Below are 143716 nucleotides of genomic sequence, written 5' to 3' on the forward strand. Positions count from 1 at the left end.
TAAGTCACATAGATAGTGAGTTTCTGAGGCTGGATTTGAATTCAGGTCCTCCTGACTCCGCTGCACCACGTAGCTGCCCCTCAAGTCACCAATTATTTCAGAGGCAGCCCCAGTCACTGAAGACTAATAAAAGGCATTCCCTGGAGTCCGAATAGCAAATGCCTATCCCCTCCTCACCTCCACCTCTCAGAATCTCCTTCAGAGGAAAGTTCACCGAGCTGACTGGGGGCAGACTGAGCAGGGGGTGGCCTGAGCAAGCCTCTCTAGAAGCATCATCTAACTGCAAAATCTACACGGTAAACATAGGAGGTGTGGTAATGCTCATGCTATAGAGGAAGAAATGGACCGAGAGGGGTCAAGTGGCTTGCCCAAGGTCACACAGGTAGGAAATGAGGAAAGCAAGGCTTCCACTCTGATGCCGATCTGGTAATAATACTAACAACAGCTCGCGTTTATATAGCACTTTAAAGTTTGCAAAGTGTTTTACATGTGTTAGCTCATTTAATAATCCTGTGAGGCAGGTGCTTTTATTATGCCCATTTCACATTTGAGGAAACTGAATCTTGGAGAGGTTAAATGATCCCGCAGCCCATATGTATCAGAAGTGGGTCTTGAACCTGAATCTTTCTTTCTTTGAGGCTGGCTCTCCATCTTATGCCATGCTGTCTCACTGCCCGGCACATAGGCAGCAATAAAGAACGACTGTTGTCAAGGCTTTACAGCTGCCAATCTTTTGACTCTTAAGTCCAATGCACTTTCCACCAGGCTAGGTTTCATGCTCAGATCTCTGCTGTAGCCAAAGCAGCTTCCTGAATATCCCATGTTTCTTCCCACTTCTTTGTCTTCACTTGTATTACCCTCCCCCCCCATCTGGAATATTGTCCCCCTCTACACACCCAAACCACATTTATCCTTCAACTTCAAGCTTGGAACAATTCCGTTTGCACCAATTAAATAAGTGTTTACTTTTTATTAGCGTGCTTGACCTGAGAATTTTGAATCCATCCTCAGACACTTACTAGCTGTGTGACCCAGGGCAGAAACTTAATCTATGTCTGTTCCCTCGTCTGTAAAATGAGGGAAGTAATAGCACCGGCTTCCTAAGACTATTGTGAGACTCAAATGAAATGATATTTGTAAAATACTTTGCAAACCTTAAAACACTATGTAAGTGCTAGCTCTTATTAATTATTATCATTATAAAAAGCACCTATTGTGTGCAAGGTACTGTGCTAAGGCACTAAAGAGCCATACACAATTAGCTGACCAAGCTTAACAAAATTCTTTGACAGACGTAAACCTGGAGTTAGCTTTGCTCAATGATCCTCTCATCCTTAACAAGTAAGTCATAAAACACAGAAATTGATGGTAATGCATATTTCTGAAGCACTTTTAAGACTTACAAAGCACTTTCTTCATAGCAACCCAAGAGGTAGAGAGAATATCATACAGATAATAAAACAGAGGCTCTGGGATTTTTAAGTAACTTGCTCAGATTACACAGTCATTAAGTGTCCGATGAGGGATTCGAACCCCAGGTCTACCAACCCTAGGATGCCCATCATTGATGATGTCCTGTACAAAACTCCAAATAGAAGAGGGATTGCTTAAATGTGGTCAGGATCTTTCCTTTTTGAAATGTAATCGAAATTTTGAAAAGATGTACTGCATTTCCCATTTACCCTGCCTTGCCCTCTACTATCTCTTACAACCACAAAATCCAGTTAAATAAAATAAAATGACTCATTAGACATGTATGTCAGAGATGTGGCTTCCTGCCACAGATAGTGAGGTCTTCCAAATACTTCTGTTTATAGATGGCATTGTGCTAACTGTATCATGCCCCCTTGCTTCCTTGGGCAAATACCAGGAAATATGGCAGGCTGCTTCTGATTCAGCTAATCTTTGATAGACAAATGTGAGCATTCTGCTCTCATCATCATCTTTAATACTATCTGTTGCTCCAGGTCTGTGCAGACACCATGGAACTCACAGGGGAAAAGAAGCCCCACTCCAAGCTTCACAAAGCTAAGGACTCCACAGTCACCCTTTCATTTTCACCTGTTTTTGCCTTTCTTTGCTTCCTCAGCACTTAAGAGTACCCAGGCCTTAGTAGGTGCTTAATAAATGCTTGTTGATTTCACTTGATTTTACCCGTCAGGCCATATCTGGTACAGCCCAAGAAATCTTTGTTCTTTGCTAGAAAGTGACTGCAGATTTCAGGATCATGTTGCATGTGAAACTGCCCTCCTCTAATTATAGTGGTAGGCAAGGTTCAAGAATAACATTGTCCTCAAACTCTCTTCTTAGGGTACATATATTAGCACATGTAGCTTCTATATGTTTCTCTATATGTTCTATGCCAACTGCTGCCATACCTTGGGCTGGAAAAATCCATTGTTAGAGACTTCCCACTTGAACCAAGAGGATAAGAAAACCACCGGCAAGTTTTGCCCCAAGGCAACCATTAAGGGTTCTTGGACAGGAGAATTTATACATCCACGGATGGATGTGGCCCGAGGCCAGGTCTGCTCTGGCTTCTGAACTGGAAAAAAGTGAAAAGGGGATTCTGCTGGCTTTCTTATAGAGCAGCACGGAAGTATGGTTCCTGCAACAAGATCAGAGCCAACTGAATCATCCTGGAGCCAGTCCCGGTCGTCGAAACCCAACACTAAGAGGAGCCCAACGGCAGCTCCAAAGTAGCCGATTAGTCTTGGGGCAGCCTCAGTCTCTGAAACATAATTGGGGGTTATCTTTTTGTCTTAATGAGTTACCTCAAAGCCTTCTTAGAGAGCTGACCTTGGATACAAAAATTCCTGGGTTCAGGTCCTGCCCCTGACACATACAGCTGTGTGAACCTGGTCAAGTTAACTTAATTTCTCCGTGCTTTAGGTAACGCTCTAAGAAAGTTGGAGAGACCTGCATTGGTAGAGAAAGTTCCTTATCGGGAACTCCCTATGCCACTAAAATCACAGGTCCGTTCTCCATCTCTAACAAGGTGTTAACGCACATGTTTACGTTTATACTCTACAGAAGAAGTGAGTTCTAAAGACATAGGCTCATCTAGCCGATTGGGGTACTTTATTATCCAGTTCCTCCTTATAACGTGAACTGTGGTCTAGGGAGCTTATATTCTAACTCTGCTATCTTCTGGTACAGTCGTGTCAACAGGGGCAAACAGAAACAGGGCTAGTAATTCATACATAGGGATCCCTACAGACCATGTATTGACTTAATTTTTAAATGGTCTATTATCTATGTTTTATTGTATTTTGATTTATTTGTTAAATATTTCTAAATTACATTTTAATCTGGTTCGGAAGGCACTCAGGATTGTTGTGGGTTGCATGTTCCACACCTCTGTTCTAGTATATTTTATTCTGTTATACACAAGGATATCAGTCATGTCCTTTTCTAAGAAATAAATTTCATTGATGTCCTTTTGTTTTTTTACATCACCAAAATTTTCTCGGTGTGTGTGTGTGTGTGTGTGTGTGTGTGTGTGTGTGTGTGTGTGTACAGACATAGAAAACAAATATTTTTAAAGAAAACAGGAGAAAAACAGTAACACTGAACATACAGCAAAAAAGTCTGAAAATATGTGAAGTATAACAACCTTGTGGCCCTCCCAACTCTGCAAAGAAGTGGGTTGGGGTGTCTTTTTCAGAGGGGGGATGGCAGGGAAATTGGGGTTAAGTGACTTGCCCAAGGTCATACAGCTAGTAAGTGTATCAAGTGTCTGAGGTCAGATTTACTGACTACAGGGTTGGTGCTATGCTTACTGCGCCACCTCACTGCCCCCTCTCACAGCTCTTCTTTCAAGCCATATTTGTTCTCTGTAATTTTGCAACATTCACTTTTGATTTTTTTTTTTTTGCTGGTTGTTCTTTCTCTTGGCATGGTTGTCTTCATATTGTATGCTATTTTCTTGGCTCTATTTACTTCACTCTGCAACAATTTATGTAGATCTTTCCATGCTGTCTGTTTTCATCATAGTCATCATTTCCTTTAGCACTGTAATATAGTTACACATTCATGTGCCATGATTTGTTTAACCATTCCGCAATCAATGGACATCTATTTTGTTCCAAATTCTTTGCTTTCACAAAAAGCGTTGCTATAAATATTTTTACATGTATAAGGACTTTCTTCTTATCAGTGACCTCCTTGGTGTATAAGTCTAACAGAAGACAAAATTATTTTGAGTAATTTATGGCTCCTGATCACTGCCAACATCAAAAATATAAAATCCAATTTGGCATTCAAAACCCTTCATAACCTAGACCCTTCCTGCCTTTCCAGTCTTCTTACACCTTACTGCTCAGCATGTACTCTGATCCAGAGACACCAGATTACTGGATGATCCACAAACAAGACACTCCTCTCAGATCTGGACATTTTCTCTCGCTATCCCCCAGGCCTGAAATACTCTCCCTCAACTCCCTGATTCCCCTGGCTTAAGTGCCAACAAAAATTCCATCTTTTCTGAGAAGTTTTTTCCCAACCTCCCTTGATTCTACTGCTTTTCCTCTGTTAATTATTTCCTATTTATCCTGTAGCTAGCTTGTTAGTACATAATTGTTTGAATATTGTCTTCCCCATTAGATTGTGAGCTCCTTGAGATCAGGGACATTTTCCTCTTTTTGTATCCCTAACACTTAGCACAGTGCCTGGCACATAGCAGGTGCTCAATAAACGTTTGTTAATCTGCTTGAGGAGGCTCTGCAGTATTATAGGGTGGATGCCACCTGCACAATATCGTTCATTACAAGAACATCTGGATGACCTCAACACGTACAGAGCTCATACATCTTCAACCTGAACTCTGTACTGGTTCTTTTCCATAACAGTGTGAATGACTTTGATATGCATATATGTCATACTGTGCCTCTCCTACCAGTCAGGATCAGAGGGTCAACAAACATGGTTATTTGTTTTTATATTTTCTAAGGAATCTTGATTTTTATGCATAGTAGTATGGCTAGGAGACATTTGTTAGATATGACACCATATCAGAGGTGGACTTCAAAGGACTGGTTGGAGAGGGTATTCTAGGCATATAGAAGAGTGTGAGCTGAAGTCCTAAAGCACAGGGTGTATTTGTCAGACCCATTTGGCTGGAGCACAGAGAGGGCTGAGGGCAGGATACAGTTAGAAAGACAAAGCACGTGTGGCTCTCGGTTATGGAGAAAAGATAAAAGAGCTTGTTTATTCTGGAGGCAATAGGGAAACAGCAGATTTTTGAGCAGAGGAATGAATGAATGACAAGACCACATAATGGAAGATTATTCTGGCAATACAATGAAAGATGGCTTGGAAAGGCCAGTAGGAGGAAGTAGGAAGACCTTTCAGAATACATTGCAACAAGGAGTGTGTGTGTGTGTGTGTGTGTGTGTGTGTGTGTGAGATTGTGTGTGATGGGGTCCTTTTCAAGAGCACTAGTAAGAATAGACAGGAACAAACTGAAATAGAAGTGATAGGATTGACAATCAACTGGATATGAGATAAAAGATCAGAAAGAATCAAAGATAATCCTTAGGTTTACCACACAGGAGGTTGTTGAAGGATGGTGCCAGAATTAGTGAAGTTAGAAAGGTTTAGGAGTGGAGTATAAGAACTTTAGTTGTCTGGGACACAGAGATTGACACTGAATAAACAAACATTTATTGCATGTTTATTTAGCACAGCCAGAGACTGTACTAAGCACTGGGGATACAAAGAAAGTCTCTGACCTTCTCATGGTGGTTATTTGTCCTTTGCTCTCAAAGAGGACCATGCCATCAGGGAGGTGATGCCACGACATGCAAGTAAATTGGGTTTAAGTGAGGGAGGGCTATCCAAAGCCACCAGTCTCATTTTCTCCTCCAGAGCCATTGGTTCAGTGGTCAGATATCAGTCAGGATGACTGGAGATGGCCCTCGGGAGGTAGAGTGTTCCACACACAGAGGACGGTGAAAATGCCCAGAGGCCAGAAATGGAATGTGTTAAGGAGGCCACAGTCTCCACAATATAGAGGACATAGAGTGGAACGTGTAAGACAACAGGAAAGGTGGGAAGACGCCAGGCTGTGAGGGACTTTGTAAGCCAAACAGATTTTATATTTGATCCTGGAAGTAACAGGGAACCATTGGAGTTTATCGAATGGGTCAGACCTACAGTTTGGGAAGGTCACTATGGCTAGAGGTGTACTGGAATGAGGAGACATTTGAGGGAGACCAATAAGAAGCCTAGTGCAATAATCTAGGTATGAAGTGATGTTAGCCTGAACCTGGGTGGAGAACAGGAGATGAACGGGAGAGATTTTGTGAAAGAATAACAGCTAGCATTTATGTAGCATTTTAAGATGCTTTACATATGCTAACTCACAACCGTGAGTTAGGTATTAGCACTATCCCCATTTTGCTGATGAGGAAACTGAGGCAGACAGTGATTGACTTGTCCAAGGTCACACACCTAATAGGTGTCTGCAGAATCTGGGCAGAATAGGGAGACACAGATGGCAGTGAGCTAGGTTTGATTCCTGGCTTCCCAATGGAGTTGTGTAGGTCTGGCCCATAATTATGGAGCGTGCCCAGTGTCAAAGCATAGGCACCTAATAAACATCTGCTGAATGAGTGGCCGTCAGAATTTACGAGACTGTAAGATCTTTGAAGGTGGTAGTTACTCTGTCTGATTTCACCTTTCTAATCACAATAACTCACAGTTCTATACGGCTTTAAAGTTTACAAAGGACTTAGATCATGGTGGGGCAGGAAGTACCAAGACTGATCCTCATGCAGCAGATGGGCAAGGTTACTCCAGTTATTCCAGTCCATACACAAAGAGCAGGCTTGGCGAACGGGTCTTCTGATAACAAATCACAACTGTAACTAACACTGAGCGAGGTTCAGTCGCGAGGGTCGGGGACCCACAAAGGAGGTTGGGTATCCTGGAAGTGGACAGGCGAGAGAGGGGAAGGGGGGAGGGCAGGGCAAGGAGCTGGAGGGGGAAGCCCCGTCCTCTTGGAACCTAGGAGCCGGTACAGGGACTAGCCTCCCGGGGCCGGGAGAAGGAAGTGGTCCTTTGCCACACCGGCCACAGCGAGCGAAGCACTAACGGCCCTACCCTAGTTCTGGTTCTGCTCCCAGGCCTAGGCCCTTCTGCTACTCCAGCGATCCATGACCCTCCAGGACCTGACCCACCCCCTGCTTTCCGTGCGCAAACTGTCGGCCTTTTGCTTTATTTCTAATTACATTTGTCCAATTAACAAATATGGATTTTCTCTCCCTCTCGTCTCTTCCCCACCCACGGAAAAACCAAAAAACGACATCCAAGGAGAAGGAGTTTCCTCGTCCCGCGCCGAGTCCTCCCGGCCGGAACCTCCCGCCTCTCGGTCGGGGTCGGGCCGCGGGCTTGGTCCCGTCTCTGCCTGATTCCAGTTCCGAAGTCCTTCCCGGTGGCTTTTCTGTGCTCGCTGTCCCGTTCTCCCGGTTCTGGACTCCGCCATGGATCGGTCCACCAAGTCTCCTCTCGCGTCTCGGACACCGTCCTTTTCACGTCCCTTTTGTTGAATGAAGGCGTGAAGGCACGGGGTCGGGCTTTACGACCACGGTCGGGCTCGGTCTCGGGGAAGCCTTCTCCCGGTTACACTGAAAGATCGGAGGCGGGGGAGGGGCGAAGGCAGGGCCTCGGGAGGCCCAGGAATCATGGAAGGGGAGGGGGAGGGGCGGGGCGCGCCAGAGCTCAGGGACCGGGAGGGAAGCTCTGCTCTGGGGACATGCCTTCCCCATACCTGCACTTCCATGGGCCCTGTAAGCCTGCATCTATCCCCGCCCCAAAAACCAGGCCCCAGCCTATATCCAGGATTCCGGAGCCCAGAATGGGCAAGGACGCCTCCTGGGTTTCCTCCCTAAAGAGGGCAAAGGGAAAAGAGACGGACTCGGCGAGACCAGGCCCCACCTGCACTGCGCCTGCGCGAACCCAGGCGTCTCCTCTTCTCTCATTCGCGCTGCTCTTCCCCCCCACCCCCCCACCCAGGTCCGAAGGAGACCACACCCACAGCCCTATTCCCAGCTTGGATTGGCAGCTCCGGAACCCAGAGCCGCCTTTGGTCAGCATCAACAGGCCCAATCTGTCAAGACCCTGGAGCCAATAATCTCCCAGGGTTCCGAGGTCCCGCCTCCTTTCTCTCTCTATCTGCAAGGGTCCCCATCGGCGATTGGCCTCAAAAACGTCTCTTGGCCTCCTAGTGAGTGGCAACAGTAGCCACCAGTAGAAAGTGAGAGTGCCGGAAAGCTCCTACCCACCAGGACCTTAATTGGCTCGGCAAATGTTAGAGTAAACCAGAGCAGCAGGTGCCCAACAACCAATCGGTGAGGGCGGAAGAGGGTATGAGGAAGGAGTGATGGAACGGGGTGACGTGGCAGTGACGGAGACATAAACTAAAACGAGTGGCGGAAGCCATGGCCAATCAATTACGCAGCCGGTTGGGCCCGCTCCCTCTTCCTATGTGAGTGTGGACGACTTCCAACCCCCAGGACCAATGAACCAGGGCCTGGGTGTGATCGGCTTCCCTGCCAGCCAATCTGCGGAATCTCTGGCGGAAGTGTCCCACCCAGGTGTACTTTGGGGTGGGGCTAGCCGACTAGTCTGGGAGAAGCGCCAATGGTGACGGGCCACTGGCCGAGTGGCGGCTGCAGGCGCCAATGGAAGACCTCCGGCGCGGGGGCTGGTCCCGCCTCCCGGCCGCTGGACAGGCGGGGCGTGGACGTTGCACGGCGGCCGCTGCTGCTGCGCTTCTGTGTGTGTGAGTGTGTGTGTGTGTGTGTGTCTGTGTGAGAGTCCGGGTGCTGCCGCTGCCGCTGCCGCTACTGCTGCGGGGCCGCCGGGGCCGGTGTCTGGGGGCGATGGCGGCGACTGAGCTGCGGGGAGTGGTGGGGCCCGGCCCGGCGATGGGTGCCGCGCCGGGCGGCGGAGGCTCGGGGCCGGCCGCAGCTGGAGGAGGAGGAGGACGCGGCGACTCTGGGCCCGGGCCCGGAATAGCTCCGGGCCCCGCAGCAGCCGCATCAGGAGGAGGCCCCGGGCCAGGGCCGGGCCCGGCTGCCACAGCCGGGGGAGGGTCGGCGGCCGGCCCCGCCCCGGCTCCGCCCACGGGGGGCTCGGGCGGCGGGGCAGGGGGCTCGGGCTCAGGCTCGGCCCGGGAGGGCTGGCTCTTCAAATGGACCAATTACATCAAGGGCTACCAGCGGCGCTGGTTCGTACTGAGCAACGGGCTCCTCAGCTACTACAGGTTAGTCCAGCGCCTGAGCACGGCGTTCAGGGCCCCCGCCGCCTGCCCGAGCCTCGGGCTCAACCCCTCCCCCCGCCCCCGCTTTACCAGGAGGGGAGGGGGAGGGAAACTGAGGCTCTGGCCCAACCAAGGTCACGCAGGCAGTAAATAGGTGGCCGAGGTGAGATCCCCATCCCTGGCGTCCGCCCCCAGCCCATATAACCGCCGTATTGACTTTGACACGGACACACACACACACTCACTCACTCCCGAGTCACCCGGGACTAATCACCCCAGGCAGAGGCACTGGTGCTTATCAGCAGAACACACGGGAGCGCCCAGTGTTGGACTCAACTCCGCCAACGTTGCTGCTGCCCTGTAGAAACCCAAACAAACTCTTCCGCTTGGGGCTTTACCCTATACAGCACTCATTCCCGGCCAGAGACAGAAAGAGACAACCAAGCAGCAGCACCAGTCAGCACGGACACCGGCTGATCTGCCAAACATACAAGCGTGCCCTAAATTCAGGTCAACTCAGCAAATGTTAATTGCCCAAACTTTCTGCTTGGACTTGGGTTCTCTTTCCAACACAGCCACATGCAATAAGTCAGCCACACAAGACTAATCACAGGCACCAGGTTATCTACAAAACACGAAGTCTGCCCTGGAGTCAGGTCCCCTTCGATAGATGTTCTTGCCTGTATCGCTAGTGTGCTGATCCAATGTGGTTGTTCCCCCCCCCAGTACACGAGTAGATACATGTGGGTTATAAAAAAAATCACAAGAATGCTCAACACAAATAAGCATCTTTACCACACACCACACACACATACATACACACACACACACACACACACGGAGACCCATCTTGCCCAGAAGACACACAGGTTTACCCTATATTCAGTTCAGCAGTTGTTATCCTATGAAGCGCAATTTGACTTCATTTAGACCAGTCCACTTGACACTACGCACTGCCTGCATAGCTCCAGACACACTAATAAATACACATGACCTTCCGGGAATAATCAACACAGAGTTCTCTCTTTAAAACCAGACTAGCTTTATCAACTCAATAAATGTTACCCTGTGGAAACTCAAACATTCTCCACAACTTTAGAAAACAACAGAATATCAGCGCTAGAAAGGGCTGTAGAAAATCTTCCCTTCCTACTTACTCCAGAGCTCAGACTTTAGTTTTTCCACCCTTTTCAGTTCAGTTGTGTGAGCCTTTAATGTGTCCTCCACCTCATCTTAAACACAAAGACCTTTCCTATCAGAAATGAGGTTCTTACTGCCCTCAGTACTTCCCCCTGCCTTGTCTTCCTGAGATTTGCCTGAATTTTGCCTCCCCTCCTTTGGGGTTTATGGTTGGCCTAAGAAGATGGGTCCTGTTCACCTCTACTCCTTTCTTCAGTGATCAGTTACAGAATCTTTGGGTCCAAGGGAACCTCAGATGCCATGTAGTTTTAACCAGTACTTGAAGCAGGAGTCTTCTCCACAATATTCTAGGTAGTCTAATAAGCTCTCTTAATGCTTGATAGAGTCCTGTCACCCCTCACCATTATCTGCTTAAATGGTTTGTAGAGCTTTTTGTTATGGTAAGTTCTGTTGTGTAGTTCTTTGGTTAAGTGGGAGTACTCCAGTAGTAATGATGGCTCTGTTACAGAGTACTCTTCCACAGTCCTAAAAATTCAAACCTAACACTGCAGTCCTGCACAACAAATTAAGGTCATCAACAATACACAATACACATCCAGGTGTATGTATAGCTAGGTGACAATGGATAGAGCACTGGCCCTAAAGTCAAGAGGACGTGAGTTCAAATCTGGATACTAACTGTGTGACCCTGAGCAAGTCACAACCCTGATTGCCCTAAAAACAAACAAACAAAAAAACCCAATACACATCTACCACATAAATATATAATCTGGTTAGTTAGTCCCTAACATAACTCTCTCCTTCCTCCACCCTACCCCATGTCCCCCCTTTCTGATGTTAATTATATTCAGTGCACCCCGTGAAAACGAGGGGTCCAGATAATCTAACTAGCTCTGCCCAAAGCCAAGTTTGGTACTAGTTTAATTGGATAGGAGTATTCAGTAGAAGACAATGGGTTATTGGACTGTAATAACTACATTCACAGATCTTGGGTATTGAGTGTAATTTAGTGTAGGATTGGCTCATAGAAGATGCTTAACAAAATGTTTGGTGAATTGAATTAGGGCCTTTTCCAAAACACTATCCCCTTCAGGGTTCAGGAAACTCATAGCTCATACTAGAGTGTTGGAAGTGTAGCACTAGCTAGTCGACTCTGCTTTTCTGCTCCTTCCTGCTAGTTTCTGGGCTAGCTGTCAGATTTTTCTGCATCCTGCCATATTTCATATATCAGCTTGATTGGAGAGCAGAATTTAGGCTTACTTGAATTTTGCCTCAGCTCATCTGGTTCCTTCCTTTCCAAAAAATGGCATATAAACAAGGAAGCTTTGACTTTTGTGGTGGTTTTTTCCTGACCCAGATTCCTTCCAAATCCATTTAGTCTGTTAGGGTCTAGGACATCCCTGTAACCTTATTGTCATAGTCCTGGAGAACTCTGTCAATTTTCCAAGCAGTCTCTTGACTTCAGATAAAATGTAACACAAGACATACTGAGATACAAATGTAGATCAGTGGTTCTCAAAGTATGGTCTGGGGACCATTGAGGATCCCTGAGACTCTTTTCAAAGGATCCATGAGGTCAAAACTACTAATATACAGGGCAGCTAGGTGGCGCAGTGAGTAGAACAGCAGCCCTGGAGTCAGGAGGACCTGAATTCAAATTTGGCCTCAGACACTTGACACACTTACTAGCTGTGTGACCTTGGGCAAGTCACTTAACCCCAATTGCCCTGCCTTCCCCTCTCCAAAAAAACCAAAACAAAACATATTCATTTCTAATACTGTAAACTTTGATAGATATCCACTTAAAAGAATAAGGTGTCCTGAGACCAAAAAGTTTGAGAACTGATGCTATAGATTTACCTTGTCCCCTGGAGAATTCTGCTCACCTGCCAGCCAGCCAACAGGCTCTTAAGTTAGCATGAAGACCTACACTATTGCTTGCTAGCCAGGCTTGTGATTTTCATGCCCTCAATGAGACTCCTTGCTTTATATACCTACGAATTGTGCAGTGTGGTGGAGGTCCAAGGCCAGTGGGCTTGGAATCAGAAGACCTGGGTTCAAGTCCCAACCCTGCCCACCCTCAGCTGTGGGTCATTCGACAAGTCACTTAACCTTTCAGGTTTTGGTTTCCTCTTCTGCAAAATGGAGATGAAAAACCTTGTATTTCTAGGTCATAGTAAGGAAAGTGCTTTGTGAACCCTAAAGCTTGGTGTGCAAGCGGCTTTTTAATTACATCTGCCCCTTCTAAAGCAATCCCTAGTCATACTTTTGCTACACCCATGCTTCCTGAAGTGTTGTCCTTCCTTGTTCTTGCAAGTCTGGTTCTCAGCCCTTGTTTCTTGTGCCCCTGCATCACCAGCTACCATAATGTGTCTTTATATATAGCATTCTAGGTCTTGGAAATGAAACATCTGCCCAGCCTTCTAGACCCTCAGGTATAAATCCTCTGCCCAGGGTTCCATTATCTCAACTATAATTTTTTAAGGGAAAAGTTTTCAGGCTAGGAAATACCATTCAATACCATATTCCCTTAAGAACTCCCCAATCTCACAAGCATCGTGTCTCTCCTTATTCACTAAACATTGAGAAGCAGGCACCTGAACCCAACAGAACTGAATTGAAGCAGGCCTCACTTGTGGGCTCTTGAAAACCATAGTCCTTTATGGTGGTCAGGAAAACTTTCTAAATACTAAGTGGTTAGGTTAGGGTTATCACACTGGGTACAAGAGATTCCCATGAAGTAGCTCTTGGAAATTGCCAACAAGAAGGAATGTGATGAAGGGGCCAGGTGGTGCCCTTGGAAGGGTAAGCCTGTGTGTCAGCTGTGTGCCTGGAATTTGGCCTGTATTATTCATAGAGTAACTGAAGCCTGAGGGGGGTGCAAATAGCCTGCAGCATGGGTTCATGTTACTCCTGTATCAGGTAGAGGGAAGGGAAATGCATGGTCTGTTGAGAAGCCTCACTTTCTTTCATAGTTGGAGGGGGGAGGGGGAGACATTGAGTGGTCAGAAAAAACTGGATTCTCCTGAGCAGAGTAAGCAAACTTTTTTTAGCACCTCATAACCTTTTTGGAGAAGGGGTGCAATGTGTGCCCTTTTTGGCATGTAGGAATTCAGGACATTCCAGGTGTGGTTGGTCTCTTAGCTAAGAAGAACACCAGGGATTTGCAAGGGACTTTAATCTCTTTGTGTTCCTGGGTTGGATAGAACTCAGTCTCAGGGACCAGGATGCTTTTTATTGGTGGGGCCTGATCAATGAATGTCTGTAAAGTGGGGAAGTTGGCATTGGGAAGTCTCCAGAGCCTTGCACATTTCTGCTTCCCTTGCAAACATATAGATTTAACTGAGGCTTATTATTTAGTGAAAAATCTCTTGCTGGTTGTTGTGTTGCTGAGCAGTGCATTAGAGCTCCAGAAGTTAGTGCTATTAATAGACCTGCCAGTCAGGGAGCTCAGGGGAACTTTTACACCAACAATCAGAAACAGGTCTGCTGAATCTCACCTAGCTAGGAAGGACTAGTGTGCTTTTGGGCTTCTCATCACAAGAGCTAGTGGGCCTTAGGAAGCAACCTATACCAGGAAGACAATGGCTGGTTATTCTTTTCTTGTCCCCACCAAAAAATAAAGTTTACTTTAGGCTGAGAAGCAACTCTGCACTGTGTCTGTTGAGCTTCATTTCAAAAAGGTCTGAGAGGCTCCTCACACCCTTCTAATACAATTGTTTAATTGAGCCTGCTATTAGAACCCAGATCGAGAGTTTTCATCTTGTCTCATCTTTACCTCATTGAAACTGTTGCAGAAATGGGCTAGGGGACTGGATACTTAAGTCTAACATGTTTTAAGTAGCAAATATGTTGCCTAAAACACCTTGTAAAGCAGCTACGCCTTGAACTTAGCCCTGCTGGAGAGTGTGAGAAGCCATTATAACTTCATCAATAAAAAGTAATTCTACTGATAGCAAGAGGTATAGCAGAGCAGGGTGTTCTCCAACTTGGAACTAGCATTTGTAGGCTTGGAGGACAACCCCACATAGCATGCCTTGCACTTTAGAATCCGACAAAAAACCACTAACTAGAATTGGCAGGTTTGTAAGTCTGCTGTCTTTTCAAATGTCTTACGGTATTGAAAGGAAATAGAATGTTATGAGGGATAGATTTTCAGCCCCACATTCTACCTGCTTGTCTTTTGTTTCCTTGGTGTAGATCAAAGGCAGAAATGCGTCACACTTGCCGAGGAACCATCAACTTGGCCACAGCCAATATCACTGTAGAGGATTCCTGCAACTTCATCATTTCTAATGGTGGGGCTCAGACCTACCACTTGAAGGCCAGTTCAGAAGTAGAACGTCAACGCTGGGTGACAGCCCTGGAACTGGCCAAGGCGAAGGCTGTGAAGATGCTGGCAGAGTCAGGTAAGTGGGGGCAGAAAGGAAAGAGATGCACATAGTGAACTTCCCTGCTAGTGTTTAACAGGAAACAGTCTTCTTTGGCCCCATCGTTCTCTGCTGATTGGACCTTAAAGTTGAACTGCTGTTCCCTTGTGTCTCTTAGGTACAGTTCCCTAAATTTGCCATCACCCCCTAGTAATATTCTTGTAGATGTATTCTATCAAGAACTTTTCTCTTTTTAATGTATACTGCCTACCTGATGCTTTAATATGACTTTACAGGTTCAAGAAACACCTTTGACTAATGGCATAATCTTTGGGCTAGTATAAACCCACAATCTGGATCCAGTAGCATTTTAAAACACTTCTCACTTCAGTGTTATAGGATTTGATTTCTGAATTCATTAATTATTCATTGTATCCTAAGTCACATATCCTAGACTTGATGGTATCTTCTGATTTGACTGTTCATTTGAGTCTAAATCATTGTACGTAATAAAAGTCTCAGCAGTTTCCTTAAAACAATAGTTGCAGACTTCCATGCCTGAAAGCCCCATTGCTACCTTGGTTACCATAAAGTGAATTACATTTGTATGCTCTTGATTTTCTATCCTCACAGTCCTCCAGGGAAATTGGCAAAGTACCCCACTTGGACATTAGTGATTTTCGTCAAGCTGAATTGAATGGTTACTTGTAGACTGAGTTAGGGTGGTCATTTATAGGACTATTTTGTCCTCACTGCCATGCTGTTTTTAGGGTTCACATAGCAAAGACAGCACATTGTTGTAAATTCATGTTTGAGATTCCATTTGAACTTGGGCCTTTCTCCCTCATCAGGAAGGGATTTCATCACTTTTTAATGCTATCTTAAGGGAGTTGTTACACTCCTAGTGCTAATAATCAATGGGGCCAGTGACTTTTAGAAGTAAACTTCGTTATCTAGTCGTATGTGCTAGAGAATTGGTCAGCATAGTACGGCCTTTTACAGTTTTGCAGGTCTCAGGTGAACATCCTTTGAAATCTCTGACCCCTGAGCCCATCTTGGCTAGTGGTAATTTAGTTTCAGTTCTGGATTTTATGATGTGGACTCTTGTCCACAAGGAATTAGACTGAGATTCTCAACTCATTTCATACAGGGCCCACCGAACAGCCAACAGATGGTAGTGGATTTTCAGTAACAGTCAGCTTGGGCTGGATTGGAACCGGCAAACTAGAGGTAAAAGGCTCTAATAACCCACTCCTGAGCCCAGGAGCCATTAAGCTCTCCCTTCCTCAACCCTAGCCTGTAATCAGGCACTCATCTAGTCTCACTAGGGCCTCCAAGTTGGTAAGAGCTCCGAACACGATAAGCACCAGTTTTAGGTGTGTCCAGAGTTGGTGTACTCTTGCCTGGTTCCCTGGAAAATATGCCCTGTCTCAGAATCACATTTATTTTGTTTCTCCCACAGATGAATCAGGAGATGAAGAGTCAGTCTCTCAAACGGATAAGACCGAACTGCAGAATACCCTCCGGACCCTCTCCAGCAAAGTGGAGGATTTGAGCACGTGCAATGACCTGATCGCCAAGCATGGCACAGCTCTCCAGCGCTCCCTCAGTGAGCTAGAGTCCCTCAAATTGCCCGCTGAGAGTAACGAAAAGATCAAGCAGGTCAATGAACGGGCCACACTCTTCAGGATCACATCCAATGCTATGATTAATGTAAGTGCAAACCTCCTACCATGTGGCCTTTTCCTGACTAGAATATAAACTCCTGCATATATGCTGAAATTGGAGCCTCAGTAGCATAGAACATCAGGCTTCGCTTCACTGCTCCTGGAACTAGAATTACTAGGCTTGTGGCTTAAAGGGGAAGAGGGTGCCCAGCTGAAATGACCCTTTGTGTCCTGCTCAGGTAGACTGAAGGGCTCTTGGGGGCCCTAAAATGAAGCCTGGTTCCTGCCTTGCTTGTGTATGTTAGCCCAGAGTAGAGTAAACTGGGCTGGTAGGTAAAGTGTGAGATGAAACCTTAGGAAGCTTGAGGACGCTGTTCAGGCTCGCCACTTGCTTTCAGAGGTAATTCAAGGTTACAAAAGAAAAAAATTCTTTCCACTTTGGGGACCCTTCCATAAGGTGGGGAGAGGGCAATATTGGAGTTTCCTGCCGCGGGTGGATCTTGTTGGGAGGATCAGGAATGTTGGGAGAATGCTTCCTCTGCTTTGGTAGGTGACAGATGCTAGGGAAGCACAGAACAGTTCTGTTACCCTTTTAGGACTTCCAGACACTGCATGGGAAGTATACAGAATGAGCATGGAGATAAAAACAGAGCGCCCAGCCTGAGGAGAGATCTTGTTCAGTTCTCACCCAAGTGTTAGAAGGATTATGGAGAGGAGGAAGATTCTTGATAAAAATATTTGGGTGGTTTTTTCCTCTTAAATGAGGATGTGGAGCGATACAATGAGAAACTATTAGATTTGCCACTAGAGGACCTAGGTTTGAATCCTCACTCTGCTCCTCACTACCTTTGTGACTTTGGCCAACTTAGTTCCCTTCTCCATAGCTTGGTTTCTTCATCTGTAAAAGGAGAGAGTTGGATGAAAAGACTTCAAGGTTCCCTTCCACTTCTAAATCGTTTTTATTCATTTATGTCATTGGGGCTCTCTGTCTAGTTTCAGGAATATTCTTAAGAAACATGCTTAAATCTAGTTTAATTCAACTTAGCTTCTAAGTACCTGAATTTTTCTTATTAGCAGGACAACTGCAAGTTATTCCCTTTATTACTAAATAGGCAGTGCTGGTAACTTATATTTTCATATTATTTTTTCTAAAATATTCAACAGATACTGTAGATAACCTTATAGCTAGAATGCCTCCCCACCTGCTTCTGACCTGGTGAATTTTTGCATTAAAAGACCAATTCAGACGCCACCTCCTCCAGGAAACTTTCCTTGATATCTGTAGTCAGGGCTGACCTTCTCCTCTTTCTTCTCCCATAACATTTTGATTATACTTTTGTACCGTATAAATATAGCAGGAGTTGGCACAAGGGCTTTCCAGACATGAGCTCATCTGATCCTCACGACAGCCCTATGAGGTAGATGAGAAGACTGAGGCTCAGAGAAGCTCAGTGATTTAGCCCGTGGTCACTAAGTGTCAGAGGCAGCATTTGGCATTGGAGTCTTTTCCCCACTCCAAACCCACAACTCCTTTCTCTGTGCTGTCTATCTGCTGCTACTGTAGATTATGGGACTGTAAGTGCCATGAGGCAGTCCCTAGCACTCTTCTGTGTATGTAGGAGTTTAATAACTGTTCAACTTGAGTTGAGAATTCTCTCAACCTTAGAAGGTAGCAAGAGAACAATTTGTTTGAGCCATCTGCTCAAGAGAAAGGAATGTAGAAAGATGGGTGACCTCCATGATTCCTGCATGCCTCCGCCATTGAACTGGCCCCTCTGACTCTCAGGCCCATTGTCTTTCCCCAAAACAGCCTGTGTTTTGAAAGATACCCTCTAACTGCATTAGTTCTCTTGTGACCGAGTCTCTCCATATAAAAAAGGAAGGTGATGAAATCAGTAGGGAATAAGCTCACTTGGAGCTTTTCCTGAAAGAAATGATGATAAAGCAGTGCCAGTGACGTGGCAGTGTGGGGTAGCACCCCTAGTGCTAGGCTTGGTGTCAGACAAGAGGGAGGCTGGCTTCCTGCCTCTCACATTTATGGGTTGTGTGACCATGGGCAAGTCCCCAGAAGCTCTGAGCTTCTGTTTCCTTGTCTATAAAATGGGGCTAGTAATGCCTGTCATTGTTAGTGGCAGAGGCAGTATTGCAGGTCAGGTCTTCTCTTGGCTCCAGGGCCAGCATTCGCTCTTGGGGCGCTCTGTCATTGTTTTGTGTGTTAGTGCCGTCGGAGTGGGGACTTAGCCATATTGAATTGTCCATCTCCCCCAGTTTGTAACACAGTTTATACGTACAGTAGGAGCTTAATTCATGGCCTAATCAAGTGAATGATGTACATAAAGTGCTTTATGCGCCCTAAATGTTGTTTAAATGGTAGATATTATAAAAGGAGAGAAAATCTCTACACCTAGACATTATCCACAATCTAAATGGAAGCACTCTTATTTTAAAATTTGCTCAACATTCTCCTTTAATTTTTATCTTTTCTCTCAAGAACATTCCCATTTGTATATTGGACTCTGCAGGGATTATTATTCTTTTTTTAAGCTCTGGTGGCTAGGTGCTTGTTCGTCCCATTCAGTAGCAATACGGCAAGCCGTTGTGCAAGGTCCTGGGACCACAGAGATGAGCAGCTGTCCAGCCCTGCTCTGAAGGAGACCCTGTGTTCTGTTGTAGGGAAGGGGGCCAAGGCATGGACACAGACCAGTATCATACAAGGTGGGGATTGATTCGGTCAGTGGAGAGATCCAGAAAAAGGCTGGAGGGAAATTTTGAGGAAGGAGAAAATCCTTTGAGTTGAGGGTGCAGGGAGTTGTCATAGAAGGCTTCCTGAAGGTGGCAGCATCCAAGCTGGGCCATTGGCAGTTTGCTTTGCTTGTTATTCTCTCTCCCTGGTCTGCCTGCCTCCTTTCTGGTTTTAGTACTCTGTAGAATGCATTGTGCTTATTGTCTATATGCCCTTAATTTCCTGCTTAATGAGAAATTAGAGTCTGTGTATTAAGATTTCCATGCTTGTAGCAATGAAACTGGGAAAATATATTGAACTGAGAAGCATTATCATAAGGAGGAATAGGTTTGCTGCATCTTTATAGCTGTTTTCTAGATTTTTAAATCTTTCTGTTTTGTTTCTTTGTAAAATAAGGGACCTGGGCTAACCGATTTCTGAAGCCCATTTCAGCCTTCATTCTGTTCTTCCAAATTGGTCTCAAGAGAGGATCTTTTTGTGATCCTGAAGTTTGAAGCATTAAACTTGTCTTTTTCTCAGTTTACTTTAAGGCTTGATTTCTGTGCACCCCTCCACTCCCCAATTAAGTGAGAAGGCTAGAGAATAAAGAATTTTACACTTTGAACTCTACCTAGATCACCCTCATATCTAGAACTAATGAGACATCTCCATAAAGCAAGCCCCCAAACCTGCTCTGGGCTTATTTGCCCAGTTTCATCGAGTTTGGTCAGATGTTCTTCCCTGCTTGATGCAGGGTTCTTCAGCCTTAGCCCTTCATCTCCCTCTGGGAAGAGCTGATTACTCTTGTCATCTTTTCGTTTCTCCATTTGTCACATGATCCAGTCTGCAGGGGTAGATGTCATCATTTGTGATGTCAGAAGTCCCATGGCCAGGCTTGCTACTCACTTGGCATTTCTTTGCTCCTTGTGAGCATAAGAGCATTAACAAATAGAATCTCCTGCAGAAATGTTCTTTTCTCCTGGATTTGACCTCGATTATAATGGGAAGGTGGCCGTCATTGATCCTAGGGAATAGTTATTCACCATGACCGGCCAGGGTAAAGTTTCTCAGCATGGGAGTCATTTACTCAGTGGGGCTCTTAGGAGATCAGATGAATGACCTTCGTCCATTCTGTTGCCATCCAGGCCTGCCGGGATTTCCTGATGTTGGCCCAGACGCATAGCAAGAAGTGGCAGAAGTCTCTGCAGTATGAAAGAGACCAGCGTATCCGCCTGGAGGAGACCTTGGAGCAGCTGGCCAAGCAGCATAACCACCTGGAGAGGGCATTCCGAGGTGCCACGGTGCTGCCAGCAAGTGCCCCTGGCAGTGCTGGTTCTGTGAAAGGTAAGCAGTAGGCCTCTGGGGGCCTCTAGGACGGGCCTGTTGCATCCCTTGGAGGCTGTCTGCTGCTACCAGGACACAGAGCATCTAACCCCTCGGCTCCAGGGCCGCTGCCCCGTTCCCTTTGTTTTCCTACTCCACATAAAATGGGCGCAATATCCAGCAGGCTGGCCTCTGCCTTTGCCTTCTTTTCTTTGTCCCTGCTTGCTGCCTTTGCCTTCTTTTCTTTGTCCCTGCTTGCTGTGTATAGTTGGCATTTAAGAATGCTCAGGATATTGGGAAAATGAAGATAAAGAGTGTCAGCTCAGCCTTCCCCTTGCAGATCAGATCTGTTCTGGCAAAGGAGATATGAGTGATGAAGATGATGACAATGAATTCTTTGATGCTCCTGAGATCATCACCATGCCTGAGAGCTTGGGCCACAAGTAAGTTCATCTTGGCTCTGCGCCCCGTGGGATCCAGAGTGTCTGACCCCTCAGAGGTCGGAGGCTTCAGTGGTAGTAAAGTTCATCTTGAGGTTTGCTCCCTGGAGCTGGGCCGGGTCCTTTGGTAAGTGGTGGGCTGCGTGCCAGCTTTGTGCATCACTGCAGCCCATTCTCTGCCCAGTGTTATCATTTTTATTATTTATTTCTTAAGACATGTCTTTGAAGTCCAACAGCCATTTTGCTTTCGAAAGATAATGCCTAGAATGAATGGCAACTTGACAGTTCTAATCCTGGTCTAATTCTCATGCTTTTTTCATTCATTCAGACGGACTGGCAGCAATATCAGTGGAGCTAGCAGTGACATCAGCCTGGATGAACAGGTAGCTCTTCACTGTGAGAAGGGCTAGTGGCAGATACTGGGAAGGGACAGGGTTATTGGTGGGGCTCTTCGAGGGGAGCTTCAGGTGGCAGTTCACTTGAAAAGAGCTAGGAGGAACACAGAATTCTCCCCCTGCCCTTTTTTTTTTCCAGACTAGGGAAGAGGGTTGCTTTTTTTTGGTTGGTTCTTGGGGGTAATTGCCTGGATCTTATCTTGCCCCCAGTATAAACATCAGCTGGAAGAGACGAAGAAGGAAAAAAGAACACGAATTCCCTATAAGCCGAACTACAGCCTCAACTTGTGGAGTATAATGAAGAACTGTATTGGAAAGGAACTCTCCAAGATCCCGATGCCGGTGAGGCTCTGGTTGTATGGGTCGACTGGAATCAGAGCAATTGGACCCAGTTCAGTCAGGGTCTGGTCAGAGAAGCAGATGGCACAGTGCAGAGACTTCGGGCCTTGGGGTCAGGAGAGACCTCCCTTCCAGTCCCAGCTGTAGCACGCATTAGCTCTGGGACTTGGGCTGAGTCACTGATTTCTCCAAGCCTCAGTTTCCACCTCTGTAAAGTGGGAATAGGAATATTTGTGCTACCTGCCTGCCCAGGCTGTTGTAAGAAAGTACTTTGCGAAGCTAACGGGGCTATAGAAGTGTGAGTAGCTGTGACTGTCAGCTGAACACAGCTCTAGGTGGATCCTGTCTGTTAGCATGAAGGCTAGACTTATGGGCAGCCCTGGTGTGGCTCCCTTTGCACGGGCAGCAGCATGGAGTCAGAGCTTGAAGGGATGCTGGACATCACCTCCCTCATCAGGAAGAGGAGAGTGAGCCTCTGGGAGTCGGAGGAGAGCGAGGGTGAGAGCCCAGGGCTTTGGACTCCACATTCAGTGGCTACTGGTGGTTTGGTTGTAATTCAGTTCGATTCAACTCAATAAGTACTTTGTGCCAAGTACTATGTGAAGTGCAGAGGACACAGAGGTGAAACACACGGTCCTCTCCCTCACGGTTTACGTTCTATCTTGAGGGAGGAAGAAGGGGAAAGTATAGCAATATCTCTACAAATAAGCGTGGTACATTGTAGAGCATATTAATGGGGCAGATTTTGACATCGCCTAAAATAAGGACAAGCCTTCCTTGAAAATACAGGACTCTCTTTGATTTTGAAATAATTTCCCCTTTGGAAGAGTTGTTTTTGCTCCCAGAGCCCCTGGTGCTATAGCCATGAAAGCAGAGGAGAAAACTTGGAAGTTTAGAGACTAGCCTGTGCAGCAGGGGATGGGAAGAAGCTGTGATGGCAGAACTGACCAGCTTAGTGGCCACCCACATAGAAATATTGTGCCCTACCCACATTGCCTGAAATTCTGCACATTGCTAATGCTTGTGGAATTCAATGAATTAAGAGTTTGGGGTTCATCATTAACTTTTAAAAGTTCAAATATTCTAAAAGGGTTATTGGGCCATCGATGTATCATACCTTAACATTAATTTATTTACACCTTTGTGGTTGAGATCATCTCCAGCGAGGGAATCAGAGTTGGGGAGGGAACAGAGGAACATGTTGGGGGCATGGAGCAGGTGGGAGCTTTGACTCCCCGAAGGAGAGTAGGGCACAGTCCAAGGGCCGGAGGCTAGGAAAGAGGGCCACCTGTGGAGGAGGCAGGTGTAGGAAAAAGTGGGAGGGTGCCTGAGAGAAATCCCACTTTGAAGTTTTGCCCAGGGCTGGCCTTGGCCAGAAACCTTCTTCTTCCTTGTCCTTTGTGTACCATGTCATCCCTTGTTTCTAGCACTCAGGGCTTAGGCTGGTGCTATATACCTTAGTCACATGAGCTTTAGTGGGCCATCCTGGAAACCTAAACACCATTTCTAATATTGTTTTTGTGGAGAAATGCAGACATCTAAATAGCCAGCTCATTCTGCACAACTTCAAAGATCCTTTTGTAAGTTGGGAACTTCTGTACCTAACATGAAGTCTCCTTTACACTTAGATGCTTTGAAAAACCCACCTTCCCAGGCTCTGCAGGTATATTCATGTAAAAGTATATTCTTCACTCACCTGCTGTGAGTTCTAGCTCCTTCCCCAGGAGAGAGGAGGCATTGATTTTCAAGGCTGGAATGAAGCTCCAGCCAAAAGTCTTGTGCTTCTCTATTGATTTGCTCTGTCACTTTGACCAAAGCTCTCTCTATCTCCTAGTTTATGAAAGAAAGACTGCCCAGTAGATGTATTGACTATTTTGATGCCTTGGTAATAGGCTCTTCTGGATGTGTTAAACACATTTGGCATTTTTCTTCTTTTCCTGTTAGGTGAACTTTAATGAGCCCCTGTCCATGCTGCAGCGCCTCACTGAAGATTTAGAGTATCATGAACTGTTAGACCGAGCTGCAAAATGTGAGAACTCCTTAGAACAGTTGTGTTATGTGGCGGCTTTCACCGTGTCCTCCTACTCCACTACTGTCTTCCGTACTAGCAAGCCATTCAACCCACTCCTGGGGGAGACCTTTGAGCTGGACCGACTTGAGGAGAATGGTTATCGATCCCTCTGTGAACAGGTAAGGGGCCTTCTAGAGAAGGTGCAGGATGTTGGGGCCCTTATGGTAGCCTCTTTACATGGAGGACAAAGCCTTTATGGTTAGTGGAATGACTTGCCTTCTTGTGTCCCAGACTTTCAGAAATACCTGTTGTAGCCTAGTCTTCTGTTCTTTCCTTTAAGGTGTGACCATGGACATTTGTTCTCCTGGGGCTTATAAGCATCAAGAATAGTTTAGAGTGTTGCCTTTTGGTAACCTGATATAGTGCCCCTGGACAGGCAGACCCTCCTAGCGGGGGCAGCAGTGCCCCCTGAGGGAGACAGGGAGCAGCATGTGCTGGTCAGTTCAAATGACCACCACTGCCTTGTCTGCCATCTGAACAGTCCAGACCAAGAAACTAAGAGTCATTACCCCCAGACCACTGGACTTGCTTCCAATCCAGTCTCCCACTTCTCCCTCTAGCAGACAACATTGAGGGTAGGAATCACTGTTGAGAAGAGACCACTTTCTTCATCAACTCAGACAACTACTGCCAGAAAACTACCACCTAACAGCAGATAGGCACAGGAACCCTGAGAGTGGCAGCACTCTCCTCCCCCCTCCCCCCGCCCCCGACAGTCCTGTGTCCAGCCCAGCCCTCGAAGGAGGCAGTTCCTTTGGAGAGGGGATCAACCACCCCTGCCAACTGCCAGCTAGCTGCTACTACAGGGCAGGTAGGTCAACGTAGCTGAGGCAACAGAACACACTGAGAGAGAGAATAGGCCGTGGTATGTGTCCTTGACCAACATCTCCCCTTGGACCCTGATGGAGACAGCTCAGGACCCTGTGCCCCAGAGCTTTGGCAGTGGCAGTGCTACCAGCCCAGTGCCTTCAGCTATCAGCCTAGAAGCTGATCTTGCTGGTTCTGCAGTCACAGCTGCTGATGACCCAGAAAAGGAAATTCTTGTCACCAGAATCTTTGGCGCTGTCAAATGGTTTAACAGCAGAAACTGATGGGATTTTATCAGTGGAACTGACCTTAAGGAAGAGCTCTTGCCATCCGCTTTGCTGCTGCATGCTAAGGACCATCGGACCTTTCCATCCGACTGGCAACTGAAACTTTCCCTGTGTGCTGTTTCTCCCACTAGAACTAGAGCTCCTTGGGAGCAAGGGCCATCTTCTTTTTCTGTCTGTATCCCCAGCTTTAGCACATTAAAAGAACTTAATAAGTGCTTCACTCATTCAAAGAACCTTGGACCAGAAATTAGGAGACCCCAGGTTCTCACCTTGATGGCTACCAACTAGCTGTGTAAACTTGGACAAAGTACTCGCCCTCTCTATGCTTCAGTGTCATCTTCATCTGTAAAATGATGAGTTGGATTAGATGTTCTCCAAGATCCTAGCAGCACCAAAATTCTAAATCATAAAGGGAAGTTTTTCCTACTCATTTCTTCCTCCATATTTTTCTGTCTTTTCTTCAAGGTGAGCCACCATCCTCCTGCTGCTGCACACCATGCTGAATCCAAAAATGGCTGGACATTACGACAGGAAATCAAAATCACCAGCAAGTTCCGTGGCAAATATCTCTCCATCATGCCCCTTGGTAAGGCATACCACCTCTGGGGGCAATCTCAAATGCATGGAAAATGCTTTATAGATTGTAAAGTAATCTAAAAATACTTCTAGCATGACTCTAGAATGCTTATTGCAAGTTAGACCAAAAACTAGAACTCTAAGCCTCAAGTCATTTTGTTGTTAGGGGAGAGAGCCAGTTCTTCATTCTGCCCCAAACCACTTCTTAGGTAAAGAAAGCAACTTTTATGATTAGCACACTTTTACATTATGGTGATTTTTATTTTCCAAAATTCCTATCTTTTGTTTCTTCTGTTGGTAATGTGTTAAGGCTCTTCAGTTTTGCTCACCATCTTCCAAACTACAGAGTAGTTTCTTAGAAATGCTTGGTGATAGCCAGCCTTTTACTCTTTGCTCCGAACATAAGAGTAAAGAGTAGCAAAAACATTTGTCTTTAATGTGATAACCCCTTCTTAACCCCTTCTTTAGGCTGATAGCCCCCTGTTACTGACCTCATTGCTCAATTTGGGGATAGCACTGCCTGGATTCAGCTCCAAATAAGCTTGAGCAGAACTCGTAGCAGTTGGTCCTTAAGAGTCTGTTTTCTGAGATGAGGCGGGTTTGCTCATTGTTTGCAGTAAGTTGGTTTAGTTCATTTCTGTTGGTCCCTTTAGTGTTTCTTCTCTTTGTAGTATGCTTCAGGAGAGTTGAAAAAAGGCTTTTAAAAGCTATTCTACATCAGGGCTGTCCAACCTTAGGTTCTTATTGAAACAGTAGACAGTATATTTGGATTTGCCATTTACGTGAGAGCTGTGCGGTAGCTCAGCTTCATTTACTACAACATTTATGTCAATTTCTATTCTTGTATGTGGGCCGCATGGGCCAGCGGGCCACATTTTGGACAGCTCTGTTCTACGTGATTAGGGTTTTTTTACATACCACTATTTCCTGAATGTTTAGAGTACTGTTCTACGCATGAGAGTTCCACAGAAAGACTTTTGGAAGCATATGCTACATCTGCTCATTCAGTTTTACGAAATTAATAGACTAGGATGGAGTGATTCCTGGAAGAGTTAGATTAGAGCCCAAGGCTCCTGATGACACATCTCTCTCTCACCCCTTCCCCTTCTGTGCTGGGGACTATGAAAAGAAGGTGTAGGCCCTGGCCCATTTGAAAGCAACTACCTCACCCCGCTTCTTCTTCTGGGAGAGTTGCTGGCTGGTCCTGGAATTCTTTCACTTGGAGGATGGTAGCAGGGTCAGCTGTGCTGTCTCCAAACTTCCACAATGATTTTTTCCCCAGTGTCCTTTTCCATACACTTGATAGTAGATTTCCAAGGTTACCATTCCATTAAAATCAACCAAAAATTGTATTAAGTGCTTGCTGTATGCAGACACTTGTGCTCAGTACCAAGAATGGAAATAAAAGAAAACCAATTGCTCCTGCCCTCAAGGAGTTTACATTGTACTTCGGGATATTATATATAACTAGATGAAAAACAGAAGGTGAGAGGGAGTAGGGGAAGAGTACTAACATGGTTGCCTGGAAAAGGCCTCTCAGACCTGAGACTAGCTAAAGTTAGGATTCTCTGAGGCCCAGTGGTTCAGGAAAGAAGGCATCCCAAATGTGGGGGACTGAGTAGCTTGGGCACTGGCACAGAACTTGAGGGGTACGTTTGGAGGACCAAAAGCAAGCATATTTGGTAGAACATAGAGTGCATGGAAGGTAAGGCTATGAATTAAACTTGGCAAGATAAGCAGGTGCTAGATTGTGAAGGAATTTACAGGCCAGGGCGAGAAGTTTGCATTTTGCCTGATGGGCAGTAGGAAGCCAGTGAAGATTTTTGAGCAGGGGAGTCTAGATCTGTGCTTTAGGAAGATTGTTTTGGCAACTGTATGTAGGACAAAGGGAGAAAACGGAAGCAGGGCGACTCATTAGGAGATTTTTGCAATAGTCCATGCAAGGGGTGGTAAGTGTCTGAGTTGGAATGATGGCAGTGAAATTAGAGATAATGAGATGGATACAAAAGGTGTTATTGATGTTGAATTTATAATGCCTGGCAAATAACTGGATGTCAGGGGTAAAGGAGAGGGAAGGCACCAAAATGATTCTGAGGTTGTGTTCCTGGGTCACTAGGAAGCTTGTGGTGCCCTTAGGAGAAAGAGGGACGTCTGGAGGAGGGGCAGGTTTAGAAAGGCCAATAAGGAGGTCTAGTTTTGGACATGTTAAACATGGAATCTCTGAGTGGAAATGCCCGGCAGGGCATTTGGTATGGGTCTCTAGGTCAGGAGTGAGTTGAAGGCTGGATGTATTGATTTGGGAATCATTTGAATAGAAATGATCATTGATCTCATGGAAACTGATGAAGACAACTCTTTACATGTAGCTCGGGTAGAATGAAGATATTTGGGAGTTGAGATGAATGAACCTGGAAACCAAGATGTATATGTTTTGTTTTGTTTTTAGTTTTTAACTAAGTTTTATTTTATTTTCAAATGAGTATCTGGATTCACACAAGGATTCTCTTTCCCACCTCTGTTAGATTGTGAGTTCCTTGAGAGTAGGTACTGTCTTTTGCCTTTCTTTGTGTCCCCAAAATTTAGCATAATGCCTGGCATATAGTAGGTACTTAATAAATACTTACTGACTGAATGGTATTTCAGGAGGACAGTTGTTGCAATAAAGTTTTCACTTCCCTAAATTGGAGTCAGAACCTGTGTTCAGATCCCAGCTCTATCACTTTATAATTTAATATCCATGTGACCTTGGGCAAGGCACTTAGCATCTCTAGGCCTCATTTTCCTCATGTTCAAAGTAAAGGGGTCGGTATGCCAAAGTAAGGTTAACATGGATAAATGATTTAGAAATAAAGGGTGAAATAAAATAAGTATATTGGGGAGCATTGAAAATTTTACCTCTTAGATCTATGGGTAAGGAAGAATTTGGGACCAAACAAGGGATAGCGAGGATCATGGCAAGTAAAATGAATAATTTTGATTACATGAAATTTAAAAGTTATTGCACAAACAAAACCAATGCAGTCAAAATTAGGAGGAAAATAGGAAATGGGTGAGGGGGGAGGATTTATAACAAGTGTCTCTGATAAAGCTGTCATTTCCCAAATATATAGAGAACAGTGAAATTAATAAAAATAAGAGCTGTTCCCCAATCGATAAATGGTCAAAGGATGTGAACAGGCAGTTCTCTGATGAAGAAATCAAAGCTATCTGTAGTCACATGAAAAAATTGTATAAATCACTATTGATTAGAGAAATGCAAATTAAAACAACTTTGAGGTATCCTTACACCTATCAGATTGGCTAACATGACAGAAAAAGAAAATGACAAATGCTGGAAGGGATGTGGAAAAATAGGGACAGTAATGCACAATCATGGAGTTGTAAACTCATGCAGCCATTCTGCTGGACAATTTGGAACTATGCCCAAAGACCATCAAAGTGTGTATACCCTTTGATGCAGCAATACCACTACTAGGTCTGTACCCCAAAGGGATCTAAAAAAAAAAAAGGAAAAGGACCTATTTGTAAAAAAATCTACAGAAGCTCTTTTAGTGGTTGCAAACAATTAGAAATTGAGAGGATTGCCCATCACTTGGGGAATGGCTGAGCAAGTAGCATATGATTGTGATGGAATACTGTTGCTCTATAAGAAATGACAAGGAGGCTTGGTTCATTCCATTGGTTATAATTCTTCTCCACAGCATGACTAATGTGAAAATATGTTTAATATGAATGTATATATATGTAGAGCTTATATCAGATTGCATGCTGTCTTGGGGAGGGGGGAAGGGAGAGGGGAGGAAATTTAAAACTCAAAAGCTTGTGGAACTGAATGTTGTAAACTAAAAATTAATCAATTTTTAAAAAAAAATGACTAGAAGGGATGGTTTTGGAAAAACTGGGGAAAACTTATACGACCTGATGCAAAGTAAAGTGAGCAGAACCAGGAGAATATTCTACATTGTAACAAATACTGTAATGATGGGAAAGACTTAGCTACTCTGATCAAGACAGTCATTCGAGACAATTCCAAAGGACCCATGATGAGAAATGGTTATCTGCCTCCAGAGTGAGAACTGGTGAACTATCAGTGCAGATTGAAACATTTTTTCACTTTGTTTTTCTTGCTTTTTTTTGAAACATGACTGATATGGAAATGTTTGCATGATCTCACATGTAGAATTGATACCGTATCCCTTGCCTTCTTGCCATCCCTTTCCGGGTGGTGCCAGGCTAGGCAGGTGGGAGAGAAATTTGGAAAAAAAAGGAATGTTAAATAAAATGAGGGGAGTTGAAGTAGAGGACACCAAAGGTCCCTTTCCACTTTTAAATCTATCATACTGTGAATTTAGTTTTGAGACTTTGTACTTTAGAACTGGGGCTGCTAATTGGCGCAGTGGATAGAATGCCAGGCCTAGAGTCAGGAAGACTCATCTTCTTGAGGTCAAATCTGGTGTCAGATACTTATTAGCTGTGTGGTCTTTGGGCAAGCCACTTAACCCTGTTTGCCTTAGTTCCTCATCTGTAAAATGAGCTGGAGAAAGAAATAGCAAACCTGTTCAGTATCTTTGCCAAGAAAACCCCAAATAGGGTCAGGAAGAGTCAGACACAACAGAAAAGGATGCCACTACCACCCTAGAACCACGCCTGTAATTTAGCTATGCTGCCACCAGATTGCAGTAGTGCGCCATAGACAGCAGGTCTAAGTCCAAAGTCCTCACTGTGTTCATGGCAAGAGATTATTACTTTTCTGGCTCTCTTCTCTGCCCAGCTTCCACCTTTTCATAACATCCCCAGATAAATTTCATAGGAAGTCAGAAAACTTTGGGTTTAGATCTGTGCCTTCCTTTAACTGGTTGTGTGACCTTTTCCCTCTGGGGTTCTCTGTGTTATTTGGGAAAGGTGAAAGTTGGATCAGAGTATCTCAGAGGTCCCTTTTGGCTAGAAAAGCTACAGCTTATGGAATCCAGAAGAGGAGGAGCAGGAGGAGGTGGTGATAAAGGGATGACATGGTTTGTTCGTGGTCATGTGTCCCTAACTGGCAGGGCTGGAATTAGCAGTCTCCTGTTTGTCTAGCCATCTTGTGTTTTTTCCACTGCTGTACACTGACTTCTTGATCTGCTAGATTCCATCGGGCCCCTTTCAGTACCTTTGACATTCAGAAATTTTGTCCAAAGATTTTTCAGCAGATTATATTTCATTCAGTTCACCAGTACCCATTACGCATTTCTCGTTGAGCTCCCATTTGCATGGTTGCTGGACAAAATTCATCATAGCAGCAAGGTGCCTGCCCACAAGACAGTAACACTCTCTTAAAGAACAAATTAGAAAAGCACAAAATAACTTGTCAATGGCAGGAAAATGATCAGATTACCTTTCTGTGACAATATTGTGCCAGTTGTCTAATATTTGGAGAGTAATCTGTGTCTCCTTCTCCCTCCAGGTAGCATCCATTGTATCTTCCATGCCACTGGTCATCACTACACTTGGAAAAAAGTTACCACAACAGTGCACAACATAATCGTGGGCAAATTGTGGATAGATCAGGTAAGCTAAGGTGCCCACACGGTCTCTAATGTTTAGAGGCCTGCTTAGGTGCAGCTTTGCAGAGAAATATGAAAGGTAAATGGAATTGGCCCACAAAATTTCTATTAGTTAATCTCTTATAGGTGGCAAAGTAAATAAAAAGCATAGTTTACCACTGATAGAAGTAATGAATGGAGCACACCTCAGAATTGGGAGGGAGAAACCGTGGGTTTGAATTTTGATTCTATCACTAGCTCTGTAACCTTAGACAAATCAATGAGTTGACCCTTCTAAGTCTCTTGTTCACTTCTGTAAAACAAGACTAGCGTGATTGTTAAAGTCCTTTCAGGTGTAACCCTAGTATGTGCTGATGACTACATTAGAACTCCATTATAAAATTTATTCATTAAGCAAATATTTATTGAAAGTATACAGTGTGCTAGACACAGTCCAGGAGTGCAAAGATGTATGAGACATGGGTCCCGTTCTCGGTGAGTGTACAGTCTGCTCGAGAAAAGCTATAGAGATATGAAATTTCAATGAAAATATAAGCTATCAGTATAGGATATGCCATGAGGCAATATATGATTCAGTGCTGTGTGTAAAGTCCATAAGAGAGAGACCTTCACTGTGGGTTGGAATGGTTAGAGAAGGCTTCTTGGAGGAAAGAGCAATTTCCTCAAGCTTGGCTTGAGATGAGTAGGATTTGGGAGGGTTGATAAGGTTGGAGTGAGCACAGGCTGTGAAGGTGGGAAATGAGTAGGGTGTCTACTGGGATTAATAGAGAGAGAGACTAGCTGGACGGGGGTGAAGGGGAAGAGAGGAATATGTGCGACAAGGGAGGCTATGAAGTGTCATCGTTGTGAAAACTAGCTTAGAAACCTCAGTTATCACTTTAATCTGGAAATCTTTGCCACAGGCCTACATTATGTCACCTGTAAGCTATGGATAGCCACTATAGGATGTGTGTTTGTCATGTATCCGTGCTATATAAAGGGCTTTATCTTACCTCCAAAGTGACTTAGGTGGGAAACAGTAGCTGATTAGTTCTGGAATGTGCAGGTTGAAGAATGAATGGTAATGAAATTTGAGATTTGACATGTGTCCCAAGTACCTGAATCTCAATAAAATCACAGCCTTAATTCTCTTCCCCTTCACAGTCTGGCGAGATCGACATTGTGAATCACAAGACAGGAGACAAGTGCAATCTCAAGTTTGTTCCTTACAGCTACTTTTCCCGAGATGTGGCCAGGAAGGTAAGAGGAGTGAGAATCAGGATTATTCCATGAGCTGTGTGTGGGTAACCTTTTCACCTGTGTCTCCAATCCTTTGGCTTCCTGTCTCTTCTGGAAACTTCCCCTCCCAGTTCTTTCTTTCCAACCAGGTGTTCTTTCTCTGCTGAAATTGTTCTTTTCAAAGTCACCAGTGGCCTCTTAATCTGACAAATCCAATGGCTTCTTCTCAGTTCTTATTGATATTATGGTCCTTGATTCTCTTGATCTGCCTTTGGCCCTCAGACTGGAGGCCAGAGGACAGAACAAAGAACTCCAAAGCCTCCATTTAAAGAGGACTCCCAGGCTAGCCATCACTCCATTACCCTGGGTGTTCTCCTGGGTGCCTTCTTCCCTCCTTCCCTTTTTAGCTTCCTTTTGTGTATTGTCTTCTCTCTTTAGATTGTAAGCTTTTTATGAGCAGGGACTTTTTTTTTTTCAATGTTTGTATCCCCAGTACTTAGCACAATACCTGGCACATAGTAGGCACTTAATAAGTACTTATTGACTGACTCTTCTATTTCTGGATTCTGTCTCTTAGAAAGCTTATCCATTCCTCTGGTCTCTGTCTTGTACAGATAGTGACCTCCATATGTATATATCTATCTCTGGCTGGACCTAACATCATCTTCGGCTCTGATTTCCTCTCTTGACCTACTGTCCCCCATTTTTTCTTTTTAAGTTAAATTTTATTTTCGTTTATCAAGCATTTTTTTTTCCTCATTCTTACTTTCCCCAGTCCCACACAAGGGGAAAAAAAGAAAAACAAAACCTTTGTGACAGGCAAAACAAATTCTGAAGTCGGCCATGTCCGAAAACTTGCATCTCATTCTATGTAAAAGTCCATCATCAGTATTACTAGGAATTGGGTAGCATTCTTAATCACTGGACCTCTGGCATCATGATTGTATTGATTGGAATTCTTAAGTTTTTCATAATTGTTTATATTTTCAATGGTGTTGTAGTATAAATTGTCCTGGTTCTGCTCGTTTCACTCTATATCAGTTCATACAAGTCTTTCCAGGTCTCTCTGAAGTCATCTCCTCATGTACCGTAATTCATTCAGCCATTCCCAGTTGATTGGTACCCTTTTAATTTTCACTTCTTGCCAACACAAAAAGAGCTGCTCTAAATATTTTTGTACATATGGGACTTTTTCCTTTCTTTGATCTTTTTAGGGTAGTAGTATTGCTGGGTAAAACGGTATGCACAGTTTAATTGCTTTTTGGGAATATTTCCAAATTGCTTTCCAGAATGGCTGGATCAGTTCACAGCTCCATTAATGTACCAATTTAGTGTACCAATTTTCCCCTCTCTCCAGCATTTGCTGTTTTCCTGTTTTGTCAATTTTGTCATTCTGATGGGAGTTGTTTAAGTTTGCATTTCTCTCATTGTTAGTGATTTAGAGCATTTTTATATGACTATTATTAGATTGGATTTCTTCCCCCAAAACTGCCTGTTCATATCCTTTCACCGCTTATCATTTGGGGAATGGCTTTTATTCTTATCCTAGCACTTAGCGCAATGTCTGGCCCATAGTAGATGCTTAATAAATGCTTACTGACTGACTAATTGACTAAATTAAAATCAATTCCTTATATATGAGACCTTTATCAGAGAATCTTGTTGCAAAGATTTTTCTCAATTAACTTCTTCCTTCTCAGTTGCATTGGATTCATTAGTGCAAAAGCTTTAAAATTTCATACGATCAGAATTGTTTGTTTTATCTCTCTGATCTCTCTGTCCTTTTCTGGTCATGAACTCTTTCTATATCCGTAGATCTGACAGGTAATTTCTTCTTTCTTCCTCTGATTTAATGTCTCCCTGTTTCTAAATATCTGCTGAACAACTTCACCAGGATGTCCCACAGGAACCTCAAGCCCAGCATGACTAAAATAAGTCACAATTTTCTTTTTAGAACTTAGTATCTCTCCTCACTTACCTATTTCTTTAGATGGCGTCTCCTTCCCAGTCATGGAGGGTCAGAACCTTGGTTGTCTCTGAGTCTTTTCTCTGCTTTATTCCTCACATCTAGTCACTTAGGTTCTGTCATTTCACTTCTGAAATACCCCTTTCAGACATCTCCTCTTTCTGCCCTTCCTGATGCCCCCTAATATTTGAAATGACTTGGTTTCCAGTTCACCCTTTGCACAACTGCCAAATTAATCTTCCTAAAGTATAGGCCCAATGTTAGTACTCTCTGTTGAAAACATTTCTATTGCTTCCCACTGACTATGGAAGAAAATGCAGACTCCTTAACCTTCTAGTTTCATTCCCACACAGTCTGACTTTCAGCATGAACCTCCAGATTTATTTTGTGGTGCTCCCCTTTACTCTGGCAAAGCAGGACTTTCTGCTTCCCTATCTTATTTAAATGTAAGCTTGAGGGAACTGATTTTTTTGTTCGTTTATTTTGTCTTTATCTTTAGCACTTAACTCAGGGTTGTGCACTTAATAAATGCTTGTTGGGTTGGCTTGTCCTGACTTCTCTCTTGGTGCTTTTTTGCATACCTTCCTTTGGAGCTGAATTGAAACAGAATTCTCCCCTTTTCCAAAGTCTGCTTTGCAATATATACCTAATGAAATGTTTGTTCTTCTTTTTCCATGAGACCTTCTCTAACTCCCTTGTGCATGATCTGCCCTTCCCGCCCACCCCACTGAAGTGATTCCCCCTTTCTCAGTCTGCCATGCTGCTCAGACCTATCCTATGGATATATTACAATAATATACCGTCTTGTATTATAGTTATTCCTGTATATGTCCAGTCCAAACAATGTAAGTTTTGTGAGATCTGGGGTGAAGTCTTTGTGAGGTCTGGGTTATATTTATCTTTATATCCTTGGCAATTAGCAGATGGTAGATGACAAGCAAGTGATTCCTAACCTGGAGTACAGGAACTTAAAAACATTTTTTTGATAACTTTTTCCCAGTATAATTGGTTTCCTTTGTAATCCTATATATTTTATTTTATGCACTTAACAACTTGACTCTGAGAGCAGGTCCATAGGTATTCCCAAAAGGTCCAAAACACAGAAAAGGGGAAAATTCTCTGGTCTAGAATTTAAAGAGAAATGGTGGGGGGAGGGGAAGGGGAGAATTTGAATGAAGGAGCAATAACTTTTCCAGACTTTCATACTATAAAGCAGTGATCATCAAAACTATTTGGCACTGGTAGAAAAGTAAAAAAGTGGATGAATCTGTAGAACACTAGATGAGGAAGAATCAGATACAATTGAACTCAATAACAGGGTTCGATAAACCTGAAAACAAACCACTTGATGAAGAACTCCTTATTGAACAAGAGCTGAGAAAACTGGAAAGCAGTTTGGTAGTAATTGGGCCATATTATACTGAATAAGCTCAAAATGAATGTGACCTGAGCCTAAAAGTCATAGCATAAAAATAAATAAGAGATGCAGATCAGTTATCTTTTTCAGTTATGGTTAAGGGTTGAATTTGGTGATTGCAAAAGTTAAAGATAATTTCTATTCCCTGAAATTGAAAAGCTTTTGCACAAACAAAATCAGTGCAGCTAAACTAAGAGAAACAGTCACATGGGGGAAAAAGTCTTTGCAGCATATGGTAGATGCTTAATTTGATGTTTGTTGAATTAAATACCATTATAGTGAAAGATTTTTGTATGATAAAAAAAATTGACAAACCCCATTTAACTTAATTATTACTGAGGTTGTTGTGACCCAGTGATTTCGAGTCATATTCTGTATTATGGAATAACTTTGGTGGGTCTGTGCAATTTATTATAATGGTCCTGTGGCTGTATTCTTTCATGTGAATTTAGAAAAAAAATCTGTAATTGAAAGCAAGAGTGACTTCTCTGTGCCCCTGCTTTGCATCCTTGTAGGTTACAGGGGAAGTCACAGACCCATCAGGAAAAGTACACTTTGCCCTTTTGGGAACCTGGGATGAGAAAATGGATTATTTCAAAGTTCTTCCCAGCAATGGGGATAATGGAGGTGACAGTCGGCAAAGAAGCCACGAATTAGAGGAAAGCAGGGTCATGCTCTGGAAGAGGAACCCATTGCCGTGAGTATGCTCCCTAAGTGCTAACCTGGCTGATGAGGCACTGAGCTGAAGGGAATAGGCACAACTTTCTGGCCTACTTTCCCTCTTCAGTGTCAAGGAAAAGGGGCTGAGCAGGTCAAATGGGAGATTTCAAAAATGGTTTTCATTTTATTTGAATTTGTCTAGTGCCTTTCCTAAAAGAAAACAAAATCTCCTCATGATCTCTTGGCCACCTCTATTACTCATATAGGGTTGATGCTTTCTAAAATCAGTTCAGAGGTCATCCTGGTGGGGGGTGGGGTGCAGAGAGGAATGGCACTGTGTAATAGTATGGGGCCAGAATTTTCAGAGCCATCTCTAGGAGGAAGTCACCTAACACCTAGTTCATGACTGCCTCCCAGGCAGAGAAGACTAGAGAGCAGGAGTTGCCATGCTAGTCTAGGGTGAGGTTATGAACACAGCTGGTCGAATTTTTAAGACAGTGGCTCTAAACAGTAAGACTGGAGACAGTTCAGGACAAATATGCCACAGATGTTAAGTATTGTAAACATTGAGTATTATTCTGGGTTGGAATTATGGAGAAGTGGAGAAAGTCACCTCATGATAGAACTTGGCCTCTCCCTCCTGGAAGTTTGGATGCCTCAGCAGAGCTTCCCACAAAAGCCCTGAAGAGTCAGATCTGATTCAGAGAGACTAAGCCAGAAGACACTTGTATTCTCACCTTTGGAAGTTCATGACTCAGTCCTGGAATCTGCCATTTTGCTTGTCCTTTCTGCAGTGCCCTTACCTCTCTCTAAAGGAATCTTGCCTCTGATGTCTCCTTGTCATTCTCTTTCTCACCCTAGGAAGAATGCAGAGAATATGTACTACTTCTCTGAACTTGCCCTAACTCTCAATGCATGGGAGAGTGGCACAGCACCCACAGACAGCCGCCTGAGGCCTGACCAGAGGCTGATGGAAAATGGACGCTGGGATGAGGCCAATGCGGAGAAGCAGCGCCTAGAGGAGAAGCAGCGTCTTTCCAGGAAGAAGAGGGAAGCCGAGGCCGTGAAAGCCACTGAGGATGGTGAGAGGAGCGGCCGCTGCATCTTTGCAGCAAACGTGGTGCCGACTTGGTTCCCGACTAACTCCGTCTTGTTTTCTCTCTTTGTAGGTACTCCGTATGACCCTTACAAGGCATTGTGGTTTGAGAGGAAAAAGGACCCTGTTACCAAGGAGTTAACCCATATATATAGAGGAGGATACTGGGAAAGTAAAGAAAAACAGGACTGGAGCTCATGCCCAGACATTTTCTGAAATTACCGGAACAAGAGGGAGGAGGATCGGAGGGGAAGAGGATGAAGGTTGGGAGAGAAAGCCAGCCATTCTGACTTCCTTACCTAGTGCTTTCCTCAAGGTTGTCTTTCTTAACCAATCATTTGTTCCAAAGCAATCGCCAGGAGCGGAAGCCCTGGGGGTGGTGATTGATTGGCTCCAATGCCTTATCTGATTGAACCCAACCTTGACTTACTAGATACCTGTGTTTGTAAGGGCGAGGCTGGGGAGCTGGGAGTTACATTATTTCATACCTGCAGGTCTCTGTCTTTGACTCTTCCTCCTCCCTTTTACCCCATTTAAAATTATGCCACCTCTAGTCCCATCCTAGCAACAGCGTCTCACTCAGCCAACAGACATGTGAGGTGAGTATGCGGGTTAGAGGTGTCTTGGTGCTGCCAAGAGCAAGCTCTGATAGAAGTTCCTTTTTAAAAAAATGCAAGTGAGAATCTTTGCAGGCGGCATCTATAATGACTGCACTTGGGGCTCAGGCGCCCCTTTTTAATAAGAGTTCTCCAAGGCAGGGTAAGTTTAGAGGGCCAGGGGGCATTCCATGCATACCCAAGAGCTGACTGCAGGAGGGGAGTACTTAGTGGAAGAGTTTACTTGTAAGTAGAATGGGGGCAGCCACAGAAGCTCCTTTATTGGGGGGAGTTTGTCCCCATCCATGTAGAGCTCCCTTTGACCACTCTCCATCTTTTGGGCGACATAGCAGCTGGCTGCCACTGCAGCCATCAGTAGGAGTGGGCTAATCCTCAAGGATGGTAGTACTTGTAACTTTGGGGGCTGCTTGGACTTGTGCAGCTGAGAAGATAAGAAGGGCCAGAGCAAGACTTCCAGCCATTCTGCTCCCTGCATCACTCCTCACCCCTACCCCAATTGCCTTCTGTGCTTCAGCTTTCTCTCCTGGCAGTAGGTTGCCATGGGGTCTGTGTTCCAGTGTGGAGCAGGACTTTCCCTGTTTTCTGACATATTTTGGAATGGGAGAAACAGGGAGTAGATGATCTCTGGAATAAGTCTTTCCACCATCTGTCTCAAGCCCCATGGACTGGAGCCACCTCTTGAATAATTTGTTAAATATCTGTATATTATATATATGTAGAGAAAAATCTAATTTTTCTGTTTTGATTTTCCTCCCTTCCATTAAGAACCTTTTTTTTTTTAAATCCACCCCACTCTGGGACTCTTTGCATTGAGCATATATTGATGTAGATTTCATGTTCTATTTTCCCACCTCAGCTGAGGCAGGAAGATTTTAAAGCTGGTCAGGATCATGTGTGGGCTATTAGGGAACAGGGGAAGGCTCTCATGGCTCATTTCATGAGGTACCCATAATCTCTGAACACTGGTAAATACCCTTATGGCCCTGCTCTCAAAATGAAATCCTTCACCCATCCCTCTCCTGCTTGGAAGTTCTGCAGCTGTGAGGCCCCAGGAGTGACTTCTAGTTGGCCTTGGCCTCTGCCCTGGGAAGAAGACAGAGGCAAGGTCCCCAAAGCACTCCATGGGGGTGTAAGATATCTGCTGCTGTTTTGTCTTGCCTTCCTTCCCAGCAGTTTTATTTTGTGTCCTTTGTCTCCCCTGGAAAACCTTCTGCAGCCTTTCTCTTCCCTCCCACACCCAACACCACCCACCCCTGGTTGAGGATCACATTGAGGTGCCTTCCTTGTATGCTTTTGTTGGTGTTTTTGATTCTCTTCCTTAACAAATGAGCCTCAGCCAGTGGGGGTATTGGCTGGGGAGGGTTGGGAAGAATGATGTGTGGTATAGGTTATTCCAGAGGAATCCACTAGTCCATTGAAATGGAATTCATGCTGGCTCAAGGATTTCCCTTGCTTCCTTCCCAGCTTTGATGGGCATAACAGAAGGGTGGTTGGGGGACTTCCTCCAACATGCCCCACTCCCAGAGCAGGGAAATGTTAATATACAGGAGATGGATCAAGTAAGTGGTTTGAGCAGAAGGCTACAGAGTGGGCAGTCCTCAGCTACACCAGCCCCATGGCCCACCTTCTCTTCCCCTGCTGCCTGCATTCTATTTCCAGGTTTGGTACCGAATCAGAACCTGATTCCTGCCAGTTGGAGAGGCTTCAAGTCCTGCAGGTGGAATAAAGGCAGATTTAAAACAAAAAACTATAATTATATTTTTGGGTTTTTTTGCATTATTGCTTTTTTCCAAGAAAACAACTAAATTAAATAATTTTTAAAAAGTCCTATTGTCTGTCTGATTCTCTTCCATCCATATATAAGCAGGAAAGATGAGGGGAGACCTGGACCTCATTCATTTAATTCTTGGAAATATGGGATCCATACAGTGACCATAGGAGAAATGCAGAGAATTTTTTTTTAAATGGTAGAGTATGAAAAGGAGAAAAAAGCAGCAACTTGAGATTTTTGGTTTTTGTAGTAAAAGTATTGTTGGGGCCCATTTCTTTTACTCCCACTTGGCAATTCAGGGGAGAAAGCTAAATTGCCTGTGAAGTATATAGAAAGCACCAAGTCAGAGAACTTAAATGTGTTAAATAACTCTGACTAGAGGCTGCAAAACAGGCCCACCTGAGCCTAACGCCTCCTTTGGCTCGCCCTTGCCTGGCTAATAACTGGCACTCTCTTTATGGTCATCATTATCATCTGAGGCCAGGAGATTTAGGCAAAACAAATTCAAGAGTTTGGGAACCAATGCTTTTCTTAAGTTGTCTTAAGCTCTCTTGAGAAGGGGATTCTCCAGTTTTCGTTTCGTATAGTCATGGAATTCTCTTTGGTCTAAATTGAAGTCATGACAAGGGGAAAAAAAATTACTTTTTAGATAAAGTGAGCCACACACTACCTTTGATTTTGTTGTTTTTCCAGGAATCAATGTAAAGGTAGGCTGATACTGTAGAAAAAGCATGGGACTTTAAGTTAGAACTGGTTTGAGTCCCTGCTAGTCTTAACACCAAGTAGCTGTGTGACCCTGGGGAAGTAACTTAACCTCTGTGAATCTTAATTTCCCCATCTGCTAAATGAGGAAGGTAACACACGCATTCCCTGCCTCATGAGGTTGTTGCAAAGAATATGCTTTATAAGTCTTAAGACACATTGAAACTAAAAGTATATGGGGTAGATGATTTTTGAGAGCCTTTCCAGCTCAGATTTTGTCGAGTTATTCCAAATTGTCAATTTAAGTTTCTAAAAATACCAAGTTGCACAGAGCATGTGGCAGGGCAGAGAGCAGGTTGGGATGATTGTCTTTAGGAAAGCTTCAGAATTTAACCTTCGGATATTTGAAAAAAATGGGACAGAGCTTCATTTGCCATCAGACTTTTGTCCTCATTACTCACTTGAAACAATTCATCACTTACCCCATTGCTTAATCTCTTAGCCTTTCTGTCTTTATCCTTGACTTCTCAGTGGCATTTAATAGGACCATTCAATCCTCCCTTGTTTTCATGAGCTACGTTCGTGTAGTTGTCTACCTTTGAGACTTGTCCTCAAAGTGGATCTCTATACTGTTGCCCCTTAAATGTGGGTGTTCCCAGAATTCTTACCTAGCCCTTAATCATTGAATAGGCGTTGCCTCAGACAAACAGACCTGGGAAAGACCTTAATTTTAAAAGGCCAGTGTCATCCACTGCACCCAGAATCATCGCCAGTCATCTTAACTCTTGTCTTGCCACTGGGCTCCAATGACTGGAGGAGAGAGTAAGGTTGATTACTTGGCACAGCTCTACCTCAAACCCAATTCACCAGCAAGTCACGACATTACCCTCATGATGTCATTGTTCCTCTTTGAGAATGAAGGATGAACAACAAAAAACAACCAATTGTGTTCCCACAAGGTCTTACCCTGGGCTCTCTATATTTCTCCCCTTGGTGATCTCTTCCTGTCATGGTTTCAGTTACTGCCTCCAAGCAAATGGCTTCCAAATTGTTACAGCAAACAGGCAATTCTTATTCTCTGCAGTTTTTGTGTCTGTTCTTCCATAAATCTTCCACATAGGATCCTTCCAATGAGTGGAGGCCTTCAGGTCTTTTTGGATTTCTTGGGTACCAAGGGAGAATTCAGATCTTCCACCTGTTAATACCCTGATTTTAGCACATGACTGGTTCACATCCTTTTTAGGTCATGTGCCCTTGATGGTCTCCTTCATACCCCTTCTGGCACACAGGTTATCTTTGGAGGCAAGCTTTTCTGCCTCCAGTGCTCTTGAAGTCAATGGCAACTTCTGTGGTATCTCAGGATTTGTGACCACATAGCATTATTAGGAGAGTCCTTGCATTGGACAGATAGGTCTTGTCACACAAAGTAGATGCCTGTTGATTGGAGAGCAGCTAATCACAGTGTGGTAAAGAAATATAAGGGCTTATTATTCTGCTATAAGAAACTGCTCCATGAATACAGAAGAGCATGGGAAGACATGAATTGATGCAAAGAGTAGTAAGCAGACCAGGGCAATTACATAATGACCACAACAATGTAAAAGGAAATGCCAACAGCAACAAAATAATTGAAATAATATTGCAAAACTTTAATGGCCAAGCTTGACCCCAAAGACGAGTTATATTAGAAGGCCACTCTCATTTCTTTTCAATGGGAGACTCGGGAACGTTAGACATAATGTCAGACTTTTTCAATGTACTACTTAGTTTTGTTGAATCCTGCCCCCCTGATATAAAGGATGACTCTAGGGTGGGGCAGATTGAAAAATAATGGTGAAGCAAAAAACAAAAGACTCCCCCCCACACACACTCTCTCTCTCTTCATATATATATATACATATATATGTATGTATGTATATATGGGATATAGAAATATATGTATACACACACACACATACATACATATTTAATGGATAAGTAGGTCTTTGTACCAGGGAGCAGCTTGTCATCAAAAGTATTGTGTTATTTTCCAAATGCAATCTCTCCAAATTCTTTCTGTTCCAATCTGGGTCCAGCTCATAGTCCATCTTTAGGACCTTTGCCATATGAATCATATACATAAGTAAATGCACTGACATGTATGCATAAATGCATAATTCAATGGGCTGGTCATCCAACATGGATATGGGCATTTTCATACATTTAGGCTCTTTTTGCATAGGTTGTTAGGCTGAATCTCTGAAATAATCACTGATCTCATTGAGGGACTTGGGCTTGATGTAGTTGATACAGTAACATCTGGAAGAGCTATTTTCCTTCAGAGAAGAATAGGCTCACAGAATTTCCCGTTGGGCTCTGGGCGGTCATCTAGTAGTTCAACAGAAAAAAAAAAAAAGAATCCTCAGAATAGTATAGCCAATAAATTGTCAGCCAGCTTTTGCTTGAAGACTTCTGAAGGGAAGCCCCCTACCTCCTGAAAGGGCCCTTTCCATTGTTGGATTATAAGGAAATTTGTCTCTCTGTAACTTAGACCTGTTGTTACTAGTTCTGCCCTTGAGCCAAACACAGGTCTAAATCCCCTTCTATCTTGCAAGCATATGGTTCCCAAATTGTTACGTCTTACACATGATTTCTTCTAAGACAGTGTGTCTCCCTGTTTTATGCCTTCTTTGGCGGTTAAGCTAATCAGATCATTGTGCATCGTTTCTGAGGTTACATTTATCAAATTCACATAACTTCTATTCCCCCTAAATCTGCCTTTTCTCCTAGCTTTGCCAGTCTCCTGGTTTCATAACCTCATAATCATTTTTAACTCTTTGCCCCCTCCTATCTCACACACCCACTCAGTGCCCATATCGTTTCATAGAGAATTCTCAAATATCTCTTGCATCTTGTCCCTCTTCTCCACCCCAATTTAAATCCTTTTATTGTAAAAGCCTCCTAACTGGTCTTTCCGGATCCACTCTACTCCCTCTCTACATTGCTGTTCTAGTCATAAAGGATAACAATAATGTTATTTCTCTACTAAAAACCTTGAAGTGGCCTTCCATTGCCAGTGAATAAAATGCAAACCCTTAATCCCAAGATCCAAAGGTCTTTCCAACTGATCTGTTCAGCTCTTATGCTGTCGCTCTTCTCATTGTCCCTTTCTTGCCAAACTAGATTACTCACTGCCCCCCCTTCTTTCTCCCTGCCCCCTCATCCTACTTGATACCTTCCTCATGCTTTTGTGTACAATGTCCCCACCCCATACCTGCGGTAGAGGCACCTACCCCTTCTCTTTCTAAATCTGTTGAAGTTCCATTAAGGCCTAATTCGGGTATCTTTTCTAGGAAGCATTCCTGGACCTCCTGCAAGATACCACTCTTCCTTCATTTCTCATAGCACTTTGCCTTGACCTGTCGTGCTGACATAGACTATAACAGGGAAGGCACCATCTTTCCAGTTTTCCAACCCTGATAGATGAATGATTTGGTTATTTCTCCCCTTCCTGCCTTCCATCAGCTTCCTTCTGGGAGCCTGAGATTGAGGCTGTCCTCAAGGAATGACCCCAGTATCCCTTCTTCCTAGTCCTTGGAATTAGAATTAGGGATGAAATAACATATTTTTTAAAGATTTGGTGTCCATTCACACATTTCAGAGGGAGAGTAGGAAATACGTCCGTGACATATGCTGTGTTTCCCCACATATAAGACAAACCTTAATTTTGGGGCCCAAAATTTGAAAAAAAAATGTATTACATCAAGTTATTGAAGTCAAGTTTTATTCATCTGCTTAGAGCTTTCAGGCATCTTTTAGGCAAGTCTGGTGCACGTACACATGCTCAGTCCATTCCGTTTCGTGACCCTAAAGCACCAATTGTGTCCTCCTTTGAAATCAGTAGCTTCTTTTTCATCAGCAATCTTGCCTCATGCTGAACCATCTTTTCTGGATACAGGAATTACAATTGCTCTTCACTCTTCAATCCATATCTTCAATTCCCTCTCTAAATCAGGCCATTTTGCTGACTTGCCTCTCATGGCCTTCTTCTGCCATGGTATTTTCAGTAGGGTTTCTTCTTCCTGTAGCCAGTCTCAGATTGTTTTCTCAGTTAGAGGAGGACCAAAGTTATGTTCAGCAGCATGATTTCCATTCACTTTTGCAAACTGGATCACTTTTAACTTGAATTCAGCATTGTACAAAAATCTTTTCTGAGCCATTTCTGGGCAGAACGTGGCAAAATGTAACCTAATATACAGTAACAAATGCGAAACAATGAGTGCAAAGACAAGCCCCAAAAAGCAGGAAATGCAAGTTAAAAAAATCTACAACAATGAACGCAAAAACAAGCACGAAAAAGTGGGAAATGCAAGTAAAAAAAATCTACAACCACTGTATAAGACACACCCAGTTTTTAGACCCCAAATTTTTTGATTTTTTGGGAAAGGGTTGTCTTATACATGGGGAAACATGGTAAAAGCCAGGTATGTACATATTCCTTTATTTACAGGCAGAGGGAGACATCGCAGACCTTCTGGGGCTTTGTAGACACAGCCCTGGGCACAATTGGTACTGGGCAGCAGGAACACAACTTTTCTTGCAGGAGGCACAGCTGCAGGCTCTGCATTTGCTGAGACCTGCACAGTGCAAGCTCCACAGTCTTGCAGTCACAGTCTGGGTCAGTGGCTGGCAAGTTGAATATTGGGCATACAGTTCTCACGAGAGAAAGATGGGCTGGAGAAAGGTATTGGTGAGATAACATTCATAAAAGCTCTTAAGCACAATGCCTGTCAGCATATAGCAGTCAGTTATTTATTAAGTACCTATTATGTTCCAGGCACTAGATAAGTAGGCAAACCTGAGTTCTCTTATTAGGGAAGGGAATAAGCATCAAGTTCCTACGAATATCTCATTTGATGCTCACATTAACCCTGAGACTTAGGTGCTATTATTATCATTCGCATTTTACAGATGGGGAAACTGAGGTTAAATGACCTGTCCACAGCCACATAGCCATAGTAGGAGGCCAGATTTGAACTTGGGCCTATCCTGACTCAAGGCCCAGCACTCTATATACTGTGTGACCTGGTTGCCAACATAATAGATGCTGTATAAATACTTATTCCTTTTCCTTCCCTTATTCCTCAACACTTAGACGGGGCTGTGTCCCATAGATGGGCTGCAAAGTCAGGGAAATCAGTCTCCATAGCTGGTCCCTGTCCCAAAGATGGACATGCCAAGCTACTGACTGAGTCATAAGTTCAAGGGTTAGCAGAGGATCCCCAGAGGAACTTTTTCTTTATAGTCGATATAAATGTGACATGTGATACATATAAAGATTCCTCTGTAGATATGAGATCAAAGAATATGAACGGGCAGTTCTTAGAAGAAGTACAAATGATCATTTAGCCCTTGAAATTCTTTGAACTTTAATAACTGGAAAAGTCACAAGTTTAAAAACTCATAGATACCATTTTATAGCTATTAATAATTCATCTTTATGTAGGACTCAAAGATTTGCAAACCATTTTCTTTTTTTAATTTTAATTTTTTTTTATTTTTAGTTTACAACACTTGGTTCTACATAATTTTGAGTACCAGATTTTCTTCCCTCCCTCCTCGCCTCCCTCCCAAAGATGGCATGGAATCCCATATATCTTCCATGTATAACTTCTCATTGAATTAATTTACACACTAGTCAAGTTGTGGAGAAGAATTATGACCAATGGAATGAATCATGAGAAAGAAGAAACAAAACTAAAAAAAAAATAACAACCCAAAAACAAAAACAAAAAACAAAAGGGGAAAAAAAGGCAAGCATAAAGTGTACCTGAATCTGCATTCATACTTCATAGTTCCTTCTCTGGATGTAGATAGTTTTCTCCATTGTGAGTCCTTTGGAGTTGTCTTTGCACCTTGTGTTGCTGAGAAGAGCCAAAGTCTGTCAGGGATTCCTCACAGAATCCATATATCTTTGGTTGTGTATAATGTTCTCCTCGCTGTGCTCCTATGTCATGTAGGTTTTTCCGTATCATCCACATTTCTTATAGCACAATAGTATTCCATTACCTTCATATATCACAGCTTGTTCAGCCATTCCCCAATTGATGGGCATCCCTTTGATTTCCAATTCTTACCTACCACAAAAAGAGCCACTATAAATATTTTTGTAGATATGGGTCCTTTTCCCACTTGTGTGATCTCTTTGGGATACAACCCTAGAAGTGGTATTGCTGGGTCAAAGCGTATGAACATTTTTATAGCCCTTTGGTCGTAGCTCCAAATTGCTCTCCAGAATGGCTGGATCAGTTCACAACTCCATCAGCAATGTAACAATGTTCCAATTTTCCCACATCCTCTCCCGCATTTATCATTTTCCTGTTTTGTCATTTTAGCCAATCTGACAGGAGAGATGTGGTACCTAAGAGTTGTTTTGATTTGCATTTCTCTAATCAATAGCGATTTAGAGCATTTTTTCATATGCCTATAGATATCTTTAATTTCTTCCTCTGAAAACTGCCTGTTCATATCCTTTGCCCATTTCTCAATTGGGGAATGACTTGTATTCCTATATATTTGGAATAACTTGTATTCCTATATATTTGGCTCAGTTCCCTGTATATTTTAGAAATGAGGCCTTTATCAGAGATACTAGTTGTAAAGATTTTCTCCCAATTTTCTGCTTCCCTCCTAATCTTTGTTGCATTGGCTTTTTTTGTACAAAAACATTTCAATTTAACATAATCAATATTATCCATTTTGTATTTTGTAATGCTCTCTATCTCTTGTTGGGTCATGAATTCTTTTCTTTTCCATAAATCTGAGAGGTAAACTATTCCTTGCTCTCCCAAATTGCTTATAGTATCAGGCTTTATTTCTAAATCATGAACCCATTTTGACTTTATTTTGGTATATGGTGTAAGATATTGGTCTATGCCCAGTTTCTGACCTACCATTTTCCAATTTTCCTAGCAGTTTTTGTGAAATAGTGAATTCTTAGCCCAGAAGCTGGCCTCTTTGGGTTTATCAAAGAGTAGATTGCTATAGTTGTTGACTTCTCCATCTTGTGTACCTATCCTATTCCTGTAAACCATTTTCACAGAATTCCATTGAATTCTGTGAATCATTCCATGAAAGGGATTCCCTATAAATGATGAGGTTCTCCAGATGCTTCTGTCTGCAGATGCCAATGGGCTGATTGTCTTAAGCCCCAAGAGTCTCCTAAATGAGGTTCAGAATCACTCAAAAGGGTTTGAACTAATCATTTACACTTGAAAAACCAAGTGGATAGAAAATATTGGTTTTCCTGCCTATGATGACCAGCCTACTAGCATGGAGATCTTGAACAGATACTGTCCATAGACAATGAACTTAGCTAAGAGTCAGAAGGAGGAAAGCAGGCAGGATGGTCTCTAGCAAATTTTGTTCTGCTTTTTAAAAAGCCCAATCTTCTTCCCAAAACAAAGACCCAGCCAAATAAGATCACGGGACTGAAATGACATAACAACAAAATACCTACTATGTGCTAGGCACAGTGCTGAGTATTGGGGATACAAATATGAATAAAAAAGACAGTATCTGCCCTCAAGGAGATTCCAATCTAATGGAGGTAGATGACATACCAAGAGAAACTGAAAGGATAAGTGGGAGAAGGTGGAGTCCTAAGGAGGAGGAAATTAAGAGAAAGCTTGCCTGAATACCCTCCTTAAACAGACGTATGCCTCTCCCCCCAATCAGAGGGGCAGAAGATTGAAGAATTTAGGTATGTGATTACCAAGGCTGATGCAGTTTGGCAGGATGATGAGGTTACTGGGGGGTATGATGGGTATGTTCAAAGGAAAGGATAACTTTAACATCTCAGTCACTCTCTGATACATTTGCTCATCCCACCCTACCTCACCAGCCCACCTGTAACAAAGAAAAACTCACAAGCAGAACAAACCAACAACAACCAAAAAACATGTCTAAAGGCATATGCAACATCTTGCATCTGCCATCAGTCTAAGGAAAAGTTGTTCAGTCACATCCAACTCTTCCTGACCTGGGGCTCTTCTTGGGGTTTTCTTGGCATAGATAATGAGGTGGTTTGCCATTTCCTTCTCCAGGTCATTTTACAACTGAGGAAACTGAGGCAAACAGGTAAGTGACTTACCCTGGGTCTCACAGTCTGAGGCTGGGTATGGACTCAAGTCTTCCTGACTCCAAATCCAGCGCTCCGTGCACTATGGCGCCACCTAGCTGCCCTCGAGGAAAAGAGGGAGTTGCATATCTTTATCTCTTTTCCTGGCAAAGATTGAGCACAATAATTACATTAAGTTTTTACTAGGCACCTACTTTTGGTCAGGCATTGTACTAATCTAGGAGGAAAAAGACACAGATGTAACAGCTCGTGTTCCTGAGGACTTTATAGTCTATTCTGGAGACAACACGTCAGACACGTAAAGAAGTACAGGTACAGAATATATAGGAAACAAAAGACAATGAGGGAGGAACAAGCAAGAATCAGGAAAGGTTTCCATTTGTCCGCTTTCCTTCGATTCACTGTGTCTTAGGGTGCAAGAATATTTCTTCACAGCATCCATAACCCAGTCGATGCGCACTCACAATATGTCTGGTTACTTTCTGTAACAGAAGGCTTGGAGGCTTTAGACCTAATTCTTTTCCGTGATCTTTAGTTCCTTTTTCATTTTGTTTTTGAGGAGAAAGAAAGTGAAATGACCCATGCAAAGTCGCACAATTTCCAGAAGAAAAAGGGACCCAACAATGGCTTCGATTCAGGTCTTTGGATTGAACTTCCACGGGCTTTCTGATATATCACAACTTTTCTAAAAATCTCACAATAGTCAGAGTAAACTACACAGACTCCTGTGCAGCAACGTTTTCGAGAGCCCGGATAGCTCAGTCGGTAGAGCATCAGACTTTTAATCTGAGGGTCCAGGGTTCAAGTCCCTGTTCGGGCGCAGTGTCACTTTTAGTTAGGATACATTGGGTGCTTAATAAATAGCTTGAGTTGAATTAACGGGAGACAACAAGCTCAGAAATCCCAGAACCCTGATACGTACACGTTGGTATTTGTACCTTTCCTGCTAAAACGAGATGAGGTTTGATTCCCTGGTGGCGTTCGCTTTTAGAGTAGCATCTATTTCACTTTTATGTTTGTAATGCTCGAGGATATACATAGCAGTCACTTTATAAATCGTCGTTGATAATCCTGTGTAAAAATGATAACGAATCGCCCGAACAGGGACTTGAACCCTGGACCCTCAGATTAAAAGTCTGATGCTCTACCGACTGAGCTATCCGGGCCCCTTAACTTTGTACTTTTTTGTTCAAAAGGTGAAAAGGGCAAAAGGACGTGACATTTTTGTGAATGTGTTTGGCGCTGAACTTGGGAAGAAGTGAGTGGAAGTTGCCGTAAGCGAGAAGAACTTTATTAAACTGAATAAACTGAAGTTGCCCAGGTCCCAGGGTGTCTTTAGTTAAAGATTCGCTGATTGAATCTTCTCCCATTTAAGAAAGATGGCTCAGGGTCCGCTTTGGATCCCTTTCCAATGGTGATCTTTTGTGAAAACTCCCTTTGCCCAATGTCCTATCTATGCCATTCAACTCAATAGGCATTTTAAAGTACTTCCTGTCTGCCAGGCACTGGCGACAGCAAGACAAAAAGGCAACATCTCCCTCCGCCCCCCTCCTCCTTGCTCTAAGGGAGTTTTACAGGATCATTTAATCAGATGTAGCAGAATCTGAAACCCAAACCCCAGAAACAGCACTCAATTTCAGTTTTCAGTTACTTTCAGTTGCTACTTAAAACAAAACAAAAAAATGCGACTCTGGTGGGACTCGAACCCACAACCTTTGAATGCCTCTCCCAGGCTGCTAGAAGTCCAATGCGCTATCCATTGCGCCACAGAGCCACGTGAAAGCCTAAACTTTTTAAAGTACTGGATAAACGAGAAGTGTTAATTAAGTAAAGCACCATTTTCACGGTTCTGAAGTCCACTAAGCTGTTCACTACACCATCCTGCTGGCAGGACTCCAAAGCTATGATGGGATCATCTGTCCAGATAGGAGATTTCTTAAATTCATACTTGATTCCTGCTCAAGTAGTTTCAATGGCTCCCTATGATCTCTAGGATCAAATATAAACTCTTCTTTTTTTCATAATCAGGCTTCAAGCTATCCACATTAGGCTAACTACCCATTCTTCTCCCTCAGGCACTCTGTGTTCGAGCCCTGCGGGTTTCCTGCTCTCCATCTCCTGCCTCTGGGACTTTGCATAAGCTGTTACCTAGTCCTGAAACGCACCCCTTTTCCTCCCTACCGCCACCCCCCAACTTCTTAGTCCTTAGCTCCCTCCGAGGCTCAGGGTCACGCACCACGTCCTACACGAAGCCTCTCCAGAGCTTCCCAATTATTAGTGCTCCGGGAAACCAGCGACTGTTTTCCTCTCTGTCTTCCTCTCTGTCTTTGTAGTCTCAGCTCCTCTGACAGTTCGTAGCATACAGTGGGTGCTTAATAAATACCTAACGAATAGAATTAACTCGAATCGACAACCTCAGAAATCCCGGGAGCCTGATGCTCACCCGCAGGTACTTGTGTCTTTCCTGACAAAAATGAAATGAAATTGACCTATCGTACTCTCACGCATTTAGATTGGGATCGGTTTCACTTTTATATTTGCAATCCTCGCAGAGAGCAGGGACAGGGAACATATCCCAAGCAGACGCTTCGCAAATCGTCGTTGCTAAAAGTGCAGGAAAGACGCCCGCACAGGGACTTGAACCCTGGACCCTCAGATTAAAAGTCTGATGCTCTACCGACTGAGCTATCCGGGCTCCTTAATGTTGCACTTTTTGTTCAAAAGGTGAAAAGGGCAAAAGGACTTGACCTACTATGACTATGTAACTAGATATACAGAATGGCAGAGATTGGCCCCAGGTGATGGGTTGGGGATGAGATCTGGGAGAATGGGTCATAAAGAACCAGCCTGAAGTGCTAAACCCATGTTCTACCAGGTAAGGCTGTGTGCGGATGCAGCAGGGCAGGAGATCATCGGATATGATGTTTCGGGCTCACTTTTTCCTAGAGGCTGCAGGATGGAGACAGACGCCTCCTTGGGACCCTTTCTAACACCTTTCCTGCCCCCGCCCCACACATCACTGTGATATCGGACAGCTCAGCTAAGAGTCCCAGAAGCTGCAGATCCAGTTAAGCTCTGGCCAGTCACTTGGCCACTAGGGGCTGCAAGAGCTTCTCTCTAGCCAGAGCGAAGAGGAAAGGCTCTTTGTAGAGCCGAAATAGCTCAGTTGGGAGAGCGTTAGACTGAAGATCTAAAGGTCCCTGGTTCGATCCCGGGTTTCGGCAGAAATTTTAAGTCGTTCAGACCCTCTTCAGGTTTTATCCTGATTTCCCGGCTTTGCGCGAATACTGGAGGCCCGGGAGGCGATAGAATGGGATTTGGAGGTCACTGTGGCGACTGAGATTCAAAAGGTGGTGGAGCCCCCCCTCAACTACTAGCGTCCGTTGGCTTCCTGTATATGCGCCTATTCGGCTAGTATGAGACGTCAAGAAATTAGCGCTACCTGACCACCAAATCCGATAGAACCGTTCACCTTCTCCAAGCCTCAGGGTGTGGGGGGTAATCTGCTTTCCTTATCTCCGTTCTTACATCCGCTTTCTTTCATTTCCTCCCTCCTGCCACCTCAATACGTCCGTCTATCCGTCCCTCTCTTTTTTCCTTCGCTTTCCTTTATTTTCCTTCCTTCCTTCCTTCCTTCCTTCCTTCCTTCCTTCCTTCCTTCCTTCCTTCCTTCCTTCCTTCCTTCCTTCCTTCTCTCCTTCCTTCTTTTTCTTTCCTTCCTTCCTTCTTCCTCCTCTCTCCTTCCTTCCTTCTTCCTCCTCTCTCCTCATGTACACTTAGTAGCAACCCTAGCTGCACCCCTCCTCCCACCCCACCCATAAAACGGAGGCAAATTCAACAGAAAAAGTCTCTCACAGCGGGGGTGCAGTCACTTGGGAGAGCTTTGGCTCGACTCTCTGAGAGCATAGCTACCCAGACTCCCCCAACCTTGGCGTGGGTGGAATCAAAATAGCAGTTAGGGAGAAGAGGCTTGCTATAGATGGGACCTTCAAGGTTAGTCCACCCTTAGTGGAGAGAGCAGGGGCATTCATACTGCGTTCTGAAGGAGAGGAGTGGGGGTGGGGGTGGGAATGTTGCTCTTGGTAGTTGGAATCCTGAAGCAAATGCTCAGTGATCCAGTCTTAGTTATGGCTCTGGGGCTCTCAGAACAGTCCCACCAGACCTGGAAAGGCTGCACATGTGCTCAGTAAACTTGGCTTCCCTACCCTATCTACTTTAGCGAACATTTTAGAAAGTTAGCCCCCTCAAGAGGTTGGAAATTAAGGAGCCAGGCTGGGGGTGAGGAGTGTCTCCAACCAAGTTGCCTCTGCATAAAGCAGGTACCAGAGGCACTACATGCTTGAGTAAACTGAGACAAAATTATGGCTGATATGGGAACAAGGCCAGAGATTTGAGGTCCAGGCTTGTGTCTAGACTGACTTCCTTTAGGCCTGGGCGAGTGGGTCCTGTCCCAAGGCATGTACTCCCAGGCTAGAAGAGCAATGTTCTATTTGCTTGGAATCCAGTGGGCCTGTCAGCCTGGATGAAGAATTTGAAAGAGTTTTTTTTTCTTTTCCCAAACCCCAGGCTAAAAAAATCTCTCTTTTTCATCCCTGCCATACTATCACTGACTCAACCCCTGTAGTGACCTCCTAACTAGTGCTACTGTCTGTCTCTTCCTTTTTAGAGCCAGCCCACATACACAGGCTGCCAGATTCAGCTTCAAAAACATCAGTGACTCCTTATGGCCTAATGAATAAAGTCCACACTTCTTGGCTTGACATTCAGGGCCTTCTACTGCCTGACAAACTTTATTTTCCACTAGTCCCTTTTCCCTTCACTGAACAGTTTGTCCCAGACCAGAACCCGCTGCTATGGAACTTGGAAAGAAAACCTTTTCTCTTTCAACACACGTAGTCCTTTAGTAACTGGCACCAATCCTAAAGGGCTAACTGCTCTTCTTTCTGACTCCCCTATTTTTGTCACCATCATTCATTGTCTCCCTAGTTCACAGCCTCCAGGCTACCTGTGATACTGTTTCCCCTCTACATCCAAACAGTTACAAAATCCTGTTCATTCAATCTCTACAATACCTTTTGAATCCTGGTGAATGAATGAATCAAAAAATGTTGATTAAGCAATCCTAACTGCTCTTGCAGCCTCAGGTCTCTTCCCACCACAATTCAACCACCACTCAGCTGCCAAGGTGATTTTTCTAAAGCTAGGTCTGATCCTGTCTTAACCCTACCACCTTCATGAGTTCCAATTGCTCCCTACTGACTCCAGGATAAATACCCAGACATTTAATGTTCTTCATAGCTTGGCCTCTCATCCCCTTTCCTGTCTTCTTCCACCTTCCATCCTTCTACACACCCTAGGATCCAGCTACAATGACCTACTTTTAGTTCTGTAAGCACAACGCTCCATCTCCCCTCTGTGTCTTTACCTTGGTTGAAACTCATGGTTGAAACCTGTGCCTAGAATGCTCTGCCCCAAACTTATGCCTCTTAGTTTCCTGAGTTTCTTTCAGGACTGAGTTTAAAGCCCACTTTCTACAAGAGACTGTTTCTGGTCCCCCACAGCTGGTGATGTCTTCCGGGATTACCTCCCACTATCCTCTCTCTGTAGTTTGTGTATAAGTAGTTATTTATACTTTCCTTTTCCATTAGAATGTGAACTCCAGTAGGAAAAAGACTCCTTTTTTTCCCTTTCTTAGAATCCCAGCACTTAACAAAGTGCAGGGCACATTAGTAGACACTTAATACAAGCCTTTTAACTGACTCACTGATTTACTTTGCACCAAGCACTGGGCTTAGTGATGTGAGTAAAAATCTAAGACTTTCTGCCCTCAAGGAGTTTACATGCTAATAGTTCGACACAACACATGTTGGGGAGTAGTGACCTGGGAGCATATTTGGGTTTGTAAATTTATGTAGTTAGTGAGTGCAGCCATAGGGGATTTGATTGAGATAATCTTTCTTAGACGGGATTTGATTATGGTTCTATAACTCGAAGTACGGGGAAGCAGCCTGTCTACTTTGGTGTGGAGAGGTCAATAAAATGAATCGAAGCCATGCCTGGCTGGATGCTAAGCCTAGGTATGTCTGAGGCTACCACCAACCTTTGACATTTCCATTGAACAAGCTTTTATGAAATCCTTACTAGGAACCAGGCATGGTCCTAGGCACTGGAGATAAAAAGGTAAGAAGTCTTTGCCTTCAGGAATTTCTAATGTCCATTGTCACCACCCCAGACTGACACCCTAAGAACCATCTGCTTAGGCCATAGCTCCCTACACAGTTTGTTCCTCTCCCTCCCCCAATCAACAACCACCACCTACACCTCAGTCCCTACTTAGCTCTATCACCAGAAGAATCTATCAGGAGGCTGCTTAGTATGACCTACAATGATTTGATAAAGTGGCAGGATAGATTTCCCCCACAGCAAATGGAAGCCTAAAAAGGAGGTGAGATTTAGTTCTTTATTGTCATTGCGAATATTGTTGTTTTGGTTCTGAGCTCTTAATTGTTTCATATAGGTCTTCCGATGCTTCTCTAAATTCCTCATAGTCATCGTTTCTTAAAATGCAATCATATTCTATAACATTTATCTCACTTTGTTCAGTCATTTCCACATCTGTGAGCACCCACTTCCCCCCAGTTTTTTATTATGAAAAAGAGGACTACTATGAATATTTTGTTATACATGAGATCTTTCTTTTTCTTTTTGACCTTCTGAGGAGTACATAAGCTCCTTGAAGGCAGCAACTATGGATTGATTACACACCTAGTAAAGATCAGTGGGTCAAAGGGTATGAACTGTTTTCTCTCACTCATTAAATTTGCTTTGAAGAACAATCAAATCACTGTATAGCTCCATCTTCAGAATACGGGTGTACTTCTCTTCTCACGATGATTTTTTCCATCTTCTATCATCTTTGACACTTTCTCAGGGATGAGATGATGACCTCAGAGTGTTCTCTAGATTTCAAGTAAAATTAAAAGGATTTAAAGACTTTGGGTCAAGTTCCAATGAAGTCACATTTTAGAGGGATTAGAATGTTTGCCTCTGCTCCTTCGAAATAGAATCATCCCTAGGAATCCTTCCTAGATTCCCCCTTTGAGACAGGACAACCACCCTCAGGCCTCACGTGTCACTGTGTCCAGCACTTCCCTAATACTTTTAGCTTGGAATATTGGGCAGTACCTTCCTCTTTGTTTTTGTTTCTTCTCCTTATCCCTCTAGTAGACTGCCAGCTGCACGAGGGCAGGTAAAGAAAATAAGCTCCTTGAGGGTGTCTCACTTTTGCTTCTGTATCCCACAGTTCCTGGAACAAAACAGGCATATAATAAATGCTAGTTGTTCTTTCCCAGCATTTAGCAGACTCCCCTGCACACAACAAATCCCAGCCACTCAGGCCCCCTCGGAGACCATGGCCGAATTGCCCGCTCCCCATCCTGCTTGGACTTTTCTTTGGCTAGATTGCATTTATGGGTCTAGGGGAGGATTCATCTGAAAAGTAGTGAAAAACAGCAGGCTTTCTCTAGGCTCTGGCCTCCATCTTCTGTTAGGGAGGGGTAGCTATAAGACATTGAAGAAAAGGCATGACTGGGAGGCTCTCACTAAAATGAATAAAGCTGAGATGGCTTTCCATCTGTAGAATACAGATTTTTGCCAAATACTGAATTCTATCACAAAGCATTTCAATTTGTAGTTATGTTTATAAAGAAACTTTCTTTCAATTTCTTAATTAGCTTGCTATTTCTTTGTTGGTATATATATGTGTGTGTGTGTATGTATGTACACACACATACACCTAATACATATACATATATTATACATATATACATTACAGACATATAGATATACATTATTTACACACACACACACACATAACCCAGAACAATGTTTATACATGTGTAGCAAAAACAAACAACAACAAAAAACAGGCTCGATCGCCCTCCCCTCCCCTTAAACTCATTTGGACAAGTGTATTTGGCTTACCTGCAGCCAAATTGGCATAGACAAACAGAAAGCAGCATTTAAAGGAATAGGTTCCCAAATGCAGGCTGCAAAGCCATCCCAATCTGGGGGATGGTGTGCGGCGGTGTGGGGAGAGATTGACGTCCCTAAATTTCCCCTTCCTTCTCTACTCTTGAAGACTTGGTAGGTCAAGTGGGGACAAGTCTCCATGACTAACCTAACCTCTCAGCAAAAGGGCAGAAAGAGCAAAGTTCTTCCCATCGGCCCCAGAGGGTCTTACTGCTCCGAGCCCGTGGCTCCCTACTCCTCCAGGATTCCCCTTCCCCCGTCTCTGTGATCCCGAACGTGGTACACGAGACTTAACGAGTGTTGAAACAGTTGTTCGAGGATCCCAGCTCTGCAAAGAGCCCTTCGGCCGCTTGCAGGAAGAGGTAAGGGTGGTGGGGCGGGATGGAGAGAGACTTCTTCAGCCCCCAAATACGCAGACCCGGCAAAGTTTTGGAACATGAAAGGGAGGCTAGCTGAAGAAAGAACCCACAATATGAACCATGGGAAAGCAAGTTAAGATCTTCATTTATCCAAGTTCTCTGTTGAATCGAGAGCCCGGATAGCTCAGTCGGTAGAGCATCAGACTTTTAATCTGAGGGTCCAGGGTTCAAGTCCCTGTTCGGGCGAATAGCTCAGCTTTTATGGAGGAATGAGATGGAAGGAACATTAGGAATTGCTTGTTGAATCGATTCAAATGAGGGAATATTTCCAGAGCTTGTTCCTAATCGATTCAAATGAGGGAATGTTTCCAGAGCTTCGCAACCTTTAAAGCACAATATTAGTTGTTATTGCTATCGTTCCCATCTCTCTACAGGCGACGAAAATGAGGCACAGAGAGAGGGGGAGTGATTTTTCCAAAGTCATCCACAGAGGGTAGGAATCAGAACTCGAACCCAACTCTTGACCGATGATCCTGGCGCTTGGTATCCGCTTGAAGCAGAACGAGTAGCCGAGGACAGAATAGGCAGGCAGGCCACACGCATTAAGTAAGCGCTTAGTATGTGCCAAGCCCTGTGCAGCGCGCTGGAACACAGCCCAGAGTAGGAGATAGAAGTGAAAACAACCCAAGAACATTTATTCTACGGCAGGAGTCCCGGGCTTCACGGAGGGATTTAAGGGGGTCCGTGAATTTAGATGGAAAAATGCTTATTTTCTTTAAATTCTAACTAAAATGTAGCATTTCTCTCAATGATTTAAAACACGATTCTGAGAAGGGCTCCATAGGGTTCTGCTGCCCAAGGGATCCCTGGCACAAAGAAAGACTTAGAACCTCTCTTCCAGAGGGCGAGGATGCAACACACACACAAATAATTATATCCGCTTGCACTTAGTTACGCGAAAATAATGCAGAGTGATTTCAAGGACTGCAGGGCACTACCAACCCGGGGCAATCAGGAAAGGAGGGGCGTCCAAGGACTGGGAGGTTGGTGGGTCTATCTGAGGGAGTTAAGTTTCAGTCTGAGTTATTCACCACAATACAAATGGTCAATCGAAATGCACAGAGGGTTGTATTCAGCTGAACTTTCTTGAAGCATTGTTTAAATCAAGCAAAGAACTGCAACCTCCAACCTAAAGAACAGGTAGATTGAATCAGATCTTAAAGACCACTGGGCAAACGGGGCTTTGGCACGGGAAGCAAACTCAGGGGAAGGGGAAGTGGCTTCCTAGGTAACTACTATTCTCGCTCGTCGTTCCTTGCTTTTTAGGGTCCTTTGTAGCCTGATGCAGGCCGATACTACAGAAGGGTACCCCGGCTTAGGATTCTATCCCAGGATCCCTTTGCCCCAAGCTCCCCTGGGGTGATCTGGCAATTGCCATCTGTGTAGGACCTCATTCCCTCCATCCCCTCCCCCCCCCAAACCCCTCATTCTCACACACACACTATTTTAGTTCCAGGAGAAAGTCAACATTTTCTTAGCTCTTACTGTATGCCAACCAGTGTGTTAAGTGCCTGAGATACAAACAAAGGCAGAAACAGTTCCTGCCCACAAGAAGCTTACATTTTAAGTCGGGAGATAACCTTCCAATAACTATGTGCCTATCAGATATGTACTTGATAAATTAGAGATAATCTCAGAGAGTAGGAACTAGCTTTGTGAGAGTTGAGAGAGGAGGTGGGGGATGATGGGGAAAGGCCTCTTGCAAAAGGTAGAATGAGAAGGAAGCCAAGTGTATTCCAGACGTGAGATAAGCAGTGAACTGGTCTGGAGTGGGAAGATGAAGAAGGCTGGCATCATGGGACTGTAGACTCTGTGGAAGAGAATAAGGTAGGAAAGCTAGGAAGGGGCCAGGTTATGAAGGGCTTTAAAAGCCAAACAGGATTTTATATTTGATACTGGAGGTAACTGGGAACCACTGAAATTTATCAAGTGGGATGGTCTTCTTTAGGAAGCTCACTTTGACCACTGAGCAGAGGATGTACTGGAGTAAGGTGGGAATTGAGAAAGGGAGGCCACGGCAGTGTTAGAGTAGAAAAAGGGTATCTACATCTGAGAGGTTGCAAAGGTAGAATCAGCAGGACTTGGCAACAGATCGGCTATGGGGATTGTAAGAGTGAGAAGTCAAGGATGACAGCTAGAGGGAGAGCCTGGTTGATTGGGAGCATGGTGGCCATCTTAACAGTAATAGAGAAGTTTTAAAGAGTTTTGGTTCTCTGGGAGAGTGTGGAGAGGAATGGGGGTGGGGATGGAAATCCGGGCAATATAAAAACAAAAGAGGGCAATAAAATTAATTAAAAAAACAAGATGGTAATGAACTGTGGGAGTCCGTGAGGGTGGGGCTAGAATTTGAACTCCTTTGGTGTTGGAAAAAGGGGGTCGAATCTTTGGCTAATACTATAAGCGTGGACATAGATTTCAAGCAGTAGAAAATGAATGTCGAAAAATTACAAAGAAGAAACTTGGTCCCAAAGAAGAGCTATGAGAAGACACTTGCCCCCGGATCCTTTGTAGGGATAGAGCATGGGAAGAAGTTCAGGGATGTGACATGGCATATAGTGCCATGTATGTACATACATTTATGAGATATGGGTGTGTATACACATATATACATATATCAGTTTTGATGAAATATTTTCCTTTTCCCCCTCCTTTTCTTTTTTTCTTTAAAAAAATTCTCTCTGGGAGGGGGATGGTGACAGAGGAGAAAATCTAGGCAAGGTAAAGTATATAATTGATTCTAGTTCTAGTTTAAAAAAAATATTAGAAGGCATTCGATGTAGGGGAGAAGATATTCTGAACCCAGAAAATGATATTGGAATCAAAGGCAGGCAAGAAGTGTGTGTGTGTGTGTGTGTGTGTGTGTGTGTGTGTGTGTGTGTGTGTATTGTGGAGGTGGAGGTTTCTAATGACAGTGAGTGGTTTGGTTTGTCTGGAGTGTATTAGTAAGTGGAAAAAAGTGATAGGAAATTAGGTTGGAAAAATAGAATGATATTGTACTGTGGGGCTTACTTGAATGTTGGGCAAAAGAGTTTTAAATGACACAAATCCTTTGGATGTGAAAAAAGGGATGATTTTGAGACCAATATCTCTGGCACTGACTTTTATCTTTTATGGGTGTTAACCTGTAATGATTTTTTGCTTCTCGAGCCATCACTTTTTCATAGGATTGTAGCTTCATTTAAAACAACAAGTTAAACCAATAAGTGAACTAATTTTTTCAACCTTTCATCCATCCATCCAACCATCCATCCATCCATCCATCCATCATTTAGGATTCCTTGTGCCTCAGTGCATCCTTGGACATGTCACTACTGTACACCTGTACACCCCAGGGTTTGGTCTGTGGTCTCTTTGGAATCTCATTTTAATGTAATGATTTAATGTATCATTTTTTGACTTCTGATTATAAAAAAGAGCAACATCCAGAAAACACGTAAAAAGTCAGCTCAGACTTGGCAGCTAACAAAATTTAGAACGGCACGCATAGTCGCCGAAATAGCTCAGTTGGGAGAGCGTTAGACTGAAGATCTAAAGGTCCCTGGTTCAATCCCGGGTTTCGGCATTAGGTTTTTTTTCTTTTCCTCCTCTTCATTGAGGGAAATGCTCAGTCGAAGAGGTCGGTGTCAATAAAGATACAATTTCATCCCCCTCCGCCCGCATCCACTTTCACCGACAGCTACCGGACCCCTTTCTGGTTCAGCGTGCAGCACTGAAAGGTTCAGAGAAGAGTCCGGTGCATATCGAGGACTCCGAGACCGGACGTGGACCCAGGGCTTCCGCACTCGGGGTTGGCCCTTTGTTCCTCAGGCCCAGTTGCTGCTCACTCAGGCCACACTCAATAAAACGAGCAATAAAGTAAACAGAACTTCGGGCCATGAATCTTCATACCCTTTTAAGGACCCGAGGCGAAATTATACCAAGCAACTCGGGTTCCATAGTGTAGTGGTTATCACGTCTGCTTTACACGCAGAAGGTCCTGGGTTCGAGCCCCAGTGGAACCAGGGGAATATTTTTCATTGCGTTTGTCCCGGGAAGATCAATCAGCTTTTTGAGGATCCGGGTGGCCTCCGGGCTTTGGATCCCGGACGTGGGGTGGTGCGTGGGCCGAGCTGGGCCCACCAGCGCCCCTCAGGTGGTGCTCCTCTGCTTTAAAAATGTGCCTCGCTCGCCAAAAATCAAGCAGGGATTTGGACTCCAGGCCCTCAGGTTAATAGTCCGACGCTCTACACAGTTTACACTCTTACTTTCTCGTTCTATCCCTACTGTAATGGACCATTTTCAGTGTGGCTCTATGTGTGTCTGTGCGCGTGCCTTAAAGGAGAATTAACTTTCGGGGGAGGGCTCCTCCTCCCATATTCCTGCTTCCCTGAGAGAACGACACCGAGCTCCCGGTTACTGGAGGTGTGTAAGCAGGGGCGAGACGATATCATTAGAGATGTTTGTAGACGTGTCATCTAGCCACGTGGAAGAGTGGACTAGATGACCTCGGAGGCTCCCTCCAAGTCTGGGGTTTGAGAATTCTGAACACGAAATAGACCACAGGGTTGGGACAGCTCCGCATATCCCGGTCTGGGCCTTATTGTGGCTTCTAATAAAGATCAGTTCAGTCATGTGCCAGGAATTGCATCAGTTGAGATAATGCAAATCATAGCAAGGAGGTCTTGCGCAAAGGAGTGATCAATGAAAAGGTTGCGGAGAATAGTTGTAAACATTGCTATTTATCCCAATGATCACTTTTGTTACTATTAAATGAACAAAGCATTTTCTTGGTGCAGAAAAAAAGATGACCGGCTTAGCAGCCTCTCAACGTTCCCTTCCGGTATTTCTCAACTCAGGACTAGGTGCAGTGAGTCTGTATTACGACTGGAAGTGGACTTTCCAGCGGATTTGAGTTTCCAGTTTATATTTTGGCACGCCGCCCGCCCCACCCCCCCTTTGGGTGGTGACTAGAGAATGAATTTAGGGTTAGAGGTAAAAACAAATCCATTTTACCAGAAGTGGGGTTCGAACCCACGCGGACACTTGTCCATTGGATCTTAAGTCCAACGCCTTAACCACTCGGCCATTCTGGTTAGTGATACCGGTTATTTCCCCCCTCCTGAGATGAGGTCTCATCTCCTTGAGTCTCTCAGTTGCTCTCCTGGTGAGTAACTTGGTTGGCCCACGCGGAAGAAGGCAAGAAAACCCAACCTTAAAGAGGAGAGAGGCAAAGAGACTGTGGGTCACTCTATGACCCAAAATATTCTTCGTCTCGCCCTTCAGTTCCAGAAGGGACACAAGTGACGCATGAGCCTAGGTCATCTTTGGGACCGGGAGCCTTTATACGCATTTACTAGTCGCTTGCTTGAAAGTGCCAGGAATTCCCCACGAAGCTCTGGGCATCCAGAAATGCAAGCATTCCTGCCTTCAAAGAGTTTGCATCCTATCCGGGGGCCCGCAAGCATATGAATGAGTATAAAAGAGAGCTATACAATGTCAATACGTAATGATGGGGAAGGAGGGGAAGGGAGTGGGCTTAAAAACTCTTCCCAGACTGTCCCTCCTTCCCCCGAACCTTTTCAGTCCTCTTACACCTCCTCTGCCTCCTGTACGCAGATGCAGGTACACTGATCTCCTTGCTGTTGCTGGAACAAGCCCCTTCATCTCTCAACTCTGGTCATTCCCCCTGGCTGGCCCGCGTGCTCTCTCTCCTCGTAGCCTCTTTCTAGCTTTCCTGGATTCCTTCCAAACCTCATCAGAAGTCCGCAGGAAACCTCTTCTCATCCCCTTTAATAAGCTGGTGCCTGGTCTTGTTGGTACGTCCTTGTTTACTTGCAGTCTACGCCAAAAGAATGTAAACGCCTCGAGGGGAAGGGGCTGGTTGTTTTTTGACTTTCTTTGTATCTCCAGTGCTTAGCATCGAGCGTGGCACGTAGTGAGTCCTTGAACAAGTGCTTATGGACTTGACAGTGATGGTTGGTTGGTCGTTGTCCTTCGTTCTCGAAGAGAATCAAAATGACAGCACTATGTTAAATAGAGATGGAACGTCTCTATTTGGATGGAACGTGGAAGGAACACCAATTGACAGCATCTGTTAAGCACCTTCCGAGAGCGAGGAACTGAGGCGACAATGAACAGACCGCGCCCTCAAGGAGTTCACAACCATTCTACAAAACACCCACTTAACTTGTCTCCGATCTTTTTGGTACTAGGAGCTTCGGAAGCGGAGGCCGCCAAGTCACACTGCCCCAAGCTCCCGGGGAAGTTCTGGAGGTATGGAACCTGGAGGACTTCTTTGGACTTGCATTTTCTTGGGTGTGATAGGAAATGAGCTTCCAGGAGGCCAGTACTCCTTGGTTTTCATTTCTAAAAACACGACTCTGGTGGGACTCGAACCCACAACCTTTGAATTCCTTCAGCTCTACTAGAAGTCCAATGCGCTATCCATTGCGCCACAGAGCCACTCGTCTGAGCAAGAATTGTCCTAATCGTCACATCGATACGCAAAAGGCAGTGTGCCTCCTGGGGAAGGGCCTAAATTACAGAGTATAAAAAGGTTTCCCGGACTTCACACTTGGACGAGGCTTTGGAGAGCATCTCTTCACCCCCTAGTTACACGTGGAAAGCACAGCTGCAGCTCCTTGCACCCCGACACGTGCGCGCATACTTGTAGGGCGTGGCGCCTCACAAACAGGGTTGGCCGCCCAGCTCCGGACAGAAGAAGCGGTATTTGAGGAGTGCGATTTACCGAAAGATGAGCGTCAGTGGGACTTTGTGTTGTGCTTAGAAAAACATTTCCCTCCCAATTTGGAGAAAGGACACAAGAGGAAAGACAGAAAGAAAAAGACAAAGTAAAAGGCAGAAATCTCTTTCCCCTTAGAGTTTCTTAAAAAGGAGTCATTTCGTGGGTTCCATAGTGTAGCGGTTATCACGTCTGCTTTACACGCAGAAGGTCCTGGGTTCGAGCCCCAGTGGAACCAAGCAAGGAGCGGTCTTTGCTTTTAGCTGGTGATCTTAGAAAAATTCTCATCTCCCGGAAAGAAACAAAGTCTGAATCCTTTCATGGTCTGTTTCTTTCAGACAAATACGGGAGAAGACGCTTTCGAGCTCTACACCCCTTAAACGATCCTGTTCTCCAAACGGGAAAAGTAGGGACAAGTGAAACGTGATCGCTAAGGCCTATCCCGTCTTCACGTCCCGTGATGGCTCAAGATTAACTCAGCGTCTTCAGTTTCTTCACCTGCAAAATGGGGCTGGGGTTGGGAGGAAAGGGGCAGGCTTAATGGATGCTTCCTAAGGAGCTTCTCTTACTGTTCTAGGCCGTATTATCTTTGGACAGAAAACTCTCCCTCAAGCAAGGCCATTGCTGGAGGTGGCCCCCTGGGGGTGCTGGTTAGGCAGTCAGAACTCCCTTCATTCCTAAGGTCCGAGGATGCTGTCTGGGCATCAGAGCCTCCCAGAGATATCACTTAGTCATCAACTTTGCCTTGAGTCAAGTATTCAGAGGACCCAGATAGAGGGTCGGGCAGGTGTGGGGGAGGCGGGGGAGGCAGGGGTGACCCGGTGGCACACACATCATAAATCTAAAGTTAATATAGACCAAGTAAGTTACATAAGGGGCTTTGGGAAGAAAGACACAAACAGTTCAGGGAAAGGCTTTCTTGAATTTGGCGGTTGGTCTGTCTTAAAGGAAAAGAAGGACTCTAGGCAACAGGGAGGACAACATTCCCCCTCCCCCAGCTGTGCTCTGTCGTCTTGGAAAAGACACTCCCCTCTCTTGGAATCTCTCAAATGGGACTAGTGATGCAGGCGTTATCTACATAGCAGTGCTCTTGGAGGGGAGGAGGGGGCACTTCTGTAGACTTTGGAATGCTACATAACTACAGCTCCTATTATCCCCAGCCACAGCCACCAGAGGTGCCACCACTACTGATGCTGCCACCACCAGTGAGACTTCAGCAAGACACCGTCAAGAGACCCTGCCATTTGCCTGAAGATCCTGGCTAGCTCCCAATCTCATTCCTTCAGTCTTTCCTTTTTTCTTACGTTCACAACGACTTCACTTCCTAAGAGGAGTGAGTCCAAACAGTGAGGAGAGGGCACAAACTAGTGCAATAAGTCTGGGTTTGTTGACTATTTTGGGTCAGTCTGATCAAGGAATCTTCTATCCACCCATTTGTTCCAGAACCATCAGACCCAGGAAAAGATGCCATTCCATGACCCTTAGCAGAAACAGCATGCTTCTCCTATCCACAAGTCCAGGAGCATGGGGCTATGCTAGAACTTAGTTAACCACACATCTTCCTCTAGCATTTTGAGGTTTACAAAACTCTTCTGTGAGATAGATTGTGCAAGGATTAACATTCTCATTTTACAGAAGAGGAAACTGAGGTAAAAAAAACATAAGGAAATTGTTAACAGGGTCACATTGCTAGTGATATTTGAGGTGACACTTGCAGGGGTGGGGAACCTACAAAGGAATCCCCTTTGGTTATTTGTTCTGTGAAGTTTGGATTCAGTCAAAGGGCCACACTTGAGGACCTAGAGGGCCACATGCTTTTAGTGTTCAGATAACACTAGACAATGCTGTGAAAGGTTATTCACCTTTCTTGTAGATCCAGACAGGACTGAGCCTGTCAGTTATCAAAGCCAGATCTGGGAACCAGGGCCTCATTTTCCCTCTACTTGGTTCTGGAATTGTAGTTGAGATGCACCATAGGTCTTTGGCCCATAAATAACCTTCAGGGCATCATAAAAGTGCTTTGTATTATTACTATCGCATAAAACTGAATTTCATCTGTCTTCTTACTGAGCCGAGAATCCTGCGTCTCCCTAAGCTTTGCTTCTACTTTACTCTTGATGGAATTAAATGCTACCTTCTTAGAGATGGATGAACTATCCTGCTGGCAAACCCTGATGTTTTCAGCCATGCTGTCAAATGCTTTCAATGAGGATGAACACAGCATCAAGGTCAGCTACCACATTATTGGTAAATTCTTCAACTTGAAAAGGCTGCCAGCCAAGATCAAAGTAGAGGAAGTATGGGTGCATGATTTTCTGTTTGCAGATGATTATGCACTCAATGCAGCCTCTGAAGCTGAGATGCAACAAAGTATGGATCACTTCTCTGCTGCTTGCGCTAATTTTGGCCTAACGATTAACACTAAGAAAACACAGATTTTCCATCAGCCACCACCACACCATCAGTGGAACCATCAGTTACAGCAAATGGAGAAGTTTTGAATGCTGTGGACAAGTTCACTTACCTTGGTAGTGTACTTTCCAGGGATGTATACATTGATAATGAGGTTGGCACATACATTGCCAGAGCTAGCTCAGTGTTTGGGAGGCTCCGAAGGAAGGTGCAGGAGAGGAGAGGTATTAAAATGATTCTGGAATTGTTGCCTAAGGGAGAGGTTATGCTGCATGGAGACCAACAAAAGCCTGAGGTTGTCCGGGGCCCATTTAGAAGAGTCCAGTATTGGGGCCAGTCCAGTATCAGCCAAGTTGGTGAGGACCCAGCAAAGACATTGTGTGACCTACTCAGTCACTGTTGTCCTTTGAGTCAGCATCCAATCTTTTCCTCTTCTGGATGCTGGGTGTGTTTGTGGAAGAGAGTGCCCCTTGTGTTGGAGGAAATGTTTGTAGCTATCATTTTTATTAGGCCTTTGAGTAGCTTGACTTTGCTGAAGAACTGAAGAAGGCTCATGTCATGTTAGAAGCATTGCATTTTCTAGAAAGGAAAAATACAGGAAACAATAGGCACAGAAGCCTGACACATGTTCTAGCTCAGGGCTCTGTATCTCTTCCAACTCTGACAGCTCTCTGTGGGGACAAAAGACATCCATGGGTGACATGTGAAGGCCTAAGAGATAGGAGAGAAAATAAAAGGGCTACTGGGAAGAGAAGGGGAGGGAAGAAAGGAAGAAAGAAAGAAAGCCAACCTAGAACGTTGTGGTGGAAAGAGCCCTGGGCTTAACATCAGACTGCAGGAAGTTCAGTACTGGCTTTCCTCCATACTGGCTGGGTGACACTCAACGATTGACTTCATCTTTCTAGTCTTTAATGCCCACATCTGTAAAATGAAGGGCACTGGACTAAATGCCATCTAAGGTGCCTTCCAACTCTTAACAGTTTATTAATGAAATAAAAATAGAGAGAGTGAAGAGAAATATTTGGGGAGTGGAGGGGACCTTGTTGTGGCTCCTGAAGCATATCATTTAGGCTGCCACACCATCCTTCTTACTCCCCATCTCCTTGCAGTCTGGTCCATCTACTCTATTGAAAATTTCTTATAAACTACTCCCTAGTCTAATAGCTTCCCCCCCCCTACCCATGGTCATTCTCCTTGAATTCTGCATCATTTGACACCCCTTTCCTTTTGAATTCACTTTCTGTCTCTTATGCTTAAGCATGGAGGGCTGGTTTCCCATTATTATATAGGCTGAGAGGGATTTCTTGATTATACCATCAAGTAGAGAATTATACCCAGCCAAAATGCTAATGCTGGGTAATGGAAGAAGCATCAAAGCTGAAGAATCGTAGCATATTAGTGATGGAAGAGACCTTCAAAAACAGAATGGAGAACATCAGAGTTTACAAGGGAATCTTGGAATGTAGAATATTAGCCTAGACAGGCCCTTAGAACAGAGAATGGTAGAACTGGAAGGGGCCAGCTAGTGCTCATGCAGCTGGAGCCTTAAAGGTGGAGTCAGGCAGAGGACCTGGGTTTGAATCCTAATTTGGCCAAGTTGACTTTAACCTCTCTGGGCTTCAGTCTCCTTATTTATAAAAGGAGGGGGTTGGAAGATTTCTAAGATTCTCTTCCATCTCTAAATCTGTGATCCCATGGTCCTAGGTGAGTATAGACAAATCTTAGATTGTGGAATGTTAGAATTGGAAGAGGACATGGACCACAGAGTTCTAGATCTTGAAGGAAGTTTAGAACATAGAATGTTAGAACCAGAAAAGATCTTAGCAAAGAAAACTGTAGAATGTAACACCTGAAAGGAACCTAAGAATATAGGAGATAGGATCATAGGAGCTGTAACTTGGAACCGGATGAGACACCTTATCTAACCCTTTTCCTTTAAAATGAGGCACTGAGGCCAATTGAGGTAGAGTGACTTGTTCAGGGTCACACAGCTAATAAGTGTCTGAGAGAGTATTTGAACCCTGGTCTTCCTGACTCCAAGTACAGTGCTCTATCCTCTGCGATATCATTGAACATTAAGAACAGTGGGATGTGCTGGCAAATATTTAGCATCTAATTCTCCGAAGAAAAAAAACCATGCACTTTAAAATTTAATCTGACGTGTCCCTTTTAAAATAAAGTGTGGTACATATGGGCTAATGATGGCTTAAAAGAGAAGAACTAGGGGAGATTTTAGAGACCTTCATTCTGTTTTGGCCTATTCAATTTGCAGATGACACAAGGCAAGGAGGGACAGCTTAGATATGATAGCAGCAGCAGCAGCAGCAGCAGCTACCATTTAGATGGTGCTTCCTAAGGGCTGGGAGGCACTATGTGAAGTGCTTTCTAATTATTACCTCATCGGATCCATACAACAACCTTGAGAGGTAGGTGCTATTATTATCATCTTCATTTTGTAGATGAAGAAACAGGAAAATAAGGGTTGAGTGACTTGCTCAGAGTCACAGAGCTAGCAAGTATCTGAGGTTGGATTTGAACTCAGGTCTTCCTGACTCCAGGCCCAGATATTGGCTGACAGTCGTGATCCAAAAAGAGACTGACCATTCAGAACATAAGATGACATTGGGTAAAAAGTTGTTATGTGTAAGGCAGAGGAGAGAGCTAGATATCAGTTCATCTAAAAAACATTGGCGGGGGGAGGTAAATTTTGATTTCAATATGAATCAACAATATGACATGATAGTCATAAAAGAGCCAAGAGCTCTTAGGTTAATTCAGAGAGACAGTGTCCAAGACCAGGGCCAACCTGTCCTGGTCAGACTCTCTTTTAGTCCCAGGCACCATATTTTAGGAAGTACATAAATAAACTAGATTGCCCAGTGGTGGACAATGAGGATGGCAAAGAGGCTGGATCAGGGGACCACTGAGATTCCCTTTCACTCTGAGATTTCTTGATTTTGATAAATTGATATGAACATGGCATTCGAACTTGGTGTTAGGAGAGGTTTTGAGTCCAATTTCTTGTGTTGACTATCTGTATAGTCTTGGACAACTGGAAATTTGGAAGCAGAAAATTTGGATTAAATGTAAAGAAAAATTTCCCAGTGATCAGGGAAAGGGTTCTTAAGAGAGCTGTGCAGAGCCTAAGGGTCTGTGAATAGATATCCAGGGATCCGTGGACTTGGAACTTTTAATGTCTTGATAATTGTATTTCAATATAATTGGTTTCCTTTGTAATCCTGTTTTTTTTAAATTTTTTTTTATAAATTTATTTATTTATTTTTAGTTTACCACACACAGTTCTACATAATTTTGAGTTCCAGATTTTCTCCCCTCCCTCCCCCCTCCCTCCCCAAGACGGCATGGAATCTCATATAACTATCATGTATAACTTCGCAGTGAATTAATTTATAAACTAGTCAAGTTGTGGAGAAGAATTATGACCAATGGAATGAATCATGTGAAAGAAGAAACAGAACCAAAAAAAAAAAAACAACCCAAAAACAAAAACAAAAGAGAAGCAAAAAAGGCGAGCATGTAGTGCGCCTCAATCTGTATTCAAACTTCACAGTTCTTTCTCTGGATGAAGATAGCATTCTCCATCGTGACTCCCCTGGAGTTGTCCTTGCACCTTAGGTTGCTGAGAAGAGCGAAGTATGTCAGGGTTGGTCCTCACGGAATCCATATATCTGTGGCTGTGCACAACATTGTTTTTTAAAAATTTAATTCCTTTATAAATGTTACTCTGAGCGGAGGTCTAAAGGTTTCACCAGCCTGCCAAAGAGGTCCCTGACACAAAAAAGTTAAGAATTCTGAATGAGAGATGTCCTATAGAGGACTGGTCTGCTTGGGGAGCTAGTGGTTCTCCCTCATAGAAGTCTTCAAGCAAAGGCTGGGTGTATAGGTATACTGCTGAGGGGATTCTGGCTTAAGTACTGGTTGGATTAGATGACCTTTAGGGACCTATCCAACTCTGAAATTCTATTATGCCATGCTTATGACATTGTTTAGCTTCTCTGAGAGTAAGTTTTCTCATTTTTAAAAGAGGATGATAATAATAGCTGGGTAATAATAATATATATATATATAAATATATAATATATAATAATCATAACATAGGATTATTGTCAAATGAGACAACATGTTAAGTGCTTGGTAAACCTTATAGTGCTATAGCATAATGGTGGATTGATCCAGAGAGCCCTCCATCTAAGTGATCAACTCAATGAGATTATAGAGTGTGGTCTTTGGTTGAAAGAGACACCTTCTAGGGAAGTCAACAATTCCTCCCCCACCTTTGTTGAGATGACCCAAGGAACTCCTCTGATTGGCCCTTTCTCTGATTGGCAGCCTTCAAGGTGATTGTCAAATAAATCAGGGGCTCTTCTGCTTAACTCCCAATTACGTAAATGTAAGCAATTATTGTTAATGTAGAAAGTTAGAGCCTGAAGGGACTTGAGAACACAGAATGTTAAAGGTGGAAGGGAGCTGAGAGAACCTTTCATCCAATCCTTACAGTCATAACATGAGGAAGGTTACATCATTTGCCATAGGTCACACAGGGAGTCAGTGGTAAGTTCAGATCTTCTGCCTCCCAGGCCATTGTCTTTTCCACTGTTTATATTTAGTATTTAATATAGATATTCTCTGAATGGAGGAGGGTCTACTGTGTCTGTGCATCTTGGCAGACAAAGACACATAGGTGGGAGGTGGAATGTTATGTATGGGGGAACAACAGCACACTGGCCAGTTTTCCTAGAATAGGCGTTGAGTCATTTCAGTTGTGTCTCACTCTCTGTGACCCCATTTGGAGTTTTCTTGGCAAAGATACTGGACTGGTTCACCATTTTTTTCATGCTTTTTCATGCTTGGAATAATCCAAACTGGTTACTTAGAGTGACTCCCACCAACTGTTTTTCAGGATGCAGACATCTGCAACAATGTACCTCTCAGGCTATCTTGCCCCCTGCAAATAATAGGCATAAAGTTCAAGTCAACCTTGCCCAGTTCTCTGTTAGCATAGAGCCAAGTCCTTTGCAGAAGGTACAAGTCTTCTCTGTAATCTTTTCATGGCTGACTTCATCTCTTGGTTTCTCAGGGTGTAAATCATGGGGTTCAAGAGAGGGGAGATGACAGTGAAGGTGACAGAGATGACCCGGTCAGAGGGAAGGGCAGTGAAGGGCCTAGCATACACATAGATGCAGGGCACGAAATGCAGGGTGACCACAGTGATGTGGGAGGAGCAAGTGGAGATGGCTTTCTTCTTGCCCTCTCCTGTGTGAGACCTCAACATCACCATGATTACTATGTAGGACACAATGAGTAGAAAGAACCAAAGTGTGGTGAGGAGACCATTGTTGGAGATCATAAGGAGCTCCAGAACAAAGGTATCAGTGCTGGCAAGTTTGAGGACTTGGGGGATGTCACAGTAGAAACTATCAATGATATTGGGCCCAGAGAAAGGGAGTGGGAGCAACAGAGAGATCTGTACAATGGAATGTATGAAGCCCCCCACCCAAGAGGCTGCCAAGAGCCCAAGGCACCTCCCTTTCTTCATGACACTCACATAATGAAGGGGCTTTGAGATGGCCAAATAACGGTCAAAAGCCATTACAGAAAGAGAAAAAACATCAACTCCACCAAGCAGGTGGAAGAAAAACATCTGTGTAATACAGCCATTGAAAGAAATTGTCTTTCTCTTAGCTAAAAGATCTAGCAAAACTTTTGGAGCAGTGATGGAGGAGAAGCAAATATCTACAATAGATAGATTTCGAAGCAGGAAGTACATAGGTATGTGAAGGCGAGGTTCACAGGTCACAGTGAGCATAATAAGAAGATTTCCCAGCAGAGTCGTTACATATACCAGGAATAATAAAAGAAATAAGATGATGCTCAGCCTTGGAGACTGGGTAAGCCCCACAAAAACAAATTCCTTCACCCTGGTGTGATTTCCTATCTCCATTATCTCATATTTCCTCTTCGCTGGCCACCTTAGGGAAAAAAGAATTAAATGATAAAGAATACACACATTTACTCAGATATCCCCCCTCCTTCAATTACTCCCACCATCTGCTGCTTTCATTCCTATTGTGTGCTGCTGAATGAAGCTTGAGAAAATTACAATTATAAGTGACTTGACCCACTATAAATTTATATGACATAATCTGAATTGGATTCTCACGGAGGCAAAACAATCCTTTAAAAACCTCTGTAAATGCTTCACTATCTTACCAACCACATGCACTTTTCCAAACCTTTTCAAATTTAAACCTCCCATAATTTTCCTCACCCCACCCTCTTTGCTGACAACCTTGCCTCATATTTCTCTTTTTCAAATGATTCCATTCACCAAGAACTCTTTCTTTTCCCCTTTCCCTCATCTCACATCACTCAGATGTCTCCTTAATCCCTATCTCATATAATGAAATGGTGCTTCCCTTGACAAGGCAAACCCTTCAATGTGCTCAAGTAAGTCCTTCAACCATGACTTATCCAGCAAATTGTCCTCCCTATCATCCCCACTCTCACTTATCTTCATTCTCTCCATCTACTGGAGACCAGTAGTAATTGGCTACTTCCCTACTGCCTAAAAACATAATGAGAAGGTTTCCCAGTAGAGTTGTTACATACATGTCTTCCTCAATCCCTGAAAATCCTCACTTGCTTCAACCACTCCTGCTACATGTGATCCTATATCTCTCCTCCCTTTTTTGGCTAAACTCCTTGAGAAGGCAATCTACAACAGGGTCCTCATGTTTGCTTCTTAACTCTCTCATTCCACTGCAGCTGCTCTTTTCAAAGTCGCTGGTGATTTCTTAATTGCCAAACCTGCTGGCTTTTTATCAGTCCTCACTCTTCTTTACTTCTCTGCAGCCTTTGATACTGTCAATCACTGTTTTCCTCTTGTTAACTGTCTTTTCTTAGGTTTTTTTGTGATGCTGCTCTCTCCTGATGCTCCTCCTACCTGATTGCTACTTCTCACTCTCCTTTGTTGCATCTTCATCTGGGTATTGCCCACTAATCATGGGTGTCCTTTGAGGATCTGTCTTGGGCCTTTTTCTTATTTCTCTATACTATGTCTCTTGGTGATATCATCAGCTCCCATGGATTCGCTTATCTTCTTTCTACAGATGATTCTCAGATTTCTTTATCCAACCCTAACATCTGTCCTATCCTTTAATCTCACATCTCTAAGTGCCTATTGGACAGCTGAAAGTGGATGTCCCAAAACATTTTAAATTCATAATATTCAAGATGGAACTCTTCATTTTGCTCCAAATCTTCCCCTCTTCTTAACTTCCTTCTTGCTGTTGAGGGTGGAACCACTGTCTCAGTCGCTGAGGCTCTCAAGGTAGGGGTAATCCTTGACGACTCACTTTCTCACCCCTACATTTTTTTGTCATTTGTGAAATCCCATTGATTTTACCTTTACACAACCTCTTATATATAGGTCTCCTTTTCTTCTCTGCCACTGCCACCACCCTTGTGTAGGCCCTCATCACCTCAATTACACACTACTGTGAGAGCCTTCTAGAGGGTCTGCCTATCTCAAGTCTGTCCCCACTCCAATCCACCCTCCATTCATCTGTCAAAATGACTCTAAAGGAAGAAGATTCCACAGCTGAGGAGTTGGAAGTAGTTTATTCTAAGCATATAGAACACCTTGGGACCAAGGACAATAGAAGCAGAGTGCAGCTCACATGCAGAAAGCAGACAATAGTTTAATTGAACCAAGGGGTTTTATTAATCAAAATCATTTGCAGTATTCATTCCTTCACTCAGCAATCATATTATTAAGTTTTTACAGTGTGCCAGGCACTATGTCTTACTTTATACCAGTCACTAGGGATGTAAAAAAGTCCTGAAGGAAGTGACATCCTACTGGAGGAAAACATGAATGGCAATGGGCAAATTGAATTGAAAAATGCAAAAAATTAAATATATAATATATAAATAGTATACAATAATGGAAATAATAAATAATAATAAAAATAAATGATACATAAATACAAATAAAGTAAATCCAAAATATTTTTTCATATACACTAATAATCAAGGGGAGTTAATTAATGCCTCATGCCTCTTGAGCTGAGTCTTGAAGGAAGCTGGGGATTAAAAGAGGTGGCAGTGAGGAGAGAACCTTTTCCAAGCATGGCAGACAAAGACACATAGGTGGGAGGTAGAATGTTTTGTATGGGGGAACAACAGCACACTGGACAGTTTTCCTAGAACAGGTGTTGAGTCATTTCAATCTTGTCTGACTCTCTGTGACCCCATTTGGAGTTTTCTTGGCAAAGATACTGGACTGGTTCACTATTTCCTTCTCCAGCTCATTTTACAGCTAAGGAACTGAGGCAAACAGGGTTAAGTGACTTGACTAGGCCACATAGCTAGTACGTATCTGAGGCAGAATTTGAACCCAGGCCCTCCAGACTCCAGGGCAGGCGTTCTATCCAATGGACCACCACATTGCCCTGCAGGGTACACCAGATTATGAAGGGTTTTACATGCCAAAAAGAGATTGTTGTATTTTTTCCGGAAGTGACAGTCAGCAGTTGGTTTTAGGACTGAGCTTGCAAGTTTGTTGGGGACATAGACTGTCTGGATTTGGACTTTGTGTCCCCAACACATGACGTATTGTAGCAGCTTAATAACTGCTCCATGATTCATTGACCAATTAGTTAAAAGTGGAGCTGCCCAGGGTCTCCTGAGATCAGAACACTTCACTTTCAGTCCAAGCTCTTTCCCATTCATCCTTCATTTCTTGTCTTGTATACTGAGAGCAGATGTTGATGACCATGCCCCAGAAGTGCTGTGTTGCCCTGAATCTCCATCACAATAATCAGTTCTGTTCAGCTGGCTGCACTTAGACAGATGGGTTTCAGGAAGAATGTCAATTGGAAGAATTTGGAACTCACTCTGGGTTAACCAAGGAACTTAGTCCATTACCCCTCCCCATTCCCCATCCATGAAGAAACCACACAAGCACACACTCCTACACACCTGCTCACATGCATATGCATACCCACACTTACATACAAACAGGCACAATTCTCCTTGAGCATAGTGCCCATAATTCTGTCTAGTCTCAGTTTCTGACTGATGCTACTTTGTATTTTCAATTGGGGGAACTTGGAGGAGGTTGGTGGTGGGGCTGTGGGATGAGAGCTTTGGTTGGAAGTGGGATTGTGACTGAGAGAAAAGGATTAAAATCAAGGATTGTTATGGGGGCTCTGAAAGGCTTTCCCCTCTTCCTCCTCGGGCTTTCTCCAACCCGTTCTTCCCCTTGATTGTACCTTCAAGCAGAGGGATTCAATTTAATTCAATCCAGTAGGTATTTACTGAGTGCCTAGAGCACAACTGTAGGGTATTCAGTGACCTACCTTTCACAGTTGGGTCTAAACCTGGGAACGTTTAGAGATCAGGAGGCCTTTTCCTCAAGCTGTCAATAGCAGAATCCTGGACATTTTGCTGAAAGTTTTCCTGAATCTGCCCAGTTACCAAGAGCAAAATCTCTCCTCTTTCTTTTCTCTTTGTTTCTCTGTAACAACCGGATCCTTTGGGGATCACCAAGGTCCCCAGAGAGCTAAGGACCCTCAGTCCTTGACACTTAGAGATTATTAGCTCCCTTGTCCTTGCCCAGACATTTAGGAAACCATTCCATTACTTTGAGTGACCTTTCCTTTGTATCAAACCTATCCAGGGACTGCGTCCTACAGTACCTTTGTATGATCTCTAGTGTGCTCTTGGCGTTCAATAAATAGCTCATTACATGGAGCCTAGAAATGGAGACAGTTCCATTTGTGCCTTTGTGCTTGATTCCATACAAAGCTCTCATCCTTTCCATTCCCAGGATAATCTGATCCTTGATTGTGACTGGTTATGCTTGTTCTCATTTCCTCTGTCTTCTCCTTCCCCCTCTTCCCTCTCTTTTCTCTTTTTCTCCTTCCTCTTCCTCATTTTGCTCTTGCTCCTTCCATTTTCTCACTCCCTCTTGTTCTTTCTTCCATCCCCTTCCTCTTCTTCCTTGTTTCTCCTTTTTCCTCCTTCCCTCCTCTTCATCTCTGTCATATAATTGGCATTCTTGCGATCACCTTCTTCATCTTCCATTATCATTTCCTTCCCCTTCTTTCATCCCTCTCCTTCCCCTCTTCTACCTTTCATATTTATCTGACATTTGCAAGTTTCCCTATTGATTTCACGTTCATAACAACTCCATAAGGGAGATTATAAGAAGTATTGATGGACTTGTTTTTACAAATGAGGAAACTGAGATGATAGATATTAAGGGACTTCCTCTCAGCCAGCATCAAGAAATTTTTACTCAAAGGTTAAAAAGCTTATTTTCTTTTTTTTTTGGATGGGGGAAGGCAGAGCAATTGGGGCTAAGTGACTTGCCCAAGGTCACACAGCTAGTAAGTGTGTCAAGTGGTTGAGTCAGATTTGAACTCAGGTCCTCCTTACTTCAGGGCCAGTGCTCTCCTCACTGCACCACTTAGCTGTCCCAAAATGGCTTTTTAATAACTAAACTAGGGGTGGAGAATCTGTGGCCTCCAGGCCACACATGGTCCTCTAGGTCCTCAGATGCCACCCTTTGAATGAATCTAAAGTTCACAGAACAAATACCCTTAATACAAGATTTGTTCTGTAAAACTTGGACTCAGTCAAAAGGCTGAGCCCAAGGACTTATAAGTCCAGATGTGACCTTGGGGCCACAGGTCCCCACCCCTGGACTAAACTAAGACTAGAACACAGAAACCTTGGTTCTTCATGCATTGTTCCTTTCCCTGTGCCTTATTTCAAGACTATTTGTTGGAGGTAAGCCTCATATAAACACAAGGAATGAAGCCCTCCCTGGAAGGATGTGGAGGGGGCTGTATTCCTCCCTGACAGACTTTACAACTTTGTTTTATGCAATACAGACACATTAGTACTCAGGTTTTTAGCTGGCTAAATCAGGAGCAATAGATGGAAAGAGGCCCTTAGAGCCTACTCTGCGCATGGGTTAACATTCTCTAGCTAAGTTCCTGAATTCCATTTCATTCATATTGTGCCCTCAGAATACCAGCCCTGGCCCATCCTTCCAAATAGAATGGCTTCTAGTAAGGTCTTGTTGATAGACTGTGTCTCTCCCCAAATCCTCCATAGCACTAACCTAGCTACATTTGTAGAAGTTTATCACCTTCCTGGCTATATAGGTAATTCATTTTATAGCTGAACAACTTTTATTGACCATTTGCTAACTCACAGAGGGGTTGTCATTTTCATGGAGGGAATAGCCAATGAAAGTAGGGATCCTTGAATTACTGAAGCATGTGTGTATATATATATGTTTGTATGTATTTATATGAAGCAGCTAGATTGCTCAGTGGATAGAACTCTGGACCTGGCGGGAGAAGGTTGTTGTTCAGTTGCTTTCATTTGTGTTTGACTTTTCATGACCCCATTTGGGGTTCTCTTGGCAAAGATACTGGAATGGTTTGCCATTTGCTTCTCTAGGTTATTTTGTAGAGGAGAAAACTGAGGCAAACAGGCTGAAGTAATGAAGATGAGTCTTCTTGACTCCAGGCCTGGCACTCTACTGCGCCATACAGAGTCAGGAAGACTTGAGTTCAAATCTGGCCTCAGACACTCACCAGCTGTATGACCCTGGCTAAATCACTTAACACTGTGTGCCTCATTTTCCTCATTTGTAAAATGAGTTGGAGAAGCAAATGGGAAACCACTGCAGTATCTTTGCCAAGAAAACCCATACAGAGTCATGAAGAATTGAGAATGACTTAACAACAACAAAAACAATGTGTGTGTATATACACACACGTATAACTGTTCATATATTTCAGAATCTTTCAACAAGTCTTTCAGTCATTCAGATAACCATTTCCAGGGGTCCCAATCCTGGAAACTACTCACGGTTCGCTGCCACACCAGCACCCTTCCCAGACTGGTAGGAAGCTGCTAACCCTTCTGCTGCTCAACTCTTCTGAGCCAGGACAGGAGGACTTCCACAGAGCACAGTGCCATGATGTAAGAAATGACACTAAGCAATTAGAGGATGCAGGTAGCATCCCTAGTGGGCCATTGGGTAGAGCTGGGACTGGGTGGAGGCCTGATAGTCAGGTTCTTAGGGCTCAGCACACAGGGGACCCAACAAGGGACACTTTTTAATGACTTTTTAGAAACAGAGAAATTAGTGCCAAGAAATTCTGCTCAATAGCCCATGGTGGGATTTATTTTGTGATAAATCACGTTGCTTGGGTTTCAGGGAAGGCTCCTTCTTTCCTGGTTGGCTAGAGACACACAAGGGTACAATATTGAACTGCTGACATTTGTAAAAACATGGTTTAATATGTTAAAATTGTAGTCTCTAGAGCTGGAAGGACATGTGACATCATCTCATCTAAGTCACACCTGAGTCTACTGTATAACTTGGCTCTAAGTCCTCACCCAGCTTCACTTAATGACTTGGTGATAGGGAATTCACTTCCTATTAAGGCAGGCTAGTATACTTCTAGACAATTCTAAGGGTTAGGCTATTTTTCCTTATATGGAGCTCAAATAATTTCCTCTTCTACTTTAATCTATCATTTCTAGTTTGTTATTTGGGATCAAGGACAACCAATCTAATTCCTTTTACATATTCCCATTCCTTTCAAATATTGGAAAAGGCCTCTTCTGCTTCCCCCAACTCTTTTCTTCCATTGGCTAAATATTCTCACAAATTCTAATTTGTTCCAACTTCAATTAATTAATAAATCTATATAATTCCTATTCAAATTTAATCATTCTCACTATTCTAATTTTTGGGGGAATATTTTTTAAATTTTTTTTTATTTTTAGTTTACCACACATGGTTCTACATAATTTTGAGTTCCAGATTTTCTCCCCTCCTTCCTCCCTCCCTCCCTAAGATGGCATGGAAGCTCATATAGGTACCATGTATAACTTTGCATTGAATTAATTTATACACTAGTCAAGTCGTGAAGAATTATGACCAATGGAATGAATCATGAGAAAGAAGAGACAGAACCAAAAAAAAACCCCAAGAACAAAAACAAAAGGGAAGAAAAAAGGTGAGCATGTAGTGTGCCTCAATCTGCATTCAAACTTCACAGTTCTTTCTCTGGATGAAGATAGCATTCTCCATCGTGAGTCCCCTGGAGTTGTCCTTGCACCTTGCGTTGCTGAGAAGAGCGAAGTCTGTCAGGGTTGGTCCTCACGGAATCCATATATCTGTGGTTGTGTACAGTGTTCTCCTGGCTCTGCTCCGCTCACTCAGCATTATGTCGTGTAGGTTTTTCCAGGTTGTTACGAAGTCCGTATCATCCCCATTTCTTATGGCACAATAGTATTCCATTACCTTCATATACCACAGCTTGTTCAGCCATTCCCCAATTGATGGGCATCCCTTTGATTTCCAATTCTTGGCTACCACAAAGAGAGCCGCTATAAATATCCTTGTACATATGGGTCCCTTTCCCTCTTGTGTGATTTCTTTGGGATACAACCCTAGAAGTGGTATTGCTGGGTCAAAGGGTATGAACGTTCCTATGGCCCTTTGGGCATAGTTCCAAATTACTCTCCAAAATGGCTGGATCATCTCACAACTCCACCAGCAATGCAACAATGTTCCAATTTTCCCACATCCTTTCCAGCATTTATCATCCTCCTGCTTTGTTATTTTAGCCAATCTTACAGGAGAGATGTGGTATCTAAGAGTTGTTTTGATTTGCATTTCTCTAGTCAGTAGTTATCCAGAGCATTTTTTCATATGCCTATAGATAGCTTTAATTTCTTCCTCTGAAAACTGCCTGTTCATATCCTTTGACCATTTCTCAATTGGGGAATGGCTTGTATTTCTATATATTTGGCTCAGTTCCCTGTATATTTTAGAAATGAGGCCTTTATCAGAGATACTAGTTGCAAAGATTTTCTCCCAATTTTCTGCTTCCCTCCTAATTTTTGTTGCATTGGCTTTTTTTGTACAAAAACCTTTCAATTTAACATAATCAAAATTATCCATTTTGCATTTTGTAATGCTCTCTATCTCTTGTTGGGTCATGAATTCTTTTCTTTTCCATAAATCTGATAAGTAAACTATTCCTTGCTCTCCCAAATTACTTATAGTATCAGCCTTTACTCCTAGATCATGAACCCATTTTGACTTTATTCTGGTGTATGGTGTAAGATATTGGTCTATGCCCAGTTTCTGCCCTACCCTTTTCCAATTTTCCCAGCAGTTTTTGTGAAATAGTGAATTTTTGGCCCAGAAGCTGGCCTCTTTGGGTTTATCAAAGAGTAGATTGCTATAGTTGTTGACTTCTCCATCTTGTGTCCCTATCCTATTCCACTAATCCACACCCCTGTTTCTTAGCCAGTACCAGGTAGTTTTGATGACTGCTGCTCTGTAGTTCAGTTTAGTATCTGGTATGGCTAGGCCACCTTCTCTAGCATTTCTTTTCATTAATACCCTAGATATTCTATACCTCTTGTTTTTCCAGATGAATTTTGTTATTATTTTGTCCAGCTCAGTAAAATAATTTTTTGGTAGTTCGATTGGTATGGCACTGAATAGATAGATTAATTTAGGTAAAATTGTCATTTTTATTATATTAGCTCGGCCTAACCATGAGCAACTGATATTTTTCCATTTATTTAGATCTGACTTTATTCACGTGAAAAGTGTGTCATAGTTATGTTCATATAGGCCCTGGGTTTGTCTTGGCAAGTAGACTCCCAAATATTTTATAGTGTCTACAGTAACTTTGAATGGAATTTCTCTTTCTATCTCTTGCTGTTGGGCTTTGTCAGTAATGTATAGGAATGCTGAGGATTTATGTGGGTTTATTTTATATCCTGCAACTTTGCTAAAGTTGTTTATTATTTCAAGTAGTTTTTTACTTGATTCACTAGGATTCTCTAAATAAATCATCATGTCATCTGCAAAAAGTGATAATTTAGTTTCTTCTTTTCCTATTCTAATTCCTTCAATTTCTTTTTCTTCTCTTATTGCTACAGCTAACGTTTCTAGTACCAAATTGAATAATAGGGGTGATAATGGACATCCTTGTTTCACCCCTGATCTTATTGGGAATGCATCTAGCTTATCTCCATTACAAATAATGCTTGTTGATGGTTTTAGGTAGATGCTATTTATAATTTTAAGGAAGGTTCCACTTATTCCTATGCTTTCTAGTGTTTTTAACAGGAATGGGTGTTGTACTTTGTCAAAGGCTTTTTCTGCATCTATTGAGATGATCATATGGTTTCTGCTAGTTTTGTTGTTGATATGGTCAATTATGCTAATAGTTTTCCTAATATTGAACCAGCCTTGCATTCCTGGAATAAATCCTACCTGGTCATAGTGGATTATTCTCGTGATGAGTTGCTGCAATCTTTTTGCTAATATTTTATTTAAAATTTTTGCATCAATATTCATTAGAGAAATTGGTCTATAATTTTCTTTCTCTGTTTTGACTCTACCTGGTTTGGGTATTAGTACCATATTTGTGTCATAAAAAGAATTTGGTAGGACTCCTTCTTCACCTATTTTCCCAAATAGTCTACAAAGTATTGGAATTAGTTGTTCTTTAAATGTTTGATAGAATTCACATGTAAAACCATCTGGCCCTGGAGATTTTTTCCTAGGGAGTTCATTGATGGCATGCTCAATTTCTTTTTCTGAGATGGGGTTATTTAGTTGGGGGAATATTTTTAATTCGTGGTCATTTTGAACTTGAAAATCAATAACACCTACAATTATTTCAACACACAGAAGGGGTTATATATGAATCTATATAGTTTGCTTTAACAAAGATTATATAATACATGCAACATATTAGTTTAAAGACTGTCTTGCTTTCCCTGTGTGCTTCTGAACTTTCCTCTGTTCCACTATGTGCACTAAAAAATAAAAGCATCCAACTCAATGAGATTATGGAGTGTGGTCTTTGGTTGAAAGGGACACCTTCTAGAGAAGTCAACAATTCTTCCCCCATCTCTTTTGAGAAGACAGAAGGAACTCCTCTGATTGGCCCTTTCTCTGACTGGCAGCCTTCAAGGTGAATGTCAAATAAATCAGGAGCTCTTCTGCTTTACTCCCAATTATAAAAATGTAAGCAATTATTATTAATTTAGAAAGTTAGAACCTGAAGAGACTTGAGAACACAGATTGTTAGAGGTAGAAGGGGGCTGAGAGAACCTTTCATCCAATCCTTACAGTCATAACATGCAGAAAGGTTACATCATTTGCCATAGGTCACACAGTGAGTCAGTGGTAGGTTCAGGTCTCCTGGTTCCCAGCCCGTTGTATTTTCTATTTTTTGCATGTAGTCTTTAATATAGACATACTTTGAATGGAGGAGGGTCTAGTGTGTCTGTGCATCTTGTTATGTACCTTGCTTTTTTCATGCTTGGAATAACCCAAACTCTTTGCCTTCGCTGGTTACTTAGGGTGATTCCCATTACTGTTCTCTAGGATGCAGATATCTGCAACAATGTACCTCTCATGCTATCTTGCCCCCTGCAAATAACAGGCATAAATTTCAAGTCAACCTTGCCCAGTTCCCTGTTAGCATAGAGCCAAGTGCTTTCCAGAAGGCACAAGTCTTCTCCATAATCTTGTCATGGCTGACTTCATCTCCTGTTTTCTCAGGGTGTAAATCATGGGGTTCAAGAGAGGAGAGATGAAAGTGAATGAGACAGAGATGACCCGGTCAGAGGGGAAGGCAGGAATGGCCTAGCATACACATAGATGCAGGGCACAGAATGCAGGGTGACCACAGTGATGTGGGAGGAGCAGGTGGAGATGGCTTTCTTCTTGCCCTCTCCTGTGTGAGACCTCAGCATCACCATGATCACTATGTAGGACACGATGAGTAGAAAAAACCAAAGTATGGTGAGGAATCCATTGTTGGAGATCATAAGGAGCTCCAGAACAAAGGTATCAGTGCTGGCAAGTTTGAGGACTTGGGGGATATCACAGTAGAAACTATTAATGATATTGGGCCCAGAGAAAGGGAGTGGGAGCAACAGAGAGATCTGTACAATGGAATGTATGAAGCCCCCCACCCAAGAGGCTGCCAAGAGCCCAAGGCACCTTGCTTCACTCATGACACTCACATAATGAAGGGGCTTTGAGATGGCCAAATAACGGTCAAAAGCCATTATAGAAAGAGAAAAAACATCAACCCCACCAAGGAGGTGGAAGGAAAACATCTGTGTAATACAGCCATTGAAAGAAATGGCCTTTTTCTCAGATAAAAGATCTAGCAAAACCTTTGGAGCAGTGATAGAGGAGAAGCAAATGTCTGCAACAGATAGATTTCGAAGCAGGAAGTACATAGGTATGTGGAGGCGAGGTTCACAGGTCACAGTGAGCATGATAAGAAGATTACCTAGCAGAGTTGCTACATATACCAGGAATAATAAAAGAAATAAGATGATGCTCAAAGTTAGAGAGTGGGTAAACCTCACAAAACAAATTCCTTCACCCTGGTGTGATTTCCCATCTCCATTAGCTCATGTTTCCTCTTCCTTGGCCACCTTGGGAAAAAGAATCAAATGATAAAGAATACACATATTTACTCAGATATCCCCCTCCTTCAGTTATACCCACCATCTGCCGCTTTCACTCCAACTTATGTGCTGCTGAATGAAGCTAGGGATAATTACAAAATAATACTGACTGGACCCACTATAAATTTGTATGATGTAATCTGAATTAGACTCTCACGGATGCAAACAATTTTTTATAAATCTCCCTAAATGCTTCACTATCCTCCCCATCGCATGTGCATTCCCAAATGTTTTCAAATCTCAAACCTCCCATAGCTTTCCTCACCTCACCCTCTTTGCTGAAAACCTTGCCTCATATTTCACTTTCTCAAATGATTCCATTCACCAAGAACTCTCTCTTTTCTGCTCTCCCTCATCTCACATCACTCAGATGCCTCCTTAATCCCTATCTCATATAATGAAGTGGTGCTTCCCTTGACAAGGCAAACCCTTCTATGTGCTCAAGTAAGCCTTTCCACCTGACTTATCCAGCAAATTGTCCGCCCTATCATCCCCACTGTCACTTATCTTCCCTCTCTCCATCTACTGGAGCCCAGTAGTGACTGGCTACTTCTATAGTGCCTAAAAACATAATGAGGTTTCCCAGTTCAGTTGTCACATACATGTCTCCCTCAATCTCAGAAAATCCTCACTTTCTCAAGCTAGCCTGCTATATGTTATCCTATATCTCTTCTCCCTTTTTTGGCTAAACTCATGGAGAAGGCAATCTACAATAGGGTCCTCATGTTTGCTTCTTAATTCTCTACAATGTGGTTTCCAACCTCATTCCACTGAAGCTGCTCTTTTCAAAGTTGCCAGTGATCTCTTAATTGCCAAACCTGCTGGCCTTTTATCAGTCCTCACTCTTCTTTCCTTCTCTGCAGCCTTTGATACTGTCAATCACTGTCTTCTTCTTGTTACTCTCTTTTCTTAGGTTTGTATGGTGCTGCTCTCTCCTGATCCTCCTCCTACCTGATTGCTACTTCTCATTGTCCTTTGTTGCATCTTCATCTGGGTATTGCCCACTAGTCATGGGTGTCCTTTGAGGCTCTGTCTTGGGCCTTTTTCTTATTTCTCTAGACTATGTCTCTTGCTGATTTCTTGAGCTCCCATGGATTCGCTTATCTTCTTTCTACAGATGATTCTCAGATTTCTTTATTGAACCCTAACATATGTCCTAATCCTTAATCTCACATCTTTAAGTGCCTACTGGACAGCTGAAACAGGATGTCCCATTAACATCTTAAATTCAAAATGTCCAAAGTAGAACTCCCCATTTTGTCCCAAATCTTCCCCTCTTCTTAACTTCCTTCTTGCTGTTGAGATTGGAACCACTGTCCCAGTTACTGAGGCTCTCAACGTAGGGGTAGTCCTTAATGACTCACTTTCTCACCCCTACATTTTTTTGTCATTTGTGAAATCCCATTGATTTTAGCTGTGCACAATCTCTTATATATGTCTCCTTTTCTTCTCTGTCACTGCCACCACCCCTGTGTAGGCCCTCATCACCTCAATTATACACTACTGTGAGAGCCTTCTAGAGTGTCTTCCTGTCTCAAGTCTGTCCCCACTCCAATCCACCCTCCATTCATCTGTCAAAGTGACTCTAAAGGAAGAAGATTCCACAGCTGAGGAGGTGGAAGTAGTTTATTCTAAGGATATAGAACCCTTTGGGACCAGGGATTGAGGAAGCAGAGTGTAGTTCACATGCAGAAGGTAGACAATAGTTTAATTGAACCATGAAGTTTTATTAATCAAAATTATTTAAATGTTCATTCCTTCATTCAAAAATCATAGTATTAAATTCCTACAGTGTGCCAGGCACGATGTCTCACTTTGTACTAGGCACTAGGAATCCAAAAAAGTCCTGAAGGAAGTGACATCCTACTGGGGGAAAACATAAATGGCAATGGGTAAATTGAATTGAAAAATATGAAAATATATAATTCTAAAAATATAATATCTTAATAATGTATAATGATGAAAATAGTAATAAATAATAGAAATAATAATAAAAATAAACAATATATAAATATAAATAAAATGAATCCAAAATAATTTTTTTGATGGACATTAATAATCAAGGAGAGTAGGAGAATTCTCGTCAGTAGGAGAATCCTGGACATTCTGCTGAAAGTTTTCCTGCATCTGCCCAGTTAACAAGAGCAAAATCTCTCCTCTTTCTTTTCTCTTTGTTTCTCTGTAACAGCTGGATCCTTTGGGGACCACCAGAGGTCCCCAGAAAGCTAAGCACCCTCAGTCCTTGACACTTAGAGATTATTAGTTCCCTTGTCCTTGCCCAGACATTTAGGAAACCATTCCATTACTTTGAGTGACCTTTCCTTTGTATCAAACCTATCCAGGGTCTGCGTCCTACAGTACCTCTCTACTATCTCTAGTGTGCTCTTGGCGTTCAATGAATAGCTCATTACATGGAGCCTAGGGGTGGAGACGGTTCCATTTGTGCCTTTGTGCTTGATTCCATACAAAGCCCTCAGCCTTTCCATTCCCAGGATAATCTGATCCTCGATTGTGGCTGGTTATGCTTGTTCTCATTTCCTCTGTCTTCTCCTTCCCCCTCTTCCCTTTCTTTTCTCTTTTTCTCCTTCTTCTTCCTCATTTTGCTCTTGCTCCTTCCATTTTCTCACTCCCTCTCATTCTTTCTTCCATCCCCTTCCTCTTCTTCCTTGTTTCTCCCTTTTCCTTCCTCCCTCCTCTTCATCTCTGTCATATAACTGGCATTCTTGCCATCACCTTCATCTTCCATTGTAATTTCCTTCCCCTTCTTTTATCCTTCTCCTTCTCCTCTTCTACCTTTCTTATCCATGTGACATTTTCAAGTTTCCATATTGATTTTACCTTCATAACAACTCCGTAAGGGAGATTATAATAAGTACTGATGGACTCGTTTTTCAAATGCGGAAACTGAGATGATAGATATTAAGGGACTTCCTCTCAGCCAGCATCGAGAAGACAGAAACTTTTACTCAAAGGTCAATTAGCTTCTTAATAACTAAACTAGGGTTGGGGAGAATCTGTGGCCTCCAGGCCACATGTGTCCCTCTTAGGTCTTTAATTGCGGCCCTTTGACTGAATCCAAACTTAACAGAACAAATCCCCTTAATAAAAGGATTTGTTCTGTAAAACTTGGACTCAGTCAAAAGGCTGAGCCCAAGGACCTAAAAGGACACATGTGACCTCGAGGGCACAGCTTCCCCACCCTTGGACTAAACTACAACTAGAACCTAGAAACCTTGGTGCTTGATGCACTACTCCTTTCCCTGTGCCTTATTTCCAGACTATATGTTGGAGGTCAGCCTCATATAAACACAAGAAATGAAGCCCTCCCTGGAAGGATGTGGAGGGGGCTGTATTCCTTCTGGACAAACTTTACAACTTTGTTTCATGCAATACAGACACATTAGTACATACCCAAGTTTTTAGCTGGTAAATCAAGGCAATAGATGAAAAGAGGCCCTTATGGCCTACTCTGCCAATGGGTTAACATTCTCCAGCTAAATTCCTGGATTCCATTACATTCATATTATGCCCCCAGAATACAAGCCCTGGCCCGTCCTTCCAAGTAGAATGGCTTCTAGTAAGGTCTTGTTGATAGACTGTGTCTCTCATCCAAGCCCCCATAACACTAGCCTAGCCACGTTTGTAGAAGTTCATCACCTTCCTGGCTACGTAGGTAATTCATTTTAGAGCTGAACAAGTGTCATAGACCATTTGCTAACTCACAGAGGGGTTGTTGTTTCTATGGAGGGAATTCCCCCACCAATGAAAGTAGGGATCCTTTAATTACTGAAGCATGTGTGTGTATGTATGTTTGTATGTATTTATATGAGGCAGCTAGATGGCTCAGTGGATAGTGTTCTAGACCTGGAGGCAGAAGGTTGTTGTTCAGTTGCTTTCATTTGTGTTTGACTGTTCATGACCCTACTTGCGGTTCTCTTGGCAAAGATACTGGAATGGCTTGCTATTTGCTTCTCCAGGTTATTTTACAGATAAGGAAACTGAGGCACAGAGTTAAGTGATGAAGATGAGTCTTCTTGACTCCAGTCCTGGCACTCTATCTCTTGTGCCCCTACAAAGTCAGGAATACTTGTGTTCAAATTTGGCCACAGACACTCACTACTATGACCCTGGCTAAGTCATTTAACACTGTGTGCTTCATTTTCCTCATTTGTAAAATGAGTTGGAGAAGGAAATGGCAAACCCCTCCAGTATCTTTGCCAAGAAAACACATATAGAGTCATGAAGAATTGAGAATGACTGAGCCAAACCAACAAAGTGTGTGTGTATTTGTGTGTATATACACACGTACAAACATAACTGTACATCTATTTCCGAATCTTTCACAAGTCTTTCAGTCATTCAGATAACCATTTCCAGGGGTCCCAGCCCTGGAAACTACTCACGGTTGGCTGCCACACTGGCACTCTTCCCAGACTGGTAGGAAGCTGCTAACCCTTCTGCTGTTCAGTTCTTCTGAGCCAGGAGCGGAGGACTTCCACAGAGCACAGTGCCATGATGTAAGAAAGGACACTAAGCAATTAGAGGATGCAGGTAGCATCCCTAGTGTTCCACTGGGCAGAGCTGGGACTGGGCGTAGGGCTGCTCAGCAGGCTCTTAGGGCTTGGTACACAGGGGACCTAACAAGGGACACTTTTTAATGACTTTTTAGAAACAGAGAAATTAGTGCCAAGAAATTCTGCTCAGTAGCCCATGGTGGGATTTATTTTGTGATAAATCACATTGCTTGGATTTCAGTGAAGGCTCGATTTTTCCTAGTTGGCTAGGAACGCATAATGGGACAATATTGAACTGCTGACATTTGTAAAAACATTGATATTATGTTAAAATTGTAGGCTCTAGAGCTGGAAGGGACATGTAACATCATCTCATCTAAGCCACACCTGAGTCTACTGTATAACTTGGCTCTAAATCCTCACCCAGCTTCACTTAATGACTTGGTGATGGGGAATTCACTTCCTATTGAGGCAGGCTAGTACACTTCTAGATAGCTCTAAGGGTTAGGATATTTTTCCTTATTTGGAGCCAAAATATTTTCCTCTTCAACTTCACCGTATCATTCCTAGTGCGTTATATGGGACCAAGGAGAACCAATCTAATTCCTTTCCCATATGGCAGCCTTTCGAATACTGGAAAAGGGCTTTTCTGCTTACCCCAACTCTTTTCTTCTATTGGCTACATGTTCTCACAATTTCTAATTTATTCTAATTGAAATTCATTATTATATTTAAATTCTTCTAGTTAATTCTAATTTAAACATTCTCACTATTCTAATTTTTTGGGGGGAATGCTTTTTATTTGTTGTCATTTTATACTTGAAAAACAAGAACACCTACAATTATTTCAACAGACAGAAGGGGATTGTATATGAAACTGTATATTTTGCTTTTTGAAAAACATATAATAAATGCAACAAATTAGTTTTAAAACTGTGCTGCTTCCTCTGTGTCCTTCTGAACTTTCCTCTGTTCTATTATGTGCATTAAAAATAAAAGGATCTAATGATCTTCCCTCCCTTCCCCTCCTCTCCCCTTCCCTCCTCTCACCTACCCTCTCCTCCCTTCCCCTCTCCTCCCCTTCCTTTCCCTTCCCTTTCTTTTCCCTTTTCTCCTTTTTCTTTGGTATCGCAATTGCCAGTACCCCCTCTTTTCAAAATGCCCTGTGCCCCAAATTCAAAAAAGGAAACAAACCTTGCAACAAGCAAGCATAGTTGCCCTGCTGACTTTACTATGTTTCCATATCAAATGTTTTGCATGTGTGTGTGTATTTATTCAATCTTCCTTTGCCCAGTGCTGTGAAGAGTTAGGTTTACAAGGTGGCTGTTCCTTTGATCCCTTCTTCCATTCTCTTCTCATTGGAAATAGTAAATACATCCTTTTCCTTCTTGCTTTTTTCCCTAAGAAATTATTTTCCTCACCAAGATGACTGAGACAGAAGAAGTACATCCCCACATCTTCTTTTCGTCTTGGCTTCCTCCATGACCTAAGATATTAAGTTTCTGAAGAATTACTTCTTTCTTTTCCCCCTCTTTAAATAGAAACTCTCCATTCCTTTGTTTGCCTGGCAGATTTACGAAAAAAAGGGAGAATTTAATACCAGAGATCGAGAGCATTATGGGATATAAAATTGATAACTTTGGATACATTAAATTAAAAAGATTTTACACAAACAAGACCATACATCCAAGATTGGAAGGAAAGGAGAAAACTGGGAAAAATTTTATCACAGCGAATTTCTGTGATGAAGGCCTCATCTCTCAAATAAAAGAGAACTGAGTCAAATTTTTAAGGAATCAATGCCCAGTTGATGAATGATTAAAGGATCTAAACAGGCAGTTTTCAGATGAAGAAATCAAAGCTATCTATAGTCATACAAAAAATGTTCTAAATCATTACTGATTAGAGAAATGCAAGTTAAAACAACTCTAAGATATCTCCTCATGCCTATCAGATTGGCTAACATGACAGATAAGGAAAATGATAAATGCTGGAAGGGATGTGGGAAAATTGGGACATTAATACACTGTTGGTGACATTGTGAACTGATGCAACTGTTCTGGAGAGTAATTTGGACCTATGTCCAAAGGGGCATAAGATTGTGTATACCTTTTGGCCCAGCAATAACGCTACTAGGTCTGTATCCGAAAGAATTTTTTTTAAAAAAGAAGAGAAACTATATGTACAAAAATATTTTAGCAGCTCTTTTTGTGGTGGCCAAAATTGGAAATTAAGGGGGTGCCCATTAATTGGGAAATAGCTAAGAAGTTTTGGTATATAATTGTGATGGAATACTGTTGTGCCCTAAGAATTGATGAGTAGGGTGATTTCAGAAAAACCTGGAAAGACTTTTATGAACTAATAGAAATGGAACAAACAGAACTAGGAGAACAACGTACACAATAATAGCAGTTTTGTATAATGATCAACTGTGAATGCCATGATCAAAAGCAATTCTGAAGGGCTCGTCATGAAAAATGTTATCCACCTCCGAAAGAAACAAGTGATGGAATTTGAATACACATCAAATCTTATGGCTTTTTTAAAAAACTTTTTCATTTTTTGTCTGTTTTCTTTCAAAACAAGATTAATATGGAAATATATTTTACATAACTGCACATGTGTAAACTTTATAAAATTGCTTGCCTTCTCAATAAGGCATTTGGGAAGAAGGGTGAAAGAGAATTTGGAACTCAAAATTGTAAAAAAATGAAGGTTTAAATTGTTTTTGCCTGTAATTAAAATATTAAAATTAACAAAAAAGCAAAACTTCATTCTTGCAATTTTTTTTTGTTCAGTTGAGTCTGACTTGTTTTTTTTTTTACCTCATTTGGGCTTTTCTTGCCAAAGATACTAGCATGTTATGCCATTTCCTTCTCAGCTCATTTTATAGTTGAGGAAACTGAGGCAAACAGGGCTAAGTGACTTGCCCAGCATCACAGAGTTGTTAAGTGTCTAAGGCCAGATTTGATCTCAGGAAGATGGGTCTTATTAACTCTAGGTCCAGTACTCTCTCCACTATATCACCTAGCTGCCTCACTTTATTCTTGCATAGCTCTTTCCATTTTCTCGAATGTATTTTCTAGATGTCTCTTGACTCCTGTGTTTGCATTTCAAAATTTCTATTCAGCTGTAGTTTTTATCAGGAATATAATAAACTAAGAGTCCATTTGAAGTTTAAATTGATAATCCTGCCTTTAGTTATTGGCTTTAAACCTTTATCTTTGTCCTTTTGGAATGGAAAATTCCAAGATCTCTTGAGTCCATTATGGTGGTAGCATTCAAGTCTTCTGAGATCGAGATTACAATTCCTTGGTATCTGAACTATTTCTTTGTGGCTGCTGCAGTATTTTTTCTTTGACTTGGATGCTGTGGGTTTTGGCCATGATGTGCCTGGGTGTTCTCCTTTGGGGATTTTTTCAGAAAGTGATCAGAAGATTCTTTTATTTTCACATAGCATTCTCATTCATGGTTTTCTCTTGGGATTTCTTGAAATCCTGTATGTATGACTTTAAAAAATCATGATTTTCAGCAGTCTAATGATTTTGAGATCATCTCTCCTTGTACTCTTTTCTAGAAAAGTATTTTGTATGAGTTAGATACTTTATATTTCCTTCTATTTTTATTACCTTTTGATTTTATTCCAATCTTTCATCTTTTCTCATGGAGTCATTAATTTCTGCTTATTCCACTCAAATTTTAGGGGATTCATCTACTTGGGTAGGCTTAATACCTTTGGTTTTAAGTGGTGTATTCTCCTTTGATTATGTTTTCTCCAGAGTTCTTCTTTCATTTTTTATTTCTTGATTCATTTTTTCCAGGTATTTTTGTAGACCTTGGGACCAAGATTCCCGCACCTCCCCCCCCCCCCAATTTAGTACTTCTGTTTATAGACGTTGTAGAATTAGTCTGTTCTGAGTTTGACTTGGGCATCTCTGGACCCATGATATTAAAAAGGTTTTGTACAAATAAAACCAACATAGCCAAGACTGGAAGGAAAGCAAAAAATTTGGAAAACAAATTTATAGACAGTTTTTCAGATAAAGGCTTCATACCTCAAATATATAGAGAATTTTGTCAAATTTATAAGAATACAAATAATTCCTCAATGATAAACAGTCAAAAGATACAAAGAGGCAGTTTTTGGAAGAAGAAATCAAGGCTATACATATATATATATATTATATAAAACCATATGAAAAATGTCCTAAATCATTATTGATTAGAGAAATGAAAATTAAAACAACTTTAAGATACCATCTTACACCTATCAGACTGCTAAAATGATAGAATGGGAAAATAATAAATATTGGAGGCGATGTGGAAAAATTGGGACACCAATTCACTGTTGGTGGAAGTGTGTACTCATTCAACCATTTTGGAGAGCAAAAATTATGCCCAAAGAGTTATAAGACTGTGTATGATCTTTGACCCAGCAATACTACTCTTAGGTCTGCTGCTGAAGATGAATGGGGAAAAGGAAAAGAAACTCTATCTTCTAAAATATTTATAGCACGCTTTTTTGTAGTGACAAAGAATTGGAAATTGAGGGTATGCCCATCAACTGGGGAATGGCTTTATAAGTTGTAGTATATGATTATGATAGAATACAACTGTGTTATAAGAAATGATGAGCAGACTGATGTGAAGAAAACATGGAAAGACTTGCATGATGTAATCAAGAGTAAGGACACCAGAGAAAGAGAAAGAGGGAAGGAAGAAGAGAGAAAAGGGGAGAGAGATAGATAAAGACAGAAAGAGGAAGGGAGAGAGAAAGAATACTGGAGTGAAAGAAAGTGGGAGAGAGGTAGGGAGAAAGCGTATGGGGGAGAGAGAGAGATAGAGAGAGAGAGAGAGAGAGAGAGAGAGAGAGAGAGAGAGAGAGAGAGAGAGATGAGTAAAACCAGGAGAATACTACATACAGTCAGAGCAATATTATTTGAAGAGTAAATGTGAATGACTAAGACATTTGAGTTTTATGAATATTCAAATCAGCTACAAAGGACCTATGATGGAAGATGCTATCTACCTCTAGAGAAAGAAGTGATACATGGAGGTATATTTTGTAAGGTTTAATATACATATCTGTGTCAAATATTGGTCTTCTCTAGTGTGAGGTTAAGAGGGAGTGAGTGAGGGAGAGAGCTTGGAACTCAAAATGTAACAAAAAGATAAATAAACAAATAAAATACAAAAAGAACTCCTGAATTCAAGTGATTCATTCAACCTTCCCAGTAGTAGGGACCACAAGATGTACTGTGACACTTGGCTCCTTATCTGTGGAATGAAGGGGACCGACTAAAATTATCTCTGAGATTTCTTCCAGCTTAAAATGTATGATTCAAAGTTCACCCTTCTCTCCTAGTATTCCCTTCCATCTCTAAATCTGTTATCCTATGGTCCTGGGTGAGCCTAGACAAGACTTAGATTATAGAATGTTAGATTTGGAAGAGCACATGGACCACAGAGTTCTAGATGTTGGAGGAAAGTTAGAACATAGAATGTTGGAACCAGCAAAGATCTTAGCAAAGAGAACTCTAGAACATAACAGCTGAAAGGAACCTTAGAATATAGCATATAGGATCATAGGAGCCTTAACTTGGAACTGGATGCAAGCTTGTCTAACTCCTTTGGTTTATAGTGAGGCACTGAGGCCAATAGAGGTTGAGTTACTTGCTCAGGGCCACACAGCTAATAAACGTCTGAGACAGAATTTGAATCCTGGTCTTTCTGACTCCAAGTCCAGTGCTCCATCCTCTGCAATATCATAGAACATTAAGAGTGGTGGGATGTGTTGGTAAATATTTAGCATCTGCCTCTGAAGAAAAAAAAGGACTCACACCACTTTAAAATTTCATCTGAAGTGTCCCTTTCAAAATGCAGTGTGGTACATATGGGCTAATGATGGCTTGGCATAGAAGAGCTAGAGGAGAGTTTAGAGACCTTCTAATGCAGCTCCTTCTGTTTTGGCTTATTGCATTTGCAGATGACACAAGACTAGGAGGGACAGCTTAGATATAATAGTAGCAGCAGCAGCAATAACTAAAATTTAGAAGGTGCTTCCTATGTGCCAGGAGGCACTATGCTAAGTGCTCTCTAATTATTATCTCATTTAATCCATAGAAGAACCTTGGGAGGTAAGTGCTATTATTATCCCTGTTTTATAGATGAAGAAAAAGGCAAATAGGGGTTGAGTGACTGCAAGCATAAGTGGTTTTTGAGGATCCATGGCCATGACAGTCCCTTGTTCCCAGGTGTTAGATATAAGTTCTATGGTTTACATCTTCACCATGACCTATGTAGATTGTAAGGGCCAGGTGTCACCTGTTTAGATTTTAAAGGTTAGGACCTTGGAGTGGTGGAGTATAAGTAGAAAGCAGGTGGGCACTGGTCAGTGAGTGTTGAAATGCACAAGCTAGGATGCTGTGTGTGCCTTGGTGGGCCCCCATCAAGGCTTGGGGGGAATCTGTGTTTGCCTCAACTGGGCCCCATTGAGGTTTAAGGGGATTTAGGGGAATGCACAAGTTGCCTGTCTTCACTGGCCCCATGGAGATGTAAGGGGAGTTGCCCTCCTTATCACTGGCCCCTTTGAGAAGGGTGATTAGGGAATGCTGTAGGAGTTGGTGCTCAGCAGCCCTTATGAGAAGGTTGGATAGAATAAAGTCTGCGTTGTTTAATTGTTGGCCGCTTTGAAGCTGTCTTTCCTTTACAAAAGAAGATCAGAGAACCTGTGCTAGCAGGCCATCCTTTGCTAATACAGCGACTTGCTCAGAGTCACGTAGCTAGTAAGTGTATGAGGTTGGATTTGAACTCAGCTCTTCCTAACTCCAGGCCTAAGGATCCAAAGAGATCCTGATATTGACCATTCAGAACATAAGCTGAAATTGGGTGAAAAGTTAACTTCATATGTGCAAGGTTGGGGAGAGAGCTAGATATCAGTTCATCTGAAAAAGATTGGGGAGGAGAGGAGGGAAACTTTGATCTCAATATGAGTCAACAATATGACATGAGAGCAAAAAAAAGCCAATGGCTCTTAGGTTAATTCAGGGAGACACAGTGTCCAAGACCAGGGCCAGCCTGTCCTGATCAGACTTCCCCTTAGTCCTAGGCACCATATTTTAGGAAGTATGTTGATAAGCTAGCAAGTGTCCAGTGGTGGACAACCAGGATGGCAAAGAGGTTGGATGGGTGGGGGGACACTAAGATTACCTTCATTCTGAGATTCCTTGATTTTGATAATGATAGAACATGAACATGACATTTGAACTTGGTGTTAGGAGAGGGTTTGAGTGCCGTCTCTTATGTTTACTATGTGTATGGTCTTGGACAACTGGAAATTGGGAAGAAGCAAATTTAGATTTAATGTAAAGAAAAGTTTCCTAATGATCAGGGAAGGGATTCTTAAGAGGACTCTGCAGGTCCTAAATATCATGGGGATCTGTGAATTGGAACTTTTAATATCTTGAGAATTGTATTTCAATATAATTGGTTTCCTTTGTAATTCTATGTTAGTTATTTAATGCCTTCATAAATTTTACTTTGAGCAGAGGTCTACAGGTTTCACCAGTCTGATGAAGAGGTCAAGGACACACAAAAAGGTTAAGAATTCTGAATGAGAGATATCCTATAGAGGACTGATCTGCTTGGGGAGCTAGTGGTTTTCCCTCTTGAAAGTCTTCAAGCAAAGGCTGGGTGCATAGGTATACTGTTGAGGGTATTCTGGTTTGAGTACTGGTTAGATTAGATGACCTTTAGGGTTCAAATCAACTCTGAAATTCTGTTATCCCATGCCTTCGAAACTGTTTAACTTCTCTGAGAGTAAGTTTTCTCATTTTTAAAAGAGGATGATCATAGTAACTGGAGTGCTTACCTCATAGGATTATTGTCAGATGTGTTTAAGTGCTTGGTTGTAGTATTAATTTGATCAAAGATCTTCACTACCCATTCAATAGGGTTCAGGTGGGCCTAGGTGGGAAGGCCTGATTATATCTTTGTTTGTTAGTAGGCCTCAAGCCCTCACTTACTAGCTGATAAACCAAAGCAAGCATGAAGCCCTCAGGCCCCTAAGGGGAATTGCTAAGACCAGAGCCAATGGTATATGTGCTGAGTTCTAGTCAATCAGATGATGTTGAGTTCTGTATAAAAAGAGAGCACAGAATGGGGAGCAGTAGAACTGGGAGTTGCAGAACTGGGAGCAGCAGAACTGGGAGCAGCAGGACTGGGAACTGAGACCTGGGAGCAGTGGAATGGAGAGCGGCAGTATTCAGAAGCAGAGAGCCAGCATCGAGAGACTGAACAGTGGAGCATGCTGAACAAGAGAGAGTATCAAAGATCAAGGAACTCGGAGTCAGCAGAGCTGCAGGAGAGAGTGCTGAGCAGAGAGTTAGGATTCATGAGTAATCTTTTTAGAGGAAGGCACTAGCATTGAGGGGAAGCTACAGTATGACTTAGTTCTTTGCTATAATATTTTGTTATAATTTCCTTGGTACTACCATGAGGTGGGCTTATCGGTTTTGGAATATTATTGATACAATATCAAATTGGGGTCATTGGTCCTTGAATCTGATCCTCTGGGGTCTAAACAAATGTTATACTTCCTCTGCCTTCTACCTAGAGAATTTCTTATACTTCACCATTCTGAACTCTTGGGCATGTCCATGGCCCTCTCTGAGGTCATGAATTTTGCCTTACTGCTATATTGGTAAATCTTATGGTGCTATATCATAATGGTACATTGATCCAGAGAGCCCTCCATCTAAGTGATCAACTCAATGAGATTATAGAGTGTGGTCTTTGGTTGAAAGGGACTCCTTCTAGGGAAGTCAACAATTCCTCCCCCACCTCTGTTGAGAAGACACAAGGAACTCCTCTGATTGGCCCTTTCTCTGGTTTCCTTCAAAGTGATTGTCAAATAAATCAGGAGCTTTTCTGCTTAACTCCCAATTATATAAATGTAAGCAATTATTATTAATGTAGAAAGTTAGAGCCTGAAGGGATTTGAGAACACAGAATGTTAAAGGTGGAAGGGAGCTGAGAGAACTTTTCAACCAATCCCTACGGTCATAACATACAGAAAGGTTGCATCATTTGGCTTAGGTCACACAGTGAGTCTGGTGGTAGGTTCAGGTCTCCTGGTTCCCAGGCCATTGTCTTTTCAATTTTTTATATGTAGTCTTTAATATAGATATTCTTTGAATGGAGGAAGGTCTAGTGTGTCTGTGCATCTTGTTATGTATCTTGCTTTTTCATGCTGGGAATAACCCAAACTCTTTGCCTTCACTGGTTACTTAGGGTGATTCCCATCACTGTTCTCTAGGATGCAGATATCTGTAAGAATGTACCCCTCATGCTATCTTGCCCCAAGCAAATAATGGGCATAAAGTTCAAGTCAACCTTGCCCAGTTCCCTGTTAGCAAAGAATCAATTCCTTTGTAAAAGGTACAAGTCTTCTCTGTAATTTTCTCATGGCTGACTTCATCTCCTGGTTTCTCAGGGTATAAATCAGGGGGTTCAAGAGAGGGGAGATGACAGTGAAGGTGACAGAGATGACCCGGTCAGAGGGAAGTGCAGTAAAGGGCCTAGCATATACATAGATGCAGGGCACAAAATGCAGGGTGACCACAGTGATGTGAGAGGAGCAGGTGGAGATGGCTTTCTTCTTGCCCTCTCCTGTGTGAGACCTCAACATCACCATGATTACTGTGTAGGACACAATGAGTAGAAAGAACCAAACTGTGGCAAGGAACCCATTGTTGGAGATCATAAGGAGCTCCAGAACAAAGGTATCAGTGCTGGCAAGTTTGAGGACTTGGGGGATGTCACAGTAGAAACTATCAATGATATTGGGCCCAGAGAAAGGGAGTGGGAGCAACAGAGAGATCTGTACAATGGAATGTATGAAGCCCCCCACCCAAGAGGCTGCCAAGAGCCCAAGGCACCTCCCTTTATTCATGAGGGTCACATAGTGAAGGGGCTTTGAGATGGCCAAATAACGATCAAAAGCCATTACAGAAAGAGAAAAAATATCAACCCCACCAAGGAGGTGGAAGAAAAACATTTGTGTAATACATCCATTGAAAGAAATGGCCTTTCTTTCAGCTAAGAGATCTACCAAAACCTTTGGAGCAGTGATGGAAGAGAAGCAAATGTCCACAATAGATAGATTTCGGAGCAGGAAGTACATAGGTATGTGGAGGCGAGGTTCACAGGTCACAGTGAGCATGATAAGAAGATTACCTAGCAGAGTTGTTACATATACCAGGAATAATAAAAGAAATAAGATGATGCTCAGCCTCGGAGAACGGGTAAGCCCCACAAAAATAAATTCCTTCACCCTGGTGTGATTTCCCATCTCCATTAGCTCATGTTTCCTCTTCCTTGGCCACCTTGGGAAAAAGAATTAAATGATAAAGTATGTACCCATTTACTCAGATATCCCCCTACTTCAGTTATACCTACCATCTGCTACTTTTACTCCTATTCGTGTGCTGCTGAATGAAGGTTGAGAAAATCATAAAACAATACTGACTGGACCCACTATAAATTTATAAGACATAATCTGAATTGGACTTTCACAGAGGCAAAGCAGTCCTTTACAAAGCTCCCTAAACCCACAGGTACAAAAATATTTATAGCAGCTCTTTTTGTGGTGTCCAAGAACTGAAAATTGAGGGGATGCCCATCCATTGGGGAATGGCCGAACAATGGCTGAATGTAATGGAATACTATTGTGCTATAAGAAATGAGGAGCAGATGGGCTTCATAAGAATTGATGAACAGTCAGACTTCAGAAAAACCTTGAAAGACTTACATTTACTGATGCTGAGTGAAGTGAGCAGAACGAGAACATGTACACAGTAACAGCCACAATGTGAGATGAGTGACTTTCATGGACTTAGCTCTTCTCAGCAATGAAAGGACCTAAAGCAATTCCAAACTCATGATGGAAAATATCATCCACATGCAGAAAAAGAACTATGGAGTCTGAATGCAGAGCGAAGCAGATTGTTTTGTTTCATTTTTCTTTCTCATAATTACTCCCATTCATTCTAATTCTTCTATGCAATATGACAAATGTGAAAATATCCTTAATAGGAATGTATATTATGTAGAGCCTATAACATATTGCCTGCCATCTTGGGGAAGGGGAGGGGAGGGGAGGGAGAGAGAGAAAATTTAAAACTTATGGAAGTGAATGTTGAAAACCAAAAATAAATAAATCCACTTAATAAAAAAATAAAAACCTCCCTGAATGATTTACTATCCTCCCAACCACATGCACTTTCCCAAACCTTTTCAAATCTCAAACCTCCCATAGCTTTCTTCCCCTGTCTTCTCCATTGAGAACCTTGCCTCGTATTTCACTTTTTCATATGATGCCATTCACCAAGAGCTCTCTCTTCTTCCCTTTCCTTGTCTCACATCACTCAGATGCCTCCTTAATCCCTATCTCATGTAATGAAGTCGTGCTTCCCCTTAACAAGGCAAACCCTTCTATGTGCTCAAGTAAGCCCTTCCACAATGACTTATCCAGCAAATTGTCCTCCGTATCATCCCCACTCTCACTTATCTTCCCTCTCTCCATGTACTGGAGCCCAGTAGTAACTGGTTACTTCTCTAGTGCCTAAAAACATGATGAGAAGGTTTCCCAGTACAGTTGTTACATACATCTCTCTCTCATTGTCAGAAAATCCTCACTTGCTCAAGCCACGCTGTTATATGTTATCCTATGTCTCTCCTCCCTTTTTTGGCTAAACTCATTGAGAAGGCAATCTACAGTAGGGTTCTCTACTTGTTTTCCTCATGCCTACTTCTTAACTCTCTAGGGACTGGCTTCCAACCTCATTCCACTGAAGCTGCTCTTCTCAAAGTTACCAGTCATCTCACCAAATCTGCTGGCCTTTTATCAGTCCTCATTCTTAACTTCTCTGCAGCCTTTGGTACTGTCAATCACTGTCTTCTTCTTGTTACTGTCTTTTCTTAGGTTTTTATGATGCTGTTCTCTCCTGAGCCTCCTCCTACCTGATTGCTACTTCTCATTCTTCTTTGTTGCATCTTCATCTAGGTATTGCCCGCTAATCATGGGTTTCCCTTAAGGCTCTGTCTTGGGCCTTTTTCTCATTTCTCTAGACTTTGTCTCTTGGTGATTTCATCAGCTCCCATGGATTCAATTATCATGCGTCTGCAGATGATTCTTGGATTTATTTATTCTACCCTAACATCTGTCCTATTCTTTAATCTCACATCTCCAAGTGCTTGCTGGACAGCTCAAACATGATGTCACAAAAACATTTCAAATTCAAAATGTCCAAAATGGAACTCATTATTTTGCCCCAAATGATCCCCTCTTTCTAACTTCCTTCTTGCTGTTGAGGGTGGAACCATTGTCCCAGTCACTGAGTCTCTCAAGGTATGGGTAATCCTCATCACCTCACTTTCTCACCCCTAAATTTTTTTATTTGCTAAATCCTATTGAGTTTAGCTTTGCACCATCTCTTATATATGTCTCCTTTTCTTCTCTGCTACTGCCACCACCCTTGTGTAGGCCCTTATCACTTCAATTACACACTACTGTGATAGCCTTCTAGAGGGTCTGCCTTTCTCAAGTCTGTCCCCACTCTGATCTACCTTTCATTCATATTTCAAAGTGTCTTTAAAGGAAGAAGATTCCACAGCTGAAGAGGTGGAAGTAGTTTATTCTAAGGATATAGAACCCCTTGGGACCAAGGACAGAAGGAAGCAGAGTGTAGTTCACATGCAGAAAGCAGACAGTAGTTTAATTGAACCATGAGGTTTTATTAACCAAAATTATTTGAAATATTCATTCCTTCATTCAGCAATTTTATCATTAAGTTCTTACAGTGTGCCAGGCACTATGTTTTACTTTGTACTAGGCACCAGGGATGCAAAAAAGTCCTGAAGGAAGTGACATCCTACTGGGGGAAAACATGAATGTCAATCAGTAAATTGAATTGAAAAATATGAAAATATAAAAATCTAAAAAATATAATATCTAATTAATATATAATAATGGAAATAATAAAGAGAAATAACAATAAAAATAAACAATACATAAATACAAATTAAATCCAAAATATTTTTTTTGGTAGACACTAATAATCAAGCGGAGTTAATTAATGCCTCATGCCTCTTGAGCTGAGTCTTGAAGGAAGCTGGGGATTAAAAGAGGTGGAGGTGAGAAGAGAACCTTTTCCAAGCATGGCAGAGAAAGACACATGTGTGGGAGGTGGAATGTTGTATACAGGGGAACAACAGCACACTGGCCAGTTTTCCTAGAACAGGTGTTGAGTCATTTTGGTTGTGTTTGACTCTCTGTAACCCCATTTGGGGTTATCTTAGCAAAGACACTGGACTGGTTCACCATTTCCTTCTCCAGCTCATTTTACAGACAAGGAGCTGAGGCAAACAGGATTAAGTGACTTGAGTAGGGCCACACAGCTAGTAAGTATCTGAGGCAGAATTTGAACTCTGGCCCTTCAGACTACGGGGCAGGCACTCTTTCCAATGGATCACCACACTGCCCTGCAGGGTACACCAGATTATGAAGGGTTTTACATGCCAAAAAGAGGATTTTGTATTTTTTGCAGAAGTGACAGCCAGAAGTTGGTTTTAGGATTTAGCTTGCAAGTTTGTTGGGGACACAGACTGGCTGGATTTGCACTTTGTGTCCCCAACACATGACGTATTGTAGCAGCTTAATAACTGCTCCATGATTCATTGACCAATTAGTTAAAAGTGGAGCTGCCCAGGGTCTCCTGGGATCAGAACACTTCCATTCTAAACTCTTTCCCATTCATCCTTCATTTCTTGTCTTGTATACTAAGGACAGATGTTGATGACCATGCCCCAGAAGTGCTGTGTTGCCCTGAATCTCCATCACAATAATCAGTTCTGTTCAGCTGGCTGCACTTAGACAGATGGGTTTCAGGAAGAATGTCAATTGGAAGAATTTGGAACTCACTCTGGGTTAACCAAGGAACTTAGTCTATTAACCCACTCCATTCCCCATCCATGAAGAAACTACACAAGCACACACTCCTACATACCCACTCACATGCATACACATACACATACTCACATACAGACAGGCACAATTCTCCTTGAGCATAGTGCACACAATTCTGTCTAGTCTCAGTTTCTGACTGATGCTACTTTGTATTTTCAGTTGGGGGAACTTGGAGGAGGTTGGTGGTGGGGCTGTGGGATGAGAGCTTTGGTTGGAAGTGGGATTGTGACTGAAAGAAAAGGAATAAAATCAAGGATTGGTATGGAGGCTTTGAAACGCTTTACCCTCTTCCTCCTCAGGCTTTCTCCGACCCATCCTTTCCCTTGATTGTACCTTCAAGCAGAGGGATTCAATTTAATTCAATCCAGTAAGTATTTACTGAGTGCCTAGAGCACAACTGTAGGGTATTCAGTGACCTACCTTTCACAGTTGGGTCTAAACCTGGGAACGTTTAGAGATCAGGAGGCTTTTTCCTCAAGCTGTCAATAGCAGAATCCTGGACATTTTGCTGAAAGTTTTCCTGAATCTGCCCAGTTACCTGGAGTAAAATCTCTCCTCTTTCTTTTCTCTTTTTTTCTCTGTAACAGCTGGATCCTTTGGGGACCAACAGAGGTCCCCAGAGAGCTAAGGACCCTAAGTCCTTGACACTTAGAGATTATTAGCTCCCTTGTCCTTGCCCAGACATTTAGGAAACCATTCCACTACTTTGAGTGACCTTTCCTTTGAATCAAACCTATCCAGGGACTGCATCCTAGAGTACCTTTGTATGATCTCTAGCGTGCTCTTGGCGTTCAATAAATAGCTCTTTACATGGAGCCTAGGGGTGGAGACGGTTCCATTTGTGCCTTTGTGCTTGATGCCATACAAAGCCCTCAGCCTTTCCATTCCCAGGATAATCTGATCCTCGATTGTGGCTGGTTATGCTTGTTCGCATTTCCTCTGTCTTCTCCTTCCCCCTCTTCCCTCTCTTTTCTCTTTTTCTCCTTCCTCTTCCTCATTTTCCTCTTGCTCCTTCCATTTTCTCATTCCCTCTTGTTCTTTCTTCCATCCCCTTCCTCTTCTTCCTCATTCTTCCCTTTTCCTTCCTCCCTCCTCTTCATCTCTGGCATATAACTGGCATTCTTGCGATCACCTTCTTCATCTTCCATTATCATTTCCTTCCCCTTCTTTCTTCCTTCTCTTTCTCCTCTTCTACCTTTCATATTTATCTGACATTTGCAAGTTTCGCTATTGATTTCACCTTCATAACAACTCCATAAGGGAGATTATAATAAGTACTGATGGACTTGTTTTTACAAATGCGGAAACTGAGATGATAGATATTAAGGGACTTCCTCTCAGCCAGCATTGAGAAGACAGATACTTTTACTCAAAGGTCAAATACCTTCTTAATAACTAAACCAGGGTTGGGGAGAATCTGTGGCCTCCAGGCCACTTGTATCCCTCTAGGTCCTTAAGTGCGGCCCTTTGACTGAATCCAAACTTCACAGAACAAATCCCCTTAATAAAAGGATTTGTTCTGTAAAACTTGGACTCAGTCAAAAAGCTGAGCCCAAGGACCTAAAAAGCCGCATGTGACCTTGAAGCCACAGGTTCTCCACCCTTGGACTAAACCAAGTGTAGAACCCAGAAACCTTGGTGCTTTATCCACTGTTACTTTCCCTGTGCCTTATTTCCTGACTATATGTTGGAGGTCAGCCTAATATAAACACAAGAATTGAAGCCATCCCTGGAAGAATGTGGAGGGTGCGGCCTTCTTCCCTGACCCACTTTGTTTTATGCAATACAGACACATTAGTACATACCCAAGCTTTAAGCTGGCTAAATCAGGGGCAACAAATGGAAAGAGGCCCTTAGGGCCTATTCTGCACATGGGCTGACATTCTCTAGCTAAGTTCCTGGATTCCATTACATTCATATTATACCCCCTGAACACAAGCCCTGGCCCATCCTTCCAAGTAGAATGGCTTCTAGTAAGGTCTTGTTGATACACTGTGTCTCTTCCCCAAGCCCACCATAGCACCAGCCTAGCTACATTTGTAGAAGTTTATCACCTTCCTGTCTATATAGGTAATTCATTTTATGCTTGCAACAACTTTCATAGACCATTTGCTAACTCACAGAGGGGTTGTCATTTCCAGGAAGGGAATTCCCACACCAATGAAAGTAGGGATCCTTGAGTCACTGAAGCATGTGTGTGTATGTATGTTTGGATGTATTCATATGAAGCAGCTAGATGGCTCAGTGGATAGAGCTCTGGATCTGGAGGCAGAAGGTTGCTGTTTGGTTGCTTTCATTTATGTTTGACTTTTCATGACCCCATTTGGGGTCTCTTGGTAAAGATACTGGAATGGTTTGCCATTTGCTTCTTCAGGTTATTTACAGATGAGGAAACTGAAGCATCAGGTTAAGTGATGAAGATGAGTCGTCTTGACTGCCGACCTGGCACTCTATCTATTATGCCACTACAGAGTCAGGAATACTTAAGTTCAAATCTGGCCTCAGACACTTACTAGTATTACTCTGGGTAAATCACTTAACACTGTGTGCCTCATTTTCCTCATTTGTAAGATGAGCTGGAAAAGGAAATGGCAAACCCCTCCGGTATCTTTGTCAAGAAAAGCCTTACAGAGTCATGAAGAGTTGTGAATGATTGAACATCAACAGCAACATGTATTTGTCTGTATTTGTGTGTGTATACACACATAGACATATAATCTTTCAACAAGTCTTTCAGTCATTCAGATAACCACTTCCAGGGGTCCCAGCCCTGGAAACTACTCACGGTTGGCTGGCACACTGGCACCCTTCCCAGACTGGTAGGAAGCTGGTAACCCTTCTGCTGTTCAGTTCTTCTGAACCAGGACAGGAGGACTTCCACAGAGCACTGTGCCATGATGTAAGCAAGGCCACTAGGCAATTAGAGGAGGTAGGTTGCATCCCTATTGGGCCATTGGGCAGAGCTGGGACTGGGAGTAGGCCTGCTCTACAGGCTCTTAGGGCTTAGCACACAGGGGACGCAACAAGGGACACTTATTAATCACTTTTTAGAAACAGAAATTAGTGCCAAGAAATTCAGCTCAATAGACCATGTATAGATTTATTTAGTGATTAATTACATTGTTTGGGTTACAGTGAAGGCTCGATTTTTCCTAGTTGGCTAGGAAACACTCAATGGGACTATATTGAACTGCTGACATTTGTAAAAACATTGATATTATGTTAAAATTGTAGGCTCTAGAGCTGGAAGGGTCATGTAACATCATCTCATCTAAGCCACACCTGAGTCTACTGTATAACTTGGCTCTAAATCCTCACCCAGCTTCACTTAATGACTTGGTGATGGGCAATTCACTTTCTGTTGAGGCAGGCTAGTACACTTCTAGATAGCTCTAAGGGTTAGGACATTTTTCCTTATGTGGAGCTCAAATATTTTCCTCTTCAACTTCAATCTGTCATTCCTAGTTTGTTATTTGGGACCAAGGACAACCAATCTAATTCTTTTCCCATATGACAGCCTTTCAAATATTGGAAAAGGTCTCTTCTTCTTCCCCCAACTCTTTTCTTCCATTGGCTAAACGTTCTCACAAGTTCTAATTTGTTTTAATTTCAATTAATTATTAAATTTTAATTATTCTAATTAATTCTAATTTCAACATTCTTACTATTCTAATTTTTTGGGGGGAGTATTTTTAATTCGTGGTCGTTTTGGGCTTCAAAATCAATAACACCTACAATTATTTCAACACACGGAAGGGGATTATATATGAAACTGTATAGTTTGCTTTTAAAAAAGTACAATATGCAACACATTAGTTTCCAGACTATTCTGCTTTGTCTGTGTCCTCTTTTCTACTGTGTGCATTAAAAACAAAATAATCCAATGACCCAATTTCCTTTCTTTTCTCCTTTTCTTTTGGTATCACAATTGCCAGTACCTCCTCTCTCCAAAATGCCCTATGCCCCAAATTCAAAAAAGGAAACAAACCTTGCACCAAGCAGGCATACGTGGGAAGACTTACTTGACATAATCAAGAGTGAAATGAGCAGAACCAGGAGAACATTGCATATAATCAGAAGAATATTATTTGAAGAGTAAACGTGAACAACTAAGCTAATGAGTTATATGGATATTCAAATCAACTACAAAGGACCTATGATGGAAGATGCTTTGTACCTTCAGAGAAAGAGCTGATATATGGAAGTATATACTCTATGTTTTCATATACGTATCTGTGTCAAATATTGGCCTTCTCTGGTATGAGGGTAGGAGGGAGTGAGTGAGGGAGACAGCTTGGAACTCAAAACATAACAAAAAATTAATAAACAAATAAAATAAAAAAGAACTCCTGAACTCAAGTGATTCATTCAACCTTCCCAGTAGTAGGGACCACAAGAGTGCGCTGTGACACCTGGCTCCTTTTCTATAGAATGGAGGGGATAGACTAAAATGATCTACGATTCAAAGTTCACCCTTGTCTCCTAGGATTCCCTTCCATCTCTAAATCTAGGATCTTGCAGTCCTGCGTGAGCAAAGACAAGTCTTAGATTGTGGAATGTTAACATTGGAAAAGCACATGGGCCCCAGAGTTCTAGATCTTGGAGGAAGTTTAGAACATGGAATGTTAGAGCCAGAAAAGATCTTAGCAGAGAGCACTGTACAATGTAACGGCTGGAAGGAACCTTAGAATATAGGATATAGGATCATAAGAGCCTTAACTTGGAACTGGATGCAAGCTTGTCTAAGTCCTTTGGTTTATAGTGAGGCACTGAAGCCAATAGAGGTTGACTGACTTGCTCAGGGTCATACAGCTAATAAATGTCTAAGAGAGGATTCAAATCCTGGTCTTTCTGACTCCAAGTTCAGTGCTCCATCCTCTGCAATATCATAGAACATTAAGATCAGTAGGATGTTCTGGTAAATATTTAGCATCCAATTCTCAGAAGAAATTAAAAAGGACCCACAGCATTTTAAAATTTCATCTGAAGTGTCCCTTTCAAAATTCAGTGTGGTACATATGGGCTAATGATGGCTTAACATAGAAGAACTAGAGGAGATTTTAGAGACCTTCTAATGCAGCTCCTTTTGTCTTGGCTTATTGCATTTGCAAATGACACAAGGCTAGGAGGAAGAGCTTAGATATAATAGCAGCAGCAGCAGCGGCAGCAGCTACCATTTAGATGGTCCTTCCTAAGGGCCAGGAGGCACTATGCTAAGTGCTTTCTAATTATTATCTCATTGGGTCCATACAACAACCTTGAGAGGTAGGTGGCATTATTATCCTCATTTTATTGATGAAGAAAGAGGAAAATAAGGATTGAGTGACTTGCTCAGAGTCACAAAGCTACCGTCTGAGGTTGAATTAGAACTCAGGTCTTCCTAACTCCAGGCCCAGATATTGGCTGACAGTCATGATCGAAAAAGATATTGACCATTCAGAACACAAGATGAAATTGGGCGAAAAATTAACTTCATAAGCGTAAGGTCGGGGAGAGTGCTAGATGCTAGTTCATGTGGAAAAGTTTCGGGAGGAGAGGGGGGAACTTTGTTCTCAATATGAGTCAACAATATGCCATAACAGTCATAAAAGAGCCAAGAGATCTTAGGTTAATTCAGAGAGATGCAGTGTCAAAAACCAGGGCCAGCCTGTCCTGGTCAGACTCCCCTTTAGTCCTAGGCAGCATATTTCAGTAAGTATGTTGATCAGCTAGAGAGTGGCTAGTGGAGGACAATGAGGGTGGCAAAGAGGTTCGATCAGGAGACCACTGAGATGCCCTTCACTCTGAGATTTCTTGATTTTGATGAAGTGAGAGAGCATTAACATGGCAGTTGAACTTGGTGTTAGGAGAGGGTTTGAGTCAAATCTCTCATGTTGAGTATCTGTATAACCTGGGACTGGACATTGAGAAGAAGCAAATTTAGATTAAATGTAAAGAAAAATTTCCTAATGATCAAGGACGGTGTTCTCAAGAGGACTGCACATACCGTAGGGTCTGTGAATAAATATCAGGGGATCTATCAACTCAAAACTTTTAATGTCATGATAATTATATTTCAATATAATTGTTTTCCTTTGTAATCTTGTTTTTTTAACTTAATGTCTTTATAAATGTTACTTTAAGCAGGAGTCTAAAGGTTTCACCAGCCTGCCAAAGAGGTCGAGGACACAAAGCAGGTTAAGAATTCTGAATGAGAGATGTCCTACAAAGCACTGGTCTGCTTGGGGAGCTAGTGGTTCTCCCTTTTGAAAGTCTTCAAGGAAAGGCTGTATGTACAGATATACTGTTGAGGACATTCTGGTTTGATTACTGGTTGGATTAGATGGCCTGTAGGGTGCCCCCCAATTTCGAAATTCAAGTATCCCATGCTTATGATGTTGTTTAGCTTCTCCGAGAGTAAGTTTTCTCATTTTTAAAAGAGGATGATTATAATAACTGGAGTGCTTACCTCATGGGATTGTTGTCAAATGAGACAATGTGTTGAGTGCTTGGTAAATTTTATAGTGCTATACCATTATGGTGCATTGATTCAGAGAGCCCTCCATCTAAGTGATCAACTCAATGAGATTATAGAATGTGGTCTTTGGTTGAAAGAGACACCTTCTAGGGAAGTCAACAATTCCTCCCCCACCTCTCTTGAGAAGACAGATGGAACTCCTCTGATTGGCCCTTTCTCTGATTGGCAGACTTCAAGGTGATTGTCAAATAAATCAGGAGCTTTTCTGCTTAATTCCCAATTATATAAATGTAAGCAATTATTATTAATTGAGAAAGTTAGAGCCTGAAGGGACTTGTGAACACAGAATGTTAGAGGTGGAAGGTAGCTTAGGAAATATTTCATCCAATTCCTGCAGCCATAACATGCAGAAAGGTTACATCATTTGCCATAGGTCACACGGTGAGTCAGTGGTAGGTTCAGGTCTCCTGCTTCCCAGCTCATTGACTTTTCCATTTTTTACATCTAGTTTTTAACATAAATATTCTTTGTATGGAGGAGGGCCTAGTGTGTCTGTGCATCTTGTTATGTACCTTGTTTTTTCATGCTGGGAATAACCCGAACTCTTTGCCTTCACTGGTTACTTAGGGTGACTCCCATCACTGTTCTCCAGGATGCAGACATCTGCTAGAATGTACCTCTCATGCTATCTTACCCCCTGCAAATAATGGGCATAAAGTTCAAGTCAACCTTTTCCAGTTCTCTGTTAGCATGGAGCCAATTCCTTTACAGAAGGGACAAGTCTTCTCCATAATCTTGTCATGGCTGACTTCATCTCCTGGTTTCTCAGGGTATAAATCAGGGGGTTCAAGAGAGGGGAGATGACAGTGAAGGTGACAGAGATGACCCGGTCAGAGGGAAGGGCAGTGAAGGGCCTAGCATACACATAGATGCAGGGCACAAAATTCAAGATGACCGCAGTGATGTGGGAGGAGCAGGTGGAGATGGCTTTCTTCTTGCCCTCTCCTGTGTGAGACCTCAACATCACTATGATGACTATATAGGACACAATGAGTAGAAAGAACCAAACTGTGGCGAGGAACCCATTGTTAGAGATCATAAGGAGCTCCAGAACAAAGGTATCAGTGCTGGCAAGTTTGAGGACTTGGGGGATGTCACAGTAGAAACTATCAATGATATTGGGCCCAGAGAAAGGGAGTGGGAGCAACAGAGAGATCTGTACAATGGAGTGTATGAAGCCCCCCACCCAAGAGGCTGCCAAGAGCCCAAGGCACCTTCCTTCACTCATCAGGGTCACATAGTGAAGGGGCTTTGAGATGGCCAAATAACGATCAAAAGCCATTACAGAAAGAGAAAAAATATCAACCCCACCAAGGAGGTGGAAGAAAAACATTTGTGTAATACATCCATTGAAAGAAATGGCCTTTCTTTCAGCTAAGAGATCTACCAAAACCTTTGGAGCAGTGATGGAAGAGAAGCAAATGTCCGCAATAGATAGATTGCGGAGCAGGAAGTACATAGATATGTGGAGGCGAGGTTCACAGGTCACAGTGAGCATGATAAGAAGATTTCCCAGCAGAGTTGTTACATATACCAGCAATAATAAAAGAAACAAGATGATACTCAAACTTGGAGAGAGGGTAAACCCCACAAAAACAAATTCCTTCACCCTGGTGTGATTTCCCATCTCCATTAGCTCATGTTTCCTCTTCCTTGGCCACCTTGGGAAAAAGAATTAAATGATAAAGAATATACACATTTACTGAGATATCCCCCTACTTCAATTACTGCCACCATCTGCCGCTTTCACTCCAACTCGTGTGCTGCTGAATGAAGCTGAGAAAATTAGAAAACAATACTTACTTGGACCCACTATAAATTTATATGACATAATCTGAATTGGACTCTCATGGAGGCAAAACAATCCTTTAAAAACCTCCTTAAATGATTCACTATCCTCCCAACCACATGCGCTTTCCCAAGTCTTTTCAAATCTCAAACCTCCCATAGCTTTGTTCCCGCACACTTTCAGTTGAGAACCTTGCCTCATATTTCACTTTTTCATATGATGCCATTCACCAAGAGCTCTCTCTTCTTCCCTCTCCTTCATCTCACATCACTCAGATGCTTCCTTAGTCCCCATCTCATATAATGAAGCGGTGCTTCCCCTTGACAAGGCAAACCCTTCTATGTGCTCAAGTAAGCCCTTCCACAATGACTTATCCAGCAAATTGTCCTCCCTATCATCCCCACTCTCACTTATCTTCACTCTCTCCATCTACTGGAGCCCAGTAGTAACTGGCCACTTCTCTAGTGCCTAAAAACATGATGAGAAGTTTTCCCAGTTCAGTTGTTACATACATGTCTCTCTCATTGTCAGAAAATCCTCACTTGCTGGAGCCACCCTGCTACATGTTATCCTATATCTCTCCTCCCTTTTTTGGGTTAATATCATTGAGAAGGCAATCTACAGTAGGGTTCTCTACTTGTTTTCCTCATGCTTACTTCTTAACTCTCTACAGGCTGGCTTCCAACCTCATTCCACTGAAGCTGCTCTTTTCAGAGTTGCCAGTGATCTCTTAATTGCCAAACCTGCTGGCCTTTTATCAGTCCTCACTCTTCTTTACTTCTCTGCAGCCTTTGATACTGTCAATCCCTGTCTGCTTCTTGTTACTGTCTGTTTCTTAGGTTTTTGTTATGCTGCTCTCTCCTGATCCTTTTACCTGATTGCTACTTTTCCTTTTCCTTTGTTGCATCTTCATCTGGGTATTGTCCACTAGTCATGGGTGTCCTTTGAGGCTCTGTCTTGGGCCTTTTTCTTATTTCTCTAGACCATCTCTTGGTGTTTTCATCAGCTCCCATGGGTTTAATTATTATGTCTCCCCAGATATTTCACAGATTTATTTATCTAACCCTAACATCTGTCCTATCCTTTAATCTCACATCTCTAAGTGCCTACTGGACAGCTGAAAGTGGATGTCCCCAAAACATTTTAAATTCATAATATTCAAGATGGAGCTCATTATTTTGCCCAAAATCTTCCCCTCTTTCTAACTTCCTTCTTGCTACTGAGGGTGGAAGCACTGTCCCAGTCACTGAGTCTCTCAAGGTAGGGGTAATCGTCATTACCTCACTTTCTCACCCCTACAATTTTTTTCTTTTGCTAAATCCCATCGATTTTACCTTTGCACAGTCTCTAATATATAGGTATCCTTTTCTTCTCTGCCACTGCCACCACCCTTGTGTAGGCCCTCATCATCTCAATTATATACTGCTGTGATAGCCTTCTAGAGGGTCTGCCTATCTCAAGTCTGTCCCCACTCCAATCCACCCTCCATTCATCTGTCAAAGTGACTCTAAAGGAAGAAGATTCCATAGCTGAAGAGGTGAAAGTAGCTTATTCTACGGATATAGAACCCCTTGGGACCAGGGACAGAAGAAGCAGAGTGCAGTTCACATGCAGAAAGCAGACAGTAGTTTAGTTGAACCATGAGGTTTTATTAACCATAATTATTTGAAATATTCATTCCTTCATTCAGCTATTATATTATTAAGTTCCTACAGTGTGCCAGGCACTATGTCTTACTTTATACTAGGCACTAGGGATCCAAAAAAGTCCTGAAGGAAGTGACATCCTACTGGGGTAAAACATGAATGGCAATGGGTAAATTGAATTTAAAAATATGAAAATATAAAAATATAATATCTAAATAATATATAATAATGGAATTAGTTATAAATTATATATAAATACAAATAAAGTTAAATCCAAAATAATTTTTTTGATGGACAATAATAATCAAGGGGAGTTAATTAATGCCTCATGGCTCTTGAGATGAGCCTTGAAGGAAGCTAGGGATTATAAGAGGTAGAGGTGAGGAGAGAACCTTTTCCAAGCATGGCAGACAAAGACATATATGTGGGAGGTGGAATGTCCTGTATGGTGGAACAACAGCATAGTGGTCAGTTTTCCTAGAACAGATGTTGAGTCATTTTGGTTGTCTGTGATTCTCTGTGACCCCATTTGGGGTTCTTGGCAGAGATACTGAACTGGTTCACCATTTCCTTCTCCAGCTCATTTTAAAGATAAGGACTTGAAGTAAACAGGGTTAAGTGATTTCTTGAGCAACACAGGTAGTAAGTATTTGAGGCAGAATTTGAACCTAGGCCCTCTGGACTACAGGGCAGGTGCTCTCACCAATGGACCACTACACTGTCCTTCAGGATACACCAGATTGTGAAGGGCTTTACATGCCAAAAAGATTTTGTATTTTGTCCAGAAATGATTGTCAGGAGTTGGTTTTAGGACTTAGTTTGCAAGTTTGTTGGGGACATAGACCGGCTGGATTTGGACTTTGTGTCCCCAACACATGACATGCAGTAGGAGCTTAATAAGTGCCCCATGATGGATTGAATGATTAGTTGAAAATGGAACTGCCCAGGATCTCCTGAGATCAGAACAGTTTCAATCCAAACTCTTTCCCATTCATCCTTCATTTCCTGTCTTGTATACAAAGGGCAAATGTTGATGACCATGCCCCAGACGTGCTGTATTGCCCTGAATCTCCATCAAAAGAATCAGTTACATTCATTGGGCTGTACTTAGATAGATGGGTTTCAGAAAAAATGTCAAGTGGAAGAATTCTGGGACTCACTCTGGGTTCACCAAGGAACTTAGTCTATTAACCTACCCCATTCCCCATCCATGAAGAAACCACACAAGCACACACTCCTACACACCCACTCACATGCATACACATATACACACTCGCATACAGACAAGCACAATTCTCCTTGAGCATAGTGCACATAATTCTGTCTAGTCTTAGGTTCTGACTGATGCTACTTTGTATTTTCAGTTGGGGGAACTTGGAGGAGGTTGGTGGTGGGGCTGTGGGATGAGAGCTTTGGTTGGAAGTGGGATTGTGACTGAGAGAAAAGGAGTAAAATCAAGGATTTGCATGGGGGCTCTGAAAGGCTTTCCCCTCTTCCTCCTCAGGCTTTCTCCAACCCGACCTTTCTCTTGATTGTACCTTCAAGCAGAGGGATTCAATTTAATTCAATCCAGTAGGTATTTACTGAGTGCCTAGAGCACTCAGTAAGGTAGTGACCTACCTTTCACAGTTGGGTCTAAACCTGGGAACGTTTAGAGATCAGGAGGATTTTTCCTCAAGCTGTCAATAGCAGAATCCTGGACATTTTGCTGAAAGTTTTCCTGAATCTGCCCAGTTAACAAGAGCAAAATCTCTCCTCTTTCTTTTCTCTTTGTTTCTCTGTAACAGCTGGATCCTTTGGGGACCAACAGAGGTCCCCAGAGAGCTAAGGACCCTCAGTTCTTGACACCTAGAGATTATTAGCTCCCTTGTCCTTGCCCAGACATTTAGGAAACCATTCCATTACTTTGAGTGACCTTTCCTTTGAATCAAACCTATCCAGGGACTGCGTCCTACAGTACCTTTGTATGATCTCTAGTGTGCTCTTGGCGTTCAATAAATAGCTCATTACATGGTGCCTAGGGGTGGAGACAGTTCCATTTGTGCCTTTGTGCTTGATGCCATACAAAGCCCTCAGCCTTTCCATTCCCAGGATAATCTGATCCTTGATTGTGGCTGGTTATGCTTGTTCGCATTTCCTCTGTCTTCTCCTTCCCCCTCTTCCCTTTCTTTTCTCTTTTTCTCCTTCCTCTTCCTCATTTTCCTCTTGCTCCTTCCATTTTCTCATTCCCTCTTGTTCTTTCTTCCATCCCCTTCCTCTTCTTCCTCATTCCTCCTTTTTCCTCCCTCCCTCCTCTTCATCTCCGTCATATAATTGGCATTTTTGCCATCACCTTCTTCATCTTCCATTATCATTTCCTTCCCCTTCTTTCATCCCTCTCCTTCCCCTCTTCTACCTTTCATATTTATCTGACATTTGCAAGTTTCCCTATTGATTTCACGTTCATAACAACTCCATAAGGGAAGTTATAAGAAGTATTGACGGACTTGTTTTTACAAATGAGGAGACTGAGATGATAGATATTAAGGGACTTCCTCTTAGGAAGACAGAAACTTTTACTCAAAAGTCAAATAGCTTCTTAATGACTAAACCAGCGGTGGTTTATCTGCAGCTTTGAAGCCACATGTGGTCCTCTAGGTCTTCAAATGCCACCCTTTGACTGAATCCAATCTTCACTGAACAAAACCCCTTAATAAAAGGATTTGCTCTGTAAAAGTTGGACTCAGTCAGAAGGCTGAACCCAAGAACCTAAAAGGCCACATATGATCTTGAGGCCACAGGTTCCCCACTCCTCAACTAAACTAAGACTAGGACCCAGGAATCTTTAGTGCTTGATACACTGTTCCTATTCCTATGCCTTATTTCCTTACTATATGTTGGAGGTCAGACTCATATAAACATAAGAAATGAAGCCCTCCTTGGAAGAATGTGGAGGGGGCTATATTCCTCCCTGACAGACTTTACAATTTTGTTTCATGTAATACAGACACATTAGTACATACCCAAGTTTTTACCTGGTGAATCAGGAGCAATAGATGGAAAGAGGCCCTTAGGGCCTACTCTGCACGTGGGCTGACATTCTCTAGCTAAGTTCCTGGATTCCATTACATTCATGTTATTCCCCCAGAGCACAAGCCCTGGCCCATCCTTCCAAGTAGAATGGCTTCTAGTAAAGTCTTGTTGATACACTGTGTCTCTCGCCCAAGCCCCCCATAACACTAGCCCAGCCACATTTGTAGAAGTTCATCACCTTTCTGGATCTATAGGTAATTCATTTTAGAGCTGAACAATTTTCATAGACCATTTGCTAACTCACAGAGGGGTTGTCATTTCCAGGAAGGGAATTCCCACACCAATGAAAGTAGGGATCCTTGAGTCACTGAAGCATGTGTGTGTATGTATGTTTGGATGTATTCATATGAGGCAGCTAGATGGCTCAGTGGATAGTGTTCTGGACCTGGAGGCAGAAGGTTGTTGTTCAGTTGCTTTCATTTATGTTTCACTTTTCTTGACCCCATTTGGGGTTCTCTTGGCAAAGATACTGGAATGGTTTGCCATTTGCTTCTTCAGGTTATTTTACAGATGAGGAAGCTGAAGCATCAGGTTAAGTGATGAAGATGAGTCGTCTTGACTCCAGACGTGGTTCTCTATCTATTATGTCACTACAGAGTCAGGAATACTTAAGTTCAAATCTGGCCTCAGACACTTATTAGTATTACTCTGGGTAAATCACTTAACACTGTGTGCCTCATTTTCCTCATTTGTAAGATGTGCTGGAGAAGGAAAGGGCAAACCCCTCCAGTATCTTTGCCAAGAAAACCAGTACAGAGTCATGAAGAGTTGGGAATGACTGAACATCAACAGCAATATGTATTTGTCTGTATTTGTGTGTGTATGCACACACAGACATATAATTGTTCACATATTTCAGAATCTTTCAACAAGTCTTACAGTCATTCAGATAAACATTTTGAGGGGTCCCAGCCCTGGAAACTACTCACAGTTGGCTGGCACACTGGCACCCTTCCCAGACTGGTAAGAAGCTGCTAACCCTTCTGCTGTTCAGTTCTTTTGAGCCAGGAGTGGAGGACTTCCACAGAGCACAGTGCCATGATGTAAGCAAGGCCACTAGGCAATTGGGCAGAAGTGGGCTTGGGCGTAGGGCTGCTCGGCAGGCTCTTAGGGCTTGGCACACAGGGGACCCAACAAAAGACACTTTTAATGACTTTTAGAAACCCAGAAATTAATGCCAAGAAATTCAGCTCAATAGCCCATAGCTGGATATATTTTGTGATCAGTCAGATTGCTTGGGTTTCAGAGGATGCTTGACTTTTCCTGGTTGGCTAGAGACACACAAGGGTACAATATTGAACTGCTGGCTTTGTAAAAACATGGGTAATATGTTAAAATTGTAGGCTGTAGAGCTGGAAGGACATGTAACATCATCTCATCTAAGCCACACCTGAGTCTACTGTATAACTTGGCTCTAAATCCTCACCCAGCTTCACTTAATGACTTGGTGATGGGCAATTCACTTTCTGTTGAGGCAGGCTAGTACACTTCTAGATAGCTCTAAGGGTTAGGACATTTTTCCTTATATGAAGCCCAAATATTTTCCTCTTCAACTTCAATCTATCATTTCTAGTTTGTTACTTGGGACCATGGACAACCATCTAATTCCTTTCCCATATGATAGCCTTTCAAATATTGGAAAAGGTCTCTTCTTCTTCCCCCAACTCTTTTCTTCCATTGGCTAAATATTTTCACAAATTCTAATTTGTTCTCATTTCAATTAATAATGAAATTTAAATTATTCTAATTAATTCTAATTTAAACATTCTGAACTATTCTAATTTTTTGAGGGTGATGCTTTTTATTTGTGTTCATTTTAAACTTGAAAATCAATAACACCTACAATTACCTCAACATACATAAGGGGATTATATATGAAACTATATATTTTGCATTGAAAAAAAGTATATAATAAGTGCAACACTTTAGTTTCAAGACTATCCTGCTTTCTCTGTGTCCTTCTGAACTTTCCTCTGTTCTACTAAGTGCATTAAAAATAAAAGGGTCCAATGACCCAATTTCCTTTCTTTTCTCCTTTTCTTTTGGTATCACAATTGCCAGTACCCCCTCTCTCCAAAATGCCCTATGCCCCAAATTCAAAAAAGGAAACAAACCTTGCACCAAGCAGGCATACTTGGGAAGACTTACTTGACATAATCAAGAGTGAAATGAGCAGAACCAGGAGAACATTGCATATAGTCAGAAGAATATTATTTGAAGAGTAAACGTGAACGACTAAGGTATTGAGTTATATGGATATTCAAATCAACTACAAAGGACCTATGATGGAAGATGCTTTGTACCTTCAGAGAAAGAGCTGATATATGGAAGTATATACTCTATGTTTTCATATATGTATCTGTGTCAAATATTGGCCTTCTCTGGTGTGAGGGTAGGAGGGAGTGAGTGAGGGAGACAGCTTGGAACTCAAAACATAACAAAAAATTAATAAACAAATAAAATAAAAAAGAACTCCTGAACTCAAGTGATTCATTCAACCTTCCCAGTAGTAGGGACCACAAGAGTGCACTGTGACACCTGGCTCCTCTTCTATAGAATGGAGGGGACAGACTAAAATGATCTCTCAGATTCCATCCAGTTTAAAATCTACGATTCAAAGTTCACCCTTGTCTCCTAGGATTCCCTTCCATCTCTAAATCTGTGATCCTGTGGTTCTGGGTATGCATAGATAAGTCTTAGATTGTGGAATGTTAGAACTGGAAGAGCGCATGGACCACAGAGTTCTAGATCCTGGAAGAAATTTAGAGCACAGACTGTTAGAACCAGAAAAGATTTCAGCAAAGTGAAATGTAGTATGTAGCAGCTGGAAGGAACTTAGAATATAGGATATAGTATCATAAGAGCCTTAACTTGGAACTGTATGCAAGCTTGTCTGCCTCCTTCGGTTTACAGTGAGGTGCTGAGGCCAACAGAGGTTGAGTGACTTGTTCAGTGTCACATAGCAAATAAGTGTCTGAGAGAGGATTTGAATCCTGGTCTTCCTGACTCCAAGTCCAAGGCTCCAACCTCTACAATATCATAGAACATTAAGATCAGTGGCCTGTGCTGGTAAATATTTATCACCCAATTCTCTGAAGAAAAAAAAGACCCACAACATTTTAAAGTTTCATCTGAAGTGTCCCTTTTAAAATGCAGTGTGGTACTTGGTAGCAATGAGATTTGAAGATCTTTCCCACCCTTTAGTAGGCCTTGTGACCTGCTTACATCACAGGAAGCCTAAGTTACATGGTAGGAGGAGCTTCCTGACAGGAAAAGGAAGTTATGTCACAGAAAATGCTAAGAGAGACAGATGTTATGGCTTCTAATGGCTGGCCTCACAGTTGTTAGAACTGAACAGGCTGACTTAGCTGTACTGTGAGTTTGTTTTGGGGAAGACCCCAGCAGGGCGTCAGAGAGCTTTTGGGATGGCCAGGCTCCAGTCTGTGATATGGTATTTTAAGTTCCTTACTGTTATGATGTTGTGTTTATTGCCTTACTGGTACATAATTTGGTGACCAGAATGGGATCACAAGGTATAAGATCTCTATTTAGAGGTAGAAGGGCTTTAGAAGAAGAAATGGTTGTCCCAGGATGGGAAGATGTAGCTTATTGCTCCCTAGTAAGGGAATGGTCTAAGGGCACTGTTCTCTGTGAGGACTGGAAGCAGAAGCTACAGAGTGGAAGACCCAGAGATTTGGAGTGATGCCTCAGAGAGGTTACCATTGAGCCAGAAATGGGAATCCCAAGAGTGATCTTTAGATGAGGCTGGATTTTACTTACAGCCTATCATATTTTATGAGAACACAGAGACAGACTATTATGAGAGAGCAATCAGATGGTTGCTTAAAGGTCTGATAATTCAAGTCAAAGCACTTCTTAAGATGGAGAAACTCAGGTGGCAGAACAGCAGGAAGCTAACAGCCTTGCTGTAAATTCAGCTAGAAGGCAGAGGGAGCCAAGGAGGTCAAGAGTGTGCCTCAGGTGCACCTCAGCTGAGGTTGAGCCTAGCAGTCAGTATAGTTATGGGGCAGTAATGGGGCAGAGAAGCTAGACAGGAGGATACAATGTCAGAGCCTCCTGTACAAGTGGGATACTTTGTCTCATCATACTTGTCACAGAGAGAGTGAGACAGTATCACAACAGACTTCTCAAAGAGAAGTGCGCCCCGTGCAGTGGAGGAGGCAGGAAACACAAGGTGATGGTCCTCAATTTAGACTGGATTTAGAGGATTTTGCACAGGAGGAAATCACAGATATCTTGAGTAGGTTTACCCAGAGAATGGGAGAATTGTTAATATCTTTGATGGTGAGAATCAGTGATGAAGGGGCCACAGGAATGTCTGTAGATTCTGTGGATTGTATGAGATTCATAAGTATTAGTCAGAACTCTTTTGTACAGCAAGCTTTTAGGAATTATCATTCTCAAAGAACTAATCAATCAACCAATTTGTTGGCTTTGGATGCAACTGGCTGTAAAGAGGAATATCCTGCTGATACCATGTAGCCTTCTACAGAAAGACCCTGGTATTCAATTAGGGACTGTATGAGAAAGTTAAAGGAGTAGGTGATGAAGACTGCTATTATGTTGGGGAATGCCAAAGTTTATTATGAAACTCTCTTGGGAGTCTCTCAAGGAATTTGATCATTAAGAGGACACCCCCTACTTAAAACACATTATTCTGACTCTGCTGATGGCAGAAGTTGGAAACCCTCTTTCAGAGGTGCTGCATAAGATTTCATAGCTAAATGTCTTGGCTTCCTTGAAACTCCCACTTTACCAAGGTCCTTTTCATATGGGCTCTAATCTAGCAAAGACTCCTTCCTCACTCCCCACCCCAACTCTATGACTATGCAACCGACTCTTGAAATTAATTATGGTACTTTGAAAGTGGGGTGTTGGTCATAATAAATACAAAGCCAGGAAACTGTCACTATGATGAGATAGGAGACAATGGGCTAGGGTTGAAATTCACTGGAGTGAGGTGCCCTGGGATTCAAATCCTGGCACTGATATTTCCTGGTTTGTTGTCCTTGGGACTTCTTGGTCTTCTCACTTTTCTTGTCTGTGAAATGAAGGGGCTAGAGGGTTGATTTCTGAGTTCTCTTCTAATTCTAAAACTTTCATTCAAAACTCATTGGTTTGATTTAAAAAAAACTATGCATAACTTTCTCTTCCTGTCCTTTAATTTTAAAAAATACCATGTTTCTTCATATTAGATCAGATATGCATTTGGAGTTTATTGTGGTAAAAGGTGTTGATCTAAACTAATTCTTATCATACTTCTATTTATTTTTCCCAGTAGTTTTTGTCAAATAAGGAGTCTTTCCCTGTTGCACTTTGTGTTACTTGAATGCCACTGTTGTGTGCACCATTTAGAATTTCTTAAGAGAGAAGAAATGTATTTTAACACCAGTCATCTGAAACCAACACTAGTCATTGTTTTTTATTTGAATTTGGTTGTATTTTAGTATTGTTTTCATTTACATCATGATAGTTTTTATCTGTGTTGTTTCCTGGTTCTGCCTTTTTCATTCTGTCTCAGTTCATGAGACGTTCCATGCTTCTTTTTTTGAATTCATTGCATTTGTAGTTCTGAACAGTACAATAATATTTTATTCATAAACCACCATTTGTTCAGAGGTTCTGCAAAGAGTATATGCTTTATTTCCACTTTTGTTTTGCTACTACAAAAAGTGAGCTTATGAATATTTTATTATTTATGACATTCCCTTTTCTGCCTTTGGTTTTCATAGTATGTTATCCTCATTGTGAGATTTCTATGTCAAAGGGTAGTTTAGTAACATTTATCACATACTTACAAATTGTTTTCCAGAGTGCTTGGGCCATTTCCCAACCCCACCCACAGTGCATTAATGTGATTGTCTTACCATTGAGTATTTCCATCTTTTACCATAAATGCCAATTTGATGTGTATGAAATAATACTTCAGAGTTTTATTTCACATTTCCCTTGTTCTTAGTGTTTTGGAGCATTTTCCCCATATAGTCGTTAGTTTTCATTTCTTCTCTTGGAAACTGTTTATTCATATCCTTTGATCACTTCCTTTGAAGCCTGTGAAAATCAAGACCTGAAGAAGCTGACTCACTTAACAAGGTCATAGGTTATGTCAAAAAGAGGGTTAGGAACATAACTAAAATCTCCTTACTCCTAGACCACTGTTATTTCCAGTTTCCCTCTTGGTTAGTATGTAGCCTGGATAATCAATCATATGTGCATGTGTGAGTCTTCTGACTCATACATAAGTTGGATTTAAGTGAGGCAGAGTTGCATGAAGTCATTGACCTCACTCTCTCCTGCAGAGTCATCACAGTCCAGTGTCAGGACAGAGTCAAGATAACTGGTGATGGCTCAAGATGTAGTGGATAAGCTTGGTGTCTTTGATATCTAACCAAGCTCTAAGCGCTCCACAGCACCTGCTTCAGCTGTCTTCAAGGTCATTGGAACAAATTGTTCTCGTCTGTGCATTCCACTAGGAGAAGTCTTTGCATGCTTGAGGTAGACACCCCCTTAACTCCCTGATGGGTTTGAGACCCCTAGGTTACCCTCCTTTACAATCCCTTATTCTCTTTCTATCTTTCTTATCAGCAAATATTTACTAAGAGCATACTGTGGACAGAGAACAGTTTTGGGCCTGGAGGAGATACCGTCTTGAGGTAAGACAAAGTGCCTTTATGAAAATTATAATTAATAGCTGTGTTCCCTCTCCTTCTAGATTTCAGTTTTCCTTGTGCCTTTAGTACTTTCATTTCTAGCTGCCAATGCTTTCCTACTTTAAGCCCCAGAGGCCTTAACCTAATTGCTTTGGAAACAAATTTTATTGATGCGTTTTTACCCTTTTATATCACAATCATTTCTGGAAATGCTCTCTTCTTCCTCTTACCCACCTAAAAATGAAAATCTCTATTGTAACAAAGAAAACCAAGATAATTAGCTGCTTGATGATGGTGGGTCTGTAGAGTAGAAGAATCTCATTATGTGCTTTACTTTTTACAGTTGGGATAATGGCCTTGTGCCCCTGCTATGACATTTTAAGGCATTACTCTTTGTTACATTCAGTGATCTCTCTGCAACAGACCACTTTGTCCCTTTGGGACAAGCTCTGTCTTCCTATAGTGGTTATCCCAGAAATAATGAGCATATGGTGTTTTAGTGAGTCTCTTATAGATTTTAAACATCACACAATTGGGCTATAATAATAATTCACATTTATATGGAATCTTAAAATATATAAAGTGCTTTCAGCACAAGAACCTTGTGAGGTAAATTTGACAAAGATCACTATCTCTCCTCTCTTCTGATTGTCTTGTATTGGTTGTATGTGCTACCATTCTCCTTGTCGATTAGGGCCATCTCCAGTCATCCTGATCTATTACTGGCCACTGCATGCAGATGGTTCTGGAGGAGAAAGTGAGGCTGGTGACTTTGCACAGCCCTGCCTTACTTAAATCCAGTTCACTTACATGTCATGGCATCAGCTCCCTGATGTCATGGTACTCTTCTAGAAGGAAGGACAAACAATGAGGCTCATTTCCTATGCCTCACCCATCCCACAGATTCATTCTATTGCCACATCTTTTCATTTCTACCATTACAAAATCTCTCATAACCATCTTCTCTTCATTCACATAGTTAACAACCTAATTTAGGCAATAAGAGAGGACTAATACTACTATAATCTCAAGGCTTTTTAATAGGTCCAAATTGTTATCACAACTTTGGCTTTATCAGAAGGATTTTGGTGCAATGAATATTGCTTCTATCTTTCCTAGTTTACCATTATTACAGAGCCAATTACCTTTCAGAAGACACAAGCCGTCTCTGTAATCTTTTCATGGCTGACTTCATCTCTTGGTTTCTCAAAGTGTAAATCATAGGGTTCAAGAGAGGGGAAATTACGATGAAAATGACAGAGATGGCTTTGTCAGAGGGAAGGGCAGTGAATGGCCTAGCATACACATAGATGCAAGGCACAAAATGCAGGGTGACCACAGTGATGTGAGAGGAACAGGTAGAGACGGCTTTCCTTCTGCCCTCTCCTGTATGAGACCTCAACATCACCATGATGCCTGTGTAGGACACAATGAGTAGAAAGAACCAAAATGTGGTGACTAGACCATTATTGGAGATCATTAGGAGCTCTATAACAGAGGTATCAGTGCTGGCAAGTTTGAGGACTTGGGGGACATCACAGTAGAAACTATCAATGATATTAGGCCCAGTGAAGGGGAGTGGCAGCAACAGAGAGATTTGTACAATAGAGTGTATGAAGCCCCCCACCCAGGAGGCTGCCAAGAGGCCAAGGCATCTTCCTTTACTCATGAGAGTCACATAGTGAAGGGGCTTTGAGATGGCCAAATAGCGATCAAAAGCCATCACAGAGAGAGTAAAGATATCAATCCCACCAAGAAAGTGGAAGAAAAATATCTGTGTCATGCAGCCATTGAAAGAGATGGTCTTTCTTTCAGTCAGAAGGTCCAGCAAAACCTTTGGAGTAGTGATGGAAGAGAAGCAGATTTCCACAACAGATAGATTTCGGAGCAGGAAGTACATAGGCATGTGGAGACGAGACTCACAGGTCACAGTGAGCATGATAAGGAGATTTCCCAGTAGCGTTGTTACATACACCAGGTACAATAAAAGAAACAAGATGATGCTCAGCCCTGGAGACTGGGTTAGGCCCACAAAAACAAATTCTTTCACCTTGGTGTGATTTCCCAGCTCCATTAGCTTATGTTTCCTCTTCCTTGGCCACCTTGGGGAAAAAGATGTAATGTTATAACTAGGGAGAGTATGGCACACCCAAACTGGCGACAGAATGTTTCAAGGCAGTGAGAACCCCTGTATGGTCTTTTTCCTTACCCATTTTGCGACCTCCCCATGTCCTTGTGTAAACAAACAATTCTAAGCTACTCTCCTGTATGACTATCTTCCCAGCTATTTTTATTTATAGAATCTTTTATTTACTTATGAAGTGAGAGACCAGCGACCAGATACTTATTGGTCTTTGGTAAGTCTCCCTACTCCTTAATCCTGAAGTGAGAGCAGAAATAGGACTGGTCTCCTATCTCTATAAAAACCATGCCAAGTAGGGAAGGATGACCTTCTCATGCTATGGAGGAGGCAAAGGACTGAGGAATGCCAGTATATTGAAGAAGAAGAACACTATATTGTTCAGCAGGTCCTGGGTGTGCTGACTTTGAGTTTACTCTCTCTTTGGGAAGGGAATAAGCATTAACGTAGCTCCTACTTATTACGTGCCAGGCACTGTGCTAAGTGCTTTACAATTATTATTTTATTTAATCTTCACAATAACCCTGTGAGATAGATGCTGTTTTTTAAATATATATGTTTATTTATTTTGTTAAACATTTCCTAACTACATTTAGATTTTTTTAAACATTCCATTAAAAAATTGAGTTCCAAATTTCCTCCTTCCCTCCTGTCCCTCCCCTATCTCTTAAGAAGGCAAGCAATATGATGTCAAATAAACATGTGAAGTCATGAAAAACATACTTCCATATTATCCATGTCACAAAACAAAACGCACACACACACACACACACACACACACACACACACACACACACATACAACCTCACCTGGAACAGTGGCTTGGACCTTCTCCATTTTCAATTCTGACCCTTGACCTTCTATGTTTTTGGTAGGAGGTCAGAGAGCTCTTTGGGTTCATTTCCCTGAACTGGCAGGGAAGCTCAACCAGACAAGTGATACCTTCTTACATTTTGTACCAGCCCATGCTACTTGTCCGGCCTTTGCCAACCACAAGAGGTCCAGTAGAATGTTCTCGATCTCTGTCCTTCGTGCTTAAAACCATTCATTTCTTTCGTCCTTCCCTTTGTGTTGAACCTTTCCAGGGATTAGATCTGATAGCATTTCTGTATGATCCTTAGTGTACTCTTGGCATTCAATAGACAGCATATCACATCCATGACTGGGGTGAGGCAGGGGTGGTGGTAGAGGGGCAGGGACTCTGTTTATAATTTTGTTTTTGGTGCTGGACAAGCCATTCTGCCTTTCTATTGCCCTCAATCCCACATATGATCTGTTACTGAAGTTCCTTTTCTTTCTTTCCTTCCTTATTTCCTTCCTTCCTTCCTTCCTTCCTTCCTTCCTTCCTTCCTTCCTTCCTTATTTCCTTCCTTCCTTCCTTCCTTCCTTCCTTATTTCCTTCCTTCCTTCCTTATTTCCTTCCTTCCTTCCTTCCTTCCTTCCTTCCTTATTTCCTTCCTTCCTTCCTTATTTCCTTCCCTCCTTCCTTCTTTCCTCCTCACCCCTTTCCTTCACTTCCTTCTCCAAAACCTCTTCATTTCTTTGCATTTACATCATAGTTCTTATTTTCCAAAGTGCTTTCACATATATTCTGATTGTAGGATCATAGATTTAGAGCTGAAATGGAACTTATAACCCAGTTAGTTCCACCCTCTCATGAAGCTCAGAGAAGTGCATTAGCTAACCTAAAGTCACACAAGTAGATGAAAGAAATTGATTCCAACCACAGTCCTCTGACTCTGAAACCACTGAGCTGCACTGTTATTCAGTCTTTGTCAAGACCCCATGAAGTAGCTTACAATATGTTTTATTATATTTATTTTAAAAATTTGGAAATTGACATTAATAATCAATCACTAATAAATAAACATTTATTAAGCCCCTACTATGTGCCAGGCAATATGCTAAGCACTGGGGATATATAAGGAAGGGACTCTCTACCATCACAAAGAGAAATTTATTCAAATGTCTTGGTGGTTAAGCCAAGACTTGAACCTGGGACTCTGGCATCAAATCTAGTACTCTTTCCTCTGTACCTTCTCTCCCACCTACACATCAGTGATCAGACCCATATAAATGGCTGATAGAAGGTTTTCATGGGTTGTTATGTGGGAGGGGTCGCGTGTTTCTCTTACCAGCTGCCCTGAAGATAGGCACATTGGTGCATCTCTCCCACCCCCTTGGGTCCCCATTTCAATGCTTAGTTGAGTTCAAGCCCAGTGGCAGGACAGAGATGGGCCTTCTCTGCACATGGGCAAGTATTCTCTGACTCAGGTCCTTGGAGCTCCATGTTTCTGAAACTTTGCAGGAGTTTTTAGGGAAATTATAGCAGCTGGTAACACATAGCTCCCCAGACTATGTCTGGATGACTCTCCCTTCAGACTGGCCAGCCTCTATTTTCAGGAGCTATTGTGGGACCTCCAAGTCCCTGAGCCATAAGAAGGCTTCTGAATACTTTGAAGCATTAGAGGAAAAGTCTTTTTTTTTGGCAGCTTCCATTTTGCTCACCAGTTCTTGAAGAACCTCTGATGAAGTGGCCAGTCCATAGGTTCCAGATAATTGACCTCTTACATCAGGGGTCTGTGATTTCACTAGGGAGGAACTTTCATTGCTGATAGAGATTTTGACCCCTTCTAATGCTAATAGAGAGTCTTCCTGAGTTGTTGTGGCTGAAATCCCCTCTTGGCTAGCCTGTTGGTAATGCTTATCTCTGGATCAAATGAGACAGGTGATCTAAAATGTTTTGCAGACCTTAAAGGGCTATATAAATGTCATAAAGTTATTATTTTTTATCTTGAATAACAGACTCACTAAGGCCTTTCTAGCTTGGTTGCCTCTGCTAGAAATTTAATTCCTTGGCATAGCCTTGGAGAGCTCAGTGTCATGTCCCAATGACAGAGAACCCTTGTCAAAAAAAGGTGGAGGGAGAAACAGAATGGTGAATTACAGCCCTGGGGACTAGGCTTCAAGCAGGGTTTCTGCTACTTACTTGTTGGAATTTGTACAGTTACCTCTGCCTCAGTTTTCTTATTTATAAGTTTAGGGTTTTGGACTCAAGGATTTCTAAAGTCTCTTTTAGCTCATTAAAAATATGTACACTTAGAAAAAACCTTTGAAATAAACATATATTCAATGAACAGCACTTGAAATGACAGCTAGGTGGCCCAGTAGATAGAGGACTGGTTCTGGAGTCAGGAAGATCTGAGTTCAAATCCAGATTTAGACACTAGCTGTATTACCTTGGACTTAAATCACTTAACCTCTGCCTCACTTTTTCTTATCTGTATCATGTGAACAGTAATAGCACTTACCTCCCAGGGTTGCTGTGAGGATCAAATGAGATAATATTTGTAAAGCACTTTGCATGATGCCAGGCACAGATTAAGCCCCATATAGATGTTATCTATTATTGTGATTTTTCATAAATGTACATTTAAAAAAGTATGTGCTTTAATAAATATATATTCTTTCGCTAACGTCAGAAGCTTCTACCTTTTGTGACTAGAGATAGTGAACCTGGGTCCTTGAAGGTCATGCCAGTTGGATGGGAGTATTGTAAAGATGAACTGCATTTAAAATAAGGAACTCTGGTGAGGGAGCTTGGTGGTTTAGTGGGTAGAGCTCTGGGCCTGCATTCAAGAAGATGTGAGTTCAAATTCAGCCTCAGCCACTTAACTAGCTATGTGACCCTGGGCAAGCCATCTAACTTATGCTTGCTTCAGTGTCCTCAAAAGGAAAATGGGGATGATAATGACATGTATCTCACAGGGTCTGTATAAGGATCAAATGAGATATCTGTAAAGTACTTTGTGTCATGCTTGGCACATAGTAGGAGCTTAATACATGCTTATTTCCTCCCCTGCCCACTTGAGGTTGAATCCTGCCTCTGCCACTTTCTACCTTGGTGACCTTGGACAAGTCATCTAATATTCTTGGGCCTCAGTTTCTTCATCTGTAAATGAAGGGGTGCTACTAAAGAACCTTTAGGGTCCTTTCTTGCTCTAAATCTGTGACTGGATGACTGAGAGTTTAAATTCTCTTGAGTCCTGCCAACCAGCAATGGTTTCCAGTGAGATATTCAGGATACAAAATGTGTCTTTTGTTCTAGAATCATGCTGGCTAGCTTACAGAAGCTCCACAGCTGTCTGAGCACAGAGGAACACACTCTACACCCATAACAATTCCCAAAGACCAAGACCTAATTAAGTGGAGAGGTGTCACTTGCACTAATAAAACCATAGATGCCCAAGGCATTTGAATAAGTATATATGGAAAGGGGGTTGGTGTCAGGAAGACCTGAGTTGGAATCCTGCCTCAGACACTTACCAGCACTGTGATCCTGGGCAAACCATAACTGTCTCAGTTTCATTATCCGCAAAATGGAAATAATAAAAGTACCTACCTCCTATGGTTGTGAGGATCAAATAAGATATTTGTAAAGTGATTTGCAAACATTAAAACACTATATAAGTATTATTAGCATTACTACATTTATCTATTTGTACACAAACTTTCATCAGGAGAACAAATCCAGATAAGCCAAGCACATGATCTAGTCCATCAGACAACTATGTCCAGGTGTCCCAGCCCTGGCAGGTACTCACAGTTGGCCATCAGGCTGGCAGCCTTCCTAGGCTAGCAGGATTGTTCTTGTCTATTATCCAGCTCTTTGGTGACAGGGCAGGTAGGAGCACCTCCACAGAGTACAGTAACCTAGGCAATTATCGTAGACATGTAGGCTCCCTGGTGGGATGAGCTGGGACCCGAGGTAGGCTGGGCAGGAGGGCACTTAGGGCTTAACCCACAGGGGGCCCAACAAAGGACACTTCTTAATGACTTTTTGTAAGTATACCTAGTAATGCCAGGAAACTCACCTCAACACTCTAATGGGATTCAGTTTGTGGTAAGTCAAGTTATTTGAATTACAGGGAAAGCTCACACTTTCTGATAAACAGGAACACACAAGAGATACAATTTTCAACCACTGATGTTTTGTTGATATGTTAAGATTGTAAGTACACTGAAATCTCATCTTCTAAAGACTTGTAGGAATTTTAGAGTCCACCTAGTTCAACCTTCTCATTTCACACGAAGAAGCTGAGGCTTAGGGAAGTTAGTCAACTTGCCCAAAGTCACACAGATGATAGGCACCAGAAGAGGAGTTTGAAATCAAATCTTCTTAACTTAAAGTGCATCACTCTCTCTGCTACACCAATGCAATAACTGTCTCCCTTAATGATGGGTGGGGGATGGTTCTTAACAAGTCACAATAAAGGGAGAATTCTAACTGGAAAAATAGCATGTTTTGACTATGTAAAAATTAAGCTTTTATACAAATGAAAGCAATCCATCCAGAATTTTAAAAAAGGATATTGAACAGGAATGTTTTCATTAAGTCTCTGATAAAATTTTAATGTTAAACAAGTGGATAAACTTCATACTAAGATACTAGGAACAGTCAAATTTCTGTTTTAATATTTCTCCCCAATTATATGTAAAACAATTTTAAACATTCTTTTTTTCCCAAATTTTTGAGCTTCAAATGCTCTCTTTTCTTTCCTCGTTTTTCTCCCTCATTGAGAAGGGAAGCAGTTTTGATAGAGGTTGTACATGTGCAGTCATGCAAAACGTATTTCTATATTAGTCACGTTATGAAAGAAAACACAGCCAAAAAATCCCAAGAAAAATAAAGTAAAGAAAAGGTATGCTTCAATCTGCATTCAGACTCTATTAGTTCTTTCTCTGGGGATGGATAGCATTTTTCATAATAGGTATTGCTGAGAATAGCTAAGTCATTCACAGTTGAATATCATACAATATTGCTGTTTCTGTATACAACGTTCTCTTGGGAACAGGCAGTTTTCAAAAGAAAAAAGCAAATTGTCAATGACCACTCAGAAGGGTCAGAGAAATGGATGCAAAAGAACTCTCAGGTACTACTTCATGTCTATACATGACAGAGAAGGTAAGAGGTGACAAAGTTGATTGCTAGCTGGGATGTGGGAAAGCAGACAAGGTAAGTGACTGGGGTTGGAGCTGTGAATTGGTTTCACCATTGTCAAGAAATTATATTCTATAAAGGTATAAAATGTGCAAGGTTTGTACCCTTTGGGCTAATACTTCTTTGAATTTTATACTCAGAGGCAGTTATCAAGATGTAGAAAAGATTTTTCTACTGCACAAAAATGTAGCAGACCTAGGTATAATAAATAGAAGCCCCAAACCCTAGACACAATGCATTTAATAAATGGGCTTAGTTAGTTATGGTAATGAGTTCTATGACATATGATTGTGCTGTAAGGAATTCCAAATATTAAAGATTGCCCCCCCTCAAATAAAACAATAAGCATGGGGAGACATAAGACATGGTTCAGAGAAAAATAAAAAAGCAGAAACCTGAGAACAACACATACTCTGACTAAAGCTATACAAAGAAAGCTAACATCCACAAGAAAAAAACCAGACAAACACATGGTAAATATCATGAACAAATGTGGTGCTACCTTGTAAAAATCAAGGCCAATGATTTTTGTTGCTTTGGTTAATTGAGAAGTAACAAAAGGACTCAGTTATATGTCCATTAATTCACAACTACATTTTATGTTGGTTTCTCTTATTGTTTGAGGGGTGGGCATTGTTTTTTCTGTGTATGATTTTTTTTTGATTGGGAGGTTTTGTTGTTGTCTTTTGATTTTGTTTATACTATCTTCCTTTGCTACTTGACTTATTTATTTGATTTTTGTTGTTGTTCAGTTGTCTTTCGGTTGTATCTGACTCTTTATGACCCCATTTGATGTTTCCTTGGAAAAGATACTGGAGTGGTTTGCCATTTCCTTCTCCAGCTCATTTTATATCTGAGGAAGCTGAGGCAAACAGGGTTAAGTGATTTGCCCGGGGTCACACAGTTAGTATCTGAGGCTGTATTTGAATTCATGAAGGTCTTTTTGATTCCAAGACCAATGCTCTATCCATTGCCCCACTTAGCCGCTCCATTTATTTGACTGCCCATATGTATTAAAGGAAATGAAAACATTTATCAATGGTAAAAGGAAAAAAAAGATCAGCAGAGGCAGAAATGTAAGCAAACTTGTCATTGGAGCATACTTCAGATAGAGAGGAAACAGGTAAGGAGCCGCAGAAACAGATCCCCAAGCTGGGCATTTGCACATAACATAGTTGCCACGGGAGGAGGGGACAATGCTCAGTTATCCTGATACCTGCTGGAATTCTCAACTTGCTGAAACCAGAATAGCTAATAATTGAGTGTCTGGCATTTATGAAAAAAATTCATCCTTTGAAAGGTAGAAAAACTAACAGTAGGGATAAAAAGACAAAAATAAAACAGGTCCTGCCCCGAAAGAACTTTCATTTTGCTTGGGAATATGACACGTAAAAAGATAGTTCTGACATCATTCAAAGAGGTGGGAAAGAAAACTAATTTAACCTTTGGGAGTACTGCTGGTCACTAAGCTGACCTAGTTGGTCAATAATAAAATCCAGGCACTCTCAACACTAGAGAATGCTTGAAGGAGGCCTCTGAGGTCTCTTCCAGCTGCACATCTTTGATTTTACTGTCTTTTTGATATGATTTTTAGATTCAAGTCGTTGATCCATTTAGCATTTTCTATGGAGAGTAGTGTATGATGTTCATCCACCTTTGTTATCTATTCAAGTGTTATACAGTTTCCCCAACAGTTTTTCCCAAATGATGAATTTCTGCCCTGCTGTTGGGCTTTTAAAGCCTTCCTAATGCGGCCCCTGGCTGCCTTTCCAGGCTTCACTTGGCTCCAACATTAGCCTTTTTTGTGCCCCTTCTTCCATCTCTATGTCTTCTCACTGGCTGTCCCTCATGCTTAGACTGCCCTCCCTCCTCACCTCTGTCTCCTGGCTCCTCTGACTTATTTATAGACTCAGCTCCAATCTCACCTTCTTCAGGAGACCTTTCCAGGCTCCTCCCTCCTTTCCACTGCCCACTGCTAGGGCCCTCCCCAGGTGAATACTTTCTATCTTTGCTCTATATTTCCTGTATATAAAATGTTTTGCTTATTGTCTTCCCCATGAGAATGTGAGTCTCTCGTGGGCAGGAATCTTATTTTTACCTTGGGCACAGCCCAGTGCCTGACACATGCTAGGAACGTCACTAAAATTGTCAACCAAGTAAGATAGAAGTTCTGTCTGTGTTCTGCCAAATTGCTCTTTGGTGTTCCCAGAAGTTCTTGTCAAACAGGGAAATGTCTTCCTTTATTTCTTTAAAGTATGTTTTGAATTTATGTAAGCTAAGAGTAGGTCTTGGCTTCCAGATTTTTATGCATATTGTACTTATTTTGAGGGGCCGCTAGGTGGCCCCAGAGTACATAGAGCACTGGACCTGAAGTCAGGAAAACTCATCATCCTGGGTTCAAATCTAGCCACAGACACTTACTAGCTGTATGACCTTGGGCAAGTCACAACCCTGATTGCCTTTAAGGAAAAAATAATATCTTAGTATGTGCCAGGTATTATGCTATGTTCCAGGACACAAAGAAAGGCAAAACAGTCACTGACCTCAAAGAATTAATAATCTAGTAGAAGAAACAACATACAATCAATCTGAGATGTTTAATTGGTGATTAAAAAATTAAAAGGGTCCAATGATCCAATTCCCTCTCTTTTCTCCTTTTCCTTTGGTATCACAATTCCCAGTACCCCCTCTCTCCAAAATGCCCTATGCCCCAAATTCATAAAAGGAACAAACCTTGCACCAAGCAGGCACACACGGGAAGACTTACTTGACATAATCAAGAGTGAAATCAAGAACCAGGAGAATATTGCATATAGTCAGAAGAATATTATTTGAAGAGTAAATATGAAGCTATTGAGTTATATGGATATTCAAATCAGCTACAAAAGACCTATGATGGAAGAAGTGATATATGGAAATATATACTCTATGTTTTCATATATGTATCTGTGTCAAATATTGGCCTTCTCTGGTATGAGGGTAGAAGGGAGTGAGTGAGGGAGACAGCTTGGAACTCAAAACATAACAAAAAATTAATAAACAAATAAAATAAAAAAGAACTCCTGAACTCAAGTGATTCATTTAACCTTCCCTGTAGTAGGGACCACAAGGGTGCACTGTGACACTTGGCTTCTTTTCTATGGAATACAGGGGATAGACTAAAATGATCTCTCAGATTCCATCCAGATTAAAATCTACAATTCAAAGTTCACCCTTGTCTCCTAGGATTCTCTTCCGTCTCTAAATCTGTGATCCCGTGGTTCTGGGTATGTGTAGACAAGTCTTAGATTGTGGAATGTTAGAACTGGAAGAGCACATGGACCACAGAGTTCTAGATCTTGGAGGAAGTTTAGAACACAGAATGGTAGAACCAGAAAAGATTTTGGCAAAGAGAAATGTAGAATGTAGCAGCTGGAAGGAACTTAGAATATAGGATATAGTATCATAAGAGCCTTAACTTGGAACTGTATGCAAGCTTGTCTGCCTCTTTTGGTTTACAGTGAGGTGCTGAGGCCAACAGAGGTTGAGTGACTTGCTCAGGGTCACATAGCAAATAAGTGTCTGAGAGAAGATTTGAACCCTGGTCTTCCTGACTCCAAGTCCAGTGCTCCATCCTCTACAGTATCATAGAACATTAAGATCAGTGGCCTGTGCTGGTAAATATTTATCACCCAATTCTCTGAAGAAAAAAAAGACCCACCACATTTTAAAATTTCATCTGAAGTGTCCCTTTTAAAATGCAGTGTGGTACTTGGTAGCAATCAGATTTGAAGATCTTTCCCACCCTTTAGTAGGCCTTGTGACCTGCTTACATCGCAGGAAGCCTAAGTTACATGGTAGGAGGAGCTTCCTGACAGGAAAAGGAAGTTATGTCACAGAAAATGCTAAGAGAGAGAGATGTTATGGCTTCTAATGGCTGGCCTCATAATTGTTAGAATTGAACAGGCTGACTTAGCTGTACTGTGAGTTTGTTTTGGGGAAGACCCCAGCAGGGCGTCAGAGAGCTTTTGGGATGGCCAGGCTCCAGTCTGTGATATGGTATTTTAAGTTCCTTGCTGTTATGATAAACTGGGCTGAGTGGCTGTGGGAGCTGAACATTTAATTATGGGATATGGTTTTCTGGTGTCTGAATAAATGTTATACTTCTTTTACCTTCTTTATGGAGAGTCTCTCATATCTTGCAATACAGAATTACATAGGCATATTCACGATTACCATTGATGTTGTGTTTATTGCCTTACTGGTACAGGTACATATGGCAGAATTATGGCTTAAAATAGAAGAACTAGGGGAGATTTTAGAGACCTTATAATGTAGCTTATTCCATTTGCAGATGACACAAGACTAGTAGGGACAGCTTAGATATAATAACAGCAGCAGCAGCAATAAATAGCTAGCATTTAGATGGTGCTTCCTGTGTGTCAGGAGGCACTATGCTAAGTGATTTCTAATTATTATCTCATTGGATCCATACAACGACCTTGAGAAGTGGGTGCTATTATTATCATTATCGCCACTTTATAGATTAAGAGACAGGAAAATAAGAGTTGAGTGACATAGCTAGTGTCTGTGGTTGGATTTGAACTCAGGTCTTCCTAACTCCAGGTCCAGATATTGGCTGAAAGTCATGATCCAAAAAGATATTGACCATTAAGAACATAAGATGAAATTAGGTGAAAAATTAACTTCACACGTATAAGGTGGGGGAGAGGGCTAGATGCCAGTTCATGAGGAAAAGATTGGGGGGGAAGAGGATGGAAATTTTGATCTCAATATGAGTCAACAATATGACACGACAGTGAAAAAAGGCCAAGGGCTCTTAGATTCATTTAGAGAGATGCAGCGTCCAAGACCAGGGCCAGCCTGTCCTGGTCAGACTCCCCTTTAGTCCTAGGCAGCATATGTCACTAAATATGTTGATCAGTTAGAGAGTGGCCAGTGGAGGACAATGAAGGTGGCAAAGAGGCTGAATCAGGGGACCACTGAGATTCCCTTCACTCTGAGATTTCTTAATTTTGAACATGGCATTTGAACTTGGTGGTAGGAGAGGGTTTGAGTCAAATCTCTCAAGTTGAGTATCTATATAGTCTTGGAAACCTGGAAATTGAGAAGAAGCAAATTTAGATTAAATGTAAAGAAAAATTTCCTAATGATCAAGGAAGGGGTTCTTAAGAGAACTCAGCAGAGTCTAAGAGTCTGTGAATAGATATCCAGGGATCCATGAACTTGGAACTTTCAATGTCTTGATAATTGTATTCCAATATAATTGGTACCCTTTGTAATCCTGTTTTTTTTATTTAAGGCCTTTATAATTGTTACTTTTAGAAGTGTCTAAATGTTTCACTGGCCTGCCAAAGAGGTCCAGGACACAAAAAAGTTTAAGAATTCTGAATGAGAGATGTCCTACAGAGCAATGGTCTGCTTGGGGAGCTAGTGGTTCTCCCTTTTGAAAGTCTTCAAGCAAAGGCTGTGTGTATAGATATACCATTGAGGGGATTCTGGTTTAATTACTGGTTGGATTAGATGACCTTCAGGGTGCTATCCAACTCTGAAATTCAATTATCCCATGCTTATGATGTTGTTTAACTTCTCTGAGTGGAAATTTTCTCAATTTTAAAAGAGGATGATAATAATAACTGGAGTGCTTACCTCATGGGATTGTTGTCAAATGAGACAATGTGTTAAGAGCTTGGTAAACCTTATAGTGCTATACCATGATGGTGCATTGATTCAGAGAGCCCTCCATCTAAGTGATCAACTCAATGAGATTATAGAGTGTGGTCTTTGGTTGAAAGAGACACCTTCTAGGGAAGTTAACAATTCCTCCCCCACTTTTGTTGAGAAGACACAAGGAACTCCTCTGATTGGCCCTTTCTCTGATTGGCAGCCTTCAAGGTGATTGTGAAATAAATTAGGGGCTCTTCTGCTCAATTCCCAATTACATAAATGTGAGCAATTATTATTAATTTAGGAAGTTAGAGCCTGAAGGGACTTGAGAACACAGAATGTTAGAGGTGGAAGGGAGCTTAGAGACCACTTCATCCAATCCCTGCAGTCATAACATGCAAAAAGGTTACATCATTTGCCATAGGTACACAGTGAATCAGTGGTAGGTTCAGATCTTCTGCTTCCCAAGCCATCGTCATTTCCATTTTTTATTTGTAGTCTTCAATATAGATACTCTTTGAATGGAGGAGGGTCTAGTGTGTCTGTGCATCTTGTACCTTGCTTTTTCATGCTTGGAATAACCCAAATTCTTTGCCTTCACTGGTTACTTAGGGTGACTCCCACCACTGTTCTCCAGGATGTAGATATCTGCAAGGATGTACCTCTCATGCTATCTTACCCCCTGCAAATAATGGGCATAAAGTTCAAGTCAACCTTGCCCAGTTCTCTGTTAGCATAGAGCCAAGTGATTTCCAGAAGGAACAAGTCTTCTCTGTAATCTTCTCATGGCTGACTTCATCTCCTGGTTTCTCAGGGTATAAATCAGGGGGTTCAAGAGAGGGGAGATGAAAGTGAATGTGACAGAGATGACTCGGTCACAGGGAAAGGCAGTGAATGGCCTAGAATACACATAGATGCAGGGCACAAAATGCAGGGTGACCACAGTGATGTGAGAGGAGCAGGTGGAGATGGCTTTCCTCTTGCCCTCTCCTGTGTGAGACCTCACCATCACTATGATGACTATATAGGACACAATGAGTAGAAAGAACCAAAGTATGGCTAGGAACCCATTGTTGGAGATCATAAGGAGCTCCAGAACAAAGGTATCAGTGTTGGCGAGTTTGAGGACTTGGGGGATATCACAGTAGAAACTATCAATGATATTGGACCCAGAGAAAGGGAGTGGGAGCAACAGAGAGATCTGTACAATGGAATGTATGAAGCCCCCCACCCAAGAGGCTGCAAAGAGCCCAAGACATCTTCCTTCATTCATGAGGGTCACATAGTGAAGGGGCTTTGAGATGGCCAAATAACGATCAAAAGCCATTACAGAAAGAGAAAAAATATCAACTGCACCAAGGACGTGGAAGAAAAACATCTGTGTAATACAGCCATTGAAAGAAATTGTCTTTCTCTTAGCTAAAAGATCTAGCAAAACCTTTGGAGCAGTGATGGAGGAGAAACAAATGTCTACAATAGATAGATTTCAGAGCAGGAAGTACATAGGTATGTGAAGGCGAGGTTCACAGGTCACAGTGAGCATGATAAGAAGATTTCCTAGCAGAGTTGTTACATATACCAGGAATAATAGAAGAAATAAGATGATGCTCAGCCTTGGAGACTGGGTAAACCCCACAAAAACAAATTCCTTCACCCTGGTGTGATTTCCCATCTCTAGTGGCTCATTTGTCCTCTTTTTTGGCCACCTGTAGAAAAAGAATTAAATGATAAAGAATACACACATTTACTCAGATATCTCCTTTCTTCACTTACACATACCATCTGCTACTTTTCCTCCTATTTGTGTGCTGCTGAATGAAGCTTGAGAAAATTACAAAATAATACTGACTGGGCCCACCATAAATTTATATGACACAATCTGAATTAGATGCTCATGGATGCAAAACAGTTCTTTAAAAACCTCCCTAAATGATTCACTATCCTCCCAACCACATTCACTTTCATAAATCTTTACAAATCTCAAACCTCTAATAGCTTTCCTCCCCCACCCTCTCCGTTGAGAACCTTGCCTCGTATTTCTGCATCAAGAGCTTTTTCTTCTTCCCTATCCCTCATTCTACATCACTCAGATGCCTCCTTAAGCCTTATCTCACATAATGAAGTGGTGCTTCCCTTGACAGGGCAGATCCTTCTATGTGCTCAAGTAAGCCCTTCCACCATGACTTATCCAGCAAATTATCCTCTCTATCATCCCCACTCTCACTTATCTTTACTCTCTCCATCTACTGGAGCCCAGTATTAACTGGCTACTTTCCTAGTGCCTAAAAATGTGATGAGAAGATTTCCCAGTACAGTTGTTACATACATGTCTCCATCATTCTGAGAAAATCCTCACTTGCTTCAGCCGCCCTGCTGTATGGTATCCTGTATCTCTCCTTCTTTTTTTTGGATAAACTCATTGAGAAGGCAATCTACAATAGGGTTTTCACTTGTTTTCCTCATGTTTCCTTCTTAACTCTCTACAGACTGGCTTCCAACCTCATTCCACTGAAGCTGCTCTTTTCAAAGTTGCCAGTGATCTCTTAATTGCCAAACCTGCTGGCCTTTTATCAGCCCTCACTCTTCTTTACTTCTCTGCAGCCTTTGATACTGTCAATTACTGTCTTCTTGTTACTATGTTTTCTTAGTTTTTTGTGATGCTGCTCTCTCCTGATCCTCCTCCTACCTGATTGCTACTTCTCATTCTCCTTTGTTGGATCTTCATCTGTGTATTGCCCACTAATCATGGGTTTCCCTTAAGTCTCAGTCTTGGGCCTTTTTCTTATTTCTCTAGACATAGTCTAGAGGTGATTTGGTGATTTCATCGTTTGATTGGTGATTTTATTAGCTTCCATGAATTCACTAACCATCTTTCTGCAGATCATTCACAGATTTATTTATCCAACCCTAACATCTGTCCTAATCTCTAAGCTCACATCTCTTAGTGCCTACTGGACAGCTGAAAGTGGATGTCCCATAAACATCTTAAATTCAAAATGTCCCAAACAGAACTCCTCATATTGCCCCAAACCTTACCCTCGTTCTAACTTCCTTCTTGCTGTTGAGGGTGGAAGCACTATCCCAGTCACTGTCAAGGTAGGGTAATCCTCAACACCTCACTTTCTCACCCCTGAATTTTTTTCTGCCTGTCTCAAATCTTTCCCCACTCCATTCCACCCTCCATTCATCTGTCAAAGTGACTCTAAAGGAAGATTCCACAGCTGAAGAGGTACAAGTAGTTTATTCTAAGCATATAGAACCTCTTGGGAGCAGGGACAGAAGAAGCAGAGTGCAGCTCACATGCAAAAAGCAGACAATAGTTTAATTGAACCATGAAGTTTTATTAATCAAAAGTATTTTAAATATTCATTCCTTCATTCAGCAATCATATTATTAAGTTTTTATAGCATGCCAGGCACTACAGCTTACTTTGTATTAGGCACTAGGGATCCAAAAAAGTCCTGAAGGAAGTGACATCCTACTGGGGTAAAACATGAATGGCAATGGATAAATTGAATTGAAAAATAAAAAAAATTTAAATATATAATATGAAAAGAGTATATAATAATGGAAAAATAATAATTAATATAAATAATAAAAATAAATGATATGTAAATACAGATAAAGTAAATCCAAAGTAATTTTTTTGATGGACACTACTAATCGAGGAGAGTTAATTAATGCTTCATGGCTCTTGAGCTGAATCTTGAAGGAAGCTAGGGATGATAAGAGATGGAGGTGAGGAGAGAACCTTTTCCAAGCATGACAGATAAAGGTACATGGGGGGAGGTGGAATGTTGTGTGTGAAGGAACAACAGCACACTGGCCAGTTTTCCTAGAATAGGTGTTGAGTCATTTCAAAGTTGTCTGACTCTCTGTGACCCCACTTGGGGTTTTCTTGGCAAAGACACTGGACTGGTTCACCATTTACTTCTCCAGCTCGTTTTATAGATAAGGAACTGAGGCAAACAGGGTTAAGTGACTTGACTGGAGCCATACAAGTAGTAAGTATCTGAGGCAGAATTTGAACCTGGGCCCTCTAGACTGCAGGACAAGGGCACTATCCAATGGACCACCTCACTGCCCTTCTGGGTACACCAGATTTTGAAGGGCTTTACATGCCAAAAAGAGGATTTTTTATTTTTTCCTGAAGTGACAGTCAGGAGTTGGTTTTAGGACTTAGCTTGCAAGTTTGTTGAGGACACAGACTGGCTGGATTTGTACTTGTGTACCCAACACATGACATGCAGAAGCAGCTTAATAAATACTCTGTGATTCATTCACTGATTAGTTAAAAATGCAACTGCCCAAGATCTCCTGGGATCAGAACACTTTCAGTCCAAACTCATTCCCATTCATCCTTCATTTCTTGTCTTGTATAGTAAGGGCAGATGTTGATTACCACGCGCCAGAAGTGCTGTGTTGCCCTGAATCTCCATCACAATAATCAGTTCTGTTCAGCTGGCTGCACTTAGACAGATGGGTTTCAGGAAGGATGTCAATTGGAAGAATTTGGAACTCACTCTGGGCTAACCAAGGAACTTAGTCCATTACCCCTCCCCATTCCCCATCCATGAAGAAACCACACAAGCACACACTCCTACACACCTGCTCACATGCATACACATACACACACTCACATACAGACAGGCACAATTCTCCTTGAGCACAGTGCACACAACTCTGTCTAGTCTTAGGTTCTGACTGATGTTACTTTGTATTTTCATTTGAGGGGACTTGGAGGAGGTTGGGGGTGGGGCAGTGAAATGAGAGCTTTGGTTGGAAGTGGGATTGTGACTGAGAGAAAAGGATTAAAATCAAGGATTGTTATGGGGGCTCTGAAAGGCTTTCCCCTCTTCCTCCTCAGGCTTTCTCCAACCCGTCCTTTCCCTTGATTTTACCTTCAAGCAGAGGGATTCAATTTAATTCAATCCAGTAGGTATTTACTGAGTGCCTAGAACACAAATGTAGGGTATTCAGTGACCTACCTTTCACAGTTAGATCTGAACCTGGGAGCGTTTAGAGATCAGGAGACTTTTCCCTCAATCTGTCAGTAGCAGAATCCTGGACGTTCTGCTGAAAGTTTTCCTGCATCTGCCCAGTTACCAAGAGCAAAATCTCTCCCCTTTCTTTTCTCTTTGTTTCTCTGTAACAGCTGGATCCTTTGGGGACCACCAGAGGTCCCCAGAGAGCTAAGGACCCTCTGTCCTTGGCATTTAGAGAGTATTAGCTCCCTTGTCCTTGCCCAGACATTTAGGAAATTATGCCATTACTTTGAGTGACCTTTCCTTTGTATCAAACCTATCCAGGGACTGGGTCCTACAATACCTTTGTATGAACGCTCTTGGCGTTCAATAAATAGATCATTACATGGAGCCTAGGAGTGGAGACAGTTCCATTTGTGCCTTTGTGCTTGATGCTGGACAAAGCCCTCAGCCTTTCTATTCCCAGGATAATCTGATTCTCGATTGTAGCTGGTTATGCTTGTTCTCATTTCCTCTGTCTTCTCCTTCCCCCTCTTCCCTTTCTTTTCTCTTTTTCTCCTTCTTCTTCCTCATTTTGCTCTTGCTCCTTCCATTTTCTCACTCCCTCTTGTTTTTTCTTCCATCCCCTTCCTCTTCTTCCTCTTTTCTCCCTTTTTCTTCCTCCCTCCTCTTCATCTCTGTCATATAACTGGCATTCTTGCGATCACCTTCTTCATCTTCCATTATCATTTCCTTCCCCTTCTTTCTTCCTTCTCCTTCTCCTCTTCTACCTTTCATATTTATCTGACATTTGCAAGTTTCCCTATTGATTTCACATTCATAACAACTGCATAAGGGAGATTATAAGAAGTATTGATGGACTTGTTTTATAAATGAGGAAACTGAGATGATAGAAAGTAAGGGACTTCCTCTCAACCAGCATCAGGAAGACAGAAACTTTTACTCAAATGTTAAATAGCTTCTTACTAACTAAACCAGTGGTGGATAATCTGTGGCCTCCAGGCCACATTTGGTCCTCTAGGTCCTCAAATGCCACCCTTTGAATCAATCCAAACTTCACAGATCAAATCCCCTTAATAAAAGGATTTGCTCTGTAAACTTCAACTCAGTCAAAAGGCTGCACCTGAGGACCTAAATGGCCACATGTGACCTTGAAGCCACAGGTTCCCCACTCCTTGGCTAAACTAAGACTAGAACCCAGAAACTTTGGTGCTTGATGCACTTTTCCTTGACCTGTGCCTTATTTCCAGACTATATATTGGAGGTCAGACTCATACAAACACAATAAATGAAGCCCTCCTTGCGAGAATGTGGAGGGGGCTATATTCTTCCCTGACAGACTTTACAACTTTGTTTTATGCAATAGAGATACATTAGTACATACCCAAGTTTTTAGCTGGCTAAATCAAAGGCAATAGATGGAAAGAGGCCCTTAGGGCCTACTCTGCACATGGGTTAACATTCTCTAGCTAAGTTCCCGGATTCCATTACATTCATAATATGCCCCCAGAATACAAGCCCTGGACCATCCTTCCAAGTAGAATGGCTTCTAGTAAGGTCTTGTTGATACACTGTGTCTCTCCCCAACCTTCCATAGCACTAACCTAGCTACGTTTGTAGAAGTTTATCACCTTCCTGGCTATATAGGTAATTCATTTTATGGCTGTAACAACTTTCATAGACCGTGTGTTAACTCACAGGGCAGTTGTCATTTCCATGGAGGGAATACCCACACCAATGAAAGTAGGGGTCTTTGAATTACTGAAGCATGTTTGAATATATATATATATATATATATATATATATATATATATATATATATATATATGTTTACATGTATTCATATGAGGTAGATAGATGGCTCAGGATAGAACTCTGGACCTGGAGGGAGAAGGCTGTTGTTCATTTGCTTTCATTTGTGTTTGACTTTTCATGACCCCATTTCAGCTCTCTTGGCAAAGATCCTGGAATGGTTTGCCATTTGCTTCTGCAGGTTATTTTACAGATAAGGAAACTGAGGTACAGGGTTAAATGAGTTAAGTGATAAAGATGAGTCTTCTTGACTCCAGGCCTGGCACTCTGTCTCTTGTGCCACTACAGAGTCAGGAAGACTTGAGTTCAAATCTGGCCTCAGACACTCACTAGTATGACTCTGTGTAAATCACTTAACACTGTGTGCCTCATTTTCCTCATTTGTAAAATGAGTTGGAGAAAGAAATGGCAAACCACTCCAGTATCTTTGCCAAGAAGACCCATACAGAGTCATGAAGAGTTGGGAATGACTGAGCAACACCAACAAAGTGTGAGTGTATTTGTGTGTGTACACACACACACACACAAATATAATTATACATATATGTGTGAATCTTTCACAAATCTTTCAGTCATTCAGATAACAATTTCCACTGGAAACTACTCAACCCTGGAAACTACTCAGCCATGGAAACTACTCACTGTTGGCTGGCACACTGGCACCCTTCCCATACTGGTAGGAAGCTGCTAACCCTTCTGCTGTTCAGTTCTTCTGAGCCAGGACAGGAGGACTTCCACAGAACTCAGTCCTATGATGTAAGTAAGGCCACTAGGCAATTAGAGGATGTAGGTAGCATCCCTAGTGGTCCATTGGGCAGAGGTGGGACTGGGTGGAGGCCTGATAGTCAGGTTCTTAGGACTTGGCACACAGGGGACCCAACAAAGGACACTTTTAATGACTCTTTAGAAACAGAGTAATTAGTGCCAAGAAATTCTGTTCAATAGCCCATGGTGGGACTTATTTTGTGATTAGTCAAGTTCCTTGGGTTTCAGTGAAGGCTTGATTTTTCCTGGTTGGCTAGGAACACACAAGGGTACAATATTGAACTGCTGACCTTTGTAAAAACATTGTTAATATGTTAAAATTGTAGGCTCTAGAGCTGGAAGGGACATGTGACATCATCTCATCTAAGCCACACCTGAGTCTACTGTATAACTTGTTTCTCAGTCCTCACCCAGCTTCACTTAATGACCTGGTGATGGGT

At 42.3% G+C, this 143716-nt stretch overlaps 4 protein-coding genes, 11 non-coding genes and 2 pseudogenes across 15 annotated transcripts; 7 read left to right on the forward strand and 10 right to left on the reverse strand.

Moving 5' to 3' along the window:
- The first annotated feature begins 8822 nt into the window (after window positions 1-8822).
- On the forward strand, window positions 8823-39746 carry LOC118853434 (oxysterol binding protein). The gene is made up of 14 exons (XM_036763530.1): window positions 8823-9268; window positions 14606-14814; window positions 16238-16488; window positions 20310-20508; window positions 20828-20930; window positions 21256-21310; window positions 21533-21664; window positions 23606-23851; window positions 25292-25412; window positions 30846-30949; window positions 32089-32184; window positions 36062-36243; window positions 37068-37288; window positions 37376-39746. The coding sequence occupies exons 1-14, from the start codon at window positions 8886-8888 to the stop codon at window positions 37516-37518; spliced, it is 2445 nt and encodes an 814-aa protein (XP_036619425.1). The 5' UTR covers window positions 8823-8885; the 3' UTR covers window positions 37519-39746.
- A 9512-nt stretch (window positions 39747-49258) lies between these two features.
- Window positions 49259-49331, forward strand: TRNAK-UUU. The gene has a single exon. It is a non-coding gene; the product is annotated as a tRNA-Lys (tRNA).
- Window positions 49332-49604: 273 nt separating this feature from the next.
- Window positions 49605-49677, reverse strand: TRNAK-UUU. Its single transcript has one exon. It is a non-coding gene; the product is annotated as a tRNA-Lys (tRNA).
- Window positions 49678-50196: 519 nt separating this feature from the next.
- TRNAR-UCU lies at window positions 50197-50285 on the reverse strand. Its single transcript is given in 2 exon segments — window positions 50197-50232; window positions 50249-50285. It is a non-coding gene; the product is annotated as a tRNA-Arg (tRNA).
- Window positions 50286-51133: 848 nt separating this feature from the next.
- Window positions 51134-51206, reverse strand: TRNAK-UUU. The gene has a single exon. It is a non-coding gene; the product is annotated as a tRNA-Lys (tRNA).
- Window positions 51207-51662: 456 nt separating this feature from the next.
- On the forward strand, window positions 51663-51735 carry TRNAF-GAA. The gene has a single exon. It is a non-coding gene; the product is annotated as a tRNA-Phe (tRNA).
- Window positions 51736-57074: 5339 nt separating this feature from the next.
- Window positions 57075-57147, forward strand: TRNAK-UUU. Its single transcript has one exon. It is a non-coding gene; the product is annotated as a tRNA-Lys (tRNA).
- Window positions 57148-60450: 3303 nt separating this feature from the next.
- TRNAF-GAA lies at window positions 60451-60523 on the forward strand. Its single transcript has one exon. It is a non-coding gene; the product is annotated as a tRNA-Phe (tRNA).
- Window positions 60524-60889: 366 nt separating this feature from the next.
- On the forward strand, window positions 60890-60962 carry TRNAV-UAC. Its single transcript has one exon. It is a non-coding gene; the product is annotated as a tRNA-Val (tRNA).
- Window positions 60963-61950: 988 nt separating this feature from the next.
- On the reverse strand, window positions 61951-62033 carry TRNAL-UAA. The gene has a single exon. It is a non-coding gene; the product is annotated as a tRNA-Leu (tRNA).
- A 1282-nt stretch (window positions 62034-63315) lies between these two features.
- TRNAR-UCU lies at window positions 63316-63402 on the reverse strand. The gene is given in 2 exon segments: window positions 63316-63351; window positions 63366-63402. It is a non-coding gene; the product is annotated as a tRNA-Arg (tRNA).
- Window positions 63403-63847: 445 nt separating this feature from the next.
- Window positions 63848-63920, forward strand: TRNAV-UAC. The gene has a single exon. It is a non-coding gene; the product is annotated as a tRNA-Val (tRNA).
- A 7188-nt stretch (window positions 63921-71108) lies between these two features.
- LOC118855112 (olfactory receptor 4D11-like) lies at window positions 71109-72056 on the reverse strand. Its single transcript, XM_036765227.1, has one exon. The coding sequence runs from the start codon at window positions 72054-72056 to the stop codon at window positions 71109-71111; it is 948 nt and encodes a 315-aa protein (XP_036621122.1).
- A 10608-nt stretch (window positions 72057-82664) lies between these two features.
- On the reverse strand, window positions 82665-98536 carry LOC118855113 (annotated as a pseudogene).
- Window positions 98537-109413: 10877 nt separating this feature from the next.
- LOC118855114 (olfactory receptor 4D10-like) lies at window positions 109414-110361 on the reverse strand. Its single transcript, XM_036765228.1, has one exon. It carries the CDS (start codon window positions 110359-110361, stop codon window positions 109414-109416), a length of 948 nt encoding a protein of 315 aa, XP_036621123.1.
- A 12686-nt stretch (window positions 110362-123047) lies between these two features.
- Window positions 123048-123980, reverse strand: LOC118854231 (olfactory receptor 4D9-like). Its single transcript, XM_036764577.1, has one exon. It carries the CDS (start codon window positions 123978-123980, stop codon window positions 123048-123050), a length of 933 nt encoding a protein of 310 aa, XP_036620472.1.
- A 12464-nt stretch (window positions 123981-136444) lies between these two features.
- Window positions 136445-137386, reverse strand: LOC118855115 (annotated as a pseudogene).
- Window positions 137387-143716: the final 6330 nt, after the last annotated feature.

This window comes from Trichosurus vulpecula, chromosome 6, assembly GCF_011100635.1.
Source record: "Trichosurus vulpecula isolate mTriVul1 chromosome 6, mTriVul1.pri, whole genome shotgun sequence".
In the NCBI taxonomy this organism is placed as follows: domain Eukaryota; kingdom Metazoa; phylum Chordata; class Mammalia; order Diprotodontia; family Phalangeridae; genus Trichosurus; species Trichosurus vulpecula.

Excerpts from the sequence above, each read along its gene's own strand:
- LOC118853434 (XM_036763530.1), top strand. The coding sequence starts at position 8,886 with ATGGCGGCGACTGAGCTGCGGGGAGTGGTGGGGCCCGGCCCGGCGATG. Across the intron at positions 21,665-23,605 it reads TCTCCAAGATCCCGATGCCG|GTGAACTTTAATGAGCCCCT; the intron begins GTGAGGCTCTGG and ends TTTTCCTGTTAG. Across the intron at positions 37,289-37,375 it reads CGTGAAAGCCACTGAGGATG|GTACTCCGTATGACCCTTAC; the intron begins GTGAGAGGAGCG and ends CTCTCTTTGTAG.
- LOC118855112 (XM_036765227.1), bottom strand. The coding sequence starts at position 72,056 with ATGGAGATAGGAAATCACACCAGGGTGAAGGAATTTGTTTTTGTGGGG.
- LOC118855114 (XM_036765228.1), bottom strand. The coding sequence starts at position 110,361 with ATGGAGATGGGAAATCACACCAGGGTGAAGGAATTTGTTTTTGTGGGG.
- LOC118854231 (XM_036764577.1), bottom strand. The coding sequence starts at position 123,980 with ATGGAGCTGGGAAATCACACCAAGGTGAAAGAATTTGTTTTTGTGGGC.